Genomic DNA, 144,179 nt, shown 5'->3' with positions numbered 1-144,179 from the left:
ATAAGTAGAATTGATAGTTCCATCTCTATTTAATTATATATTTCAGCCTCACAGAGCAACTAAAACTTGTTATAAAGCTCAATTATTGGCAAATAGTAATTTCATTTTAGAGAGCAAAAAGAACATTAATTTATCTTTAAAATACAAAAAAGAAGATAGGTTTTAGAAATTTCTTCTTTCACCCTTTGGAGCTTATTATAAAACAATCTTTTAAAAATTTAGTTATTTTCATTTTATTTGAAAGACACACACACACACACGCATACACACAAGTCATCCATCTGCTGGCTCACTCCTCAAATATTCACAACAGCCAGACCAAAACCAGGAGACTGGAACTCGTTCTGGGTCTCCGAATTGGGTGCTAAGACTCAAGTCCTTGAGCCATCATCTGTGATCTCCTAGGGTGTACATTAGCAGGAGTCTGGATCAGAAGCAAGAATAGCTAGGAGAAAAATCAGGCACTCTGATAGGAGATGTGGACATCTCAAGTGATGACTTAACTGCTGTGCAAAATGCCTACCTCAGTCATTTTTTTACAGCCTGTGGAGTTCCATAAATATACACAGATATTTTTGGTAATGGAAAAATTTATATCAGCACTTATTAGGGACAACAGTTCTTCCTGCTATTGTGTTTGGGAATCTTTTCCATCAAACGACTTTAGTTGGAACCAATGCTTAATGACCTCTCTAATGATCTCTCTTTATGATTATATCAGCTACTACTCAATGGAAATTATTCACTGAAAGGAAAATAAGGAAATCAAATTCATGCATGATAGCAGATGATTTAGTACTGCATCCAGGCCTTAGAACATTTACAAAATCCACAAAGGTTGTCTACATGGCTGTATTTTCCTATTCTCTAATAGAAAATTAAATGATAAAGATCTCTTTTTCATCGTGGCAGTTAAACATACATTATTTTCCAGGCACTTTTTTCTGTTTTCATCCAAAAATGATATTCAATTTGAACTTTGATATCAGTGAGATAGTAAGAAATTGGAGTTTGAGTAGGTCTGTTTTTCTTACCTCAAAGTTAAATCAGGTTCCTTTATTTTCTTTAAATGAACAATGAAAGAATATGTGAGAACAGACATCATTTATGAATTAACAAAATATGGCCGAGTATACATGTATAGTGGCAGAGCCAATATAGGAATTTTAAAACTGTAACTTGGATAACATTAATCACCTGCCATCAGTTTAAACAAAGAAAAAATGACAATGACATAGTGTTAATAAAATGGTGCAGTCTTATCTATGGCATGATCTACACCCTGACATCAGCCTAGGCACTAGCCCCTGCTGCCATTGTTGGAAGCCAGGTGGCTACATGGCCCAACCACTGGTGTCAGCTCCGCCTCCATCCTAATGAGATTCACTGCTCCTACTTCCTTGCCTGCTCCCTGGCAAAGTTTTAAGGACCTGTTCCTGAACATGTGGCTCTCTTTTTCTGTCTCCTGATCTCTCTCCTTCCCTCTGTCTCTCAATTTCTCTCTCTCTCACTCACTATCTCTCTTGATCTCTCACCTACGCTCCCTTTCTCCCTCTTTTCCTTATTCACCTCTTCCATCCAGTCTGTTGGGTTTCCCCCAATAAACCCTTTCCCTTACTCTGGTGTTTGGTGTGTTTTGTAGAGGCCTTACATTGGTGCCATGATTCGGATCCAGGCTCCCCCAAAGACTTTGCTCTCCCTTCAGAGATCTCTGAACTCCCTTGGGGTCCTGGATTTCTGCCAGTCACAAAACACACCCCTGAAACTCCTTCCATGCCCCCAAGCGCTTCATGATCTCTATCCACACACTGGCCTTTCAAATTATGAGGTAAGATGTGGAAAGGGAAATTCCCCACAGTGACTAAAGGTTTTGGTTTTACTCTTTCATATCCAAGTCCTGGTAGCGGGCCCAAACTACAACTCCCTAAGGCCTTCGGTCTCTATGGACTTTATGTCCAAGCAGTAGTGGGTGTGAGTGATGACTCAACCTCCCGTTTCCCTTCTATGGGCTAAGCCCTGGGCTCCAGTGGGCACATGGGTGACGACCTCCACCCTCTGTTCTCATATCCTCTCATCATTCAGATGGCCAGGATGTCGGGGATGGCCGATATCTGCCGATCGGACTCTACAGGTCTCCGTGGGAGCCTCTTTCTTCCCACATTCCAATTAAATAATATGGTCCTTCTCAAATTGACTCCAGACCTCAAATGCTGACCCTGAAAGCTTTATCACTTCTGTGAGCAATTGGGAAAATGGAAAGAGATCCCATATGTTCGAGATTTTCCTATCTTCTATCTAAATCTATGTGTACTTCCTGCTCTCCAGCCCAGGTCCTTTTGGCCTTCAAAGTTTCCACTAAAGGTCAAGGGCTGGAACTGAAACCCCATCTATGTTTGCGGCTCCCACTCTTCATTGCCTTGGCTCACTGTACCTTTCCCTCCCACCCAGGAATTCCAACTTTATCTTAGAACCAGGCCTGGTCCAGAGTCTACTCTCTCTGTCTTATCAATGATCCTCCAACAAGTTTGGGAATGACCATCTCAATGCTTTCACCCTCCAGCCCTTGTCCTCCAACTGGTCTTTGCTCCTCCCTCTCCTGTTCCAGTTTTACCATAATATCAAGGGAGTGGTAATCCCATCCTGAGCTCCCTGCTTACAGAGAAACAAATTAGGTATCCCACCCTTCTGATGGCTCTTTCCTTTTATCATGAGCAAGCCAGACAGGAATATTAGGTCTTTTGACCTCCACTCCAGTAGACTTCTTGTCTTTGGTGCATTGGCCAGCTGGCCCACAGTCACCTTTGGGAACTGTCTGGCAGCTGCCTAAACTTTTGTTTCAGAGGCAGTCCTAAGTGGCTGACTGTTGACTATGAAATCATGGTTCTAAGGTGTTCTTAGGGTAAAGAAGAAACTGTAACTAGACTCTGAGTTTGAAGAAATTTCTCTTTGAATCTAGGAAGATCACTACCTTTAAAAATATTGCTTTGTTACTTGAACTTATTTTGCAATTTATTTGAACAGGTTTCCGGGTAATCTGTAATCAATGAAACAGCAATGGGTAATTAGTACTTGCTTTAGATGAATGCAATTTTAATATTAATTGAATTTAGATAGAGATATAATATAATTTCAGCATCTTAAGTCATTTACGTGTAACAGCTAATATAAATTGGGTAAAGGCAAATGAGATAAATGCATCTAATTGTAAACTTTGGTACTCTCAGCATTCTACAGGAAAACTATTTGGGTTTGTTTAACAAATATGTTTTCATAAACTGTCCTTGAAAAGTAGTTCAGCAAAGGACACCCGGGTCAGAGCCACAGATCTTGCTGGCTTTAAGCTGAAAAGCCCTTCATTCGGCCTAGCTTCCAAAGTAACCACCACTGCTGAGGGGATGGCCAAATAGGGTCAGCAACATTGCAGGCAGAACTGTAAATTTCCTGTTAGAGATGCCACTTGCCTTTACCTGGTCAGCTCTCCTCCCAGGCCAGCTAGGTAATGGAAGTCAACAGGGTGCCTTCCCAAGAAAGTTCATACCTCCCTTATCATGTACCCCATGTGAAGAGATAGATAGGTCTGGGCCTCATAATTGACAAGGCCTTAAAGCCTACCAGATCATTGTCAAGCCCCTTCTGTCAGGTTCTATTTCCCTCTCGATCAGAGAACTTAGTCGTGGTAGCAGCTTTCTTAGGTTCTCCAATAATGACTGTCATTTGCTCTAGACACTATCTAGTCCATCTGGGGCCTCATTTCATTGTAATCATAGCCAATACTCTTACATCAATGGTTCCACTCCTGACCTGTGTGTATTGATGGTCCTCTCCCCCACTTAATGTTGTATGATTGTTCAGGATTTCTCTAGACAAACCCCTCCACCTGCAAAAGATGAGTGGCTTTTCTCCCAGTTTTGGTTGGGGTCAGCTTTAAACTACGCTCATCAAACAGTCTTCACAAGGGTCCAGAGATCCTCCTCATTTCCTCTCCTCTATGAAATCTTCTCATTACTTGGTTAATGCCACTACTAGGAACATTGGTTGCAATTCTTACCCTGTCTTTTATACTACCATGTCTGTTTATGTGTTTACAGGAGTTGATAATGGAATGAACCAAGGCCTTCACCAGCCAGACAGTCCACCAAATGTTTCTACAGGGATATACTCGGCTCCCCATCCAGGAGACTGTGCCATTGCCCCATGCCAGCAGAGTATCTCGTGGCCCCATGTCATCAGGAAGTAGCTCTAAAGACAAATAATCCTCCCTCTACCCCTCCTGAACTTTTTGGGCTAATATCCCATACAACTCCTGCTTTATAAAAAACAAAAGGGAAGAATGTTAGTAAAATGGTACAGTCTTTTTTTTAAGAAAATTATTTATTTATTTATTTATTTGAAAGAGTTACAGAGAGGCAGAGGCAGGGGGGCAGGGGAAGAACTTCCATCCGATGGTTTACTCCCCAGATGGCCACAATGTCTGGAGCTGCACCTATCCTAAACCAGGAGCCAGGAGCTTCTTCCGGGTCTCCCATGTGGGTACAGGGGCCTAAGGTCTTGAGCCATCTTCTAATGCTTTTTCAGGCCATAGCAGAGAGCTGGATTGGAAGTGGAGCAGCCAGGACTCGAACCAGTGCCCATATGGGATGCTGGCACCGTAGGCAATGGCTTTATCTGCTATGCCACAGCGCCGACCCCAGCACAGTCTTATCTATGGTATGATCGACACCCCAACACCATCCTAGGCTATAGCCCCCACTGCCATTGCTGGAAGGCAGATTGCCACATGGCCCAACCATCAGTGTCAGCTCCACCACCATCCTAAATGCGATTTACTGCTCCTACTTCCCTGCCTGCTCCCTGGCAAAGTTTTAAAAGGACCTATTCCTGAACATGTGACTCTCTTTCTCTCCATCTCCTGATCTCTCTCTTGATCTCTCTCTCTCTCTCGTTGTCTCTCTTGGTCTCTCTCTTATGCTACCCTTCTCCCGCTTTTTCTTCTACACACCTTCCCTCTGGTCTGTTGGGTTTCCCCCTATAAATCCTTTCCCTTACTCAGGTGTTTGGTGTGTTTTGTTCCAGCCTTACACGTAGCTACAGAAAAAGTTATGTGATGGCAATAGAATACTAGCTTGTTAAATCCAAGAGGTATTTCCTAAGCTTTTTATATATGGCCAACTTACTTTTGGCATCATGAGAACACATAAGGTAGTCATTTCTCCCAGAGACTAAAGTATGATTAGAGAAAGAAAAAAATTTAAAGCATGCCACATGAATATCCCCTAAGAGGATATGCTTGTGACATTAGCTGTGAATGCTCAGTGAATGCTAAGATCAAGTTGAGCTGGAGCAGCTGGAAAAAGCTTCTTGGAAAATATAGTAATGTCAGGATGGAGTGAGCTATCAGAAGGGAGGAAGAGCCCAGTACACAGTGGAGGAACCATGTGGGCAGAGCAGAGACCTTTGTGAATTAGAGAAATAGAACTCTCAGTAGAAGGAGTAATTAGGAGCAGATTAAAGATGACTTTAAAAGACTTACCTAAATTACTTTTTTTAACTTTTATTTGATAAATATAAATTTAGAAAGGACAACTTTTGGATTATAGTGGTTTTTCCCTCCATAACCTCCCTCCCACCCACAACCATCCCATCTCCCACTACCTCTCCCATCCCATTCTTCATCAAGATTCATTTTCTTTTTTTTTTTTTTAATTTTTTGACAGGCAGAGTGGGCAGTGAGAGAGAGAGACAGAGAGAAAGGTCTTCCTTTGCCGTTGGTTCACCCTCTAATGGCCGCCGCGGCCGGCGCGCTGCGGCTGGCGCACCGCGCCGATCCGATGGCAGGAGCCAGGTACTTCTCCTGGTCTCCCATGGGGTGCAGGGCCCAAGGACTTGGGCCATCTTCACTGCACTCCCTGGCCACAGCAGAGAGCTGGCCTGGAAGAGGAGCAACCGGGACAGAATCCAGCGCCCCAACCGGGACTAGAACCCGGTGTGCCAGCGCTGCAAGGCAGAGGATTAGCCTACTGAGCTGCGGAGCCGGCCAGGATTCATTTTCAATTACCTTTATATACAGAAGATCAACTTAGTATAAGCAGTCTGCAGATAATCAGTGGTTTCTTCAAGGTTTTTCTATATATTTATGGTAAGGGATCCTTTGTTAAGACTGGTATTACTTTTATGACCAAACCGAATATCTTTTCTTCTTAATCCACCCCCTGCCCTTACTCCCAAACCAATGACAAAGAAGAGTGATGCTTTAGTTAAAGGATGGGGCTTGAAGGGAGAAGAAAGCTTGGAACCAGGGCACCAGATAAGACAGACTACACCAGTCAGGATTCTGGGGATCTAGGGAGTTGTATGGGACAAGTGCATGGAGGTGATAATTGCAAAGGGAAGGGAAGAGCATTATGCCATCTACTACCCATTGAAGGAAGATAATTTGATTTTTCAGTATGAGTTTAAAGGATGACAGTGCTTTGTCTCAAAGAAAAGATTGGGGCTGACATTGTGATGCGGTGGGTAAAGCTATTACCTGTGATGCTGGCATACCATATGGGTGCCAGATGGAGTCCTGACTGCTCCACTTCCAATCCAGCTCCTTGCTAATTGGGCCCCTATCACCTACGTGGGAGATTTGGATAAAACTCCTGGCTCCTGGCCATTGTGGTCACTTGGGGCATGAACCAGTGGAAGACCTCTCTCTCTCTCTCTCTCTGTAACTCTGACTTTCAAATAAATAAATACATCTTTACAAAGAAAAGATCACTGAACCTATATCAATTTTCCCTTTATCGATAAGTTACCTGGGTAGTCCTTTTGTAGTTTGTTAATTATAAGTATGATAGGCTTCAGATAAATAACTGCTTTTGGGGGCATATATTGTACTCAGCAGGTTAAACTGCGTCTTGGGATGCCCGCATCCCATATCAGAGTATGCTGATTCAAGTCCTGGATGTTCTACTTCCCACCCAGCAATGTATCCTGTAAAGCAACAGATGATGGTTCAAGTATTTGAGTCCTTGACACCTATGTTGGAGACCCAGATGGAGTCCCTGGCTCTTGGTGTCAGCCTGGCCTAGCCCTGACTGTTGAGTCCATTTGGGCAGTGAACCAGCAGATGAAAAGTCTTTCTCTCCCCCTCCCCTCCCTCCCTGCCTCCCTCCTTCACTCCTTCCTTTCCCTCTCTCTCTTTCTCTATTTCTTTCTCTGCATCATTCTACCTTTAAAATAAGTAAATAAAATTTTCAAACACAAAAAGTGCTTTTTTTTGTACATCCTGTACAGACCACAACCTCTGATATTCAGCAGAATGTTAGTGGGTTTTAAACAAATCACTTCCATTTTGTAGGAAGTTAATAAAATTTAGGACACTGATTGGCAGAGAGTAAATTCTTAAACATGAATAAGAGAAATTAGGAAATTGATCAAGTGATTCACATATATATCATTTGAGAAGTTGGTATCATTAGTTATAAGACACTGTTATAGTACAATTTAACAGGTAATTGGTTTAATATATTTTAACAATAATTATTGTTGCATAATTATCAACTATGTACATAATTTTTCATTAGGAGTGCGAGGTGGATAGTGGGTTGTAAAATGGACTCATATCTTTATGTGCAAGTTGAAGAAAGAGAATTAAGGAGGGCTAGTAGAGTCTATGTAAAGGAAAAGATATTTTTGCATATTTTGCTCTCAAAGAAACAAAAAGTGATCTGGTAGCAAAGCAGGAAACTCATACATGTCATTCCAGAATAGTCAGAATAGTTTCTAATATTTTCTCTTTTTTTAAGATTTATTTATTTATTTGAAAGAGTTACACAGAGAGAGGAGAGGCAAAGAGAGAGAGAGAGCTTCCATCCAATGGTTCACTCCCCAATTGGCCGCAACGGCCGGAGCTGCGCCGATCTGAAGCCAGGAGCCAGGAGCTTCTTCCAGTCTCCTGTATGGGTGCAGGGGCCCAAGGACTTGGGCCATCTTCTACTGCTTTTCCAGGCCATAGCAGAGAGCTGGATCAGAAGAGGAGCAGCCAGGACTAGAACCGGCGCCCATATGGGATGCCTGCGCTTCAGGCCAGGTTGTTAACCCGCTGCGCCACAGCGCCGGCCCCTCTAATATTTTCTTACTATTAGAGAATCTTCCCTGTGATGTAGTGTTGGAACCTGGATCCTAAAAGTAGTGTAAAAGCAAGGGTCCCATTCTTTTGCTCTCTAATCTCCACTCCATTACATTAGCCCTTCTCTCCATCCCTCTTCCATCTTTTTACTTTCCTTCTCCCACCTTCTTTTGCTGTCCATTCTCTCTGTTCTCTCCTACTGCTTGCAATAATTCAGCCACTTTTCTTAACTTGTAGGTAGAGGTGAAGATGCATAATCACAGCAAAGAATATGATTCAAAGCCTTGTTTTTCAAGTAAAGAGCATTGTTATGAGTTCTTTATTGATGGTGTATCTGCGGCTGATCTACAGTCCAGGAACATAAAGAAAAATAATTTTGCCACTGTTTTAAAGCAGGACCGATTTAGTATTCAATACAGAAAAATCCGATTGCTCATAATTAGTTTTATTCTGCTCTTTCAAATGACCGAAATCTCCAACAAATAATTCTCTTTTGCCCCTTCACTAAATTACATGCTCATATTGTTCTAGCCATGTAGGCTACAGACACTGAAACATTGACTTAATTCTATTCTTTCAGCTCCGGGAGAATAACTTTGCTTTTGCAAAACACCTCAAAAGGGTAGAAATTATACTATCTGAAGTCTAGATTGTAACACTGTTGCTTGATGTGGTCTTTGGCTACTTTAATTCTAACTTCATAGAATGTAGCTATTATATTAAACAGATGACCTTCCTAGTGCCTGAAAAATAATATTACAAGGTAAGCTCTGGGCAAATTTGGTTATATGAAGGGAGGAATAAAGAAGATGGCAAACTTTCCAGGCATGTCCATCTGCAATAAAATGTCTACAACCAGATTTATGGAAATTCAGAAATCAGTAGATAAATGTTCCAGCTGTGGTAAGAATTTATTTTATGCATAGGAGAAGAATGGCCATGACAGTAATATTTTCCCTAAAGCACTTAATAATACATTCTTTATCTGTACTAAAGTTATAAAGGGTGTGATAAATCCTTAAAAGGCTTTCTCAAGTGGAAAGCAGCAAAGCCCTTTCTTAAATCCTAAAACCTGAAATGGAAACTCATAGAGGTTTTTTGTCAAAGTTGTATGAAACTGAACTGATATGAATATAAAGTGATGTTTTTCTCAAACTTATACGGTTGGAAACCTTGAGTTTGAGTGTCCAAGAAAAGCTCCAAGAAAAACACGTGTAAATATTTTGTAGTAAAAAAAAAAAAAAGAAATGGGATATCCAGTCTATTTCTAACTTTGGTGTTTGTAGAAAAGAACTTGCTTTTAGAAAATGAGGGTGGGGAAAGGGAGTAAAGGTGGCAATCTGCAGCACCTGCTTCTCTTTCTCTGCCCTCAGCTTGTCTCCATACCTTTACAGACACATCTGGTATTTGTCTTCAGGCCGTCTCCTGAAAATTTAGAGGGTTTAGTTGAAATAATCATTCTGAACAACATGTGTGGTGTTTTATGTATAGTTAGATGTTAAATAACTTTCATTCTCAATTCTATAAACTTTTATTTGGGGCCCTTTTACCTTTGGGTTCCAAGGTACTGCGGAAACTGCTTAGGGGAAACACATGTGATGATACTTGAAAAAGTACATGAAAAAATGAAATTAAAAGATAAATTTTTTGAGAGAGGGAAGAGTAAGCTCCCATCCACAGGTTCACTCATCAAATATCTGCAGCCACTGGAGCTGGGCCAGACTGGAACCAGGACCTGGGAACTCAATCCAGGTGCCTCACATAGGTAGCAGAACCCAATTACCTGAGCTATCAGTGCTGCATTCCAGGTTCTGCATTAGCAGGAAGCTGGAGGCAATTTGTGTAGTTGGTTATTTAACCTAAGTACTCCAGTTTGCAATGCAGTGGGGAGGAGTGTCTTACTTGGCATCTTAACAACTAAGTTAAGTTTGTTTTGAAGGAAAATTTTTTGAAATACATGCATAATCCATAAGTTCTGTGAACTTTTTGAGGAACTCTCATATGTATAAAATTCAAATATTTTACACAAAGATAAATGATTTTAGAGATTTATTTATGCTATTTTTGTTTGAAAGTAGGAATGACAGAGAGAGGGAGAGAGACAGAGTCAGAAGGTTTTTTAGAAACTATTAAGGCAGAGACCATTTGTATATCAAAGCAAGTTGTACATCTTAAATAAATACCAACTAACTAACCAAGTAACCAACCAACAAAAGAATAGCAAGAGGAAATAACAATAAGATGCTGATATACATCTATTAGAATGGCCAAAACTCTGGTTCATTGCTGGTGGTAATGCAAAATGGTCAAACCACTGTGGACAACAATTCAGTATATTCTTACAAAACTAAGCATATTTTTATACAACCTAGTACTAATGCAAAGAAATTGAAAATTCATGTCCACACAAAAACTTTACCACATGTGGAGGATAGCAGAAATCAGGGAGATATATATATGTATATATCTATTTATAATGAACAAGTCTATTTGAAATCTAACGTAAAGCACAATAAAAGACAATAAAATTGCAGTGTATATGGAATTCATGCTAGATGAGTAGATTTTAATTACTTTTGACACACACACAAAACAAAAAAGTTGGTAATTCTATGAGATGATCGGTATGTTTATTTGCTTCACTTATAGAAAGCATTTTACTATCTATATGTATCCTGTACCATAAAAAACCCTGCACACAGATCTTTAAATAGCACTATTCATAATTGCCAAAATTCAGTAAGAATCAAGATGCCCTTCACTAAATAAATGAATACACTCTGACATATCCATACAATGAAATATTATTCAGTGCTATAAAGGAAATGAAAAATCAAATCATGGAAAAGCAAGACAAGGAAGAAACTTAAATTCACATTACTAAGTGAAAGAAGCCAATTTTAAAAACTATACTGCATGTTTCCAATTATATTACACTCTGGAAGAGGCAGAACTATGGCAATAGTAAAATGATCAGTGGTTTCACAGGGATTAGGGTTAAATTTGAAATTTGCTCAAACTGATAGAATGTACAGCATCAAGGATGAATGCTAATATAAACTATTGACTGGATGATAACAATGGGTCAGTGTAGGATGACCAGCTTTAAAAAGTGTACTCTCTCTCTGCCTCTCCTTCTCTCTGTGTGTAACTCTGACTTTCAAATAAATAAATATTTAAAAATAAATAAATAAATAAATAAATGGGGCCGACACTGTGGCTTAGCGGGTAAAGCCACCGCCTGCAGTGCCACATCCCATATGGGCGCCAGTTGAAGTCTCAGCTGTTCCATTTCCCATCCAGCTCTGCTGTGGCCTGGGAAAGCAGTGGAAGATGGCCCAAGTCCTTGGGACCCTGCACATGTGTTGGAGGCCAGGAGGAAACTCCTGGCTCCTGGCTTCAGATCGGTTCCACTCTGGCCATTGCAGCCCTTTGAGGAGTGAAACAGTGGATGGAAGACTTCCCTCTCTATAACTCTCTGCCTTTCAAATAAATAAATAAATCTTAAAAAATCAAACTCAACTCAAATTGGGGACATTCTAAAAAAATAAAGAGTGTAACATTATGGTGGAGGATGCTGCTAATGGGGGTGGCTACATACATGTGAGGGCAGGGGGTATATGGGAAATCTCTATATTTTCTCCTCAGTTTTTCTGGGAACCTAGAACTGCTCTAAAAATAGTCTTAATAAGAATGATAAGAGGTAGTTGGGGGGTAAATTATGACAGAAATTGCCAGTCATGTTAAGAAAATGGTCTTTTTCCAACTGCTTGCCGCTTTTGCTATTGTCATGTCTCTGGCAAGAGTATGTACCCTTAATGACTTTTTGAGTAATTTTTGGAAGGGCTGTACAGGACCTGTCACAGAATAGTCTACTCTAAGGCTCATCTTGTGTAATATCTCTAAGTTTCTTTCAAAAGAAGAAGAGACAACCAGGGTAATAGTTGCTATATAGAAAGTAAATTTCAAACCTATCTGTCTTCTAATTGTGAAGTGAATGTTCATATTTATAAGAACATACCTTGTAAGAATGCTTGTTGTGTGCATATGTAACACATAAAATCATTTACTTTAGATATTTGCCTGTAATTTCAATTATATGTAAATAAGAAAAATAGAATTATTCTGTAAAAGGCAACCAGTCACCAGCAGTGATTATTTTTACTTATTAGTTATTATCTTTTATTTATTACAGTTATTATATTTTAGCTGAAGGTTATCTTCGTAAATTGAAGACTAATTACTTATACAGCACTATTCTTAAAATCAAAGGCATAAGTCAACGTGTGAAAATCAGTTGTATTTCCATGTACTAGCCAAGAAGATTTTGAAAAAGAAATTATAAAAATCCATCTGCAATATCAGCAAAAAGAATAAAATGATTGAAAATAAATTTAAAAATAAGTAACATGTGCACACTAAAACAAAAAAAAAGAGTAAATCTGTAATTTTAAAATAACAGAAAATTTAAAGTATATTATTATAAATTATGAATGATATTTAATCTGAACATAAAAAAATTATTATTTAAAAATTCCAGATGAGCATAAAACCCATGCCATTCGAGCTGTAGCCTGTTTCTTGTTTGAAATTCATCATGGATTAGATTGTAATTAATTTTAATAAAAACATTGAAGTCTCAACATGATTAGTAAAAAAAGTGCTGACAGAAATTAAAGAACAAAAAAATGGGAAAATATTCCATATTCATACACCAAAAGACTTAATGTTATTAATGTGGCAATTTTACCCAAAGAGATCTATAGATTTAATGCATCCCTCCCAAAACCAACAGCACATTTTGCAGAAATTAAAAAGCCAACCCTGAAAGTCACAAGGAATTACAAGTCACACCGAATAGCCAAAATTATATTGAAAAAGAACAAAGTAGTAGAGTCATGCTTCCTGATTTCAAAATTTAGTACAAAGATATAGTAATCAAAACAGTGTTGTACTGGCATACAAAAGACAAATAGATAAATGGAATATGATTGGTATTATGAAAAAAGCCCATATATTTATGGTCAATTGATTTTTTGACAAGGATAGGAAAAGAATATTATCTTCAACTAATGGTACTATAATAACTGGTTCTCCAAATAAATAAGAATGAAGTTGATGGTTACTTCACAGAGTATGAAAAAAATCCTCAAAATGAATCAAAGACCTAAATATAGGCTAAAAATATAAACTCATAGAAAAAAAAAACAGGCAAATTTTCACGATTTCAGATTTAGCAATGGATTCTTATCTAAGACATAAAATCATGGACAACAAAGATAAAATAAACAATTTGAGTTTCTTCACAATTATAAATTTTTGAACTTCAAAATACCTGGATTTGATTTACACCATGTTCATGTACTGAAATATTTCACTGTGCCCCTTAAAGATATACAAGAATTACATGTTAATTAAAAACCTTTTAAAATAAAATAAAGAAAAAAAAGAAGACATGAAGAATGTGAAATGACAATGAGAATGGCAGAAAATATTTGAAATCATCATCAGTTCTATTCCATTCGTCTACATGTCTATTCTTATGCCAATACCAACAGATACATAAACATGAGTGTTTCTAGTGAGTTTTCACAATAGATAAAGCATGGAAATGAATGCTTATCAATTAGCTATTAGATAAATAACATGTGGTACATCCATGCTGTGAAATATTATTCAGCTATTGAAGGGATCAATGTATGAATCAATGCCATACCATGGATAAATTTGAAAACATTATGTTGAGTGAAAGAAGTCAGGCACAAAACTGCACATATTGGTTGACTTCATTTATATGAAATATCCAGAAATGGTAAATCCATAGAGACAGAAAACAGATTAGTGGTGGCCACAGGCTAGGGGAGGGAGGAATAGAAAATAATTGCTTAATGGGTACAGGGTCTCATCTGTCATTTCTGAATGTGTTCTGGAACTAGATAGAGGTGGTACTTATTGTGAATGTACTAAATTCTACTGAATTTTTCACTTAATGAATTTTTTGGTATGTAGATTTTATTTCAAAAACGAGTTTAAAATATTAAAATGCTCTAGCCTTCACTAGGTCTAATGGAATATAGCAATCACTTTGGACTATTGCAGAGTTAGGAATCTAAATTATTCTCCCAATACACATACATATAAGCACACACACCCACACACATCTCAACTCTCTATTATTGGAATTTTTACTTATTTAATAACTGTTATTCTTTCTAGAATTTTCTCACAACGCTATTTAATTTATAATAAATAAATATAATTTGAATAGGAAATTTTTCTGCATTCATGTGACTCTTATCTGTTGTTATATTTTATTAAGTATAAAGGAAGCCATATATGGCAAAAACTTGATGAGTCCTTTCCTCTTAAACTCTAGGGGCCAGATTATTAGTGTTACTGCATGCATATATTTTTATTGTTGTTGTAATACATTCCATACTAGATAGTTTTTAAGAGTGATTCTGATAAATGATATAAAGGAATACTACCTTCATGGAAGTTGGGGACATCCACATTCCAGTTATCTAGAAATCTAAAATTCTTCTCCACGTTTTTACATATCATAAATGGTTCTTTTCTTCATTGACACTAACATATTATTTTAAAAATAAGTCTTAAATATGCTGCCTCTCCTATAAATATTAATTTATTAACTCCTAAAAGCCTGTCGAGCACTTATTATGTGTCAGAAATTGCTTGAGAAACAAGGCAGATAAAGGCAAACTGTTCATGAAAGCTTGACCTCAAGTACTTGCATTCTAGGAGGGAAAAGTAAGAAAGGATTTTACATTCTATTAGCAGATACGAGAGCAGAAAAATTGGGTTAAAATGAGTGAAATTTTACCTGAATAGTAGGGGTAAAGTGGAATAAATATATCAACATGTCCAGGAAAGTCTTCAAAAGGGGGGGGGGGTGACCTTGTCATTTATTTGTGAAAGGGGTGAAGTCAAATATAGACTAATAAGATACATTCCATACAAAGGTAGCAGAAAAAATGTGAAGACATTTGAAATATTATATTTGCAAAACAGAAAGTATGTCATGTGCCTAAGATGTTAATTTTCAAAATTTTGGAAATATTGGTTCTGGTGAATCTTGTTTTTGATTTTATAAGGAGAGGATTTTCAGGGGGTTTTATTCTGCCATAAATGTATGGCTCCATTTTGTTCGTTTCTTGGTCATGTCTATCAACAAATCAGCAAAATTCTTGTCAATTTGTCTTTTTCTTTGTTCGTTAATAAAAATTTATTTTCAAGTTCAGTTTTAAGCAGTTTGACTATGGAGTGCTTCAGTGTGCACTTCTTTGTATTTATCTTTTAAAAACTTTATTCATTTTAGTTAAAAGTTACAGAGGAAGAAGAAGATATGGAGAGATCTTTCATCTGCTGGTTCACTCATCATATAGGCAGATCAAAGTTAGGAGCCTAGAACTCCATCTGGGTCTCCCACATGGAGGGGGAGAGGGGAAAGGACTTCAGTCTTCTGCGGCTTCTTTCCCAGGTGCATTAGCACGGAGCTGGATTGGAAGTGGAGCAGCTAAGATTTGTACTGGCTCCCATATGATATGCCAGCAGTACAAGCAGCAGCTTAACCACTACATAACCATGCTGGTCCCTGTATTTATCTTTCAAGGATTTAGCTGAAATTCTTAGTTTTGTAACTTATACCAATCATCATTTAAAAAAATATTTTAGTTACTTTCTGTTCAAACATTTCTTCGGCTCCATTCTCTCCCTATTTCCTCTTGAGACTCTAATCATACATACATTATAGCATACATTATCCCACATATCTCTTTTGCTTGGTTCCTTTTTGTTTCACTTTAATAGAAATTCAATGATATTTTCCTCTGCTGTATCCAGCCTACTGGTAAACAAGTTTACTTCTCCATTCTAATATTATAGTTTTCATTATAGGATTTCCATTTCTGTTTTTGGTTGATTTATTTACTTTTATAATTTCCCTTTATCTAATAAAACTTCTTATCTATTAATATATGTTGTCTAACCCTTTCCACTAGATTCTTTACTATGATAGTTATTTTGAAAGAATTTTGTGTTAATTTCAACACCTTGGGTATCTTTTAGTCTATTGCGCTTAACTATTTATTCTCTTGTCCATGTGCCATTTTTTCTTGTTTGAGTGTCTTTTAATGTTTTTCAGTTTCTAAACATCAAATATTCAAGAGAAATAGTTACTGAAGTAAATGATATTCACATACAGGAAAAAAGTATGTTAATTCTCCTGTTAGACTCTGAATATGGGTGGCTAAGTTTAGCTTTGTTTTAGTTTTACATAGATTTAGTTTTCCACTGGATGTACTTTTTTTTTTTTTTTTTTTTTTTTTGGTGGTGGTGGTGGTGGGGTGATGTTATGTCTCTCTCCTCAGAATTGCTAGAAATATGAGCACTAGTGTGACCCTAGAGTTCTCCTAGTGCTTTAATGCTGACGGTGTTTTGGATTTACAAGAAGTCTCTTTGCTTTATAATCCTCTTCCTTGCATTCATCACTATGGGGGATCTCTCTGACTGATTTGCTAGCTTTCAAAGAGCCACTATAGTTCACTCAATGAAGGCCAGAGTACATCAGTGGAGTTTTAGCTTTCTGTTCTAGCCTCACCTTTAGCATGCCTCTTCTGTGTCATCCCTGCAGCCTCACAGCAAAACGTTGGCGGGTAAATAGAGCTTGATTACAAGTTTATTACGCATTGTTGCTCCTTGCAAAAGATGCCAATCTATCATGCTTGTCTATATTTTGCCTGTAAACGTTTTTAGAGCTGGGGATGGTGGATCAGTAGGTTAACCACATGCTTGAAATGCCCACATCCCATATTGGAGTGCTTGGGATTCAGTCCTGCTTCTGCTTCCTATCCAGCTTCCTAGTAATGCACCTGGAAGGCAGACAATGGCTCAATATTTTGGGCCCCTGCTACCCATGTGGTAGACCCAGATGGAGTTCCTGACTTCTGGCTTCAGCCTGGCCCATCTCTGGCCATTGTGGTCATTTGGGGAGTGAACCAGCAATTAGAAGATCTCTCTCTCTCTCTCTCATCCTCCCTTTGAAATAAATACATAAATAATACTTTTTAGAATTTTTTAAAAGTCCTGCTAGTTCTCATTTGCGCAGTCGGATTCTTCTTCCTGCCTTCTAAGGGTAAAAGTAGCTATAGGTACTTCTGTACTTGCTATATGGAGATTTTTAAGTTTAGTTTCGTTTGTGTCCTCAGCTCTCTGATGAATTTTAGAAGCTACGATTTCACTGCTTATTTGGATTGCTCTCATTGATAGTGGCTTTTCGCAACTTTCTACATCATGAGAGTAAATCCAATATATTGTATTTTAAGAAAGCAGTTGGACTCACTTCTCTAACTGTGAAGCCTATGGCGTCTATAAAAAATTTGCATGACATAAACCCAGAGATTACATTAAGGTAGACCTACTCTTGAGTCCTATACATGTAACGTATTTCTTGGATCCTAAATAAAGTCCAGTGTGCTAAGTGAATTATTCATGATCTTAGTATAGCTCCAAGATTATGATTAAGTGCAGCAAAGTTTGTGTTAAATTTACAATTTTATGATTTGGCATCAAGAGCCTTGCTATTAAAATTATTTTTGCATGGGATTCAACTCATAATTACTGTCAAGAATTAAGTAAAAAATATCAGCTGTGTCCTCTAAGGGTAGCCATTTGTGATGCAAGTTGAACTACTTTTCTCCTTAGAGGAAGCATGAGGATTCAAAGCTTGAATTAGACACATTTAAAAAGAAAAAAAAAAAACAGTAAAGATTGCTTTTTGCTTGTAGCCTCAAAAACTCCTGTTATCTGTGAAACAAACATGCTAATCTTTTCTTCTTAATTTAACATTTGTAAACAAGTACACATCAGTCTTTTTCTTTTAGTTCTATTTGATTATTTGCAAATACTAGGAAATTAGCAGCTCAGAGTTTTTATTGTCAGCTGAACATATGGTGCCCATTTCTGTGTCTCTGCTTATCTAAATCTTACTTGGCTCTCAATCAAGAGTCAGTTGATTGAGACCTATATAAATTTCTTTATCACTAGTATACTGCTCAGACATGCATAACTAACTCATGTGGACACATTTTCGTACTTGAAAATATTTCTTCCTTATAAGTGGAGATGATGTCTTATGAAGCTTTGTAATGTGGTCAAGCTACCCATGTTTCCACACATGTACATTTATACACACATGCAAATGCATAACTAAAATGCTCACTTATATTACAAATTAGAGTAATATATTTAAAGTATGGATTTATGGGAGTCCATGAACTTATGGTGTACTCACTATAGTAATGATAATGAGATTCTTTAAATTTATCAGTCACATTAACTAGACATATCTTTAAAATAAAATGTCAAGTTCAGGTTAGAAATTTCTTCTGTTTCCTTTATAAAGGTCTCTAAGCTACAATTGTTATAGTTTACATAACATTGGATAGATTCTCTGCATAACTATTTAAAATTGGTTTGTATTTTATTAACTTGAACATTGAAATGGGCTTCTGCATTACATTTTTAGATTTTAAGCAAACTGATAAGACAAATAAAATGATGAGGTTTGGTTATAGCTTTCTTTTAGTCATTTTCAGTATTAAGTCTTTCATACATTTTTCTTCTTATCTTGACATTATGATCCTTTATGGCTGTGTACTTTTTGGTTGCTATGCAAATAGAGATTACTCAAACTTGTGTGCTTATTTTACATTTCATTTGCTAGAAAAGAGCAGAAAACAGGATCTTCTAGATGTTAGAACTAGATGTTAATTTTTTATGTCACTTTAATACAGGCACCCTCAGACATCAGTCATGTTTCCATATGTACTGAATTAAATAGATGAAAAGTACTGATGGTGATTGCTGCTAAAATGAGGACTCTGGTTTCTCTAAGTGGAGAAAAATAGGCAGATGTTTGCTTAACAACTCAGATTCTGAAAATCAGGAGACCTGTAAGTTATTTGCAGAAACTTATTTGGAGTGCAAAGGAAAGGTGAATTGCATCAAATTGGCTAGGGTGATAGCAGTTGTTTGAGTTGATTCTGGTACTTAGTTGGAAGTGGGTTGCTATGAATGGCCAGTTGTTGGATAACGTTTATCTAGTTATATATAAGCTCAGTCTTAAGATTCATTTGGCTCCTGGCATTTATCTATAAGGCTTCTGAAGGGATGCTTGAACTCCATATGTGCATGAGGAGTTACTATTTCTTGAGGTTCTATGAACTTTCTGTAGATTGGGGTTGGGGTGTGATTAACTTTATTTTTTGTAGAGTGATCATTCAACAAAACTGCTTCAATCACAGAGAAAGTTAGGATTAATTAGAAAATACATCAACCCTAGATAACTTTTTTATGATAGGGGAAGCGATTTAAGAATAATTAAACATGGGGAGAAGCCTTCTCTTGATGTAAAGTAGATCAATTGAAATAGCTTTGTTTCAGATTCTTTATTTTGCTACCCCACTGAGTTTTCTTCCAAAAGGTCTTATTAAAAGGTATAGAACAATCAAGTGATTTTCTAGATTTAAGTACATGGAAGAATTACATTACAAGGCTGTTTCTAGTTATGATTTTTGTACTACTTTTTACAGCCTATATTTAAATGAATGGTAGCTTGACTAAATTTTATGTTTATTTTTAAAGAGTTATTTATTTTGAAAGAGTTAGAGAGAGGGAGACACACACACAGAGAGAGAGAGAGAGAGAGAGAGAGATCATCTAACTGCTGGTTCACTTCCAAAGTGGCAGCAACAGCCAGGGCTGAGCCAGGCTGAAGCCAGGATCCAGGAGCTTCATCCGGGTCTCCCACACAGATGGTAGGGGCCCAAGTATTTGGGCCATCTTCCACTGCTTTCCCAGGTGCATTAGCAGGAAACTGGATCAGAAATGGAGCAACAAGGACTTGAACTGGTGCCCAATTGGGATGCCAGAATCACAGGAGGTGCTTTTGCCTGCTATACCACAACAGCAGCCCCATGACTTAATTTAAAAAGTTATCAGTATTGAAAATTGTGAGTTTGAGTGTATCTACGTCCTCCTACAGGATCAGAAAGGGCCTAAATTTAAGTAACTTATGATTTCTGGAGCTAAATCTTTAACTTGTGAGTCCTTGCAGTGGCTGTAAGCACGGAATTTAGATGCAGATGATCTTAGTGTTACAGAATTGGTTGCCCAAGGTAAAAAGAACTGTTTGAGATGGTTGTACAGAACTCTGCTGAATGCAAGCAAAATTGCCTGTGGCTACTGAAAATGACCAAGACTGGACAGCCACATTAGCATCCATATGAAAGATACTTATTGAGGGCATGAAAAAAGAATCCTGCATTTTATGAAGTCAATAGTGGATATGGATCTCCAACAGAATCAAGAAAACATAGATGGCTGGTTCTTTTTGCTGATTTGACTGGCTACAGCCCTTCACATGCCTGCACCAATTCTGTGAAGATGAAGTTTGGTGACATAAAAACCAGAGACAGTGGGACTTCCCTAAACAACTGCCCAATGGCAAAATTTAAGTGAGCATGCTAACCATCTGGAGTGGTGTGCAGAGCTTAAATAAGTATGGAAAATTATTTTCTAGAGCAATTTTTCTCTGAATCTTCAGGAAAAGCTCACATTGAAATTGGAATGTAAAGGAGTTTCATTTTTTAAAAGATTTATTTATTTATTTGAAAGGCAGAGTTACAGAGAAACAGAGGCAGAGGTAGAGAGAGAGGTCTTCCATCCACTGGTTCACTCCCCACATGGCCACAACGGCCAGAGCTGAGTTGATCCAAAGCCAGGAAAATGGAGCTTCTTCTGGGTCTCTCATGTGGATGCAGGGACCCAAGCACTTGGGCCACCATCTGCTGCTTTCCCAGGCACATTACCAGGGAGCTGGATTGGAAGCAGAGCAGCTGGGAGTTGAATTAGTGCCCATGTGGGATACTGGCACTGCAGGCAATGCCTTTACCCAGTACACCACAGCGCTGGTCTCTGGAGTTTCGCTTTTCTGAAGAGTTAGGAGAGCAGCTGCACCTGTGCAGAAGTATTCTCATGCTTCTTTAATGAATAAGAATTATAAAAGTAAAACTTTAAATCTCAGATGAAATTTATGAGACAAAATAAATGAGTACCCTTTTTTAGTGACTTGACTCTTTAGAACAGGCTGTTTAGGAGAACTTAGCCAACTAAAAGAGCTTGCTAATCAAATACAAAGCATGTGCCACGTTTTATAGCCAACAAGAAACCTCTGAAAGCTTTGGTTCACAGGCTGAGTTCCTCAAGAGGCAGAAATCCACAAGCAGAAATTTTGTCCTATTAAACGGAAGGTGAGGGGGCGCCAGTGCTGTGGCGTAGTAGGCTAAGAGGTGCCAGCATCCCATATATGGGTGCAGGTTCTTGTCCTGGTTGCTCCTCTTCCAATTCAGCTCTCTGCTATGGCCTGGGAAAGCAGTAGAAGATGGCCGAAGTGCTTGGGCCCCTGCAGCCATGTGGGAGACTCAGAAGATATTCTGTTGCAGCCATCTGGGGAGTGAACCAGTGGATGGAAGACCTTTATCTCTGTCTCTCCCTCTCTCTGTAACTCTACCTCTCAAATGAATAAATCAAATCTTTAAAAAGAACTGGGTACCAGCAACGTTTTTCCAGCTATTAAATATTTTAGATTTTACAAAACATACAGCCTCTGCCCCCATTACCCAACTCTCCTGTTGACTCATGGAAACTGCCACAGATAATACATAACTAGATGGATGTGATAATGTTCTAATTTGTGAGCCAATAAAATTTTATTGACAAAAACAAGCTGCCATGAGATTTGGCCTATACTATAGCTAGCTAACTTCTGCCATGAAACCAAGGGCCTGGGAATAATATACTGTAACCAGGTCAGAATACATTCTGCATATAATTCAGTTTCGCTTTCTCACATGATCAGATAAGCCCTTCCTCTGCTTTCTCTTCCTCCTTCTTGCATTACAGCCCAAAGGCAATTTTGCAAAGCTGAATATAGAATGCTGAACTCCAGTAGGAACACTACAGCTCTAAAATCAAAACAAAACAAAACAAAAAACACTGCAGTTTTGAGTTTTTCCTGGGGCAGCCCAGTTAAGTGACACACTGGATATCTCTGCTGAAAAAGCAAACACAATTATTTTAGGGCTCAGTGGCAGTCCATTAAATATAATTTGAGTTTCAGAGGATTTCATGAGGTTATACAAAATGTTTAGATACAAAAAGACTTCCGAATGCCTTTCAGCTTGGTCTTCCTCATTTGCCTACTCAAGGCCCAGATGATCTTGATATGTGGCATAGTGGAGAGAGTATGATCATGGATGTTAGCTCTAAAATGTAGATGTGTGACTTGGTTACTTGTCCTTTAAGGTAACTGGGCCTCAGTTTTCTCATCTTTATTTTTTTTTTTATTTTTTTATTTTTTGACAGGCAGAGTGGACAGTGAGAGAGAGAGACAGAGAGAAAGGTCTTCCTTTGCCGTTGGTTCACCCTCCAATGGCCGCCGCGGCCGGCGCACCGCGCTGATCCGATGGCAGGAGCCAGGAGCCAGGTGCTTTTCCTGGTCTCCCATGCGGGTGGAGGGCCCAAGCACCTGGGCCATCCTCCACTGCACTCCCTGGCCACAGCAGAGGGCTGGCCTGGAAGAGGGGCATCCGGGACAGAATCCGGCGCCCCGACCGGGACTAGAACCCGGTGTGCCGGCGCCGCTAGGCGGAGGATTAGCCTAGTGAGCCGCGGTGCCGGCCAGTTTTCTCATCTTTAAAACAGGAATGATTATATCCATTTCACAGTGTTGTTATGAGGATTATATCAAGCAAAATGCTTGAAAATTATACACATATATGATATATTTATTATATTATTAGCTACATGTGTTGGATATATATACATTCATATATAGCATAATGCTATATATTTACTATGCTATAATAGTTATAATATATAATTTAATTTTTAAGATGTTTATTTATTTGAAAGGTGGAATGACAGAGAAAGGGATAGAGGGAGTGAGAGAGAGAGAGGGAGAAAGAGAGAGAGAGAGAGAAATCTTCCATTTGGTAGTTCATTCTCTAAATGCCTACAATAGCTGGGTCTGGGCTAGGCCAAAGGCAAGAGCCTGAAACTCTATCCAAGTCTCCAAGTGCTTGGGCCATCTTCTACTGCATTCCTAGTCCATAGCAGAGAGCTAGATCAGAGGAGGAGCAGCCAGGACTAGAACCGGTGCCCATATGGGATGCTAGCCCTGCAGGTGGAGGATTAACCTACTATGCCACAGTGCTAGCCCTGGCAAATTTCTTCAAGCTATATAGCAGGTATCAGAGAGAGTAAGTGATTAATTGGTGGGGAAAAACTGTTAAGAGAACAAAAATCTAGATTTGTTGGCAATATTAGCTATCTCAGGTAATGTATATTAAGGAAATGCTATAACAGATTATTTGTTGCTATACAGGAAGCAAGGACAAGGTATTTCATTTGCCTTCAGTTGATGATTTTGGCTCCTCTTCAAATAACACTTGTATCCACTTCCTTTCAACAAATCTATGTGTACTCATCCTAACTTCAATTTCTTTTGTCTCAGATGACAAGATTTTTTTCCTAGTCTATTGATGACATAGTCTTGGTTTCTTCAATTAACCTGAAACATTGGTAGCCTGGGTGAGAATGAGTAGTTAAAAAAAAGATCCGATTTGGATTTTACTTTGGAGATAGAGTTGACAAGACTTACTAATGGATTTCTGCACTTCTCTATTTTTGACTTGATGAGCCAGAGTGGTGGCATTTTATGAGGTAGGAAAGATAGTGGTTTGGAAGTGGCATGGGGACAAGAGGAAAGGTTTTGGGAGGTAAAATAAGTGTAAGGTCTTAGGCATCATCATTTTCTCTCTCATGTTTTTAGCTTCTCTCTTCTGATGTCTGTCCATTATCAATTTTTAAGCCAACTTAAGTCTTTAACATCCTAAATTTCCTAATCTTCCCTTAATTCTACTTCTGTATTGAAGTATTGCCCACCTGTTCTCCTTCCTTTCAGTAATAATTTTTTGAAAGATTAATAAACACTCTTACTATTTCCCCTCACATCATTTCATAACATACCATTTGCAATCTGAAATGTGATTCCCAAGTGTAAAGAATTGACTTGTTTCCTTATTTCTACTCACTTAATGATTACTATGGAACTCTAATATACCAGCACAAGCCATTAAGTTGGTTTGTTCTTAAGCTACTGCTGTAGATGACACTCCATGCTCCAGCCACAAACACCTTGGTTGTATCTGAGACTGTATCAAAGGAGGTTGAGCCTAAATGTGGGGCTGTAAAATTAAAGACAAACCATGTAAAAGACATCCACATGCTCCTATTATTAAGTGAATATCAGCAGGGTTTTTGGTCATTTGAGTTCCCAACAACTCCCCCATCTGAGTTCTGTTTCACTGCTTTCTTATAAGAACACTGCATTGTTTTTAGTTGGAGGGTCCTCCTCCTGTCTAGGTACCAAGATAAATTTCAAGAATAACATTATAACCACTTGCCCTTACTTTGCTTGAAGTCAAGATATGTATTTATTTAAATGTCAGGACAAAGTTAAGTAGAGATATTTATCATGGCGTAAGCAATTTTATCAAGTGGAACTAGGAAAGTCAGCTTTTAAAATAATGAGACAGATTGGCACGGTGGAGTAGTGGGCTAAGCCTCCACCTGCGGCACGGGCTGGTTCATATCATGGTTGCTCCTCTTTGGATCCAACTCTCTGTTATGGCCTAGGAAAGCAGTAGAAGATGGCCCAAGTGCTTGGGCCCCTGCATCCACATGGGAGACCCAGAAGAAGCTCATGACTTTGGATTGGAACAGCTCCGGCCATTGCAACCATTTCGAGAGTGAACCAGCAGATGGAAGACTTTTCTCTGTCTCTCCTTCTCTATCTGAAACTCTACCTCTCAAATAAATAAAAATTATTAAAAAATTAGAAATGGCACAGTTAATTCAGTTAATCAATAGTTGTACAAAAGTAGTAGGTAAAATAAATTGCTGTACTAAAATGTCCATCTATAATTTTTTCTGACTCAAGTGATTTTCACATTAATTTTTATCTTTTATATCAACTTTTAATGTATCTCTGTTAAATGGCAATACCACAGCTCATGATGTTTATATGAGGCACAATTATTGCTGATTGAAACTATTAAAGTAATAGCATTTTCTGCATAACATTAATTATTTCAATAATATGATCATGCACTTTGATTTGGGAATGTTAATGAATATTTGAAAGCTAGATGTGACTTGGAAGGTCATTAGCTGTCTGATTTCCAAGTCTTGTTCAAGGGAGGCAGAGATTGAACATACAGTTGAAAGAACACTGGCCTTGGGGGAGAGCGCATTGGGCTCTATTACCTCAGATCTGTTTTTCCTAGGCCTCCTCCACTAAATCTTTCGAGGGCTTCCATTTTCTTATCTGACAAATGGAGAAATAATACCTGCCCCATATTCCTCATGGAATTGGATTTTCAAATATTACAACTGCTTGACAGGACATTTGTCTCAATTTCTGGCTCACAAAGCCATTTTACATCAAGTGTATGTTGCATAACTAAGGTCAGAAAGAACTTGAAGCTGCAATTCAACTTGGCTTTTATGTCTCTCATTTTATGTGCAATTATGTTTTTTTTGTTATGGCTTTTAGGTTCATGATAGAAAGTTCCAAAACATGAGAGTTGAAAGCAATCACTCACATCCCCTAGTAACCTTCATTTTGTCATTCCTTTTGCTGAGAAATATGACAGTTTTCCATTCTCAGAGACTGGAGAGATGGCAGGGGAATCACAGACTTATAGATCAATTTTAGAGTTGGTAAAACCAATCCCTTGCTTTCAGTTTAGGGAAAAGAAGTCCTAAAACAATTTATTCATAGCCACATATCATGATTCCTTTGTGGAGAAGAGTAGGTAGAAGAAAACAGAGATGGTGATTATTGGCAGAGGTTCCCAAAGGACAGGAAAAGTGGGCAGTTGGCCAGCGTTAGGGTTTGCACAGGTGCAGTAGAGAACAAAAGAAAACTTGTATCTCTCTGGATGTACAGAATCCAGAAGCAGCAACCAAACAAGAAAATTAAGGTTAATATGAAAAATTAAGGGGAGTAAGGGAAAGCCCTGTTTGGAGAGGCAATCATGCCAAGTAATTTAAGAAGAAAGTCCCTTTGAAATATCATACAACAGGCTTTGATATCTATGAATGCATTCTGAAACACAGCCTGATGTTAGGATAGTACTTACCCTACAGAATTGTCTAAATTTCAGTGACTGCAAAACTTCATAGGCTTCTATAGATGCAGGATACAAATGGCTGTATCAGAACTGAAGTAGCACAATCAACAGTAGAATCGAACGGACTTGATTAGGGGCTGAAAGAAAAAAATATATGAAAGGTCATTAAAGACTAATCTTAGAAAATGAAGACTGGTTATAAATGCAGGGAAACCGCACTGTTACTGTGTGGAAGTAACGAGAAGTTTCTTATTTGAACAAAGACATCCTTCTGACTCAGAAAAATTGGTAGTGGTGGTAACAATATCAGATTCAAATATTGTTTTAATATCTCTCGGGACACCTAGAACAAATCTGTACATGGGTGAAGTTGACTAATGACTTGATTTGATTTGCTTATATTTTCATCAACTGCATGATTATTTATTCAATGAACATATATCACATTTATTGAGTTGTACATTTGATGTAATATAAGAATACTGGTGAAAACAACATGATCACTTAGCCATGAACTTTTCAGACATGAAATTGTGATTCATTTGCTTAGGGATTTTATCTTTTAAGATAGACAAAAGCAAACAAACAAAACAATGTAATGATCAAGTTAAAAATGATCATGAAGTTGTCTTTGACACTCCTTTCATTTATTTCAGAAACTGTTATTTCAAAAATCATCTCATTTTTCTTATCCATATATCAGAGAGAGACAATGCTTCACATTCTTTTTCATAAAGATACAAAGTTTATTTTGGCTTGGTTTTGCTGCATTAAAATCTTTGTATAAATACTCTGGTCTTTGCAGTAATGATTGTTTACCTTTCTGTAAGCAGAAGATCTGCTTGAATGTTTTTTCATTGATTTTGTCTTCCCACACACCTTCAGTTTGTGATGAGAAATGAATTATAACGCTTATGTTGCACCAAAATGATCAGTGTTGGCAATTTAATTTATATACACAAGACTGTTTCCACTGACAAAACAAATAGGGTACTAGAGGGAAATTCAGGATGTCATCAATTTACTCTCACCACAGTCTATAACTATTCAAAAGATTGATGAATCTCTAATCATTTTAAGGTTATTCAATGAAGAATTTCCAATTCCTTTTTCTTATCTGTTCCTAACATTTCCCGCTGACTTAATCAATTATATAGGCAGATAAAGCCTACAAACTTGGAGGGGGGCATTGTGGTGCAGCAGGTTGAGCTGCCACTTGGAATACCTGTGAGTTCAGGTTCAAGTCCTAGCTATTCCGCTTCTGATCCAGCTCTCTGCTAATGCACCTGGGAAGCGGCAAATGATGCTTCAGGTACTTAAATTCTTGCCAGGCATGTGAAAATCTGGATGGAGTTCCTGGCTCTTGCCTTTGGCCTGGCCCAGCCCCGGCTGTTGTGGGCATTTGGCGAGTGAACTGGTGGAGGTAATCTCTCTCTCTCTTTCTCTCTCTCTCTCTCGCTGTCTCTTTCTCTCTCCCTCTGCCTTTCAAATAAATAAATGAACCTTTAAATACAAGCATGCAAACAAACTATCTTTTCACGTGACAGTACAAGGACTCTTCAAAGAGTTGATGGAAAATGAATACTAGGAAAACACAAAATTAGTTTCACAAAACTAATATTTTTTAGTTCTGGCACATGGGCCATCCTCCACTGCCTTCCCAGGCCACAGCAGAGAGCTGGACCAGAAGAGGAGCAACCAGGACTAGAACCCGGTACCCACATGTCATGCTGGTGCTGCAGGTGGAGGATTAACCCAGTATGCCACCGCGCCGGCACCATTTCCCGAATTTTGTAAAGATTTATTTATTTATTTGAAGGCAGTGTTACACAAAGAGAGGGAGACACACACATACACACACACAGAAAGAGAGAGAGAAAGATGGAATCTTTCATCCAGTTGTTCACTTAACAAATGGCTGCAACAGCTGGGGTGCTCCATGCCAAAGGTGGGAGTCAGAAACTCCATCAAGGTATCCCATCTTGGTGGTATGGGTCCAAGCACTTGGGCCATCTTCTGCTGCTTTCCTAGGTGCATTAGCAGGGAGCTGGATCAGAAGTAGAGCAACTGGGACCTAAACTGATACCTATGTGGGATGCTGGTGTAGCAGGTAGTGCTTTACCTGTTGAACAACAACACCAGCCACATTTTTGGAAAAATTTAAATGGTAGTATAGTTATTCATTTACTGTTCGATATTTGAAGTGAAGATTTTCCTATTTTTTTGGTAGTTTACTGATAATATAGAAATTGTTGCTTGGGAGCAGGAAATCAATTACTTGGAGACTAGTACAAGATATCACATAACGGGAGCAAAGATGGCAGAATAGGAAGGGAGCTTATTGATAGTCCTGGAGAAGACAGATTAATAAAAGGGAAGATAATATAGTCCCAGGAAAGAATTAGGGAAAAAACGGCAGAGGAAACTCTTCAGTAATTAGAGGGACATGGTGGATCTACGTGGAGGGCATGGGCGCCCACAGCTTAGGACCGCAGCTGCTGAGAGTCTACGCACCAGCACTGGAAAGAGAGGTGAGACAAAACCGCAGTAACCTGAGACACTGACAGAAAAGCGACAGGAAGAGCCTAGAGGGAACGAGGCCTGAAGCTCCAGCCTAACTAGAGGAGAGAAAAACTAAAAGGGATGGTACAGACATGATTCTCTCTCTCAAATCACCTTAAAAAAGCTTACAAGCTGATAGAATAGGTGCCATTTTGGACATATGTAACAGCTACACCAGCTCAGGGCTGCATCCGGCAGTTGGCCAAACAGAAAAACCTGACTCTGGTGGGTAGTAATAACAGGAGACTAAGACCTAGTGAATGTGTGCAGCTTATGAACTGGGACTGTGACAAAAAACAAACAAACAAACAAAAAAAACTGAGAGTGTGTGGGAGAACTCACAGTGTGACTGAGACTTGAGTAGTCTCAGTAGGAGATGCCACAAGCTTGAGCGGCCTGGCTACCCGGTGAGAGACACTGCAGGGGAATATGGCTCAGGCAGCCCTAGCTACCTGGTGAGAGACATAGCAGGGGAATCTGAGCTTACACTGAGGACTGCACAGATCCTTTGTGTGGTCCTTGGGACACAGCAGACAAATATTATACCCACTGGGGCTAGTGCTCAGAAACTAACCACCATTGAGAAGAAGAGCTCAGCTGAGTGGAATTACTTCCGTTCTGATTAGAGAGAGAGACAGAGAGACAGAGAGAGAGAGAGAAAAGATTTACCACACCAAACCTGGGTGTGTCACCTTAGGCACACCCTTAACCCTGAAGAACTGAGCAGAACTCTCTAGCCATACTCACCACAAGCCTCTATAGCGTCACTTAAAGAAGACAGCCCAATTACAAATGCCAACAATAAATGCAACAACCGAGGAAACAAGAACAGGAAGACATGATGCTCCCAAATGAACATGACACATCAATACAAGATTATGATGATGATGAGATAGAAGAAATGCAACTCAAAAAATTTATGAAAAGAATATTTAGAAGGAACCAAAATCAAATGCATGAACTATGGAAAACCATGCAGGACATGAAAGAAAATCTCACTCATGAAAAATGAAATCTTAAGGAGGAATCAAAATGAAATGAGGAATTTAATAGAACATGAAAATTAGATATTGAAGAGAAATGAAATGAAGAATTCTATAGAACAAATAACACAGCTGAGAGCCTTAAAAACAGAATCAGTGAGGCAGAAGAGAGAATACTGGACTTAGAAGACAGAGCACAGGAAAGTATACAGTCACACTGAAGACAAGAAGAGGAAATTAGAAAAGTAAAAAATATTGTTGGGAATCTACAGGATACTATTAAAAAACACAACATTCAAGTTCTAGGAGTTCCTGAAGGCATTGAGAGAGAGAAAGGATTAGAATGCCTTTTTAGTGAGATACTAGCAGAATACTGCCCAAGTTAGGAGAAAGAAAGAAAAATCTAAGTACAGAAAGCACATAGAACCTCCAATAAACAAGACCAGAAAAGATCCTAGCCATGACACATTGTAATCAAACTCACCACAGTGAAACATAAAGAAAAGATTCTAAAATGTGCAAGAGAGAAACGTCAGATTACTCTCAGAGGATCTTCAATTAGACTCCCAGCAGACTTCTCATTAGAAACCCTACAGGTTAGGAAGGAATGGTGAGATATAGCCCAAGTACTAAGAGAAAAAATGGCCATCCCTGAATATTATATCCTGCAAAGCTCTCATTTGTGAATGAAAGTGAAACAAAGACCTTTTATAGCAAACAGAAACTGAAAGAATTTGTCAACACTCATCCAGTCCTGCAAAAGATGCTTAAAGATGTGTTACACACAGAAACACAGAAACATGGCCATCAATATGAAAGAAGGTAAAGGAAGAAAATCTCTCAGTAAAAGATCACAGCAAGTTCAAAGTACATATTAGAAATATCTTTGGAAAAATGGCAGAGCAAAATCACTACTTATCAATAGTCACATTGAATGGAAATGGCCTCAACTCTCCAGTTAAAATGCACAAATTGGCTGAATGGATTAAAAAACAAAACCCATCTATTTGCTGCTTACAAGAAACACATCTTTCCAACAAAGGTGCAGGCAGAATGAAAGTGAAAGTTTGGGCAAAGATATTCCATGCCAATAGAAACCAAACAAAGCTGGCATAGCCATCTTAATATCAGACAAAATAAACTTTAACACAAAAACTGTTAAGAGAGATGAAGAGGGGCAATATATAATGATTAAGGGATCAATTCAACAGGAAGATATAACTATTATAAACATATTTGCACCTAATTACAGGATGGCAGTTTATTTAAAAGATATGTTAAGGAACTTAAAGGGAGACTTAGACTCCAATACAATAGTATTGGGGGACTTCAATACTCCACTCTCAGAAATAGAAAGATCAACCGGACAGAAAATCAACAAGGAAACAGCAGATTTAATCGACACTATAGACCAAATGGACCTAACAGATATCTACAGAACTTTTCATCTTACACTTAAAGAATACATATTCTTCTCAGCAGTATATGGAATCTACAAGCAAATTCAAAAGAATTAAAATCATACGATTCAGCTTCTCAGACCACAGTGGAATGAAGCTGGAAATTAGCAACTCAGGAATCCCTAGAGCATATGCAAACACATGGAGACTAAACAACATGCTCCTGAATGAACAGTGGGTCATAGAAGAAATCAAAAGAGAAATCAAAAACTTTCTGGAAGCAAGTGAAGATAGCACAACATATCAGAACTTATGGGATAGAGCAAAAGCAGTGTTAAGAGGAAAGTTTATAGCAATAGGTGCCTACATCAAGAAATTGGAAAGGCACCAATAAATGAGCTATCAATGCATCTCAAAGATCTAGAAAAAATACAGCAAACCAAACCCAAAACTAGTAGAAGGAGAAATAATTAAAATTAGAGAAGAAATCAACAGAATTGAATCCAAAAAAAATTACAGAAGATCAGCAAAACGAAAAGCTGTTTTTTTTGAAAAAATTAACAAAATTGACACACTATTGGCACAACTAACTAAAAAAAGAAGAGAGATGACCTCAGTCAATAAAATCATAGATGAAAAAGGGAATGTAACAACAGACAACACAGAAATAAAGAGTCATCAGAAATTACTACAAATAGAGTTGTGTGCCAGCAAACCGGGAAATCTATCAGAAATGGATGGATTCCTGAACACATACAACCTACCTAAATTGAAGCATGAAGACACAGAAAATCTAAACAGACCTATAACCGAGTCAGAAATTGAATCATTAATAAAGGCCCTCCCAACAAAGAAAAGCCCGGGACTAGATGGATTCACTGCTGAATTCTGCCAGACATTTAAAGAACTAACTCCAATTCTTCTCAAACTATTCATAACAATCAAAAAAGAGGGAATCCTCCAAAATTCTTTCTATGAAGCCAGCATCACCTTAATCCCTAAGCCTGAAAAAGAGGCAGCAGAGAAAGAGAATTACAGACCAATTTCACTGATGAACATAGACGCAAAGATCCTCAATAAAACCCTGAATTCTCGCCAATAGAATTCAACAACACCTCAGAAAGACCATCCACCCAGACCAATTAGGATTTATCCCTGCTATGTACGGATGGTTCAACGCATGCAAATCAATGTGACACAACACATAAACAAACTGCAGAAGAAAAAAACCTGTGATTATCTCAATAGATGCAGAGAAAGCATTTGATAAAATACAACACCCTTTCATGATGAAAACCCTAAGCAAATTGGGTATAGAAAGAACATTCCTCAATACAATCAAAGCAATTTATGATAAACCCACAGCCAGCATCCTATTGAATGAGGAAAAGTTGGAATCATGTCCTCTGAGATCTGGTACCAGACAGGGATGCCCACTCTCATCATTGCTATTCAATATATTACTGGAAGTTTTAGCCGGAGCCTTTAGCAAGAAAAATAAATTAAAGGGATACAAATTGGGAAGGAAGCAGTCAAACTATCCTCTTTGCAGATGATATGATTCTTTATTTAGGGAATCCAAAGACCTCTACTAAGGGACTATTGGAACTCATCGAAGAGTTTGGCAAAGTAGCAGGATATAAAATCAATGCACAAAAATCAATAGCCTGGCCTCAGAATAAGCCCTTGGTGCATTTGGATCTGGCTAAAAATCCCATTAGACTTTCGCAGGCATGGAAAGCCAAGACACTGTGGCAAAAAAATAAAATTACCTAAATGAAAGATCTCTGTAAGATCCCAGAGGAAAGAATGAGCCATCAAAGAAAGCGGTACCTTTCTCTGAATGGAGGAGGGAACTTCCACTTTGACTATGACCTTGCCTAAATAAGATCAGATTTGGTGAACTCAAGAGGCTTCCATAGCCTTGGCAGCTCATGACTTGAGCCTCGGGTGATTACTGAGGTCATAAATAAGAGTGTCAAGGTTAAATCAACAACAGGAGTCATGGGGCCAGCGCCATGGCTCACTTGGTTAATTCTATGCCTGTGGCACCGTCATCCCATATGGGCACTGGATTCTAGTCCTGGCTGCTCCTCTTCCAGTCCAGCTCTCTGCTATGGCCTGGGAGGGCAGTGGAGGATGGCCTAGGTGCTTGGGCCCCTGAAACCGCATGGGAGAACAGGAGGAAGCACCCGGCTCCTAGCTTTGGATCGGTACAGTTCCAGCAGTGGAGGCCATTTGGAGGGTGAACTAATGGAAGGAAGACATTTTTCTCTGTCTCTCTCCCCGTCTATAATTCTAACTGTCAAATGAAAAAAAAAAAAAAAAAAAAAACAAAAACAAAACAGGAGTCACTGTGCACCTACTCGCCATGTAGGATCTCTGTCCTTAATGTGTTGTACTAAGCAAATTAATGGTAAAACTACTACTCAAATAGTGCTCTATACTTTATGTGTCTGTGTGGGTGCAGTCTGTTGAAATCTTTACTTAGTATACACTAAGTTGATCTTCTGTATATGAAGATAGTTGAAAGTGAATCTTGGCTGGCGCCATGGCTCACTAGGTTAATCCTCTGCCTGTGGCTCCAGCACCCCTGGTTCTATTCCCGGTTGGGGCACTGGATTCTGTCCCAGTTGCTCCTCTTCCAGTCCAGCTCTTTGCTGTGACCCAGGAAGGCAGTGGAGGATAGCCCAAGTGCTTGGGCCCTCCACCTGCATGGGAGACCAGGAGGAAGCACCTGGCTCCTGGCTTCAGATCAGCGCCACGCACTGGCCTCAGTGCACCGGCCGTAGTGGCTGTTTGGGGAGTGAACCAATGGAAGGAAGACCTTTCTCTCTGAATCTCTCTCTCTCTCATTAATTCTGCCTATCGAAAAAATAAAAAAAAAAGAAAGTGAATCTTGATGAAAAGTGGGATGGGAGAGGGAGTGGGAGATGGGATGGTTGTGGGTAAGAGGGAGGTTATGGGGTAAAGGGCCGCTATAATTCAAAAGTTATACTTTGGAAATTTATATTTATTAAATGAAAGTTGAAAAAAAAGAAAAAAATTGGGGCCAGCGCCGTGGCTCAATAAGCTAATCCTCCGCTTGCGGCCCTGGCACACCGGGTTCTAGTCCCGGTTGGGGCGCCAGATTCTGTCCCGGTTGCCCCTCTTCCAGGCCAGCTCTCTGCTATGGCCCGGGAGTGCAGTGGAGGATGGCCCAAGTCCTTGGGCCCTGCACCCGCATGGGAGACCAGGAGAAGCACCTGGCACCTGGCTTTGGATCAGCGCAATGCGCCGGCTGCAGTGCGCCGGCCGCGGCGGCCATTGGAGGGTGAACCAATGGCAAAAAGGAAGACTTTTCTCTCTGTCTCTCTCTCTCTCACTGTCCACTCTGCCTGTCAAAAGAAAAAAAATTAACAGCCTTTGTATACACAGACAATGCCACGGCTGAGAAAGAACTTCTAAGATCAATCCCATTCACAATAACTACAAAAACAATCAAATACTTTGGAATCAACTTAACCAAGGATGTCAAAGATCTCTACAATGAGAATTAGAAAACCTTAAAGAAAGAAATAGAAGAGGATAGCAAAAAATGGAAAACTCTTCCATGCTCATGGATTGGAAGAATCAATATCACCACAATGTCCATTCTCCCAAAAGCAATTTACAGATTCAATGCGATACCAATCAAAATACCAAAGACATTCTTCTCAGATCTGGAAAAAATGATGCTGAAATTCTTATGGAGGCACAGGAGACCTCAAAAAGCTAAAGCAATGCTGTACAACAAAAACAGAGCCAGAGGCATTACAATACCAGATTTCAAGACTTACTACAAGGCAGTTACTACTCAAAGAGTACTTTATACTTTGTGTATCTGTGTGGGTGCAAACTGTTGAAATCTTTACTTAGTATATACCAAGTTGATCTTCTGTATGTAAAGATAATTGAAAATGAATCTTTATAAAGAATGGGAACGGGAGATAAGAGTGGGAGTTGAGTTGGTTGTGGGTGGGAGGGAGGTTATGGGGCAAAAGGCTGCTATAATCTAAAAGTTGTACTTTTGAAATTTATATTTATTAAATAAAATTTTTAAAAAAGGATATCACATAAGATTCTATATATTCCTCATAATTCCTTAGACTATGAAGTGAATGCAATTATTGCACGGTATTAGCTGAATTGTTGCCTGAGTCTTTTAGAAAGGAACGAGCTACAGAAAGTAGATGAAAAACATAGGTAATTGGGCCTAGAATTGGTTGAATGACTTGTCCTAAAGAAAGATAACTGAAGAGTTAATATTAATCTAGAGAGATGTATTTCTTATTTTGTTTTCTAGATAAGACTTTGAAAATAAATGTAGCACAATCTAAAAAAAAACAAATAATAATACGCAATATTAAAATGTGCTTTATAGTTTCAAAATTTTTTATAAATGTTATACGCAAATTTGAAAATTCTTTTCAATTTCTCACTTTGCCTAGATATTTTAAAAGAATATATTTTATCATGATAGGGAGACCTAACAAACTCTACATTCGTAGCAGATTTTTTAAATCTTCATAATCTGGCTTTTTTAAATTTGAAAGACAGGGTTACAGAGATAGACGGAGAACAGAGACAGAGAGATCTTTCATCCCCTGGTTCACCCTTGAAATGCCGCAACAGCCAGGGCTGGGCCAGACTGAAGCCAGGAGCCCCAAATTCAAATTCTTGACCAATTACTTGCTGCCCTCCAGGTGCAAACTGGCAGGAAGCTGTCTCAGAAGTGGAATCCATAATCTGGTTTTGTTTATGTTTATCCTTCCAGAAATTCTAAACTCTGTTTATTTTCTCTGAGCTTGTAGACATTTCTGCTGTTTCAGCACTAGATGGTACCCCTAATCGAGTTTGCTCCGTCATCTGTTGTTGTACTGCCACAGTATATCCACTAGATGGTGCTCTAATCCCACCAAATCCACAGTGTGTATGCTAGAATGAGCTGTGTTGTGTCTAAAAACGGGTATTCTGTCCTCACAAACCTCTTCTTGGGGCTTGGGTAAACCTGGAAGCCTAGTGCTTTGGCCTCAAACACAGCAAAGCTAGCTCACACTCAGAACCCGTATCTATGAAAACCAGCACACTCTGCAGATAGGACCAAAGCCCACATGACTATGGGCTGCCTATGGCTGAGATGGACTCACTGCCCAAGGATGCTGCAACCAGCCACAGATGATGCTGGCTGGGTTGTAAGTCTGATCTACTGAGGCCACAGGGATTCTACTTGACACTGGGGCAGGTCAAGGGCTCCATCTGCAGCTGCAGGCAATGATCTGGGGACAGGAACTCAGTATTGGCTCAGTGTTGGCTTTTACCAGCTTAGCACTGTGTCCTAAGACAGTGGTTGTGTGCTATCTGATCGAGGTTAGAGGATGATGATAAAGGCACATCTATAGCTGCCCAGACTGGTAGCAGACTGGGTCAATCTGGGTACTACTGTCACTGGGCCCCACAATACTCTGGGGATGCATGCAAGGGCTGCCTAAGATGAGAAGTGACATATACCAGGATGAGTCCACCCGACCTGTACAAAGATTTCTACTCACTCCCAGGCAAGTCTAGAAACACTGTCAGTGAACACCAGCTGAGGGTAGAAGCCTTTGAGCTTTATTCTCAGGGTGGTGGACCTGGTTCTGAGTTCCAAAGCATGGTTTTAAGCTCCTTCTTCAGCACTCTCCATACCAGCCTGGGTCTTACTTTGCCTTCTGCCAGCATATAAGAATTAATGAAACCTCCTTTAGAACACACTTTAAAACATCAAGTTATGACAACAGTTGTCAATCTATTCATCAAAATATTTTAAGTGCCTAAAATATGCCAGTCTAACATCATGCTTACATCATGCTGTATATTGCTCATAGTATGGAGAACATAAACAAGCATGGCTATTGCCTACATGGAGGAATGGTTTGTTAAACTGATATAACAGATATTTACAAAAGGATCACATAAATGTAAAACTAATAGTTGGATGATTGTTAAAGAATATACAGGTGATTTTGGAGTCTTTAGACACAACTTCAGCTAGTCTGTGTGATTCAAAAGGGATATTTGAGTTGAGATGTGATGGATGATTACAAGGTGACTAGGTAAATGGTTTGGGTGAATTAGCATGTGGTATCACGTACACTGGGAAGAAGTGCAGTGATTATGAAGGTCTGAGAGAAAGAAAGTGTGATTAAGAAAGAATAAGAGAAAACATGATTCAAATGATAATGCAGTTGCACTTAGGATGAAGTCATAGAAATTTTTTTTGTTGTTTTTTTGTTTTGAGGTCATAGAAGTCTTGGTGAGCATATTAGGAATTTTGCCTTCATCATAACAGTTAAAGGAAGGCACTAAATATTTTTGGGCAAGGGAAAAATATCATCAGATATTCTTTCAAACACTACATTCTGACTGTGGAGAAAAGGTTGGAGGGAGAGCAAAATTGATGTGAGTTAGACTAATTCATTAGCTACTGCTTTTTTAGAGAAACAGAGGATGGAGATTTAGAGTAGGGAGAAAGTGGGAGAGATGAAAATAATTTAGATAGCCTGTATAGAGATTTAAGTGAGTTCAACAATGGACTGACCAGATGGGTTGAGGGAGAGGGAGAGCAGTTGAATATATGGGCTTGTTATGCAGACATAACATTTTCAGCAGCTTTCCTTTAGGTGGAAAATATTTCATCCATTTTTGATCTCTTCATTTCCTCAATCATAAAAATTAAAAATAGGTTGATTGGCCCGCCCAAAGTAAACAGCCTACCTTGAGACTCTAGGTCTTTTTAATCCATAGAGTTTTAATCAAACACACACACAGACCCCTCATATTGCTTCACTTTAGGAATCATACCACAAGCATGGGTCAATTCTTTTCACCATGAGTGAAGTATAAAGTTAGTAGTAGGATACTTATTTTTATAAGGTAGTACACTGATTCCCTACTGAGATATATTATGGGTAAAAACTTTCTTATATTGAAAATTATTGGATTTTTTAGTACCACTCAAATAATAAGTCACTTACTTTGGAATCAGGCTATCTAAATGAAAACACAAGTCATTGCATATGTTCTGAAATAAATTAACCCCAGGAGAAAGCTTTTCAAATGTAATTTTTCAGATTATTTTTAACTGACTCTTGTAATTTCCCAAGGGAGAAAAAATGAATAGTGAATAATCAACCTGTGGAAGAATTATTTAACTATACCCCATATGCTCAATATCTTGATTTACACAATTTGTTTTGATATGAAAATGCTTTTCCCCCATAGGCTAATAATATAATCACATTTTAAGTTTCGCTTTTTTTAAAAATTTTTTTTTGACAGGCAGAGTGGACAGTGAGAGAGAGACAGAGAGAAAGGTCTTCCTTTGCTGATGGTTCACCCTCCAATGGCCGCCACAGCCGGCGCGCTGTGTCCGGCGCACCGCGCTGATCCGAAGCCAGGAGCCAGGTACTTCTCCTGGTCTCCCATGGGGTGCAGGGCCCAAGCACTTGGGCCATCCTTCACTGCACTCCCTGGCCACAGCAGAGAGCTGGCCTGGAAGAGGGGCAACCGGGACAGAATCCGGCGCCCTGACCGGGACTAGAACCCGGTGTGCTGGCGCCGCAAGGCGGAGGATTAGCCTAGTGAGCTGTAGCGCCGCCCCGTAAGTTTCACTCTTTTAAAAATTTTAAGTCAGAGTTACAGAGAGAGAGAGATCGTCCACCTGCTGGATCACCCCTCAGAGGGCCGCAACAACCAGGGCTGGGCCAGGCTAAATCCAGGAACCAGGAGCTTCATTTTGGTCTCCCACATGGGTGGCAGGGACCCAAACACTTGGACCATCATCCACTGCTTTTCCCAAGCCATTAACAGGGAGCTAGATGGGAAGTGGAGCAGCCAGTACACTAACCAGCACTCATATCTGGTGCTGGCATTGCAGGTAGCAGCTTTAGGCACACCACAAAACTGGACCCCCAAGTCAACCCTTTTAATTTCCACAAATTTACTGCTTTTTCTTTGCTGAGTACCAAACATTGTGTTACCTATTGTGGATAATTACAAAATCAAAACAAAACAAAAGCCTTATGACATGGTTCTTATACTCGTTGTCCCATTGTCAGCTTTTCTTTATACTTTATGAGAGAACCTAGCTAATGTATAGTCTTCGTCACCGTATTTTTTTCCTATATGATCCCTCTGCCCCTCAATCTACCTAGCTACATGGTTAGTTACCTGTCCAGGTATCATCAGTTTACAGGCAATTCAGTGACCCATATTGTAGACTGATGCAAAAAGATCAGCTGGTCAACCAAATTCTTAATCTCTGAATTTTCATATAAGAAATTTTCAGAGATTGACATGATTAGTAGAGGAACTCTTGATATTTAGGATAGCTAGAGGGGCCATGATGATAACATCTAAGACAAACATATAAAGGAACAGACAATGTGAGGGGGACAGAAAATTTGAAGAAGCCAAAAAGCCTACACAGAAAGGGGAAAAAAAGAGTAGATGCCCAAAGTTAAGTTGAAAATAGGAAATGAGAAGTATAAAGATCATTGTGGCCCATGAAAAATAAACAGAATAGCCAATTTAGAGAACTTTTGTGGTTACTGTGGCTTTTAAGTTACTATTTTTGTTTTAGTACACATATTTTCTTACTATAAATTGTCAGAGTACTTTATTGATATTACTTGGATTAGCCGCATTTCTTGCAACACAAAGAACTAAATTAGAATAGAAAGTGTCCATTCAGATAAGAATAGAGGATAGGGCATTCTTGTGAGAAATTATAGCACAAGCCAATGCATGCAGATAATAATGAATGACATATGTTATAAAGTTTGGTCAAATGATCATCCTGACAAATGTTAAAGATATACATTGGAGGAGTGATAAGATTAGATACATAGGATTGGCTCCAATTGTGGTAGTCTTGCTGAGTAAGTTGAATTATTTGGTTGAAATCTTCTAGGATATGTGATTGTCAACATCCAAGTTATGTGATAAATGCAGTGTTGGATGAAGGCAAATTTAGAAGATTAATTGGTTGGGGCAATTGTACCAGCTAGGAAACTACTGCAGAAATTCAGGCACAAAGAAAACCATGGACAAGAAATGGTAAATATGCACCAGGTCTTTTACCATTCTTATACCTATGAAATACCTTGCTAATTGATGAAGACACACAGTCCTAATCTGCTGAGCAAGGATGGAACTTCATTATCATTTTCTGAATGGTATCCCAAGAAATAGATGACCTTTTATAGGAGTTGGCAAGCAAAGTCAGATGTATTTGTTGTCACTGAACTGACAATTTCTGGAGATATTTTAATAGAATTTAACTTTCACAGTGTAAAATTAAGCCTATGGGACTGGCATTGTGGCACAGCAGGTAAAGCTACTGCTTGTTCAAGGCCTGGCTGCTCTTCGTCCAATCCTGCTCCCTGCTAATGGTCCTAGGAAAGCAGAGGCTGATGGCCCAAAAGCATGGGCCCCTGACACCCATGTGTGAAAGACCCAGATGAATTTTTAGGTTCCTGGCTTCAGCATGGCACAGCCCCAGCCACGGAGTCCATTTGGGGAGTGAGCCATCAGACAGAAGATGTCTCTCTGTATCTCCCTCTGTCACTCTGCCTTTCAAATAAATATATAATTAAAATACTCTAAAAATAAAATTAAGCCTATGGAATATCTATGCATACCATTGGCATTAGTTTGTGAATGGAGCTCAAATCTCATTTATCAAATAATAAAGAATTGTCCAATTGTACTTGGGTATATTTGTATGAAACACTACTCCAGTAAGTAGGACATGAATAGAGTGTAGGAATTTTTACTTATGTTTTAGTTATGCACATCATTTAGAAATCATTTAGTGTGTGATTGTAAATTTAAAATGCTATTACAAAAATTAAAAGAAAAAAGAAAGGAAGGAGAGAAGGATGGGAGTATCATATTCTTAGAATTGTATCTATGATTGTTCTCTTTATGTTAAAAAATAAAAATAAAGATTCCCTACTGCTTTTCAATCTTGGTATATGTTTAAATATAAGTATTAAAAAACTAATACATATTGGTAATTGTCATTGGGAAAATACATAGTGGCAAAAACTATAGTGGATTTAGTAAAGATTTAAATAAGTTCGTGTTTCATTCACTACAAATGCAAATACTTTTGAACAAATAGCTAATACACAGAAGTCATTCACATGTTTATTCAACTTACTAATACTGCTTAGTGCATAGGGTCTCAGGACCATGAATAGGGGACCATTGGATAAAGAGATGTTCCCCAGAGAACTTAGAGATCAACCACATGAACTCTAGGTCATGGAAAGGAGGTTGAGAGAAAGAGAATACCAATGAATTTTCTTCTGAAACAGACTGTAGTGCATCCACCTTCAAAATGTATCTCAATTTGTTCTTGCTTGTCCAAGAAAACTCTCCTTGCTAGCTAATATGTATGTGCATAATTGTAGCATAAAACAGTTTAACCCCATAGATCCTTTCACTTAGAAAGCCTTAACTTTTTGAAAATTGACTATTTTAGCAAGAAAATTCTATCAGAAATTCTATAAGAAAATTCTATCAGACATGAGAAGGAAAAATGGGGAAACCATGTATGTCATATATTCCAATTCCAGACCATGCTTAGTCTTCTCAGGCATTAGCAAGCTCTGTATAATATTGTACTGTTTTCTCATCTCCTTCCTTCATCTCATTACAGCAAATGAACTTACAATTCATAATCAGGATCTGAAGTGTCTTTAAAATGATCTGGGAATCCTTTCTATGAATTAGGAAATATGCTATTAATTTAAAAGCAGCAAAGTTTATTACTGTATAACTGCATACCATCATCACTAATGACTTGTGAAAATACATTTTGTGGAGTATCTAGGTAGGTCAAGAATAAGAGGGCTTAACCTGGTAGAGGCCAGAGCACAGCCAGACAAATATGAAAAGCAAATCGCGACTTAGACATCTTGGGAAAGAAAGCAAATAGCATGCAACGAGAAAAGAGACAACGTTAAAATGAGATTCACTGAAAAATATATTGGAGTAGGGTGTGTGTTAATTCAGAGTACTGCCTTGTGTAGAAGCAAGAGATTCATATAGCTTTGGATTAGGGTCTTCAGAGTACCAGGATCTGTTTTTACATAAATCTAGGCAACAAACAAAACAAAAAATCCTTGCATTTACTTATGACTCATGACTTTGGAGATCAGGACACCTAAAGTTCTATCACACAAAGTGCAGATAAAAGCTGAAATTCAGCATGCAGACATTTTCAGTAGCTGGACAAAGTTGGCTCTGGGACATATACAAGGAATATCTGATAACGGTCAATATTTCCATAGGTATGGCAAAAATTAAGCATGTACCAGATACTTTGGGGGGGATTTTGGTGATATAAACACTGTCCTTGGCCACAAGGCATGTAGCAAGAGAGGGAACAAGTCAAGAAAATCATTATATAATATGCCTCAATTTCCTTATTAGAGAAATATTTTTGATACTTACTATAAGCCAGGCACTATGCTATTCATATGAGATATATTTATGAGATATAATTATCTCACATGAGATAATTATAAGATATAATTAAGAGAAAAGCAAGCATAGTTTTCATCTTTCTGGAGCTTGGAATATAGCATGCCATCATAGAAAGCTTTTGTGTACTGAAGAGGGTCCTCAAATTAAGGAGATGTACACAGACATATAACTTAACAGCCAAGTAGTAGATAATTTGACTGTTCAGTTCCAATGTTTGTGTAATTTACTCCATTCGACCAAACATAGAAATTGGTTTACATATGTATCCAACTTTTTCTTATTTCTTGTTATAACAGAAGAGTTTCTGAAACAAACTCACCAAGTAGTCTAGCCTCCTCTCTGGAGAAAAACTAATCTCTATCAATACCTCATCGCCAAGGAGTAGAAGGAAAAAGAAAACAAGCATGGTATTCATTATGCTTCAATAACCTAGTAATTAATGTGTTTAAGAGAAGAGACAGTCTAGACTAGTGTCTGCGAATACTAACTGATAGAATAAAAAAGGGAGAAAACGATCCAACATGGGAAGTGGGATACACAGCAGACTCATAGAATGGCAGATGTCCTAAACAGCACTCTGGCCTCAGAATCAGCCCTTAAGGCATTCGGATATGGCTGAAGAGCCCATGAGAGTATTTTAGGCATGGAAAGCCAAGACACTCTGGGGGGAAAAAAAAACCTAAATGAAAGATCTCTGCAAGTGAGATCCCAGTGGAAAGAACAGGTCTTCAAAGAAGGAGGTACCTTTCTCTGAAGAGAGGAGAGAACTTCCACTTTGACTATGACCTTGTCTAAATAATATCGAAGTCAGCGAACTCAAGAGGCTTCCATAGCCTTGGCAACTCATGACTAGAGCCTAGAGAGATTTCTGACGCCATAAACAAGAGTGTCAAATTGTTAAGTCAACAACAGGAGTCACTGTGTACTTACTCCTCATGTGGGATCTCTGTCCTTAATGTGTTGTCCAATGTGAATTAATGCTATAATTAGTACTCAAACAGTATTTTACACTTTGTGTTTCTGTGTGGGTGCAAACTGATGAAATATTTACTTAACATATACTAAATCGGTCTTCTGTATATAAAGATAATTGAAAATGAATCTTGATGCGAATGGAATGGGAGAGGGAGCGGGAGATGGGAGGGTTGTGGGTGGGAGGGAAGTTATGGGGGGGAAGCCATTGTAATCCATAAACTGTACTTTGGAAAATTATATTTACTAAATAAAAGTTAAAAAAAAAAAAGAAAAGAGAGAAGACAGTCTTTAAGACTGTCAATTAATGGAGGCAATAATATCTCCCAAACCAAAAATGTGAATATTTTTGCTTGGTATGTGATTTAGTTCCTTTCAGACTTTTTGGGTATATTTACAGGTTTTTTTTTTTTTGGTATAAATTAAAAGGTAATGATGTAGACAGAAATGGGCATTCCTGAACAATCATAAACTTGTGTATATCTGTGTTCTTAAACTTGTGGTCAACAAGTTATAGGTGAAGTGCATCGTACTAATGGAAAAAGGACAGGATTAAGTAAGCCTAATGGACTAGTTAACAAGGCAACTGGGGAACAGTTACTTGATCTAGTTGTTGAGACTCCCTCACTCCGCTGATCCCTCCAATCCCCCTCCTTCCCTCCCATCTATTCATCAGTTTTTGCAAGGACATAATTTTAATCCATTTTATATTCAGAGGCATAATTCACCCCTAATCATAATCTTCAACAAGTAAAAAGTAACAAGACTACAGTTGCATAGGAGTATAAATAAGTGCTATAAATGACAATCATATCCCAAAATTACCATTTAATTCCTATACCTTCTTTGGTATTCTGTATTAACTGTCACATATCATAGAAAACATGATATTTGTCTTTTTGAGACTGGCTTATTTCCCAAGGCATAATGGTTTCCAGTTGCATCCATTTTGCAAAAGACAGGATTTCATTAATTTTTTATGGTTGAGAAATACTGCATAGTGTTCTTAATTTTATTACCAGGGTTTATTAAAGCAGTAGCCTCACTTATGTGGCATGATGTGAATTCTGGTCACCAGCAAAAGGCCTCGCAAATATTTATTTCTTTCCCAGATACCTTTTGGATTAACTAGCTTTTCTCCTCAGTATTACCAGTATTACCTGGGATGCAAACTCAGAGGGAATGATTTAAAGAGGATGGAATTAAGAAAGGAGAAGAAATTTTTGAACAGAAAGAACTCTCAAGGAGGGTAAAATAGTCTAAAAGTCTATCATGGGGTAATCATTGAATTGTGTTGTCAAGTAACAGAATATTAACTTAAAGTGGCCAAAAGACAACCTGGAATGACTTGGCATCTGAGTAGGATATCATCTAAGAACTCATGTAGTTACAGAAACAGTCATGCCTAAAAAAAATTTCTTATAAGCAATAAGTATACTTCTCACTATTTATTTTTCCTATGTGTTTTAAGTGCAAAAGCCTTGCCATGTGGTATATAAACATATACAATTTAATGTGTGCACAAAAACTTTTCTATTTTAACATTAGGATATTAGACAACACATTGTGTGATGATGTTTGTTGTTTATTAGGCTTGAGGGTAAACATACAACTTTCTGAACATACTCTTGAAACAATTTTGCATAAATATTGGAAAGCAGCCCTCAGGCAACCTATTTTGTTGGGACTTAGAGACAGAATTGAGACCATCAAATATTTTACTCCTGTAGTTTTAGGCATCATATCCGTTCTATTATAAGATCATAAGGAATAGATATTAGTTGAAGGCATAGAATATACGAAAGTTTATCCCTATAAGACTTCTATTTCAGTGCTTCTGTTTAAAAGGATCGTATTTTAAATTAAGTGGCATTCATTTGCAAACTCATTCTCAAGAAAATACCTGGATTGGAAATTCTCTCATTGATAAAGACAGTGAGTAGTATAGTCCAGGATGCAACAATTCCATAATGGGATCACTGTGGTGAATGTAATAAGGAAATATTTTTGTTAAGCTATTTCTGTTTCATCAGAGCCTACAAAGTATTCACTCAACCCTGGCACTTATCTTTAAAAACCCATTAAACAGTCACAAGTGCCAAGAAAATGAAACTCTTCTGTCTTAGGAACACACATGTGGAGCCCATAGTTGGAAAATTTGTCTGAGCTTTGTTTACCATAATCAATCACTTTGTAACATTTAAGCATGGAATTATGAAGAATTCTGAAGCAACTAAGCCAAGTATTTCTGTTATAAAATTAATGAGTTAATATTCTTATAAAATTTTTTACACAAAACAAACTAAAGTTTTTTTAAGTCTGCTATTTATTTCATTTGGGGAGGAGGGTTATTAAAAACATTTTACTTTCCTTTCATCATTGAAACTTTCTGGCCTCAAAAACCTTTACATTTATGTTAAAGTATTGTGAACACCATGGGCATCATTGTGCAATAGATTTCTAAAAGACTGAAGCTCATTGAACAAAAAGTCCCCATTTTCACCTTCCTCTAGCTCTGTTAACAATCATTCTACTTTCTGTTTCTATGAGTCTTATTACTTTAAATACCTTACATAAATGTATACATTTCACATTTGTCTTTCATAATTTTCTTATTTCACTTATCTTAGTGCCCTCACAGTTTTTCCATGTTGTAGTATATGGCAGAATTGCCTTCTTTTAAAAAACTAAATGATATTCCATTATAGGTATATATCACATTTTATTTATTCATTAATTTTTTTTGACAGACAGAATGGACAGTGAGAGAGAGAGACAGAGAGAAAGGTCTTCCTTTTCCATTGGTTCACCCCCCAATGGCCGCTGCACCGCGCTGATCTGAAGCCAGGATCCAGGTGCTTCCTCCTGGTCTCCCATGCGGGAGCAGGGCCCAAGGACTTGGGCCATCCTCCACTGCACTCCCGGGCCACAGTAGAGAGCTGGACAGGAAGAGGAGCAACCGGGACAGAATCAGGAGCCCCGACCAGGACTAGAACCCCGAGTGCCTGCGCCGCAGGCGGAGAATTAGCCTAGTGAGCCACAGCCCCGGCCTCATTAATTTTTGATGACGATTTAGATTGCTTTCATATCTGGGCTTTATAAATAATGCTGTAATGAACATTGCAGATATACTTTGAGGTTCTATTTTCAATTCTTTGGGATATATACTGAAAAGTGCTATTGTTGAGTCATTGGTAGTTCTATTTTTAATTTTTTAGGAATCTCCCTATTGTTTTCCATAGTGGATGCACTCTCTCACCGTCCCACCAATAATTTGCAAAGGTTCTAGTTTCTCTACAGCCTTCCTAACACTTGTCATTTTCTGTATTTTTTTATAGTGGCCATTCTAATAAGAGTGAAGTGGTACTTTTATTGTGAATTTCCATGACAATTAGGGATGTTAAACATCTTTCATGTGATTCTTGGCCAGTTGTATTTCTTCTTTGGGGAAATGTCTATTCCAGGCCTTTGCTCATTTTCAATAAGATCTTTTTTGCTATTGAATTGTGGAATTTCTTTATGTTTTCTGGATTTTAATCCCTTATCAAATAATCAAATATTTAGTTAGCAAGTATTTTATTCCAGCCATAGGTTGCCCTTTCACTCTGAATTGTTTTGTTTGCTGTGCAGAACTTTGAAAGTGTCAGGCAATTCCATTTATCTAATTTCGCTTTCATTTGTGCTTTTAGTTTCATACCCAAAGTCCTAAGCAGACACCAATGTCAAGAAGGTTTCTACCTATGCTTTCTTGTAGGAGTTTCATACTTTCAAGTCTTAGTTTTAGATGTTTGGTCCATTTTTTTTTTTTTTGAATGTGAAGATGATGATCAATCTTTACTCTTTTGTATGTGGATATCCAGTTTCCCCCAGCATCATTTGTTGAAGTGACCATTCTTTCTCCACTGTATAGTGTTGGCACCCTTATTGAAGATCATATATGTGAGAGTCTATTTTTTGGGCTGTCTATGTTGTGTCTTTGCTTTATGTATATATCTTTATGCAAGCACCATACTGTTTTATTTACTTTAGCTGTGTAATACATATTTAACTAGTAAGTGTGGGTTCTTGAGACTTTTTCTTTGATATATTATTTTAGATATTTGATGTCTTTGGTGATTTCATATGAATTTTAGGATTAATTTTTCTATCTTTACCAAAAATGCCACTGGGATTTTGATAGGAATTTCATTGAATCCATAGATAACTTCAGGTAGTATGGACATTTTGACAATATTATGTGTTCCAATCTATGAACATGGGATGTATTCTACTTATTTGCATATCCTTTAATTTGTTTTCTTTTCAAAAGATTGATTTATTTATTTGAAAGATAGAGTAACAGGGAGAGAAGTATAGATAGAGATTGGGGTGGGGGGAGAATCTTCCATTCCCAGGTTCACTCTCCATATGACCATAAAAGCTGGGGCTGGGTCAGACTGCAGCCAGGAGCCAGGGCTCCATTCTGAATTTCTACATTGTTGGCAGGGGCTCAAGTACTTGGACCATCTTCTGCTGTCTTCCCAAGCAGATTACCAAAAGTCTTAAATGGAAGTGGAGTAATTGGGACTTTCATGGGCACACTGATATGGGATGCCAGCATCACATGCAACATCTTAATGAACTGCCATCCCCAACTTCTATAATTTCTTTCAGCAGTGTTTTACAGTAGTATTCAGTGTATTAATCTTTCACTTCCTTGATTAAATATTTTCTTAAGTATTTTATTATTTGCATGCTGTTGTAAATGCAATTTTTTTATTTTAATTTCCTTTTTGGGTTATTAATTTTTAGTCAATAAAATTAAACTGATTTGGAAGTGCTGGTTTTGTATACTACAAATTTGCTGAATTCACTTGTTTGTTCTAGCAGTATATTTTTGTTGTTGTGTGTGGAATCTTTAATGTTTTCTACATACTAGTTTACATCATTTTTTTACTAGTTCATATCATTTGCAAACAGACAATTTTACTTCTTCCTTTACAATTCTGATGTCTCTTATTTTATTTTCTAACTTCTCTGGTTAAGACTTACAGTACTGTGCTGAATAGAAGTGGTGGAAGCAGGAATGCTTGTCTCATTCCTATTCTTTTTGGAAATGCTTCCAGCCTTTCTCTATTGAATATGTGACCCATGGAATTTTTTTTTAAACTTTTATTTAATGAATATAAATTTCCAAAGTACAGCTTATGGATTACAATGGCTCCCCCCCATAACTTCCCTCCCACCCGCAACCCTTCCCTTTCCCACTCCCTCTCCCCTTCCATTCACATCAAGATTCATTTTCGATTATCTTAATATACAGAAGATCAGCTTAGTATACATTAAGTAAGGATTTCAACAGTTTGCTCCCACACAGAAACATAAAGTGAAAAATACTGTTTGAGTACTAGTTATAGCATTAAATCTCAATGTACAGCACAGTAAGGACAAAGATCCTACATGAGGAGTAAGTGCACAGTGACTCCTGTTGTTGACTTAACAAATTGACACTCTTGTTTATGGCCTCAGTAATCACCCTAGGCTCTTGTCATGAGCTCCCAAGGCTATGGAAGCCCCCTGAGTTCACCGACTCTGATCATATTTAGACAAGGCCATGGTCAAAGTGGAAGTTCTCTCTTCAGAGAAAGGTACCTCCTTCTTTGATGACCCGTTCTTTCCACTGGAATCTCACTCCCAGAGATCTTTCATTTAGGTTTTTTTTTTTTTTTCCCCAGAGTGTCTTGGCTTTCCATGGAATTTTCATATATGATTATGTATCATGCTGAAGCACTTCCATTTATCCCTATTTTTGAGGAGTTTTTAATCATGAAACAGTGTTTAATTTATCCAATGCTTTATCTATATCAGTTGAGCTGATCCTATGACTTTTTTTTGCTAGTGTGATATACTACATTTATATTTACATGTTGAAACATCATTGTATCCCAAGGATAAATCCCATTTAGATGTATTGTATAATCTTTTAATGTGTTATTTAATTTGATTTGATAATATTTGCTTTAAGATTTTTGCCTTAACATTAGTCAGGGTTTTAGATTGCAGTTTTTGTTGTTAGAGTAATGCTGGTCTTATAAATTGGTTTTGAAGCCTCTCCTAGTAGTCTGAAATGAAGAAGCACTGACATCAATTCATCTTTAAATGTTTTGTAGAATTCTCCAGTGCAGCAGTCTGATCCTGGGATTTTCTTCGAGAGGTGTTTGGATACTGATTCAGTCTCCTTGTTTGTTATTGATCTGTTTAGGCTTTCTACTTCTTGATTCAATCTTGGTAGGTTGTATGTTTGCTGTAATTTGTCCAATCCTAGTTTGTACCATTTATGATATATAATTGTTCATAGTAATGTCAAAATATTTTATTTGTGTGGTATCAGTTGTAATATTTTTCCATCATTTCTGGTTTTAGTTATGTGAGTCTCCTCTTTTTTCTTCATAAATCTAGCTAATGATTTTTCTATATTCAGATCTTCAGAAAAATCCAACCTGCTAATCTAGTTAATTAAATTTGTTAAAATTTCATGTATTTTTGCTCTAATTTTTATTTATTTACTTCTGCTAAATTTGGGCTTTGTTTACTCCTCTTTTCTTGTTCCTGGAAGCATAAAAGTAGACTGAAGCTAGACTGCTGATTTGAGAAACTCTTCTTTTTATTTTTTTATTTGTTGGAGAGAGGGAGAAGGAGAGGGAGAGGGAGAGGGAGAGGGAGAGGGAGAGGGAGAGGGAGAGGGAGAGGGAGAGGGAGAGGGAGAGGGAGAGGGAGAGGGAGAAAGCCCATCAACAGGTTCATTCCCTAAATGCCTGGAGCCAAGAAATCAATCCAGATCAGATCTACCATGTAGGTGACAGAGACCCAAGTACTTGAGTCATCACCTGCTTCTTCCCAAGGTGTACAGTAGCAGGAAGCTGGAGCTGGAAGCAGAGTCAAAACTTGAATTCAGGCACTCCAAAATGGGATGTATTTCAACTGACATCTTAGTGCTTTCTTGATTTTTAACATATGCATTTGCCACTATAAATTTCCTTTTTAGTGTTTTAACCCATATTTTTGAATATTGTATTTTTATTATAATTTGTATCAAGATATTTTCCAATTTTGTTTGTGATTTCTTCTTTTATGAATTGATTGTCCAAGAATTTTTATTTCCATATATTTGTGAATTATTCCATTTTCCTACTGCTGTTGATTTCTACCTTAATTCCATTGTGGTCAGAAGAAATATCTGATATGATTTCAATTTTCTTAAATATGCTAAGAGTTGATTTCTGATCCAATATGTGATCTCTCTTGGATAATGTCCTATACGTGCTTGAAAAAAAGTGTATACATCTCCTGTTTGTTATGGTGTTCTCTATGTCTGCTAGATCCAATTGGTCTATGGTGTTGCTCAAGTCCTCTGTTTCTTTATCGATCTTCTGTCTGGTTGTTCTATTCATTTCTGAAATTGCAGCACTTTAATCATTATTATTATGATACAGACAATTCCTCCCTTTGATTTTATCAATATTTGCTTTATATATTATTGCATGTCCAGTTCTTTTTTAATTGGTATACTTTTAAGTGCACATATATTTGTAATTGTTACATCTTTCTCACCAGAAGGCATACTTTATATAATTCCCTTCTTTGAATCTTGTGATAATTAATGACTTAAAGTAATTTTGTCTGTTACAAGTATGGCCAACCCTACTCTCTTTTGGTTATCACCTGCATGGAATGTTTTCTCACCTTTCATTTTCAGTCTGTGTCTTCACATCTAAGGTTAGTGTCCTACACATAGTACATAGTTCCACTTCATTTTCTCATTCATCTACTTTATTTCTTTTTATTGAGGAACTAATTCATTTATGCTTACAGTAATCCCTGATATACTGGAGTTACTGTTGATATTTGGCCCATTGTTTTATGTTTTGTCACTCTTTTTGTCTCTTTTGTGTTTTGTTCATTCTTTTATAATGATATGATTTAATTCTATTTTAAAGCATTTATGTAATGATTGCAAATTTCATAGGTACAACTTAAGGAATATAGTGGTTCTTCCCCCCATATCCACCCTCCCAACCCCACTCCCATCCCACCTGCTATTCACTCTCCCATCCCATTCTTCATTAAGATTCATTTTTAATTAATTTTATATATAGAAGACCAACTCTATAGTAAGTAAAGATTTCAACAATTTGCACCCACACACTCGTGCACAATGTAAAAAGTACTGTTTGAGAACAAGTTTTGCAGTTAATTCTCTTTGTACAACTCATTGAGGACAGGGATCCTACATGGGGAATAAGTGCACAGTGACTTCTGTTGTTAATTCAACAATTAACACTCTTATGATGCCAGGGATCAGCTGTGGCTCTTGGTATGAGCTGCCAAGGCTATGGAAGCCTTTTGAATCCACAAACTCCATTAGTATTTAGACAGGGCTGTAAGCAAATTGGAAGTTCTCTTCTCCCTTCAGAGAAAAGTATGTCCTTTGATGGCCCCTTCTTCCACTGAGATCTCACTTACAGAGCTCCTTTATGTAGCACTCCTTTTTTGCAACTATCTCTTGGCTTTCCATGCTTGGGATGCTCTCATGGGCTTATCAGCTAGCCCAGATTGTCTTAAGGGCTGATTCTGAGGTCAGAGTGCTCTTTAGGGCATTGATCATTCTATGAGTCTGCTGTGTGTACTGCTTCCCATGTTGGAACATTCTCTCCTTTTTAATTCTATCTACTGTTATTACCATACACTTGATCTTATTTATATGATCCCTTTGACACTTAATCCTATGGATATGATCAATTACACACTTAATATGATCACTTTAGCATGTATGATGGCATTAGTGCCACCCAGCTTAATGGGGTTTGGAGTCCCATTGCAAGTTTTTAGCTTAACCCTTAGGGGTAAGTTCATGAGAATGTGTACATAACTGTATAGCTCCTCTCTCTCTTATTCCTACTCTTATTTTTTTACTGGGATCTATTTTTAATTGAATTTATACACCTATGATTAATTCTATGTTAAGAAAAGAGTTCAAATAAAGGTATTAAGTAGCCAACAAAGTAATAATAAACTATTCCTCAAGAGTCAAGACAAGGGCTGTTCAAGTCATTGCTTCTCATAGTGTTAATTTCATTTCTACAGGTTTCCTTTTAGTTAGTTATCACAGATCAAGGAGAACATATGGTATTTATCCCTTTGGGACTGGCTTATTTCACTAAGTATGATGTTTTCCAGATTCATCCAAATTGTTGAAAATGACTGAATTTGATTTTTTACCTCTGCCTAGTATTCCACAGAGTAGGTATCCCATAATTTCTTTATCCAGTCTTCCGTTAATGGGCATTTAGGCTGATTCCATGTCTTAGCTATTGTGACTTGAGCTGCAAAAAACATGGGGGTGCAGATAGCTCTTTTATTTGCTGACTTTGTTTCCCTTGGGTAAATTCTGAGGAGTGGGATGGCTGGGTCATGTGGTAGGACTATATTCAGACTTCTGAGGTATCTACAAACTGCCTTCCATAGCGGTTTTACCAGTTTGCATTCCCACCAAGAGTGAATTAGGGTACCTTTTTACCCAGATCCTCATCAGCATTTGTTGTTTCTTGATTTCTGTATGAAAACCATCCTAACTGGTGTGAAGTAATACCTCATTGTGGTTTTGATTTGCATTTCCCTGACAGCTAGTGATTCTGAGCATTTTCTCATGTGTCTCTTAGCCATTTGGATTTCCTCTGTTGAGAATGTCTTTTTAAGTTCCTTGCCCATTTCTTGACTAAGTTGCTTGTTTTAATTTTGTTGAGTTTTTGATCACTTTATTATATTCTGGTTATTAATCATGGTTGTTTCATGCACTGTCGATATCATTAGATTGGTTTGCCATAATCTTTATTCCATGCTGATCTTCATTCCTCTGATCTCCTAGATTGAATATATTAAGTTTTCCTCTCTGTTCTATAATAGTCTATGGGTTTTGAAAAAGGCATGGTGTCATGTAACTACCATTACATTTCCATACAGAACAGTTTTACCACCATAAAAAAATGCCCATATGCTTCACCTATTCCATCCTCCCTTTATCACCCTGAACCCTTGACAACCATTACTTTTTTTCCCACCATGCTATAGTTTTGCTTGTTTCAATCTGCCACATAATTGGGATCATAAAGTATGTAGCACTTTTAGCCTGACTTCTTTTATGTAGCACTAGTCCCCTAAAATTCATCTATGCCATTCCATACCTTGATATTTGGTTTTTTCATTGTTGAGTAATAAATATTCCATTATATCTGATTATCAAAATTTGTTCAATCATTCACGTATTGAAGAGTATCTTTGTCGCTTCCAATTTTTGTTAGTTATGAATAATGATGCCATAAACATTTTCATGCATATTTTGTGTGGACACAAGTTTTCAAATTACTTAGGGAAAAATACAGGACAAGAACTGAAAGCAAAATGTGTGGCTTGAACATTTAGTGCCAGAAAGTAAGGAACAATTAAAAAATAAACCAGTGCTCACCCTAACAGGGTTATGGCAAGGGGGCATGGGAGCCAAATGAAAGAGCTGTAATGGCCAAGGCTGGAATAATCTGGATTAAAAAAAAGGAGATATAATTATTCAACATGACCCAAATTACAGAATCTATGAGTCCATATTGGTATAAAAAAATGACTGGATAAATAAATACGTGAGGAAGAAGTGTAAAATATGTGTAGAAAAATTCTAAATAATTAATGTAGATTTTTTTCATAAAGAAAGGAGAGCATAACTCTATACTTCATAATTGGGATGTGTGTGTAGTGAATTCCTTTCAAAGAGCACAGCATGGAAACAAGGAAAGAGAGTAACTTCATAGTGGTGAGACCTGACAAATGCTATTTCGGTTAAGTGATGAAGGTTAGAATTAACAGCGATAGTGATATTTATAGTATATCTCATTATATGATGTAATAAAAATGTCAGTTTTCCTCTGTGTTCTTCTTCCGACTCCAGAATCACAGGCTAATCATTAGAAAACCATCAGATATATCCCAATTAGGAGATATTCCACAAAATATTCAACTAGTAGTGTCCCAAACTCTCAAGGATGATCAAAAACCAGAAAAATTGGAGACATTATTTCAGCTAAGAAGAGCCTTAAGGAGATATGATGACTACATGTAGAGTCTTACCACAAATGGGATTCTGAAACAAAAAAATGACAGTGGCTAAAAATTAAGGAAATTTAACTAAAGTGTGGATTTTAGTTATTAAGGATTTAGCATTATGGGTTCATCAATTGTAACAAATGTAATATGAACAATGTAAGATGCTAATAAATGAAACTGGATGTGGTACACAGGAAATATTTGTACTAATTTCAATACTTTTCTATAAATCTACAGCTGTTCTAGAGTTTTAAGCTTTTTAATAACATCCATCAGTTTGGAGGGACCATATGTTGGTCTTTTAAAGGAAGGGGCTAAGTCTCTCAGAAATTGAGAAGAAAGTGACAGACAGCTGACCTAGATTTTATGTTATTGAGAGGCACTGATTCTACAGAATGCTTGATTTTGGGGCTCTCAGTGTCCTACCCTCCCCTTGCCTGAACTTGTTACTGAGAAATGGATAAATTTATTTTCCCACTGCTTGTATTATAGACCTATGTGTGAGAGGCATACTCCCTAATTTCATTATCCATACCCTCCAAAATTTAACCCTGATTTTGAGAGATGTCTTGTCTTTATGTAGTTTGAGTAGTAGATCCAAATCCAAATCCATTTTACCAGTTCCAGCTACCCATCTTACTTCCTGGCCACGGTCACCTCTCTCATCCATATTACTTTTTTCTTCTTCTTTTTTTTACTTAAATTTTCTTACTCTGCTTTCACCATTGGCCTCTGCAATTACCACAAAAAGTCCAGTATAATTTTTACTTTTTAAGTTGGGTTCAATTAAAAAAATTAACATGTTCTACTGGTTTTCTATCACAGTCTAAAATTCAAACTACTCATGGTTTATAGTACCCTCCGTGATGTATTTTCATCTCTCACTACTTGCTTCCACGTTCAATTATGCTCCAGACTGTGACCCTGTTGCTGACCTTCGAAGACAGTATGTCAGCCCTCCTTTGAAATATTTTCTTTGTTTTTCCAAAAACATTCCCTTATCTAATCCCCTCTAATTTTTTATTGCAAATGTTACTTCTTCAGAGAACATTTTCTTATTTAATGTCTTTCATCCCCATCCTGCAATCACTCTTTATTACACTATTTATTCTGTTTCATTTCCTGTGCAGAACTTATTAGTATATAGAATTATGAATAAATTTATTTATAACACTCCTAATGAGTGTTATAATGAGACCAGTAGTTGGTAACAGTTGGTACAGACACCTCTGAACTTTCTTTGAGGGAAAAACTGCATAATGTAAGAATCATGGGATTTGGAATGAGAGAGCATTACTCTCAGATGTTACCAACTGGCTGCAAGTCTTTAGACAGATTATTCAATTTTCTGGCTCTCAGTTTCCACACCAACAAAAGCTAAAATGATACTTACATCAAGATGTCAGTGTGAGGATTAAATAAGATAGGACTTGTACCTCAGCTCGGTTATGGCCACATTCTAGATGCTCAGTTTTCCTTTACCCCAGGTTCTGGAAGTTTTCATCTCTGAACATGTGGTTTTTGTTATCATGTGATAGCCTAATCTCATTTGTTCATGCTAGATTGAAGGCCATGGGAACAATTTCCAGCCACAGCAATATCTCTTGAAATGCACTCCATTTTCCTCACTGTCAAATGTGGGCAGTAACAATCCTCTTAGTAAGATGGTGTTGAGGATTAAATGAAGTAATGCATACTGAACTCAGAAAAAAGTGCATGACATACAGGAAGTACTCAGTAAATTGTTATGCTATTTACCAATAAACACATACCTTTCAATACTGAAGCTAAGGAGAAAATAGGGGTTTTCTACATCACATAATGATTTCTTCCAAAGGGTCTCAATGTGGTGATTCTCATACATCAGTCCATGAAATTAACTTGGGAAAGAGTTATAAAATACAGACTCCATGCTCTGGGTTATCTGATTCCACAAGTATAAACTCGAGTCTGCCCTGAGAAGCAGCTGGAAGTTTCTGGCAAGGAAGCCCGCCGTGAGAAGATCGAAGTCTGTCGCGAAGAAGTGTGTCCCGAGGAGCAGCTCGAGACCTGTGCATGGAGAAGCTCGAGGCCTGTCGCGAGGAGCAGCTCGAAGTCTCTCGCGAGGAAGTGTGCCGTGAGCAGCAGCTCGAGGCCTGTCGCGAGGAGCAGCTCGAAGTCTCTCGCGAGGAAGTGTGCCGTGAGCAGCAGCTCGAGGCCTGTCGCGAGGAGCAGCTCGAAGTCTCTCGCGAGGAAGTGTGCCGTGAGCAGCAGCTCGAGGCCTGTCGCGAGGAGCAGCTCGAAGTCTCTCGCGAGGAAGTGTGCCGTGAGAAGAAGCTCGAGGCCTGTCGCGAGGAGAAGCTCGAAGTTTCTCGCGAGAAAGTCCTCCGTGAGAAGCTTGAAGTCTCACGAGAGAAAGTATGCCGTGAGAAGTTCAAAAAGTCTTTCGCGAGGAAGTCCACCGTGAGAAACTCGAAGTCTCACAAGGAGAATCTCGAAGTCTCTCGCGAGGAAGTGCGCCGCGAGGAGAAGCTCGAAATCTCTGGCAAGGAAGTCCACCACTGAGAGCTCGAAGTCTCAGGTGAGGAGACGCTCTAGGCTTTATACAGAGTTGGTGGCAGTGCTGGGTATCTCCCAGCGCAGGCACACTTAGTGTGGTGTTAGAGCCTGACTGGGGCAAGCATCGTCCGTTAAAAGGTAAAAATGATTTTAAAACTCATTTTTTGTCCTACTTCCTGCGTTTGTAGAAATTTCATACTTATGCAGGTCCTTGTGAAACTGTTACTAGAGAAATAATTGCAGTGTAAATTACCTGCCTTCAACGAGTATTTTAATTAGATATGATGAGACATTTATTGTGTTTATTTAAACAATAGGTGATTTGTGGAGAAGCATTGGAAAGTTATATTCGGCTCACAAGTTAAACATTGCTTTTTAATTATTTCAAAATCACTTGAACAGTGAAATCAGTGCAGACAAAATGCTTTGAGGAAAAGTGTGACGTGCAAAAGCAACATCAACACTAGTTAGATAACTCCATGCATTTTCTTTCCAAGTGGATCATTGGGAATAGTGTGTAGAGCAAATCTGCTTTATCTCCAGTGTCAAGGCAAAGCTTACAATGTGCCCTCGGTCTCTTCAAGCCCAGGTCCATATTGTTTTTCCGTAACCCTTTGGACTAAAATGCAAGAATAAGAAGCAAGCAGTCCTAACCTTGAGCATTCCAATACTTAACCAGGTTAGTCTTGCCATTTCCTGAGCATTTAGCCACAGCTCCTAAAACACAGAAAAGAGGAACTATAAAGTACTTGAAGGATTGAATTTACAAGGGGTCTTCAAAAAGCTCGTTTAAATATGTATTATTTTTAAAGTATACATGTTTCAGCTTTTTTTTTTTCACGAAAATAAGCTTATCATTTGATTTGATTTTTCCATGTACAATCTGAAGTTCTGTCATATATCCTGACTTCCCCTAGGGCTTCAGGTATTTAGGGAAACAGGGTTCTTGAGAATGATGACAAGACAAGAAGGATCACAAGGTGTTGTTTAAGCACCTGCTAATTACTCAGCAACTGATATTATAACTATTTCTTATAAAGAGTATTGGTGCTTAATTTTCCTAGTCCACTTTATGGAAATAAAAAAGGAGTATATGTAATCCTTCATTCAGTCCTGCTACAAACCCTAGAACATATTTTTGATCTTTCCATGGGGTGAAGGTTAAGGAATGGTTTTCATCCAAGACCAGGGCAGAGGTAATTGACCCTTACAAAGATTTTTAACTCACAACTTTGCCATCATTAGCACTAGCTGAGCTCATGCAGTAATGACAAATTCATTTCAGAATGGTAGTAGGGCATGAAATGATTTTGTCTAGAGTCTATCTTTGGCCAATCAAGAAAGTTAATGTCAACTTCTGTTTAAATATGGTACAGTGAACATGTATTAATCTCTGCTCCCTCTTAAATCCCATTAATAGGATAAAATCCGCAAGGAAAAAAGGGAACAACAGAGCTGACGAGATGTTAGCAGAGTTTTTAAAGTTGGAAAGCAAAGAAATGAATGTTAAGTAAGGGCAGAAAGGAGAAAGTTGAACTCTTAATCTGAGGGTGTAGGACAAAGATTGTGGTGGGAGAAGCTGTTACAAAGTGAAAACATACAAACAAATCCCAAAACTGCATGTGCTTCAGAGTCAAGGAAAGGGAAACAGAAGCATCTTTTAGCAATGTTAAGGTAAATGTACATGAGATTATGAACTGAAAGAACCTGTTCCATACCATGTATTCTCTTTCACAATCCCACACACTTCAGGGGAGGTGAGTACAGATTTATTCTCCAAGAAACTTTAACTAGAGGGACTAGGTCTTGGGGAACCTAGAAAAATCTGAAGGTAGTGGTTCCATACTGAAAGCAGGATTAATGGACATCTACATACTAAACAGTGATATCCACTGATCATTCTCTAATTTGCTCTGGGAAGCAGTCCAGTTTAAAACTCCCAAGCAGGAATTAGAAGATCCCTTGCCCAGAGAGTCCACAAGTAGGGACAATTTAAAGACCTCCATGAAGCAACTATGCACTTACTAGCATACAGTGAAGTATGCCATCTTGCTACACAGGGGTAGCAATCAACTTTTAGTGCCCCAATCTAAAATATGAATGATCAAGGGTTAATATTTGAGTGGGAGCTCCAACATGAAAAGTCAAAATCAAAATGGAGAAAATATAGAGAAATAAAGAGAAATAGAGTTGTGGCAGGGACCCCTCCCTTCCAGGAAGAAAAAAACTGACTAAAGGCAAAAACTATAGAGGCTTTCAATACAAAGCTTTCTGTGAACAGGGCAGGTGGAAGGGCTGTCTGCAATATACCACAATACAACTAGGTCAACTAAAGCCATGTAGCTAGGTCATCTGTAGCAATTCAAGTGCACACTGGTGTGACTGTGTGATGGTTGTGTTAAGTACTGCTGTAGCTCTAAAATATCCAATCAAAAGTTGTGTAACTGAATATGTATTAGAAGACTTAACTTTGTGCTAAATATATTTTAAAAGGTGGGGGGACTGGCTGTGTGGTGTGGCAGGGTAAGCTACCACCTACAGGGCCAGCATCCCATATGGGCACTGGGTCAAGTGTCGGCTGCTCCACTTCCAGTCCAGCTCCCTGCTAATATGTCTGGGGAAGCAGTGGAATGGCCCAAGTCCTCGGGCCTCTGCACCCACATGGGAGACCTGGGTGAAGCTTCTGGCTCCTGACTTCCTTCTGCCCCAGCCCTGGCCATTGCAGCCATTTGGGGAATGAACCAGCAGATAGACGACCCCTTGCTGCCTCTGCCTCACACTTTGTGTAACTCTGACTTTAAAATAAATAAATAAGCCTTTTTTTGCTCTGCTTTGTTCAGGGCCCAGAATTTAGAGACAAAACTCCTCTGGGCCTGCTGGCAAGAATAAAAGTTTTTTCGTGTTAAGAGCCTTGTAGTCTCACATTTCTGTCTGAGAGTCCTGCTACAGAGTGATATAGGGAGCAGAAGGAAAAATAAAAGCCAGTTTTAGTATTTTTATTACAATGTTGTTAAAGGTTATTGAGTGTTAGGATAGCATAGGGATTAAACTTCCACTTTGACCATAGCCTTGTCTAAATATGATCAGAGTCGGTGAACTCAGGGGGCTTCCATAGCCTTGGGAGCTCATGACAAGAGCCTAGGGTGATTACTGAGGCCATAAACAAGAGTGTCAATTTGTTAAGTCAACAACAGGAGTCACTGTGCACTTACTCCTCATGTAGGATCTCTGTCCTTAGTGTGCTGTACATTGAGAGTTAATGCTATAACTAGTACTCAAGCAGTATTTTTCACTTTATGTTTCTGTGTGGGAGCAAACTGTTGAAATCCTTGCTTGGTGTATGCTGAACTGATCTTCTGTATATAAAGAGGATCTAGAATGAATCTTGATGTGAATGAAGGGGGAGAGGGAGTGGGAAAGGGGAGGGTTGCGGTTGGGAGGGACGTTGTGGGGGGGGAGCCATTGTAATTCATGGGCTGTACTTTGGAAATATATATTCGTTAAATAAAAGTTAAAAATAAAAAAAGGATTAAAAAATAAATGAGTTTTTGAGATAAACTCCCTAGGTTTGAATCTCAGCTCTATGACTTAGTTGCATGTCCAGAACCGTGTTACTTAAATTCCTTATTTCTTGGTTTCTTCAATATAAAATTGATATAATAAAAACATTTTACAGGATTATTGTAAGGATGTAATAAATCAGCACATACACTTGTGAGGAAAGGAATTCCCCTGCTGCTTTTATTCCAGTGTTTTTGCCTTGGTGTAAGAAATGAATTCAATGCAGAGATATAGATAAAGTACAAGAATGGGAGCAGGATTTATGGAAAGAAATTAAAGAGATAGTACACACTCAAAGTGAATGTGGGAAATCTCATGAGGAGAATTGTGTCCATCCAATTCAGTTTCCCCTTCACTGGATAGGGGGTGGTATCTTAATTAAATATACATGGGCGGAGTTTGGGTGGGGTTCAATGAGCGTGATAATTTCTGGGAAGGTTTCATGGCATCTACACATAGAGTTCAGCTTACACATATTCATTTGGTGTCATCTTGCATGATGGAGGAGGCTCAGGTGCATCACGGGAAAGTGGGTATATTAAATAGGCATGTAAAGGGGTGGAAATTTTTAGTGGTGCAGTGCTATTACACAGAGACTAGTGAAAGCCTCAGAGTTCCTTTGTCTTTTATTTACTTTCTGCCTAGCCCAGATCAATATGAAGTGCTTTCCAGTGTTATCTATACATATTAATTTCTCACCTAAAATTAGTTGCTACTAGGATTAACACAAAGTGGATACAGTCTGATTCTTTTCTTGGAAACACAGTTTCCTTAGAGAAGCAGTAATTACATTGCACTCATGAAACAAGAAATGGATTCTATAAACATTGAAAAAGAAATTACAGAAAAGAGAGCTCTTAGGTGTTAACTGCAAGGTGCCATAATATTCACAAAAAAAAAACAGGAAAATACAGTTTAATAACAATGTTTTGATTTTGCATTGATTCCAAACCTAAAGGTATAAATTCAGATTGTTAAATATGTGCATTAAATAAGACCATTTTCATATTTCTTATATCTCCAAAATTTGCCTTCCATGTGTTAGGTGTCAGAAAGCTTTGGATGATGTGCTGCACTAAAATTAGTTGGGAAACCAAGATAGAAATGTACTCTCTTTTCCTCTCACATTCTAACCTTGGAACTAATTACACACTTACAATTATGAAAAAGTAGATCTCCCTTTCCTTTAATTATATTCTAATGAACAAAAGCTAGTTTCTAATCTTGTGTCTGATCAAAATGTTTGTTCAAGCAGATGTAGACCCAGTAATTTCAGAAGTTGATTGCAGGAAGATAGATGGCTGGAACAGAAGCCCTCAGATGAGAGAGAAAAGTATGACCACTAGCCAAAATAAATAGCCAAATTTTATATCAAAGAAGCCTCCACCTTTCCATAGAAATCTGTTTGACACCTTTCCCCATATTTCCCTTTTCTTTTAAAAGACCTCTTGCTAACCTGAAAATTGAGACGTAGTGAGTTTATTTGGGACTATTGAGTATGTCTTCTCACAGGTAGCCAGTTGAATAAATCTGTTTCCTTACATCAACTCTCACCTCTGCTATATTGACTGTTGATCATCAAACAGCCTTTATCTGATTTTCATCAGTTAATAGAAAAGGGCATGGAATCCAGGAATCAGTGGATGTAACAGAAGATAGAGGAGAAGGGAGTTTACAAAATGGCATGAACAGAAGTTTTGGGATAAACACTTCATGGCAGGCCTACACAACTACAGTTTAGAACAGATAAATCAGGGGAACACAAGGTTCCCAAAAGAATGACAAGAAAGAAGAAAAAAAGAAAACTGCATGAGTATTTGACACAACTGAGATGATATTTATGTCCCTGGTAGAGCACTAAATCAGTGAGCTACATTGATAACCGAGCAAATGAAAAAAAAAAAAAAAAGTCGTGTTTAATTCCAGGTAAAGCTAAAAATTGTGTGTGGAGGAAGGTAATCATAGCACTCTGCGTCAGTGGTGAATAGTAGAGAGTACTTAAAATGTGAACATTGACTACTGATTTAATACAAATTGATAATGTAAATATATTGTGAGGAAAGGCTTTGGGGGATTGTGTATACGTTGATTGTGAGCGTAAGACAGTGTGTAACAATGATGAGTCCTTATTTTCCACAGCAAGAAGAAGATAGAAAATACGGAATACTGGATTACTTTTTCTTTTATTTTTTAAAAAAGCATTATAAGCAGTTCATTTGCAATCATGGAGGGAAATATCAAAGCTAAAATAGAACATTTCCTAGGTAGAGAGAAATCTGCGATGTGGAAAAGAGGGGGAATGGATCACTCTTTTTTGTTAAGAACCTCATAGAACTGTTGAGTTTTTGAATGATGTGAATATACTAACTTAATTTAAACCACAATAATGAAAATACAAGCTAAAAATACAGAAAAAAATGAATGCCATGTTTCCTTTGCTTCTCTGATAAAGAAATAGGTAATAAATATGCATTTATATTGTGCTCCCTCACACTTCTTTTCTCCCATACTACATGGAACTTTTCTTTGTGTGAAAGTGACTTTGAAACAGCGGGAATTTTTTCCTTAAAAGTACTGCATGTGGGTGTTGCCAAACCCCAGAATCTGACCCATGAATGAAGAGCAATGAGATGTCAAGCATGCATGCTATTTCTTTAGAAAGTAGGCACTCTTGAAGTTGTTATGGTAAGTAATGGACCATTATCCCAAAATTTCATTTATTGAACATCTTAATGTTCAGTTGGTCATGTTAGCAATTGCCTCTTGATCATGTTGATGGTGCCATTCTATTTTTTTTGTTATTGACATTAAGTACCCATTATAAATCTATTTTCTGGAATAAAAATGCCTGCTTCTTTCAAGAAAGGCTAGATTCCCCTTACCATGCTATTGTTTAGAAAAATTAATTGTTTATAATGAAGAACTTATTTATTTGTTATTTGGTGATTGCTTCTAATTCCAAAAATTTATTCTTAAAACAATCTTCTTTTGAACATTTTTAAGAACTACTCTTACATGTAAACAAAAAAAAACCTTTTAGATCATTTCAATTGCTATTTTCTGCCTGACCTCTGTTTAGCCACTGTGTACAATTGTATTTAATTAGACTCAGGACAATTCATTTTTGTTCTTTTTGTGAACCTTATTAGGTACACTCAAACAAATGTAGCTGAAATGAATTTTAGGATGAGCATTGTAGAATATCAATAACCTGTGGACTTCTCAGAAATACAAAGACATATATAGATATTAAACTTTTTTAAAAAATTTAGAATGGCAGTGTTAGGAGAGAGAGAGAGAGAGAGAGAGAAGGAGAAAGAGAGTGCTTCCATCCTCTGATTCACTCCCCAAATGGCCGCAATGGCTGGTGGCTGGGCAAGGCCTAAACCAGGAGCCAGGAGTTTCTTCTCTGTTTCCTTCATGGGTGGCTTTCCCAGGAGCATTAGCTGGGAGCTTGATCAGAAGCTGAACATCCAAGTCTCAAATTGGCATCCATATGGAATGCCAGTATTGTAGGCAGAGGCTTAACATGCTACACCACAACACTGGCCCCTCAACTGGTATTTTAATTTTACATTTACAGTGGGAGATGCCAAAAACCAAACTTGTCTATTGTCGTTCCCCCTCTTCACGGAGGAACGACACAGGACCCTGCGCTGTTCTTTTGTCTGCTCGGCCCTCCCCGGGTTTGCTGCTGGTTCTTCCTGGGTTGGCTACTGTCCCTTCCACCTCCGTGGAAGGGCGGTTCCCCCCGCCACTTTCCCCACTTCCGCGGGGGAGCGGCACACCGCCGGCCGGCTCTCTCGGGGGCTGCACAGGTGTTCCTTCAGATAGATGTTCCCCGTGCATGTTGTTTCTCTCCTCCTTTATAGTCCTCTTCCGCCAATCCCAACTCTGCTACCCACACGCCAAGTACGCTGCTCTCCTCCAATCAGGAGCAGGTCATGCTGTTTATTGGTTGAACTGGAGGCAGCTGTGTAGAAGCTGTTTCCCTTCTCAGCGCCATATTGTGGGAGAGCAGATGCATAGAATAAGTCTTAATTCCAGTAACAGTATAGTCCGAGTTGCTCCCCACAGTCTATTTTGGTACATTTTTTTGCAACTATTCACCAACTGAAAAATATTTTTGGCCACTTGAGATGCGTGCCAAGCACAGTGCTAAATGGTGCAGACATGATGAAAAACAAGAAGCACAACCGCATTTTCCCTAAGTTTACATTCAGATCAGGGACACAAAAAGATGGCAATATAGACAAAAGAATTATAAATTGCGTTCAGTGAAATGAAGGGTACAAACAAGGAGCTAAGATAAAAAATACGGAAAACAATCTCTTTTAGTTTGGGTTTTCATGGAAGGACTAAGAAACAAACATAAATGACCTGGCTATGCAAAGACAGGCCTGGTGGTAATAGCAAGAGCATTCCTGACAGAGGATGCAGAATCCATGAAATACCTCAAACAGAAAAGTGCTCAGTGCTTTGCAAAAAATGATAGGAGGGTAACAGAACTAAGCCCTCACTTTATAAGTGGGTGTTGATGGATGATATCTCAATGTTAATTATCAGAGAACAACAGCATTAAGCATCGATGATTTTTCTTTCTGCCAAATTTTTAGAAATGTTACTGTTCTGTTATGTTAACCTCCCCCTTCCTTCCTGGCCAAAGTTTTTTGTCTCATGACAATGAAGAACTAGACACACAGGCAAGTAAGAGTGAGTAATGCAAAGGAAGTTTGTTCAGTGAAAGAGAATGAGAAAGAGAAAACAAAAGAAAGCTCCTAGCAGCCTGAGGCATTCAAAAGGAGTTGCCAGTGAAGAGGTTCTTTCCAGTGGTTTTTAATTTGTTTTGAAATGGGGAAATTTTCCTGATTGGTGGCCATATTCAGTACTCAGAAGCTAGAGCTAGAGTAAGTAATTTTACATAGGGAAGTTGATAGAGTGCTTAGACATTTCCATGGTGGTCAGGAACTCTGATGCAGCCTTGTCTGGTGTTTGCCTCATTCTTCTTTGGGGCCCCTTGTCCTTCTCTACCTGCTTTCACTGAGAATCTGTCTCCTGCCTCTGTCATAAACATGTTTGTTTAAAACATGAAGGTACTTCTAAAGTTGTTGGAAAGTGATATTAAAAATAATTTTCTTTTGGAGCAAACCTTTTTTGAAGTCCATACATAGTTTTTCATATTATACATTTTCCATGAGCTTTTGAAGAGCCCTTGTGCATGGATAAATGCAACAGAAACTGTTAGGAAAGTGGTTGGAATAAAATGATCAAGTGTAAAAGGGCAAGAAATGACTTTGGAAAATGGTCAATGGAGAATTATTGGAGGGTTTAAACAAAGGGACTTATGTTTCAAGAAGATATCTTTTTGCTTCCATGAGTAGAATGGATGTGGGAAAAGCAAGACTGGAAATAGAGAGGTAGGAATGTAGTCTGTGGCAGAAAGAAATGATAGTGGCCAGGAAGACAGTAGTGTCAATGAAGATGGAGAGAAATTGATGGCATCAGATTATTTTGATGGTAGATCAAGAGGTCTTACTAATTGATTGGATGTAGAGTTGTGACATGGGGTGGAATTGATGGTAATTCTTGAGTTTCTGGCTTAGAAGAGGAATGTTGTACCACTTATTTAGAGGAAGAAGACGAGGATGAGATGAGGAACAATCAGGAGAGTGATAAAGAGGATGTTAAATTTTTGATGTCTGTGAACCATCCAGGTGGAAAGTAAAAGCAGGCATTGATTTTTAAAGATTAAGACTGTTACTAATGCTTTATTTCTAGGGAACAAAGAATACACAAGAATTTAAATTTAGCTTCATACAAGAGTGAATAATATAGATATTCTTTGTTTACCTTTTTAATACTGATTATCAACCATCTATGTGAAATATTGTAAGAATTGCCTGTGTATCCTATCCTATTCTATTCTCCCTCCTTCTCTTTCTCTCCTTCTCTCTCTCTCCCCATTTATCTTATTTATTTCTAGCTATCTAGTTATCATCTAGTAATTATATACACCTATAAAACTAATCCTATATGGCTTATATTAGGAGACACATATATAATTAGTATAACATTAAGGTTCTATGGAGATGAGGAGAGAAGTTGACAGATAAGAATTGATTATGATCCTCATAATGACTGTATTTTCTAAATTGAAAAAATTTTAACTTGACATAGAATCTGAAAAAGCCATTTTTCTTTCTAAATTCTCAATGCATTTAATATGAAATTTTACAAAAGAAGAAAACAAGATATATGTATATATATGCATATTCATATTTACCAATAACTATATATATGTATTTAAGAATTTCATGGAATCATGATTAGAAAAAAACCGTACTTGCATTCAAAAATTTTTCTTTAATAAATCTTTTTTAAACAAATTTATTTATTTGAAAATCAGAGTTAGAGAGAGAGAGAGGGAGAGACAGAGAGAAAGAGAGAGAGAGAGAGAGAGCTCTTCCATCTGCCGGTTCACTCCCCAGATGGCCACATTGGCTGGGGCTGGGCCAGGCTGAAGTGAGGGGCTAGGAGCTTCTTCTGAGTCTCCCACATAGGTTCAGGGGCCCAACACATGGGCCATCTTCTGCTGCTTTCCCAGACGCATTAGCAGGGAGCTGGATTGGAAGTGGAACAGATGGGAGTCTAACTGGTGCCTATATTGGATGCCGGAGTCACAGGCAGTGGCTTTACCTGCTACATCACAATGCTGGTCTCCCAAAATAAATATCTTTCAATTCCACTTTTCATGAACTTTTTGAAATCCCCTCGTATATCTATGTCTGTGAATCAGTAATCTGTTTTATAAAGAAACTTACATGAAGTCATGACTTCATATATCACCTGGCCATCAAGTATATTATTTGGCAAAATAGGAGGAAAGGAATGGTGCTTTCTAGTGGTGCCCTTTTTCTATTTCATCAGGGTGATGTGTTGTGTATTAAGAAGACTCTCAGCTGCCCGAGGAAGGACTCAGTGTCCTTTAGTTCACTCATTTCTTTACTCATTTGTACATTTAGTCAACATTAATTTGTCACTTATTATGTGCCTCATACTCAGCTAAGAAGTGGGACCACAGAGAGAAATTTATAGTTTCTGTCTTACTTCAAGGACTTCACAGTCTGGTGAAGGTGTAATAAAATATAATGATTAACATTTATTGAGCTCACAATGTGCACTAAGTACTTTCCATATATCATAGCATTTCACTTACACAGCAACCCCATTAAGTAGTCAGTAAGTTTATTTTTTAAATATTAGGAAACAAGGACACAAGAGTGCTTTGTTCAAAGTCATATAGTGACTGATGGAACCGGAATTGAAATCCAGGCAGTGGGGCCTCAAAGGTGTGTTCTTTATGATTATGCTCTTTTTTTTCTTGGATCACCAGCTGAAGCTTATGACATCTAGTTGCTCAGGAAAAAGCCTAGTTGGAATCAGAGGCCTGAAGAAAAATTTTGACTAATTTTGTTGTGAAACTTTTTTTTAAAGATTTATTTATTTATTTGAAAGTCAGAGTTACACAGAGAGAGAAGGAGTGGTAGAGAGAGAGGTCTTCCATCTGCTGATTCATTCTCCAATTGGCCGCAATGGCTGGAGCTGCACTAATCTGGAGCCAGGAGCCAGGAGCTTCTTCCAGGTTGCTCACATGGGTGCAGGGGCCCAAGGACTTGGGCCATCTTCTACTGCTTCCCCAGGCCATAGCAGAGAGCTGGATCGGAAGAGGAGCAGCCGGGACTCGAACCGGCACGCATATGGGATGCCAGCACTGTAGGCAGCGGCTTTACCCACTAGGCCACAGCACCAGCCCCAGGGGAAACTCTTTAAAGCTCTTTTGTTTTTAATCTTTTGCTCCCTCCCATGTGCTCAAAATCTCATTTTTTAAAAAGACGTATTTATTTATTTGAAGGCAGAATTACAGAGAGTCAGAGGCAGAGAGAGAGAAAGGGAGGGTGTCTTTCATCTGCTGGTTCACTGCCCAGATGGCCGCAAAGGCTGGAGCTGTGCTGATCTGAAGCCAGGAGCCAGGAGCTTCATCCCAGTCTCCAACGTAGGTGCAGGGGCTCAAGGACTTGGTCCATCCTCTGCTGCTTTCCCAGGTGCATTATCAGGGAGCTGGATCAGAAGTGGAGCAGCTGAGACTCAACCAGGGTCCATATGGGATGCCAGTGCTTCAGGCCAGGGCTTTAACTCGTACCACAGTGCCAACTGGCATGGAATCTTATTAATTGGAACAGAACTCTATCACATAGCTCTCAATTTATAAAATGCCTGTGGTCTCTAGAAGCGAATCCCAGGATACATTTATGTTGAAGTGTTTTCAATATCTGAAATCAGGGTCAGGCATGTGGAATAGGGATTAAGTAATTGTTTGGGATGCCTGCATCTGATATCAGTGCACCTGGTTTGAGTCCTGGCTAATCCAGTTTCAATCCAGCTTCTTGCAATTTTGTTCCTGAGAGGCAGGTGTCTGGGCCCCTGTCAAACATATGGGAGCACATTGAATTCCAGGCTCCTAGCTTCAGCCTGGCCCAGCCCTAACAATTACAGGCATTTGGGGAATGAACCTGTGGATGGAAGATTCATATTCTCTCTCTCTCTCTCTCTCTCTCTCTCTCTCTCTCTCTCCTCCCTCCCTCCCTCCCTCCCCACCTTTCTCCCAGGCCCCATTTGCCTTTCAAATAAAATGAAAATAAGTAAGAAATTTAAAATACCAAAATCATTGAGTTCTTAACAACATAAATACATCTGAGGCCAATAGGAATTAGAAAAAAAAAAACTTATGATCAGTTGGCGTATGCTTTTTTCATTAGAAACATAGCAGAAAAGTCCCACATGTCAACCCAGATCACTTCCCCTGCCTTTTGTCAAGTTGAATAAAATAACATTTTTAGTAATCATCCTTTTGTAAAAGGACACTGCCATTTCCAGACATTAAGCAAACACCTTGTTGGCATCTTAGAGTGTGTGATACTATTCAATGACTCTTCCCTGAGCACATGACTGAGAGGCAGTGGCCTCTGTGCTGGTAGCAGGTAGGAATGGCAGACTGACTTTAAAGCTTGCATACTTTACCTATTTTCAGAAGCTTCATAGAGTTTTTAAATATTGAAAAACATGGGAAGTGTCATCAAAAATATCCTGAATTTCTCTCATGCATGCATAAGCACGATTGCCCATTATCACATTATTTGTAACATTAGTAAACAATATATGAAAATAATCCATGGCTTTCAAAAGGGAGTAATTCCATAAATAATGCCATGTATGTGAAATTGCTTTAAAAAAGAATAAGGAAGTGCTCTATGTACTGACACTGTAAGATTTCAACAGAAACTGTTATATGACAAAGGTGATGGCCAGTACAGTGTTTATAGTATTCCATCATCTTTATAAAAGATTTAGAAAAGATGAAGAGAAGGGGGTAGAGGGAGAGAGAGAGTACAAGTGTGAAGTCTTTTATCTGCTGGTTCACTTCCCAGATGGCTGCAATGGCCTGGGCTGGGCCAGGCTGAAGCCTGGTGCCCAGATCTTCATCTGGAGCTCCCATGTGAGTGAGAAGGACACAAACATTTGGTCCATTTTCAGCTGCTTTTCCAGGCCATTAGCAGGAAGCTGTATTGGAAGTGGAGCAGATGGGACTTGAACTGGCACCCATATGGGATGCTGGCATTGTAGGTGGTGGCTTTACCTGCTATGCTACAATGCTGATTCCTATAGTATTCCATTTTTTGTAAGAAAAGAGGTGAAATGATAATATACGTTCCTATTTTTCTTATATTTCCATAAGGAAATGTTGCAGAAAATAAATAAGCAATGGATAGAGGCTGCATGAAATGAGTGAATTGGGGCAAAATTGAGAAATAGACTTCTCCAATTTATGAACTGCAGCACTCAAATTGTAAAAGCATCAAAATATTAATAGTCTCATGAAAATCCTGCCTAAAGATATAATTCCTTTAGATGAAGCAGTATGGTTCAGGGACAGGAGATCTGGACTTAGAGACACAGTATCTATGAAGAGATGGATCGCTTTAAGAAATTACCAAGCAGTGCTGGCATGTACTGATGTTCAGCAAGGGCTTTGGAGATCAACTGCCTGGGATAAAATCCTAGTCCTCCAGGTACTGACTATGGAATAAATGAGATAATGTATCCAAAGAATCACCTGGCATAGAGTATTGTAAAATATATGATGTCCTTAAATTTCTAAAAGAATTATGGGGACTCTGGATCCTATGGAAGAACATAATAATAATTTTGGAAATTATTTTGAAATGAAAGTTCCTAAATATATGTAGCTTCAAAAATTAAGGTTTTATATAAATTGTTAAAGATGCTATAAAACATAATAAAAGATGCCCAAGCTCATTCATACTCATGGAAATGCAAATTAACACAAACATGCATGTAAGCGATTTACTGCTGTTTCTGAGATGGATACTGTATACACAGTATTTCTAGACTACAAAATTGCACAGGGACTTTGTTCTCACTCTGGTATTCTATAGAGATAAATGATATTCTCTCTCTCTCTCTCTCTCTGTCAATAATTTTTTGAGGTGGATGTTTAGCCTCGTACTTTAGACGCCTGTATCCCATGTTGCAGGCACGGGTTCTATTTTTGGCTCCAGGTTCTGATCCTGCCTCCCCACCAGTGAAAACCCTGAGAGGCAATAGTGAAGCCTCAAAGTGATTGGGTTCCCGCCCCCCACCTTGGGAGACCCAGATTGAGATTCAGGCTCTTGGATCTAGCCCCAGCCCAGCCCCAGCTGTTGCAGCATTTTGAGAGTGAACTAGCAGATGGGAGCTTTATCTCTCTCCAGGAAAAAAAGTTTCCAACATTTTTTCAATAGGTAAATGTCTTCTTCAGTAAACATAGAATGGCTTGTGTCTGAAAGTGCCATTGCTATTTTGACACATTTTAAAGATTAATTTCGATGTAGTTTACAAAAAGCCGGTATTAGTGTGAATAAGATCAGTTAATCAGTGGTAAGAAAGATAATTGCTGTAGTTCTCCAATAATAGTTTCCCTTTTGTAAGTGAATTTTTATTCAGGTATACCAGAAGTAATCTAAATATTGTCATTTACATTGGAAGATATGGATAAAACCATGATTTAAACAAATGGAAATCATTGAAATGGGGGAAAAATCTCATTAAACTAAAATAGTATCTACCAACTGTGGGAATATTTCCAAACATTCCCAAAGACTCAGAGAACATTTTCAAGTTAACAGCAGTCATAATAATAACAGCAATAAAATATACCTGGATTTAAGTTTAATTGAAATGCAAACTTTGAATAGGCATCTTTATACTTCTGATCTCCAGGATTTCATCCTCTGTATAGGAACCTGCTTTTTCTTCAGAGGAAATGTGAAAGTGTATATGGATGGCTATAATGAGAAGGACTCACTAGTTCTTGATGTCTGCTTGATTTTAATCTCCTTTCTCCCAGAGATGCTCAACCAAGGTCCTCCCACTTACTCTCCCTTTTTCACTTGTTTCTTAGGTAAAATCCCAGATACCTCATGAATGTTAAGTTGATAAGTGTCCCTTATGGCATCATTTGTAAAATTTTTGCATATACAACCTTATTACATATCCATAGGGTACAATATGATAATTCTATACATGTATACAATATGTAATGATCAAATAAGGATAATTAGCATTTACATCTCCTCAAACATTAATAATTTCTGTGTGCTAAAAAACTTTCAACTCTTCTATTTTGAAGTATAAACTGTTGTAGACTTCAGTTACCCTACTGTATTATAGAACATCAGAACCAACTACTCCTATCTAATGTATTTTGGCGACCTTTATCTAACTTCTTTTTTTTAAATAATAGGATGTTATATTTTCTAAGACTTGTTTATTTATATGAAAGATAGAATTATACAAAGAGAGGGAGATGGAGACAGAGATAGTGATAGAGCAAGAGAGAGAGACAGCCATCAGCTGGTTCACCCCCCAAATGGCGACAATAGTCAGGGCTGGGCCAGGTGGAAACCAAGAGCCAGGTCTCCAGTGTGGGTTCAGGGGCCCAAGCACTTGTGCCATCTTCCACTGCCTTCCCAGATACATTAGCAGGGAGCTGGATAGGAACTATAATAGCCAAGACACGAACTGGTGCCCATTTTGGATGCTGGCATCACAGGTGATGGCTTTACCTCCTATGCCACAATGCCGACTCCTTATTTAACTTCTTTCTGTTCTCCTTACCCCACAGTATTACTTCATTCTGTGTGTGATTGTGTGTGTGTGTGTGTGTGTGTGTGTATCTCAATTTGTCTTTGTCCATTCATCCAGGTCACCTGGATTTATTTCATAGCTTGGCTATTATGAATAGTATTGTAATAAAATTGGAGTACAGATATCTCTTTGATATTATTTCATTTTATTTAAAATTTTTTTTTATTATTCCATTTTCTTTGAATATATAGCCAGCAGTTGGATTACTGTATCATATGGAAGTTATATTTTTTATTTGTAAATGAATCTCTATGCTCTTTTCCATAGTGCTGATATGAATACACATTTTCACCTACAGTGTGTAAGAGTTCCCCTTTCTCTGCATCCTCATCAACATTTGATATTTTTTATCTTTTTAATAATAGCTGCCCTAACTGGGGTGAGATGATATCTCATTATAGTTTTGACCTGCATTTCCCTGATGATTAAGGATATTGAGTAGGTTTCATAATCTAATGATTCTATTCAGATTGTTTACATTATTAAAATATTTTTCTTTATTTAAAAATTTTCATTTATATGTAATACTTGTACATTTTATGGTATAGTGAAATATTTCTATATATGTGCACAACATAAATAAAGCTAGACGACTAGCCTTTCAATTAGCTTGTCCTTATTCCATGTTTGGAATCTGTCAGCTCTTCCTTCCAGTTCTTTATGCAATATATACATAGTTCATATTTTTTTAAACTATAGTCACTCCATTGTGTGTTTGGAATACCAGCACTTCTTACTTCTGTATGACTGTGCTTTGGCACCTGTTATCAGATATTGCTCTATCCTACCCTCAACCACTCTCAGCCTATAATAATCACTATTCTAAGTCCAGAACAAGTATTTTTAACTTCCACATGAGGGAGGGCATACAATATTTACCTTTCCTTTCTGTGTCTGGCTTATTTCATTTAAAATAATTATCTCCAGTTCCATCCATTTAGCTGCAAATTTCAGGATTTCATTCTTTTTATGACTGAATATTATTCCATTATATATATGTGTGTGTATATATATATATCAGATTTTTTATCCATCCATATTTTTATGAGCATCTAGATTGATTCATTATCTTAAGTTATGTGAATAGTACTACAAGGAAAATGGTAGTGCAGGTATGTCTTTCACATACTGATTTCAATTCTGTCAGATATATTCCCAGAAATAGGGTAGCTGGATCAAATAGATCTGTTATTAATTTTTTGAGGACCCTCCATACTGTTCTCCATAATGTCTGTACGAATTTTCATTGCCACCAACAGTTTATAAGGGTGCCCGTTTCTCCATATGCTTCTCTGCAACTGTTTTGTGTGTGTGTGTGCATGTTTGATATAGCCATTCTAACTGGAGTAAGATGATACCTAATTGTGGTTTTGATTTGAATTTTCCTGATAGCTAGTAATGTTGAGCATTTTTTCATGCATTTGTTGATCACTTGTATTTCATTTTTATTTTTTTTACTTTGATTTTTAAAGTACAGCTTATGGATTACAATGGCTTCCCCCCCATAACGTCCCTCCCACCCGCAACCCTCCCCTTTCCCACTGCCTCTCCCCTTCCATTTACATCAAGATTCATTTTCGATTCTCTTTATATACAGAAGATCAGTTTGGCATACATTAAGTAAAGATTTCAACAGTTTGCTCCCACACAGAAACATAAAGTGAAAAATACTGTTTGAGTACTAGTTATAGCATTAACTCTCAATGTACAGCACACTAAGGACAAAGATCCTACATGAGGAGTAAGTGCACAGTGACTCCTGTTGTTGACTTAACAAATTGACACTCTTGTTTATGGCCTCAGTAATCACCCTAGGCTCTTGTCATGAGCTGCCAAGGCTATGGAAGCCCCCTGAGTTCACTGACTCTGATCATATTTAGACAAGGCCATGGTCAAAGTGGAAGTTCTCTCCTCCCTTCAGAGAAAGGTACCTCCTTCTTTGATGACCCATTCTTTCCACTGGGATCTCACTCGTGGAGATCTTTCATTTAGGTTTTTTTTTTCCCCCAGAGTGTCTTGGCTTTCCATGCCTGAAATAGTCTCATGGGCTTTTCAGCCGGATCTGCATGCCTTAAGGGCTGATTCTGAGGCCAGAGTGCTGTTTAGGACATCTGCCATTCTATGGGTCTGCTGTGTATCTCACTTCCCATGTTGGATCATTCTCTCCCTTTTTTATTCTATCAGCTAGTATTTGCAGACACTAACTGAGCACCAAAGGGGAAACTTGTTGAAATGAAGTGGACACTATGAGAAACAGTGACTTGATCAGCTCTTGTCCTGACGGTTGATGTAAAATGTATTTCATTTTTAAAGAAATGTCTATTCAGGTCTTTTGTCCATTTCTTAATTGTATTGTTTGTTTCTTTTTGTTGTTTTTTTGAGTTCCATAAGTATTCTGAATATTAATCTCTTTTATCAAACTTTATTGATTTTTATCTGAAAAGGCAGAGAAATAGAGAGATAGATGGATCTCCCTCCACTGGGTAATGCCTTAAGTTCTTGCAACAGCCAGGGCTGGATCAGACAAAAGTGAGGAGTCAGGAACAGGTCTCCCAGGTGATTGGCAAGGACTCAAGTACTTGAGTCATCATTTTCTGCCTTCCAGGATTCACATGAGCAGGAAGCTAGATTCGAAGGAGAGTGGGACTTAATCCCAGGCACTCTAATATGGGATGTGGGCATCCCAAATGGAGGCTTAACTCTTTGCACTATGACACCCTTGGTGTTCTTCCCACTATGTTGATTGTTTTACTGTGCAGAAGCTCCTTAATTTCATATAACCCTATTAGTTTATTTTTGCTTTTGTAGCCAGTATTTTCAGGATTTTATACAAAAAGTCATCACCTGTAGTGATGTCTTGAAGAGTTTCTTGTATATTGTCTTCTAGTAGTTCCATAGTTTCAGGTCTTATATTTAGATTTTTGATCTATTTTTAGTTGACTTTTACATAGAGTGAGAGGTAGAAGCATTGTTTTAATCTTCTGCACAAGGTTATCCAATTTTCTCAGCACCATTTATTGAAGATTATCCATTTAAAACCAGATTAATTGTTCTTTTGACAAATGTACCAAGAACATATATTGGAGAAAGGATTGTCTCTTCAAAAATAATGCTGGTGGGGTGAGCAATTTGGCCTAGAAGTTAAGATGCAAGTCAGGATGCCTGCTACCTCTATTGGATTCCCTAAGTCTGATACCATTCTCCAGTGCCTGGATCACGCTTCCTGCTAATGCAGACCCTAGGAGGAAGCATTGATAGTCCAAGTAATTGGGTTGCTGCCACATCCCTGGTAGACCTAGATTTGATTCTTTGCACCTAGCTTTAGCCTGGCACAATTCAGGCTGTTGGAAACATTTGGAGAGTGAACAAAATCAGTTTTCTATCTCTCTGCTTCTAAAGTTAGTAAATAAATACATTTTTAAAAAGAAACAACAAAAAAATCTTTAAAAAGGGCTAGTGTTGGACAAATTGGATATACCTATACAGAAGAATGGTACTAGATTCCTACCTTTAACCATATTCAGAAATCAACTCAAAATCGACCAATGACCTAAATGTAAAACCTGAAACTCTGCAATTAGTAGAAAACATAGGGGAACCCCTTCAAGACATTGATGTAGGGAAAAGTTTTCTTTTTGCATGATATAAAATTAGTGTTTTGAATTCATTTTTGGTGGCAATTTTGAGAATCCAAATATAATCAATTGACTGATGACTTGATAGCAATTCATGAGCTCCGTGATTAGCACATAAATACTTTCCTAATACTTTCCTTCCGCAAAACTGCCACTTATTATCCTATCACTATAAGCCTTTGGCTGGTGAAGTCCATGGTGTAGTAATAGATTTCAATCTTTAATAGTTGATATTGGACACATAATTATTGCAACTATCCAGTAGTCTCCTGGATAGGTAAGGAGGTATTTTGGGAAAGTTGCTTTAGGGTCAATTAAAGCAGAAACTGTTCTTCCCCACATAACTAGAATAACTCCTTTATCCTAGAGGGGCAATGGTTGTTAATGGGCTCTAGAGCAGACTGCCAGCTTACCACCCTTTCAATCCTATATCAACCACTTATTATCATTTTATTAGCTCATATTTTTCTTCATCTGTAATGTAAAACAAGGATGTTGATATTAAAGTTTTTGTGAAGATAAATTAATTAGTGTGTCTGTAGGATTTAGAACAGTTTCTGGCATATGGCTAACACTATTTAGGTCTTAGTTACCATTGTCATTACCATTATCACCTGTATTAACATTTAGGGCTTCCTGTTTAAACAATGCTTGAGAAAGATTTTCCTATTAATGTCTTTGAAAAACATTAGACTAACTGATGGCCTAAGGCTCTTCTTAGACTATAATATTCTATCATCCTAGCTTACTTCTGGCCACATGTTTCTTTTATGTTGAGCTGGTAATTATATTAAGATGATGTGATTTGGTGTGAGCAGCTTTCAAGCACAATAGTATTAATATGAAAAGATGAATACTAAAGGTTTGTTGCCTTTTAATTAAATTGTATAAATGAAATCAACCACTGAGTCACCCTGATAGCACATTTTAAACTACCTTCAGTTGGAGAATATATCCTGTTGTAACTGTTCCCCTTTGACTGATCACAGCTCAATCTAATGAAAGTTGGCTAACAGATATCTGAAATCTCCTAAATTAAGTTTGTATGATCCTTACTTAAATTCGTTACTTCAAAACATTCTCCATCATATTGAAAGTAAAGTGATAGCAGAGCTGAAAAGTTAATGAAAAACCTCATTAACTTGGCTGGGTAGCTTTCTGTTAATTTTACCAATGTAAAGCACTTACAGAACATCAGATAATGAAAGTCTTGATTTGGACAGCAGCACTCAGACAGGGGAGCATTAAGAAATGTCATGAAATAAGTGCCTCAGAATTCATCTCTAAAGCTCATCTATGTCAACCCTTGTTCCTCAACTTTCTGAATGCCACTGTTGAGCATGATCTTTGTCCCCCATGTGATTCCTGTATTTTAAATGCTAGAGATGCAATTATAAAAAGTGCAAAACATACTTTTTTAAAGTAAGAATATGAATAAAAATGTAAATCTGTTTTGTGCATTTGGAAGCAAGTGGATGGTTAACTTAGAAAAAGTACTGGCTGTTTTTCTAAAACCAATTTAATAGATGATGTAAAATCAGACCATCTGAAACTTGTATAACTTAAATAAAATTTTAAAATTTTAAAATTCAGTTAAAAAATAGACTATTACAGCAATCAACTCTTTTAAGAGTCTCATTGCAAATGATTCCCTCTGATCTTGATTGAGTTATTTACGTGCTGCAGAAAATTCATTATTGTTTTTCTTATGAGAACTGGACAGAATCATGATCAGTGTAAAAATTAAATTATTTGAATAATAACTTCTACTGAGACTGTATTTTCATTCTTACATAGTTACTTTATGTGTGGTTAATCAATACACATATTATGTGTATTCATGAAACACAAATATTAATATGAACTAACTTGTTACTGCTTATTTTACTTATTAAATCTCTAGACATACGTTTATTGGATGCCTGTTATGTGACAGGTGAACAACTTAATGAAATTTCAGAATAGTATGACCAAATATTAAAAAATAAGGAGAAGTTAAAAAGCTATTATATATAACAGAGTACTTCAAAAATATTGATGCAAAAGAATATTTGAAATCCATGTATAAAATAGGTCTTAAATAATTCTTGGAAAAACTGTATTGTGAAAAAAAACATGCATAGTTTGCAAAATATTTTTGCTCCAAAGTAGACTTTTCTTTTGAATCAATTCCAAAAACTTTTTGAAGCATTCTAGCAGAAGATAGATGATCTACCAAACAACAACAACATAACAGCTGAATTTTTCATCAGTACAAGGAAGATGCCAGAAGTCTATGGAATAATATATCCAGCTCAGCTACCATCAAAATGCAAAAATAAATAAATATGTTACAAAATACAAAGATTAAGATGTATAACCACATATAAAAAACTCTTGTCAAAAGGATGTCTTCAGCAAGAAGAAAAGTGAAAATAAATGTGTAGAATGCAAGACACAATGCCAAGCCACAGATGTTATTCACTACTGAATGGAAAATACCATTTTGCTATTAAAATGAAATACGGAACTAAAATATTACAGACAACACTAGTAGCAATGGGTTTTGGGTTCCTGCTCTTCAGTGTGTTCACTAGTTACTGAAAGAAAGCCAGTATTTTTTTTTAATTTCTTGTGAAGTTCAGGAGGGATCTACTGAGTAATGTTAGACACTACTAGAAACATTTGTGAGGTAAGGATGTATGCACAATTATAAAGCCTAATTATTAATAAAATGAAAATGCATTTGTAGGTTTCAGGATAAGGAAGAAAGAAAAAAAACATAAAGCCAGTCCTAAAAAGACAAATACTATATGTTCTTCCTGATATGTGGTAACTAATAGAGTACCTAAAAGGTAATCTATCAAAATTAAATTGACACTTTGAGATACAATGACTTTGAACAGCCTTTGTTTTGACTGTTGAGGAACAGTTTTTTCATCCTATTTGTTGAACTCTGTATTTAGTGTAGAGTTAATCATATGTGTATAAAGTTAATTGAAAAATAGATCTTAGTGAAAAATAAGAATGGGAATAGGAGAAGGAAGAGGAAGAAGGATGGGAGTGCAGATGGGAGGGATGGGAGGGTGTAAAGAATCACCATATTCCTAAATTTGTATTTATGAAGTGCATGCAGTTTGTACACCTTAAATAAAAAGGTTTCTGGGAAAAAGAACTTTATAAATTGAAAAAATGATAAAGAGGAAATGAAATATATAGTAAAAAGAAAACACAAAAGAAAATGGATGAAATACTAAAAATAATAATAAAGAGAGGTAAATAAGAGTATCTAACTGAATTTATAAAAGTCTGCTATATTCTGCATACAAGGAAGAAACTTAAAACAACATCAAATATAAAGTTGGAAAATTCTGATATTAGAAAACATATATAAAACTGTCCTTATTTACACTTCATATAATTGCCTATGTTTAAAAACTGAGAGCATCCTCAGAATTTCTTGTGGCACTTCTTTCTTATATATTGTGGAATTAATTTCTTATATAATTAATTAGACAGGTTGGCATGTTTATTGGATATAAAAATCCACCAAGTGCATTTAAATTCACCAGACCAATGGAATATATAAACAATGATAGTATGCATGTAGGATAAAATATTTTAATATTAAAATTAAATTTTAGGCCGGCGCCGCGGCTCACTAGGCTAATCCTCCGCCTAGCGGCGCCGGCACACCGGGTTCTAGTCCCGGTCGGGGCGCCGGATTCTGTCCCGGTTGCCCCTCTTCCAGGCCAGCCCTCTGCTGTGGCCAGGGAGTGCAGTGGAGGATGGCCCAGGTGCTTGGGCCCTGCACCCCATGGGAGACCAGGAAAAGCACCTGGCTCCTGGCTCCTGCCATCGGATCAGCGCGGTGCGCCGGCCGCAGCGCGCCGGCCGCGGCGGCCATTGGAGGGTGAACCAACGGCAAAGGAAGACCTTTCTCTCTGTCTCTCTCTCTCTCACTGTCCACTCTGCCTGTCAAAAAATAAAAAAAAAAATAAAATAAAATAAAAAAAATTAAATTTTAAATTTACATAGAAGAGCAAATACCAAGAAGAGTCAATACACTGATAAAGAAGGTCAAGGTATAGTCCTTCCCATACCAGATATCAGTAATTATTATGAACCTAGATTAATTAAAACGGTGTGGTATTTGCAAGGGGATAGATAACCTGATCAGAAGACTAGCATAATTTTCCAGAAAAAACACACATATTTTGTAGTAAACTGTTATTTTTTAAAGATTTATTTATTTATTTGAAAGGCAGAGCTACACAGAGAAAGAAGGAGAGGCAGAGAGAGACAGAGAGAGGTCTTCACCCACTGGTTCACTTCCCAGTTGGCTTCAATGACCAGAGCTGCGCCAATCCGGAGCCAGGAGCCAGGAGCCAGGAGCTTCCTCCAGGTCTCCCATGCGGGTGCAGTGGCCCAAAGACTTGGGCCATCTTCCACTGCTTTCCCAGGCCATAGTAGAGAGCTGGATTGGAAATGGAGCAGTTGGAACTCAAACTGGCACCCACATGGGATGCCAGCACTGCAGGCTGTGGCTTTACATGCTGTGTCACAGCGCTGGCTCCGTAAACTGTTATTTTTACCGTAAGTTACTCCATTCCTTCTAGACAGTTATATATCCTTACTCATAGCCATATAACTTGGAATGTCTTCAAGTCAGATAAGTGTATGCCACATTCCCTCCCACCTCTGACCCTGTCTTTGACATTGTACTTTGCCCACTTTGATTTGACCAACATCATGTAAGCAGAGGTGACATGCAGCACACCTGACAGTCTTAAGTATGTTAACTATATGGTAACCACATAATGATAATAACAAGAATTTCTTTGCATGGTTTGACAGTTCTTTTCCTTATGCCAAACAAAAGCTGTGTCTCGCTTAAGAACTGCTCTTTTAGTTTGAATCCTGAAAAAATAAAGAAATGTAGGTGAGACCCAGTAGTGACTTGCTGCCAATATGTACTGTGAGCAAAAAATAAACCCTGGGAGCTGACACCGTGGCAGAGCAGGTAAAGCAGCCACCTGCAGTGTTGGCATCCCATATGCACGCCGGTTCAAGTCCTGGCTGCTCCACTTCCAATCCAGCTCTCTGTTATTGCCTGGGAAATCAGTACAAGATGCCCAAAATCCTTGTGTCCCTGCATCCGTGTGGGAGACCTGGAAGAACCTCCTGGCTCCTGGCTTCGTTTTGGCCCACCTTTGGCTGTTGAGGTCATCTGGGGAGTGAACCAGTGATGGAACACCTATCTCTCTCTCTCTCTCTCTCTCTCTCTGCCTCTGCCTCTGCCTCTCTGTAACTCTGCCTTTCAAATAAATAAATAAATAAATCTTTTAAAAAAATAAACCCTGAACACCACCGAAATTTGAGGATTGTTTGTTACTGCATCATCAAGAACTTAATGTCTAATAGAGTTCAGTAGGGAAAGGATGGACTTCACAGTAGAAAAATATGAAATTGTATATATCACATTGTACATAAAAATAGATTACAAGTGTCTGAGTCTTTTTTGCTGAAATAACATAATATCACACACTGAGTAATTTATGAACAATAAAAATTCATTTCTCTTGGCCAGCACTGTGGCATAGTGGGTAAAGCCGCTGCCTGCAGTGCTGGCATCCCATATGGGCCCTGGTTCGAGTCCCAGCTGCTCTACACCCTATCCAGCTCTCTACTATGGCCTGGGAAAGCAGTAGAAGATGGCCGAAGTCCTTGGCCCCTGCACCTACGTGGGCAACCTGGAAGAAGCTCCTGGCTCCTGGCTCCGGATCGGCGAAGCTCCAATCCTTCCGGCTAACTGGGGAGTGAACCAGCAGGTGGAAGACCTCTCTCTCTGCCTCTCCTTCTCTCTCTGTATAACTCTAAATTTTAAATAAATCTTAAAAAAAAACCACAGAGTCACAATTAAAGAAATCTATGAATGACTTGGATGAGAAATTTTGTCAGGAAATGAAAATATTAAAGAACAATCAAATTGAAATGCTAGAAATGAAGAATTCAGTATGTCAAATAAAATTATAGTGAAAGCCTAAACAGACTGGAAAGAAAGAATATTTGAGCCGGAAGATAATTCTTTAAAAAAAATTCATTTCTCAAAGTTCTGGAGGCTAGGAAGTCCAAGACCAGGGAGCCAGCATCTTGAGAGCACATTCTGCTGTATCATTCTGTGGCAGAAGGTGAAAAAGCAAGAGAGCACACAGTTGTGTGTATGTGTGTGTGCGTGTGTGTGTGTGTGAGAGAGAGAGAGAGAGCAAGAGAGCACATTGAACTCACCAACTCATCCTTTAATCAGGATCCTACTTCTGAAATAACTAATCCACTCCTTTGATAATGTTATAAATTCATTCAAGAGCGAGCCTTCATAGCCTAACCATCTGCCAAAAATGTTGCACTGGGGATTAAATTTCCATCACATGAAATTTAGGGAACATGTTCAATCATGGCACCAGGTGTATTCAATACTTAAGGACAATATTAGAAAAACTTCTAGATAATAACATAAGGTAAAGAAGTGCATACAATAAAAGAGGAGGCATATAAATTAGAATAAATTAAAAGTGTATGTTGAGCAATCAAGACACAAACTAAGAAAATATGTGCAACACATATAACACAGAAGAGAATACTGTGCAGGGCATAAGAGATCCACTTGCAAAATGAGCAAGAGTGTTGAATAGTTCTTTCACAGAAGAAATACAAGAAGCCATTAAATGTATTAAATAATATTTGACCACATTCAATTAAAATCACAATGAAATACCATGTCATATGCTCCATATTGGTAGGAAAAAGTTTAACAGCCCTTCTATTCCTGGCTGTTTTCTCTTCAGGGGTTCGTGCTATGGACCACAGCCAAGTTTGTCCTATAGCCTGTTTTTAAAATTTTTAAAGGGTTAAAGAAAAAAGGATATCTGACTGAGGTCATATGTGGTCCCAAAGCCTAAAACATTCACTGTTTAGCTCTTTGCAGAAATAGTTTACTAAACCCTGAGAGAAACTATGTGTATCAAAAATTTCTCTAATAACTCATTGTTTCCTCCTAAATATTATATTACACGTTCTTCTCACAAAATATATCATTCTTTATAAAGCAAAGAAGTTCAGATATTATCTACCAATATAGGTACATTGCTTGTGGAAATATCTTAAAATTGCTATATTCTGGTTCATGCATACATAAACAGTAAATGTTTTAGGTAGTTAAAATTAGGAATATGAATTATTATGTCAACTCATTAGTTCAAGTTACTCTTCAAAAGAATATCATGGTAATCAACCATCAGTGGGCTCCATCAGTATCACTTGGGAATTGGTCATCTTCAGTTTTGTCCCCAGTGTATGTGGGCAGCCTGGCACACTGAACAGTCCATTTGAGCCACATTACGTTTTCAAAGATTCATGAATTTCACATAAGTTTGTAGCTTCAAGTTATTTTGATGCTATGGATTCTTTAAAATATATTAAAATTCTAATTCCAAATAATTGTTTATAAAATGCTCATATGTGCACTGTTTATTAATGTCCCCAATCTGGAAACAATATGAATATGTATCCATTGTGAAATAAATGGTTATATTTTCATGCCTTGGCCTATACACAGCAATGAAAATGAATGAATAAGGGGCTGGTATTGTGGTGAAGTGGATAAATCCAAGCCTGCTACTCCAGCATCCCATATGGGTGCCAATTTGTGTCCCAGCTGCTCTGCTTCCAATTCAGCTCCCTGCCACTGGCCTGGGAAAAGCAGCTGAAGGTGGCCCAAATTTGGGCTCCTGTTACTCATGTGGGAGACCTGGATGAATCTCCTGATTTTGGCCTGGCCTGGTGCTGGCCATTGTGGCCATCCAGGGAGTGAACCAGCAGCTGGAAGATCTCTTTCTTTCTCTCTCCCTCTCTGTAACTCTGAATTTCAAATAAATAAATATGTTTTTTAAAAAATCAACTAGGCTGTGCAACAATGTGGACGATTCTCCTTTTAATGTTAAATGATAGAATGAAGTTACAAAATTACGTAAAATGTGATTTTATTAATCTAACATTCCTGATCCATAAAATTGCATAATATATTATTTGAGGATTCAAACACGGTTAAGCAAGTTAAAACATGACTTGGAATTGAGGCTTCCTACAAGAACAGAAAGGTGGGCTGGCGCTGTGGCGCAGTGGGTTAACGCCCTGGCCTGAAGCGCCGGCAACCCATATGGGCGCCAGTTCGAGACCTGGCTGCTCCACTTCCGATCCAGCTCTCTGCTATGGCCAGGGAAAGCAGTAGAAGATAGCTCAAGACCTTGGGCTCCTGCACCCGCATGGGAGACCCAGAAGAAGCTCCTGGTTTTGGATCTGTGCAGCTCCGACTGTTGCAGCCAATTGAGAAGTGAATCATCAGATGGAAGACCTCTCTCTCTGCCTCTTCTCTCTCTGTGTAACTCTTTCATATAAATAAATAAGTCTTTAAATAAAAAAGAACAGAAGGGAGGTGTGAGTAAGGCTACTTTTGATACAACATAAAGCACAAAGCAGTCACACATATAAAGCACATCACAAGGATCAAGCCACCAAGAACATTTAATTGATACGAATGTTTATGCACTAAATAGTGTAACTTCTTGTATAGTATGAAGGACATACATACTACAATATACTAGGTGAAGTATACATAGTATGATGTGACAAACTTACAAATACAAATCAATAAAAATACACTACAGGGACTGGTGCTGTGGCTCAGAAGGTTAAATCACTGCTTGCAAAGTCAGCATCCCATGTGAGCACTGGTTCAATTCCTGGCTGCTCCACCTCTGATCCAGCTCCCTGATAATGCAACTGGGAAAGCAGCAGAAGATGTCCCAATACTTGGGCCCCTGCCACACGCATAGGATACCTGGATGAAGCTCCTAGTTCCAGTTGTTGTGGCCATTTTGGTAGTGAACCAGTGGATGGAAGATTCTCTCTCTCTCTCTCTCTAACTGCCGTTCAGATAAATAAATCTTTTAAAAAACACTCTATTGAGAGATTTGCACATACTTATATCTGAAACCAATAGATTTAAGCAGATAGAAAATCAGTTAAGTTCAAAATCTCATGAAATGCAATTAATAAGCTTGATCTAACACAAATATTGTTTTCAGACAAAAAGAATATATATGGTTTTCAAGCTCATATATAACATTTAAAAATTGTTGTGTGTTATATCCTAAAAGAAATTTAAACAAATTTTAAAGAAGCAATATCATTTAGGCAAATTTCTTAGAACACACTGCATTTAAAGGGTGGATTTAAATATTTGAATGCATATATGTGTGTAATACAAACATATTTAAGGTTTATATAGTGTTAAAACCATATATAAATCATAGATAAAAATATGAATTACTAAATAAGGAATAAGAAGAAAATCATACAAACTTAATACTAAGTGACAAAAAATTTAAAAATTCCTAAATGATATGCTCGAGAAAGTACCACTTATGTAAATATAAAGGTGACACATTAGCACATATTTCTGAGATAACTGCATAGTGTATCCAATATATGGAAACAGATTAGAATTACACTTAACTAACCTCAGTTTTGAAGTGGGGAATGAGATTTGGGTGATACAGACAAGGAGATGAAACTTTTTTTAAGATAGAAAAGAAATGGAAATAGTTATGATTTATTTGAGCTTGGTGGTGATAAAACACATATCTGTCTTTTGGTGTGTTTGAAATATTTAATGACAGGCTGGCGCCGCAGCTCACTAGGCTAATCCTCTGCCTGCAGCACCAGCACCCCGGGTTCTAGGCCCAGTTGGGGTGCTGGATTCTGTCTCGGTTGCTCCTCTTCCAGTCCAGCTCTCTGCTGTGGCCCAGGAAGTCAGTGGAGGATGACCCAAGTGCTTGGGCCCTGCACCTGCATAGGAGACCAGGAGAAACACCTGGCTCCTGGCTTCAGATCAGCGCGATGCGCCGGCTGCAGTGCACTGGCCATAGCGGCCATTTGAGGGGAGAACCAACAAAAAAGAAGACCTTTCTCTCTGTCTCTCTCTCTCACTGTCTAACTCTGCCTGTCAAAACAAAATATATTTAATGATAAAAAGCATAGAGCTGGCCGGCGCCATGGCTCAATAGGCTAATCCTCCGCCTGCGGCGCCAGCACACCGAGTTCTAGTCCCATTCAGGGCACAGGATTCTGTCCCGGTTGCCCCTCTTCCAGGCCAGCTCTCTGCTATGGCCCAGGAGTGCAGTGGAGGATGGCCCAAGTCCTTGGGCCCTGCACCTGCATGGGAGACCAGGAGAAGCACCTGGCTCCTGGTTTCGGATCAGCATAGCTCCAGCCACTGTGGCCATTTGGGGAGTGAACCAACAGAAGGAAGACCTTTCTCTCGGTCTCTCTCTCTCACTGTCCACTCTGTCTGTCAAAAAAAATAAAATAAAATAAAATAAAATAAAAAAAATAAAAAGCATAGAACTAAAATAAGATAGCAAAGAGGCATTATACACAAAGTACATGTATTGATTTCTGGTGAGAATTAAGAGGTAATAAATGCAATTATTAGGATTTTACTTTTTCTGGTAACAAGAGATTGCCTTTGAAAATAGAAGCAACTTTTAACTGATGCATACTGTAAGAAGACAGCAAATGTGAGACATATTATGTATTATAGCATTTGTTGCTTTTTTTCCTGACCTATGTTTCATGACCTCTCCGTCCTCCTCCCCTCCCCCTCCCTCCCCTCTCCTCCCCCTTCCTCTCCTCCCCCTTATCCTACTCCTCTTCCTCCTCCCCCTTCTCCTCCCTTCTCCCTCTCACTAGGCTGGACAATTTAGCTGGATATAGTTGAATATTCCAAATAGAATGGAGGTATTTTCTTGGCTTAGTTTGTGGATAGCTTTAGGTAAAAGTAAAATCCTGGCTACAGTGGGTGCTATTGTAAAGAAGGCTGGAAACTGTGGTCATGGGGAAAGGGCACTTTGAGTGGGTTCACTCTCCCATGCCTCTTATTATTGGTGATCAAATGACAAGGGCATGGGTTTAGGGGGATCATGCCAAAGGACAGGGAATTCAGCATGCCTCTACCTCATCCCTGGGCTGTGGGTCTAAAGGAGGTCTTCACATTCTACAGGTTCAGTGTAGTTCTTTGGGCAGTTCTTTTGGGCAGTTCACAAGGTGGCATTGGGTAAAGTCTTAGGTAATAATAAACTGTAAAATTTTTCCCAATATTTTGGTAATATGTATATGTATGTAGCTTGTAAATACACTGTGACAACAGATGGCTGAGGATTCAAGGATATAAAATCTGATGAAACATCTCTTTCCTTCCTTAGTATGATGAAGGGGAATCACCATCCCTTTCTTCTCCGAAAGTTCTCTCCACTCTTGGATGTGGATCTCCTTATTTTCCAGGGTCTCCTGCACTCTGCCAGTTCTGTTTCTGTCTCTCCTATGATTCTTCTTCCTCTAATCCCTCTCTAAATATTTATGTCCTCTAAAGGCTTTCAACCTTCTTCTCTCTATATACTTTTTCTGTGAGTGGTCTCACTCCCACTTCTTTTGACTTTTAAATTCCCTATTATTAGGCTATCTCTAGCTCTGTATATCTAGTTGTATGTTGCATGAATTATTCCAAACAGAATTAATTACCCTCATACATCTGACACAATACTCTTACTTACTTTGATTTTGATGATAAAGACACAGTTATCTAGTAAGTAAATCAAGCTGACGGCAGAGGTGTTCTAGTTGCTTGATTTCTTTCCCTTATTCTCAATGTGAAATTATTCTCCAAGTCTTGTTTCTATTTCTTGAAACTTTTGTGTTCCTTGTTTTCCATCTATACTCCTTCACTAGTTCAGATTCTTAGCCCTTCCTGACAACTTTCTAATTGGTGTCCGTATTTCTATTTGTCACTATCCCCAGTCAATTCTCCCTTTTTTGGCAGAGTAATCCTTCTAAAACATGGCTGTTAGCACATGATTCATTTGATTAAATATTTTTATAGCCTCCTTATTGTCTATAATATAAAGTCTGTGTTTCTTTGGCTTTAAAAATGCACAATATGGCCCTATCCTACCCTTGATTCTTGAATTTTAGTTTGCTCTTGCTTCTTTATCATGTAACATACATTCTACTATACTAATTGCTCTTCATTGAATACTTAATATACTTGGATATTCCTTGGCATTTGCTCATAGTATTGCATATGCTTGAAATTCCCCTGTGATTCTACCCAAGGAATCTTTTGAAAATTTACTTGTCCTTCAAATTCCTTCTGCTGTTACTTTTTCTATGACATATACCTGTTCCTGATCCCAGTGTTGATAACTAATTGGTTCTTTTTTTTTTTTTTGATTTTGATAAGATTTTTTCTTTTGGGTGTACCACCATGCTCACTCTCAAAACCATGTTTTATTTGAGTAAGATGGTAACTCCTCTTATTTGTAATTAAATATTTTTGTTAGAAAATGTTTTTTGTAATGCATATTTGTCACTCAGGAAAGCATTTACATGATGTCTATACCACTGCTCTCAATTAACAATGAAGTAGATTTGTGCAAAGGAAAAATACATAAGCAGAATATGAAGGCTATGCAGACAACAGCTAAGTGGCTATCATTTTGTTAATAAGGACATCAATCTCTGAAGCTGATCACTAAAATGTGGATACACACACACACACACACACACACAATAACCAAACCTGAAATTCAGGACAGTGAAGATTGAAAACTGTGATTTTTATTAGATACCATTCTAAATGGGCATTTCTTTTGGCTTTAGTCAGTGTGAGATAAGCTGAACTTCAAGCCATAATGATGTAAGGGATATGACCATAACCCATAAAGTTAGATAAGAAGCAAAGAGAAGCCACTATAAAGAGTGCTTCAGAAGTAACAACACATAATATGTGAGAGCTCTGAGAGATAATCTTGAGGTCCTTGCTTCAACCAGTTCTCTGGATTCAGTAGCCTTGGGCAGGTTGGTTCATATACTGTTTACTTTGTAACTTCATTAAGCACCTTCTAGGTACTTAATGGACTGAGTCTTTCCATCTCTCTCTTTTTTCAAACAAAATCTATTTTATTTATTTCTTATTTATTTATTTATTTGAAAGGTAGAGTGACACAGAAAGGGGTGAGACATACACAGGGAGACAGATATAAATAGAGATCGAGATGGAGAGACATCTTTCATCTGCTGTTTCACTCCCCAGATGCCCACAGTAGTTAGGATTGGGCCAGGGTAAAGGCAGAAGCCAGGAACTCCATTCCACGTTGGTGGCAATAACCCAAATACTTGGGCCATCATCTGATACCTCTAAGGTGCATTAGCAAGAAGCTACAATAAGGAGTGGAATTGGGAGTTTTAGTGTTTAAACCACTGCACAAAATGACTGCCCATATACTTGGATTTTATGTAGAAAGTCATAGCAATAAAAACAAAGTAATTTTTCTAATATATAATTTATTTTTAAAGATGACACATTTTTAATGAATTCTACATAGATGGAAAGAAAAAGTATCCCCCTTCTACAGTTTAAATAGGTCCCAATCCAATCTTTACCTTTCTAGATGGATGGAATCCTTATGGTCAGTTGAAGGAAGCTTTTCTTCCCCTTTGTTCTTAGTTCCCAAATAAAAGGTTACAAATGCAAATTTTTGAAAAAGTTTTATTTATTTGGAAGGCAGAACAACAGAGATAATGAGTCAGAGGTAGAGAGGGATCTTCTGTCCAGCGATTCACTCCCTGAATACCTGCAAGAGCCAGGGCTAAGCCAGACCAAAGACAGGAGTCCAGAAGTCAATCCATGGTGGTAGGGACCCAAGTACTCACACCATCATTTGCTGCTTCCCAGGGTGCTTATTAGTAGGAAGTTGAATCGGAAGTGGATCAGTGACTCTAATCCAGGTACTCCTGTATGGGATGTGGGTATCCCAATGACCTCTTAACTGCTATACCACAATGCCCAACCTCAAATTACATTTTTCACAAATCCAGAGGTAGCAATAATTGAGTACAAAAGACAATGAAATACAAAGTTAGCGGTGAGGACCATAGAGGACTAGAGAAACTATAGTTCTTTAATTTAAATGGAGCAATTGGTGCGTACATTTGAAATATAGGAGTCAGTGTGTTCAAATACTCCTTTAAAAAAAACCTGGAAATCTGGATCTTTAGTACACTGTCTTGACTTTTAACTTTCATGAAGGCCAAATAAAGCACATCTGTGAGCTAAATGTAACCTGAGGATCTGCCTGTTTGGAACCTCTATAATTTAACATCTTTGAATCTTTGTAATAACAATGGCCAAATTGATTTATGGGATATGTAGAATCAAGCCCTTGTATGCCAGACTTGTTCTGTGAGATTTCTCTTGGTCTACAGTAATGTCATCCATTTATGAAATCCTGTGACAGTGGTATGTGTTGTGCATGTAGTTTGGTGCATCATTAATGGGACATGAACTTTGGAGACAGACTTGGATTTGAATCTCTTCTCTGCTATGTGACTTGACATGCATTAATTAAACATTCTGAAACTCAGTTTATTGCTTCATAAAATGGGCATGATAAGGCCATTATCATGGTTTTTGTGGTCAAGATTTATTGTGATAATGGATATAAAATATCTGACACAAATATGCTGCCTTGTTTGGATGCTAACAACGCTGGGTAGGCTCAAAACCATTCTTTTCCTCTTAATCACTTTAATAGATTACTTTGTACTCTGTGTATCCTGTAACCTTTCAAAATTGTAAATCTCACTGAAAAGAGTGAACTTTTTTTGTTCTCAAGGCTCATTTTCAGATTTTGTCAAATGAGATTATTATTTTAATTTAAAAGAAGTATGATGAATCCTTATATGTCCAAAAATAAATGGGGAGCCACTTGAAGCAGAGGTAAGGATGGCACACATGCTTTACTCAGTCAATCTCGCTTCATATAATGCTGTCAATGGCTCCAAAGGTGATAAGTGAAATGCTAGCTCTCTATAGCTCAAGGTTGAGAATCTCTGTACTGGGGAATAATCTTTTGCACTGAAGCCCTCAACAGAAGTCTATGGTTTGACTCACCTATTGACAGAGTGAGGCCATTCCAGAAATAGAATACTACATCTACAGTAGCAGCTCAGAATCACTACTGTACATAAACCCATGTTTCTTATACGTAGCCTCTATACTAATGGAGGCTGAAGAAATTCACAAAGCAATGTCTTGAATTACCATGCACTGATGAAACCACTGATGGCATTTTAGTACTGTTTTTGTTAATTACTAAGTATTTAAATGCATATGCCCATGCCAAGATTGTAGCCCATATAGAAGTAAAATTAATTTTGAGGCAAGAGTTTGTTTATAACCGAAGTATTAAGAAATCATTTCTTTCCATTTCAAAGCTGTAACACCTATCGGGTAAGTAAGTTCTGTAACAATGATTGCTTCAGTGGGCTGATGTCTCTGAAAACATTTACAGAATATTTTTATTTTAATGCCCCATGTCAGGACTGGGGAAGCTTCACTTACATGGTGACAGCTCCCTGTCTGCTGTATATAAATTTCTTGCTGTGGAAGGAAAAATAGTTAAGGCAAGCTCACTAAATTTGGCCAGCAAAAGGAGAGGCCTTCTAGAAAAAGGGGTAGGTAGCTACCAGTGACTTTTGAGAATCTAGGAAGACTGTTGTTCCCCCTAAACACAACCCCTGTCCATTTGTTGAAGTCTAGAGTTTCTCTAAGAAGGAACAAAGGCTCTCTATTTTTAGAAATTATATATCTCATCTCTAAGAGTAATTATAGAAACAAAAACTCAAGTTAATCTTGATAGGAAGAGTAACTCAGTTTCCAAGTATATGGTTTCTGGAGACAGACATCACTAGCTGCACCATCTTAGGTAAGTCACTTTGTTTATCTGCCAGTTTTATCTTCTGTAAAATGAGGATAAAGTAATACTTATCTCAATTGCTTGTTGAGGATTCATTCATAATTACTTAAATAATTATGTTAATTGATTTGCTTATATTTTGGAATATTTTATTCTAGGCAAAGTGCTGAGAATTTTGTGTGCATTCCTTTATTTGATTTTCATTGTAACCCCGTGAGTTTGGAATTTTTCAAAAAGTATTTATTTATTTTTAATTTATTTCAAAGGCAGAGAGACTGAGAAAGATAAAACAACAGATGGAGAGGTCTTCTGTCCATTGATTCACTCCCTAATGCTGCAACACCTAGAGCTGGGCCAAGTCAAGGCCAGAAGGCCAGAACATAATCTAGTCTCCCACAGAGGTGGCAGGGACCTGGGTACTTGAGCAATCATTTGCTTCCTCCCTGGGTGCAGCTTAGCAGGAAACTTGGCAAAAGCAGAGGAACTGGGACACAAAACAGGCACTTTGGTGTCCCTGGGGAAGACTTAAGCACTGTGCCAAATTCCCACCCCTTTCAGCATTTCCTTTATAACAGATGAGGAGAGGGAAGCACAGAAATGGTGATAAACTGCCTCTAGTAACTTAGGAGCACATAATTCAAATCAGATCTGTCTAGCTTTACAGCTCATATACTTAACCCTTACTCCTCATATATCTTCTGTAAATGCCTTAGCAATTGAAATTTACTAAAAAAGATGCCATGTTTTTTACAAAGCTCTTGTATTATGTTTTCAATCAGATTTCATTTTTGAAAAAGTCATAATTCTTAGTAAGTTTTGTAAGAGCATCCCACAGTAACAGTTATGATCTTTCTTCACCAAGAGCTGTCCACCTAATTCTGGTGGTAAGGATGCAGCACACATCAAAATTAGAGAAAAAGTCTTATGAAGTAGCCAGGAATTTCCATTTTTTATTCCATAAAGGCAAGACAGATTTTTTCTTTTAAACCAATCTAGACATGGTTGAATTTTTTTAATCTTTCCTTTTGATTCCCTCCTCCCTGAGTCCAAGGTATAAGTATGGAGAAAATGAATTGTTAGCTATTTGTCCACAGTAAATTTTGAATTGTAAATTGCTGATAAGAATTGAACAGTGCATCCATTATTGTTTAACAAGGAAGCTAGACTCAATCAGTAGTATTTTACTGGACATAATTCAATGCCCATTTTTAGAAAATCTTATTTTCAAAACATATTTCCTTGAGAGGCAATATAGCTACAGAAGGCTGAATTCATGCTGTCTGGATTCAAATTCTGATCCTGTACTTGATAGCTATGTAACCATAAACAAGTTATTTGACTTCTCTATAATTCACCTTCTTCATCCATGGGAAGAGAGATGATAAAAATAATACTTGTACCACAGTGTGATTGTCAGGATTAAAAAAAAAAAAAACTAAAACAAGTATGATAGTGCCAAGAACATAGTAATATTTCAAATAACATTATTGATGAAAGTGGTAATGACAAACAACAACAACAATGATATTGAAAGATTTCATTTGAAGAAGCATTTATGGATGTAATGGTTGATTTTATGTTTCAGATTGGCAGATGTATTTGGATAAGCCTAACATTTAAAGTGGTGTACTTGAAGTAAGCAGATTGCCCCCCTTCATGTGCAGTGGCCTCATCTAATCAGTAGAAGGCCTAAAAAGAACAAAAATACTGGCCTCCCAGCCTTCAGACTTCATCTGCACTACTCTCTAATTTGCTGGCTGGCACTGTAGATTTGGACTATCCAACCTCCATAATCACATGAGCCAATTCTTTTTTAAATAGCCTATTTTATTTAATTTGCTTATTTTCATGTTTTATTTGAAACAGAGACAAAGAAAGCAATAGAGAAGATCTTTTGTTTGCTTGTTCACTCCCCAAATGCCTGAAATAGCCAGGGTTGGGTCAGGGCAAAGTCAGGATCCAGGAATTCAGTTTGAATCTCCAACCTGGTTTGCAGAGACCCAACAACTTGAGCTATCATCTTCTGCCTCCCAGGGCATGCATTAGCAGGAAGCTGGAATTGAGAGTGGATCTAGGACTGGAACCCAGGCACTCCCGTATATCATATAGGCATTTTAACTGCTTTGCTAAATGCCTTCAATGAGCCAATTCTTCATCATGAATTGTTACATAGACACACACACACACATACACACACATACATGCACACACACTACTGGTTCTGTTTCTTTGGAAGACTCTAATGCAATGAATAATATAAATTTTAAAGCCACTGTATTGAATTTTCTCTAAGGACTCCTTTTTTATAAAGATTCATTTATTTATTTATTTATTTGAGAGTCAGTGTTCACAGAGAGAGGAGAGGCAGAGAGAGAGAGAGAGAGAGAGAGAGAGAGAGAGGTCTTCCATCGACTGGTTCACTCCCCAAATGGCTGCAATGGCTGGAGCTGCGTCAATCCGAAGCCAGGAGCCAGGAGCTTCTTCCAGGTCTCCCACACGGGTGCAGGGGCCCAAGAACTTGGCCATCTTCTACTGATTTCCCAGGCTATAGCAGAAAGCTGGATCGGAAGAGGAGCAGCCAGGTCTCCAACCGGCGCCCATATGGGATGCCGACACTTCAGGCCAGGGCATTAACCTGCTGCGCCACAGTGCCAGCCCCAAGACTCCTTCTGTATTTACTTTCTAGGAATACAGTTTATTCAGTTATAAATCCTGAATGTACACAAATGGACAAAAGTTATTATTAACACAGGTGAGGTTAAGGCAAATTTCTTGGAAGAGGGTCATGAAGGAAATAATGGATAGGAATTGGGGGAAAAGCATTTTAGGTAGAAGAAAGTACGAGATAGGCATTGAAAAAACATGAGTGAAGTATGTGTATGTTTACGTGTGTGTTTTCTCTGTGGTTTTTATGGGAAGATTTCGTATGATGATAAACAAACTTAGAGAAGAGATTATTAGGCGTGGAGGCAGTGACAGCCATTGTTAAGAGCCATGCTTAAGTGCATATCTCCATTAAAAATGAGAGAAATGTCCATCTTTTTGATGAATGTTCAGAAGTAAAGTATTCTTGTCATTTTCATTTTGTTCAGGAGCTGCCAATAATGATAAAACGATGCTTACTTTCATATTTGGCTAAGTGACCCAGCACAGTGTTCAATTTGGTGTGTACTGATATTTATGCAAGACGTGGATATCAGCAATTATCGAAAAGTACATAAAATATTAAAGGATCACTTGAAATTCTTTCAGTTGTCCGATAAACATCATAAATTATTCTAAAGTACATTTTGATAATAGTGACTCTTTAAGCCCATGAATATGGGACTGATGTCACAAGGTGATGAAATGGGAAGCTCTGGACTCTCTTTCCCCCAACAAACACACTTATTAAACAACAAAACACAAATTCCCTCTATGGGGAAATAAGAATATAGTTGAGAGGCTACTACACCATAAGCAGGTCTGACTACAAACAAGTACTGATAAGGAAATTCATGCACCCTCTCACAGTAGTCTCTAACCCTGGCATATTAGCATATGTTTAGGAGAAAACTCCTTAGGTACCAGCTTCTATTTGAGAAAGGAAATAATTGGATGGTGGGTGTGTTTAATGCCCCAACTTTTCCTGGAGCTTCCCAGAAGATTGGCTTCTGTTTTCATGTCTCAGAAAAGTGACAGATCCTAGTGTACTTTAATTGCCTGGAAAGTAGGGAAGACAAAGACAGCAGTTTGGGCTGGTAGTTGTCGGAGCTAGTCCTTCTAGCTCAATAAAGAGTGAGTGATGAAAAACACCAGCTTTCAACTTCTCCCTGGGGAAGAAAAGAATTGAACTGTATGTCCAATGCCCCAACTTCTCCAGGGACTTCCTTGAAGACTGGCTTCTGCCTGGTTTGTTTTGCAACACTGATAGAATTTGGAATACTCTAGGCTGCCTGAGAACCAATGAGATCAGAGAAAGCTGTTTAGGCTGACAGTTTCTATAAATCCTCTCCTCAACTCAGCACAGAGAAAGTAGACAAAATTAAAAAAAAAAAAAAAAAAAAAAAAACAGGTTCTAGATTCTTCAAGAGGATGGAGGGATTTAGAATTCCCATTCAATGCTCCACTTTCTTTTTTTTTTTTATAAGATTTATTTATTGACTTGAAAGGCAAAGCGAGAGCAAGAGAGAGAGAGAGAGAGAGAGAGAGAGAATGAGAGAGAGATAATGAATGAGAATGAGATCTTCCATTGGCTGCTTCACTCCCCAAATGGCCACAACAGCTGAAGCCAGAAACCAGGAGCTTCTTCCAGGTGGCCCACGTGGATGCAGGGGCCCAAGGACTTGGGCCATCTTCCACTGTTTTCCCAGGCACATTAGCAGGGAGCTGGATTGGAAATGGAGCAGCCGGGACTTGAACTGGTGCCCATATGGGATGCCAGTACTGCAGGCAGCCACGGTGCTGGCCCCTCAATGCTCCAATTTCTCCAGGGGTTGCACAATAAAGCAGTTTTCTCTTCTCTGAAAACACCTAGCATAAACCTGATGCTTGGGAGGCATTAAGAAGAAAGAAAGTGGATTGGACTAGGTTGATTTATGTGGTTTTCATACAAGGTCATTTTGTGAAGATTGAGAGTTAGCTGTTTTCTTTACAGCACTGATACCAACACAAAGTCAGGAAAATGAAGAAACTGAGAAATAGTTACCAAATAAAGAAGTGAAATAAATCTGAAAACTACCATAATCAAGCAGAAATATATAATTTACCTTGAAGAGAATTTAAAATAATTGTGATAGATATTTATTGGGTTCTGGTGAATAATGTATTAAAAATGAAAATTTTAACAAGGAAATAGAAAATATAAATACATAAAAAATGTCAAACAGTAACCTTGCAGGTAAATAATGCAACAACTCAACTGAAAAGTTGACTAGAAAGTTGGGTTCAACAGCAAACTAGTTCAAGTAGAAAAAAGATGAGCAAAAATTCACAAAGAGTTATTCAAGTGCTTGTACAATTTCTATTTAGTCAAAATAAATAAGTTCTAGAAATGTGCTGTGCGATTATACCTGTATCTAACAATGTAGATACTTCTCAGCTTACAATAGTGTTACATCCCAATAAACTAATTGTAAGTCAAAAGCAATGTAAGTGCAAAATGCATTTACACTTAATCTATTGACAGTTATAGCTTAGCAACACAGCATACTGTGGCGTGTCAGTTGTTTACCTTTGTGGATGGCTGGGAGTTGTGGCTTGCTGTCACTGTTTCACAAGAGAGAATCATACTGCATATTGCTAACATAGGGAAAGATCAAAATTCAAAATTGGAAGTATGATTTCTAGGGTCGGTGTTTTGGCATAGCAGGTAAAGCTTCTACCTGTTCCAGATACTCCACTTCCAATTCAGCTCCCAGCGAGTGGCCTGGGAAGAGCAGAGGCAAAAGATCCAGGTGATTGGACCCCAGACACCTACATGGAAGACCGGGATGAACTCCTGGATCCTGGCTTGCTCCAAGCCCCGTGCTGGCTATTGTGGCCACCTGGGGATTGTACCAGGGGATAGAGAATCTCTCTCTGTCTCTCCCTCTATCTGTAACTCTGACTTCCAAAATAATTAAATAAATCTAAGAATAAAGTATGGTTTCTACTGTGCATGTATTGCATTTCTACATTGTAAAGTTGAAAACTTTGTTAGTCAAACCATTCTAAGACATGAACCATCTGTATGGCATTGTATACTTAAAATTTTGTTAAAATGGTAGATATCATGTTAAATGACAGCAATAAAAAATAAAAGCAGATTAATTTTTACTAAAAATTTTTAAAAATTATAAGTACTTTTAATTGTCCAAGAGTTATTCTATTCTATAAATTATCTTTGAAGAATCAACATTAATATGAAGACATATTCAGATACCAGTTGAAAGACTTAATCACCACTAGACCTACAGTGCAGCAAATGTTAATGGAAGGTTTCTTGGCAGAAGGAAAACAATAATAGATGGAAATATGGATTTACCTATCTCTCAGGATAGTGAGGATTAAATGAGATAAAACATGCAGACTATTTGGATGTTGTTTTGCATACTGGCAGTGATTGATAGACATAATCTATACTGATAAATAGTAGTTATTAATGAGGGAATACAAACTAACTAGAAAGACCAGACAGTACAACTGGTCATGATGTATAGGTGAAGAACTCCTAGTTAAGATCTCACCAATTATGTAAATGAAAACTTGTAAACAAAGACAGTATCAGGATTTCTGTTATCTTGTTGTTTGGTACTAAACTTGTGAGGGATGGTAGTGGGAAATTCGTCACATTCTTTAAGAAGGATTTGGTTATCTATCACAATGAAAAAGAGGTCCAATTCACACAGTGAAAAAAATTGACATATTACAGCTGGCACAATGAAGCACAGAATTCTTTATTATGTAGCATATTAAGTTGATATTATTTAACCATACATTCAGATGAAGGGAAAATTGTTTGAGGAAAAGAATACTCCAAAATTTGGTACCCCAAAAGATATACCAGTTTATCCTATTACAATTGGTGATTAAATGTTCCAAGTGTATCTCCAAAATAAAAAATAGGCTTTTTTTCTTTTGATGTATCAACATTTTAATATAAAACATTTCAAACATACCAAAATGCTAAAAGGCTTGCAAAGGGAACACTCATTTTTCCACAACTTGGATTTTATAATTTACATATTACTATTAGAATTTATCATATATCTCCCTCTTTACCATCCTTCTTTATATCTGTAATCTGTGTTATGCTTTGAAGCATTTGAAAGAAAGTTTTCAATGTCTAATTGTGTATTTCTTTAAATGTAGCTAAGATTTCCTCTTTTGAAACAAGAAATTAATTGGTAAATTTCCCTAAAGTACAATAAATTAATGGTAACTACTAGGTTATTATCAGAGACATTGGACTTTAAAACACAAGGATGAAATTCATGAGCTGCATGTCCTACTCCTCTCCATCTTTATCAGTTCTATAATTAATGTTTGTGTTTTTCACTTCTATCATCAAGCACATCAAATCAGTGACACAGAAATGGGATCAGTGAAACTATTTGATTAAAGTAGACAACATGCTTAAAGTTAGCCTTGTTTTCATAATAAATCATAATTGTCATAAAATAAGAAAATTGTTACATTCTGGTTGCTGCTAACAAAGTTAGATTTTAGTCATTTGCATGACTTGGATGTTCTTTGGAGTAATTACTGATTACTCACTGCATTGTGAAACATGCTCTAGCTCACTGAAGGTTATGACATGCTCTTGCACTGAACAAGCACTTTATTATATTTATTCAGTCAACAATAACATTCCAATTCTAGGGGATCAAATAAGCATAAAGAATTTTAAAAAATATTGAATATAATTTAAGAATCAAGAAAAAAGACCAGTAGGGGGAAATAAGAGTAGGTGGCAATAAAACCAGACAGCAGTGAGGATGATATTGGTATTTTATTTTATTTTAAAGATTTATTTACTTATTTGAAAGGCAGAGTTGGGTGGGCAGAGAGAGAGAGAAGAAAGGAGAGAGGAGAGAGCAGAGAAGAGAGAGAGAATCTTTCGTCTGCTGGTTCATTCCCCAAATGGCCGAAATGGCCAGTGCTGGGACAATACAAAGACAGGAGCCAGGAACTTCTTCTCGGTCCCCCACATTGGTGCAAGGGCCCAAGCACTTGGGCCATCTTTTGCTACTTTCCCAGGCATATTAGCAGGGAGCTGGATCAGAAGTGGAGCAGCTGAGACTTGAACTGAACCGACGCCCATTTTAAAAATAATGATTCTTAAAAGTTTCCTTGGAGCCAGCGTTGTGGCATAGTAGGTAAAACTGCTGCCTACGAAGTAGGCATCCCGCTTAGATGCCAGTTCAAGTCCCAGCCACTTCTACTCCAGTTCTCTGCTAGTGTCCTAGGAAAGCAGCAGAGGATGGTCAAGTGCTTGGGACCCTGCACCCACTTGGGAGACCTGGAAGAAGCTTCTGGCTACTGGCTTCAGCCCAGGTCAGCCCCTAACCGTTGTGGCCATTTGGGGAGTGAATTAATGGATGGAAGTGCTCTCTCGCTCTCTCTCTCTCTTCCCTTCTAATACTGCCTTTCAAATAAATAAATAAATCTTAAAAAAATTAAATTTCTGTTCCTTGGCATTAGACCCCCATCTCTCACCACATATAAAAACAAACTTAAAATGGATTAAAGACTTAAATGTAAGACTTGAAATTAGGAAATTACTAGAAGAAAACACAGGGAAATGCTTTAGAACATTGGAATGGGCATGAATTTTTTTTATAGGACACCAAAAGCATGGGAAACTGAAGCAAAAATTAACAAATGGAATTACATCAAAATAAAAAAGCTTCTGTATAGTAAACAAAACAATCAACAGAATGAAGAAGCTTAACGAATAGGAGAAATATTTATAAACTATACATCTGACAAAGGATTAATACTTGGAAATTATCAGGAGCTCAAATCAATAGCAAATAAATATATAATCCATTTAAAATGGTTGATAGGCCTAAAAAGGGATTTCTCAACAGAAGACATCCAAATGGTCAACAGGCATATGAAAAAATGCTGACTTTAATCATTATGGAAACAAATCAAAACCACAATGAGAAATCACCTCATCTAGTTAGAATGGCTACTATCAAAAAACACAAAAGAAAATAAGTGCTAGTGAGAATGTGTAGAAATGAAAACTCTTGCACTCTGATGGTAACAGTGTAAATTAACACAACTATTATGGAAAGCAGCATGTAGGTTGCTTAAAAAATTAAAAAAAAAAATCTATCATATGATCCCAGAATCCCATTACTGCATATATATATCTAAAGGAAATGAAATCAGGAAGTCAAAGAGACATCTTTACTCTTTTATTGTAGCACTATTCATGATAGCCAGGAAATGAAAGCAACCTAAATGTCTATTAACTGATGGATAGATAAAGAAAATGTGGTATACAGTTCTATGCAGGCAGGAATACTATTCTGCCATAAAATGAAATCTTGTCATCTTCAAAAACATGGATGGAACTGGAGGTCATTACATTAACTGAAACAAGCTGGACACAGAAAGACAAGTACCACATGATCTCATTCATAAATGGAGTCTAAAAAAATCATTCTCAGAGAAGTTCAAAGTATAATGGTGGTTACCAGAGATTGGAAAGAGTACAGGTGAAGAAGGGCTTGGGTAAGGATGATCAACAGGTACTAAGTTATAGTTAAGGGGGAAATAAGTTCTGGTGTTATAATTTCTGCATAGTTAGACAACTATAGATTATGATAACGCACTGTATATTTCAAAAAAAAGCTAGGGGAAAGAATTTTGAATATTTTACCACAAAGAAATGGTCGTTTTTAAACACCATCTCTATATTAACATCCATGTATAAGAGAAAACAAGTCATATTTCTCTATGTATGCCTTATTTCACTTAGCATAATGATCTCCAGTTCCATCAATTTTGTTGCAAATATCAGTATTTCATTCTTTTTAATGACTAGGTAATATTCTGTCATGTACATTTTCTTTTTCCTGTTAGTTAATGGATGTCTAGGTTGATTCCATATATTTTCTATTGTAAATTGGGCTGCTATAAACACAGGAGTGCAGGTATCTCTTTCATTTGCTGATTTCACTTCCTTTGGATATATTCCCAGAATTGGGCATGATACATTTTTGAGGAGAAAGATATGCTTACCCTAAAGGATATTACACAATCTATACACTTATCAAAGACTACATAGCACCCCATAAATATGTACAGTTTTATGTGTCAATTAAAATGAAATAGTTATAAGTAGATTTCTATTCATTTGAATTTGGTTTGCAATTTTGGGGAGTGGACATGTAATCTGAGAGAGGAAACACAGTCAAAGATAAAAGAGGCCACATTATCAAGAAAGCACATGATTCATTTTTGAAACAAAAAATATTTCTGGTAGTAGCTAATTATCTTTCTGACATTTCAGTAATTTGTGAAAGTCAAAACATGTTGCTATGTCTCCTGATCTCTGTTCTTTTCATCAACAACTATGAAAAATGTATAACAAAAATGTTGCTATTGTTGTTGTTGTTGATACCTTAAAATCTAAAAACAAATTTTGTTACAGTGACCTTTTGGGGAGAAAAATAGCCGTGGGTTGTTCATGGTGGTGTTGAGTATTATATCAGTCTGCCATCCTCGGCATACATGATTGGAAGAGGGATTGAAGCATGATTGGAAGTGGGTTGTGGTTATGGCAAGAAAACTCTGTCTATCATGGATACCCTAAATTGGAGAGTCACCAACTGGTGAAAATAGAGCTCTCCTATGGAGAGTTTTAATATAAACCATGTGGTAAAATACAGTAGAAGCAAAAATGAAAAGAGAGAGATGCTGAGTTCCAAAAATGTTAAAATGCTGGAGATTTTCTTGGTTGATTATGATTGCTAGATACTTTAAGCCTCTGCAATACTAATTATTAGGTCACTGATATTATTTCCTATGTAACCTCACAGCGAATCCTCGTAGCCTAGCTTAATCAATTATTTTGTTCTTTATAGCAGAAAATTATCTTTTTAAGTTTTATTTATTTATTTGAGAGACAGAGTCAGAGAGAGAGAGAGAGGTACTCTATCTGCTGATCCAGATTCTCCAAATGGCCAGAGCTGGGCCTATCCAAAGCCAGGAGCCAGGAGCATCTCCCAGGGCCTCCCATGTGAATGCAGGGGTCCAAGCACTTGGGCCGTTTTCCACTCCCTCCAGGCCACCAGTGGGAAGCTGGTTCAGAAGTGGAGCAGCTGGAACCTGAGCTGGTGCCCACATGGGATGCTGGTGCCACAGGTGGAGGCCTGACCTACAATGGCACAGTACCAGCCCCAGCAGAAAATTTCTTAATAACAGATTCTTCATTTTGAATCTAGTATGTCAAGCAATTTTTATTTTTAAAGCTGACTCATTGTCATGGATTCATTTCCTATTTTCTGCTAAGGAACGTTTTCCTAATGTCACATTTGGTTCAATAGCCTTATTGGAAAAAGAGAGCAAGTGAGGGAGAGAGATAGACACTGCAGTTCTAGTCCCTATGCCCTGTTTCCTAGATTAACTATGATGCTTCTTATTATTCTTGGAGGTCCCTTTATGAGATCTGAGAAGTGTCTGGGCAGGGAGAGCAATTATATCTAAGAATTCTTGCTGGTTACTTGCTTTCAAATTGTAGTTCATGACTCTAAAGTGGTTATTCCTTAAATTAAGAAAATACTTTGATTTCCTCTCTCAGTTCCTCAGAAGGCTGAGACTAATATTTATTAGAAAATTCTCATTGGTTTTTTCAAACTACAAGTATCTTAAGATGAAAAATCTATGATAATGAAGAATTTGATTGTCAATAACTCTTATTTAAAAGGATATAATACTTTAATCAAAATAATGAAGGAATGGGAGTAGATAAAATAGATTTGCATTCTTTTCCCCAACTGAAGTAATTATTCAATTTTTTTCTTCATAGGTTTTTTTAAATCCCCCCAAAATGTCTGAGGTTCCTTTTCCTGGGACTAATTTTGTTTCTTTGATCCTTGAGGATGTTATATCATTTTATTTTTCCATAATCATTGCCTGGGACAGAAAACTAGAAAACAGATAGATGTAGGGTGTTTCTAGTACATAGTGTTGAAGAAATAGCTTTTTGTAAGTGAAAATTGCAGTTCCTGATTTGAAACTATCTTTTGATCTAAACTGTTTGCCTAAATGTATATCTAGCAAAATGAAAGCTGATTAAATTTAGTAATTATGGGGCTGAATATCTTTTCCAAAGTAATAGCGTTATTCCTCCTACTCCATGCTTAACAAAATGAACATAATATCCTGTTTGTCCAGAAAGGGGGAATCAGCTGTCAGAAAAAGAATATAAATCAGTTTTGTAAATAAATCCCTGTTCAATTTGTACTGCTGTAGAATAAAGACTACAGTCTATTAAAAAAAAAGAAATCAAATGTAAACTCTGACACATTCTGTTACTCATTTATATTCACCTAATACCACTAATCCTGATTGATGGAGAAGTAAGAGTGGCTTTTGAATAGTTTTAAGTCATAGAAGATAGATAAAATGGCTTTTATTTTACATATAATGCCTAATGATTTTTAGAAAAATGTTACAGCTACCAACAGCTAATTCCAAGAGATTTGCAAGTCCTAAAATCATCATTGCAATGCCTGATCTTGAGTTTCTTCATTCCTGTTATTGCCACACCTGCTTCCTGACATTACAGAGATCATGATACTGAACTACTGAGCTGAATGAACATGTCCTACAAGGACTTAGAAAAGTTGATATCCCCAAGGTGTATTATATTGAGGAGTTTGTGACTCAGCGAGACATTAAGGAAATCTCATTGTTTTTGTTCCCTCATCTGTAAAATGAGGAGAGAATTGGCTGACCTGAAAAACATTTTAGAGGAATTAATTCATTAACTAAGGTGACTGGGAAAATAAAATAATTACACAGAAGTTAAATTTAGCACTGAAAACGGTACATTAACAATGGACCATGAACAGGTCTACTGATATGAGTTATATGCTGAGAGAACTGATAGAAGTTTTGATTCACTTTTTCTTAATCACTGGAACATAGTGTGGTGCTTGGCGATATTTTATACTGCATTGTAGTCTGATATCATATTGAGAAAGAGACAGAAAAAGACACATTGTTTTTATATGCCTGAAATTTTCTAGCTGAGAAGATTCAATGAGATAATGCACATAAAGTGCCAAGCATAGACCCTGACACAAACTGATTGCTCGATAACTTCAAATCTCTTCTTTTGACCACGAAAGCAGAACCTTGTCTTCTCTGACAGCACCATCCACAAAAGATCATGTTCACTCAAACTAGCATAGCTCCCTTTATCACATACCTCCACAAGCACTTGACATCACTTAATGTATTAGTAGGCTAATATTATTAGTCATTGTCCACATCTACCTTTTACAGATGAACAAATTGTAGAAAAGTTAGGAGTGTGTAAGTGACTTCTTCAAGGTAACATAAACCAAGTAGTAGTATTGTTTACAGCCATCAAGTACATGTCAGGTAGTACATTAGAATGTGGGGACACAATAATAAGCAAAAAATGATATAGTTTTTGCCTTTGTAAAACTCACAACCTGGTTGTGGAAGGCTTATCTGGGAAAAACCAATTGATGAGAAAAGGGCACAAAAGAGTTAACTCATAAATAATGGTGATGGTGTTACAGAAGAGTGACAGTAGAATGTACACAAAATTCTTATAGGGATATAAACATAGAAAATGTACATACATATTGATTTAGTGTGCCTGGAGCAGGGAAACTGTAGGGACATTTAGTGTCAAGAATATTTGGCAGATGTAGTCATGAAGGAGCTGAAACAGTGGCTAGAGGCTATATTAAGAAAATTTATATTTCTACTAAGCAATGAGAAGTCACTGAAAATTCTTAAGCATGGCAGAGACTGGGAAGGAGTAGAGGCATAACAAGACACAGTTTCTGTTTCCAAGAGATCATTCTTGCAGAAGTATAGAGAGTAGGGTTCAGCCACCGCCTGCAGTGCTAGTTAGAGTTCCAGCTGCTCCATTTCTGATCCAGCTCTCTGCTAATGCTCCCAGGAGAGCCCCTGCACGTACGTGGGAGACCTGGAAGATGCCCCTGGCTTCAGCCTGGCCCAGCCCTGGCTGTTGCTGCCATTTGGGAAGTGAACTTAGCAGATAGAAGACCTCTCTCTTTCTGTCTCTCTCTCTTCCTCTCTTTCTCTGTAACTCTGCCTTTCAAATAAAAAAAAAGTATAGAGAGTAGATGGAAAGGAGGCATAGTAGAGAACAGGTGGCCTATTTGGAGGCCATTGTCATGTAGTCCAGACAAGAGGTGGTCTAAACTCCATCAAATGTCATTGGTAGTGCAGGTGCTAAGAAGTGAAGGAACCCGAGACCTGCAAAATTGGTAAAATGAATAGAGCTTAATAACTGATACAATATGGAAGTGAATGGAAGAAATTAATGAACTTTGTAGTAAATAAGAAAAAAAACCCGCAATTCCTTAACAAAATGGTTTGCATTGATGCTATAAACTTTGACAGTACAAATGAAATTTGCGTGTTTCTGATTTTCCTTTTGCTCTTAATCCTCCCTTTGACTCTTCCAGCTATGTTTGAGCTGCTGCAATCAGCCTCCAGCTTCCAGCTATTGTTCCCAATGTGCTTGGCAAGAGTGTCCTTTTGTACTTATTCACAAAAAGCCTTAGAGTGAAAAGTTAGGTTAAATAAGCCTCCTGGCATAAAATCTGTGGATGACAGATGGAACATTGCACCCTACCCAACAAAGGATTCCAGAATCTTAGACCAAAGTGATTTGAAAAGAAAAGAAAATGAAATTCTATTCAGAGACTGCAAAAGATAAGAAATGGCAACATCTATAAAAACAGTTAGACTACTTCCTATATTGCCTAGATATAAGCTTTCAAAATTTACTTATTTTCAGTTGGTCAAGGCAAGAGCTTTCTGCCACTGCTTTGGAGGGGTTTATTCCTGATCAAGGTGGTTGTGGACATGGCATAAAATATAATTCAGTTGAAATAACTATTTATTTATTTATTTATTTATTTGATAAAGTATAGTAGCCTGCCCCAGGATGTCTCCATCACAGAATTTTGAGACAAATGGGAGCTTTTAATGAGTTGCAAGTAACACAAACTTTCAGTCCTTACTTTGCTGCTATCAAGAATTTACTTGGAGACCAGCACTGTGGCATGGCAGGTGGGGCTACCACCTGCTGCGCCAACATCCCATGTGGGCGGTAGTTGGGGTCCAGGCTGCTCCATTTCTGATCTGGCTCTCTGCTGTGGCCTGGGAAGGCAGTGGAGGGTGGCCCTGGTCCTTGGGCCCCTGTACTCATCTGGCTCCTTGCTTCAGATCAGCCTGTTGTGGCCCTTTGGGGGATGAGCTGGCAGATGGAGCTCGCTCTCTCACTGTCTCTCTCTCTCTCTCTCTCTCCCCCTCTCTGCCTCTATGTGGCTCTGCCCTTCAGATAAATAAATAAATCTTTTTAAAAAAGAATTTACTTTGTTTAGTTCCTCAATAAAAGGAATGGGCAAACTATTCAATGTAGGGAACCTGAAAATTATCATTTGTTTCTTTATTTATCAGAAGGAGATAACAATCTCTATCTCTTTGCCCTGTTATTAAGACCAAAGAAAATATCTTGTGTGACATGACTTTGCCACATAGAAAATAATCATGAGAATATCTGTTATTATAGTGAACATTTTTGAAGTGATAGTTGATGATTTACTATCTTTCCATTCAGTTTGCTTACCAAATTTGAAATAATGTCTCCCAAAATTGAGATAATGAAAAGTTCCTTCTGTATGCAAGTACCTTCTCTCCAGAGTAATGATAAACTATTGGTTAATTATTCTACTTATTGCAAATGTTCCCTTTCTCCACCAGCATTTTCAGAGCCCTATTGTCCTATTGATGGCAATATAAATGGACATTTTTCTCATTTGGAAACCAAGAATCCATGGTCAAAAAAGTAATCTATGGCATTCTCCAATATTCCAAATAGATTTTAATAGACCTTACTAGTATAGTTCCAATTTAACATTTAATTAATTTATTTTTTTTTGACAGGCAGAGTGGACAGTGAGAGAGAGAGAGAGAGAGAGAGAGAGAGAAAGGTCTTCCTTTTGCCGTTGGTTCACCCTCCAATGGCCGCCACAGCTGGCGCGCTGCGGCTGGCGCACTGCGCTGATCCGAAGGCAGGAGCCAGGTGCTTCCCCTGGTCTCCCATGGGGTGCAGGGCCCAAGCACTTGGGCCATCCTCCACTGCCTTCCCGGGCCACAGCAGAGAGCTGGCCTGGAAGAGGGGCAACTGGGACAGAATCCGGCGCCCCAACCGGGACTAGAACCCGGTATGCCGGTGCCGCTAGGTGGAGGATTAGCCTATTGAGCTGCGGCGCTGGCTACCTTTAATTTATTAGTATCATTGTAGCTTAATAACACATTTAGATTTCCTTATTAGCAACCTGGGTGAAGAATAGGGTAGTCAGTGAAAGGGGTAGTGAAATGGCATACCCTTTGCTTCTCTTTCTCTCTCTTTTTATATATTTATGTTTATACTTTATGTATTATAATATTTTCCAACATTTTTCAAAATCCTACTGCTATTAACACTGATGCATGTTGAATTCATGGCCATATGGATATTTAATCATGTAAATTAACACAAAGGAAAGTTCCAGACATGGAACTATAAACAGAACTCTATGATTATATGCATTCTTTTCTCATCAGAAAAAACATACCTTGATAATAAACTTACTGTCTACCTCTAACCAATCTGGCTTTAGTGTAAACATTATTTTGTTTATACTAGATTGCAATTTGTGTAATGTAAGCTAATTTTTTCTACAAATAATTTTTTCTCAAGTAAAAATCCTTTATTTTTACTAGTTCTTAAAATACTACTCTACTTGTTGAAAAACTCTAATACAAAATATCTTGTTTATGTTTATTCTCATACTGTTTTTAATTTAAAATATCTGCAGTACTATATTCAGGATCATTATTTCTCTGTTTTGCATTTCTTCTGTTCTCATGTACCAGTTTTGTGAAATGAGACTTGATCACATCTTACTGAGTCACTATAGCTAGACTAATTAAAATCTTAGAAAGAAACAAGGATTAAAAGTTCAAATAAAACCATTAAACCAAATGAATAATTAGGATTACTGAATGAGATTGCAAAATTGGACTCAAATGGATGGAAATCAAGATCAAAGATGAAAATGAAATAACTATCCATTTCTTGAACATTTGTCATCTGCAAGATAATGTTAAGCACTGAGGAAACAAAGATGAACAGGTCCTAGCCATGACCTCAAGGAGCTCACAGCTTCAGAAGGAAGTTTGTCAAGGAAAAGTCAGAGAGGTTAGCCATCAGATGAGAAATATTAGAACATATTTTTTAGGTATATTCTATATGCTAAACACATAGTATATGTGCTAAAGGATGTAATTATATATGTATTAAATGGAACTATATATATATAAAGCATTGGATTCACTAATGATTTGGATATTTTGGAAACCTGGACAGAAATAAGAGAAGGGTCAGGTATGTCAAACTCCCCTGAATACTGGTGGCCTCAATTAAATAAATATGGCAGCGATTAAGATCCATGTACACAGAAATCATTTGGACAAGCTGAACTTAGAAAGGTCATCATTAAAAGTGATTTTTTTTATTATTTTTTTGAAAGATTTTATTTATTTACTTGAAAGGCAGAGTTTCAGAGAGGCAGAGGCAGAGAGGGAGAGGTGGGGGGGGAGTCCTTCATCCGCTGGTTCACTCCCAAAATGGCTGCAATGGCCAGAGCTGGGCTGATCTGAAGCCAGGATCCAGGAGCTTTCTCCAGGTCTCCCACAGAGGTGCAGAGGACCAAGAATTTGGGCCTTCCTCTACTGCCTTCCCAGGCAACAACAGAGAGCTGGATCAAAAGTGGAGCAGCCAGGACTCACATGGGATGCTGGCACTGCAGGTGGCAGCTTTACCCACTACGCCACAGCGTCGGCCCCAGTTTCTTTTAATTATTCCCCACATCTGCAAACAATGACTAAATCAATGCTAGCAAAACATGTTGTATCTATTCATATTAGCCAGTTACTCAAGCTTTATTAATGAATGTGCTTCATTGTGAGCAGTTAAATATTGATTTGTTATTTGATGTAATTGAGCACGCACTGATTTTCAAACAGGAACTGGGTGATGATGATCATTATTGTCATTTTTTGAGAGGAACCAGTGTGCATGGCCCATGAATCCAAAATGCAGTTTCTTTGTAGTCTTGGTAAATTACTATGTGTAAATAGTTTTCAAATGTAATTCATGTTTTAAAAATCTGCCAGGTACATTGCTTGTGTTGTAATCATTATTTTAATTTTGCAAATACAGGTTGGTATTTGGCTCTTAAAATTGGGCAGCTGTTGAAGTCTTCTCATTTTAAGACAGTTATACTGGCACTTTTTTTTATTCCACTTCCAGGAAAAGCATACACATAGATTTCATTGAAGAAACCAGGAGGCTCCATTAGATGACTTTTATTCAGCTTTTGAATTCAGAAATCAGATGATTGTCAGTCACTTGAAAATTGTCATCCACAGCTCATTACATGAAAGTTCTTCACTGTGATTTAGAAACGTTGAACTCAAAGTTCATTAAAAAATACAAAAGTTCCTGTTGTACAGATGTCAAAATCAAATTTTCAATGTTCTTTTATGTGTAAGTTAATAATTTCCATTGTTTTTTCATAAAATTTTTATTACTCAAAGTATTTTCCCTGAAATGTAGCTATCTTGTTTCTCTAAATGCAAGATGAGCCTTTAGAAATCCATGATTGAGTCTAATGAGAAATCTGACTAGTAAATTGTATAAGAAAAACAGCTACAGAAACACATATAGTATAGGGCTGATGGGGAAAATACGTTTTTAATGCTTAAAAACAATTACAGAAACTAACTCGGAGCATTTAAAGCTTGAAGTATACCCTATTGAATGAAAACACTTTTCTGCAGTTGGTATCAGAAGATATCTATGGTTGGTAATTAGGTCAAGACACAGACGAGGTGCCACTAATTCAGAGTTCAGTTTTATATGAACCATCACATGTAGATTTATCTAATTTGATTTGCTGATAGAGCCACTTGATAGGATCTGAGCAGGAGGGAAAATGTTAACATAGCTACTGCTGAAACTAATGGATATAATACAACAAACACAAGAAAAATCTTTGAGGATCTCTTTTCACTATAATGGTTGTCACAGATCATGCTTCAGGCAACTGGACTTGATATTTCCTCTTGATCAGTATAGTTGTGTTTGTGGTTTGCATTTTGAAATTAACTTGGTAACTAGTTCAGTAATTTCCTGCCTGAGTTTCAGGTCTCAGTATTAGCTAATGTGTGTATTAGGACACAGAGTTAGTGAAGTCATATAATTACAGTGAAGCCTAAGGCCCTCTGGGAGCCTGGGAGATTCCCTTCTGGTAAAACCAGAAATGACACTGCTAGGCAGGTCAGGCTCAGCAAGGAAGTAAAATCACAAGGACATATTCAGGAATTGAGATGCAGAAAATAGTAAAATCGTTGTAGGCAGCCACAAAAAATGTTCATGACAGGAATCCTAACTCAATTTGATCTTAAGACAAGGCTAATAGGCTAATAATGGTAATGCCATTTTATTCATCACTTGTGTACTTAGTTTATTCCCAAGTGCAGTACCTGGTGCCATATAATAAATAAGGATCATGCATAGTCTGGGTTACTGTTTTCTGTTTTGCTGTAAATCACGCAGAGTAGGTATTTTCCTATTAGCTCAAGTCTTAGTTCCTCCATGAAGCCTTTTCTAAATACTCCAGCCTCTCAATTGAATTACTGTAATTCCCACTATCTATACTATTCATTGTGCCCTTTTCTTCTGACATTCACTGTTGTATAGTTCTGTGTTCCACATAAATACTCATATATTTTATTTGTCTGATATGACTGTTGATTTCTTGAAGCATCTCATTTGATACATAGTTTATATCTTTCACAGTGCACAAAACAATGATGTGTACATATCAGACAATCTTGATTTGTGTCCATTGTTCCAGAATATTGTACATTCAGCATTTGTTACAAGTTTCTTTTTTCAATGGACTGTCACTATTAATAATTATATGAAATTTAGACATGATGGGATTAGCAAATCTCTACTATGTATCTCCAGGTTCTAATGTGATCTTACTATATATCCTGTGTAGTAAGCAGAATTCTCAATTTAACACAAGGTAAAAGAGGAAAATTGGCTGGCTAGAGCCTAGTTCTTGGTTTGTCCTAACCCTTTTCACATGCACCATAGCTAATGCTACCTTTCAAGAATAATATGTAAAGGTCCTCACTAGTAAAGAAAAATATGATCCTAAAGGAATATCTGTGGACAGTGAAATCATTCTGGGGTTCAATGGTGCTGGGAGATGAATTCATTGTGTTTTTTTTCCTGCCACCCACTTTATGTACCTGAGAGTTGCCCTATGGGCGAGAACCCAGACAGAAAATTCCTGGGGCCCTCAAGCTTCTAGTCAGTAAAATCTATAGAAATAATAGCTTAGATATATGTCAAATATTTATTGGAAGGCAAATAGTCCTGCTATGGAGTGTATAAATATACAAGTCTTATTTTTTTTCCTACAATTTGTTAACTCCTAATTACTGAAAGACTACAAATATGTAATCGCATTATTGTTTACAGCAGTTTAATACATGAAGAGGTATAAATTGTTGCCCATTCTAGCAGTAATTTTATGCATCCTAGTAGTATGTGTTATATGCTCTGTTAACATTGGAGAGGGAAAGAAAAGCGGTGCCAGGAATGGGAGCATGTTTCAGTTTGAAAAAGTCACAGAGACCATATTGTTGATCTAATTCTTGAATGATGAGTGTGAGTTTAACAAGAAGGCTAGAGGGGCAAATGCATATAAATATGAAAGAAAACAGTGTGTTCTGAGAAATTAGTTATATTCTTGGAGTATGGGATGCCTGTGGAGAACTTGCAGATGAGGCATGAAAGGTAAAGCTGTGGTTCAATTTCAGATGTCTTTTTATGTCATGTCTGGTTGTTTGTTCTACTGAAATACTTCATGTAGTAAATTTCTGCAGCTGCAAATGATGTTGATAGCCTGAATTATGTATGATAGTAACAACTGATATGGAGAGGAGATAATGAATTTATGATATATTTAGGAGGTAAAATTTACAAAAGGTGAAACACTCATTGTAGGATAAAGGAAAGAGAAAAATAAAAACAACCCACTAAAGTTTGTGGCTTAGGCAGCAGAGCAAGTGGAAAAGTTTTGAGTGAAACAGAACTGAAGCAAAGGGGCACTTTAAGAGACATGGAGGAATTTGATTGTCTCTGTACTTTTGAGATTTAGGTTAGCAGGACATCTAGTAGAGATATGTTGTCATTGAAAATATCAGTCTGATGTTCCAAAGGGGACTCATGGATGGAGATAGTAGAGTGAGAACAGTAGTGTACTGTGCTTGGATTCTGAAGATCAACTAATTTCTTTTTAGATTTTATTTATTTGACACACAGAGAGTGCCAATCTACTGGCTCACTCCCCAAATGCCTCCAATGGCTGGGATTGGGCCAAGGACAAAGCCAGAAGCTGAGAAGCCAATCCTGGTCTCCCATGTGGGTGGCAGAGAATCAACTGCTTGAGTCATCATCTGAGCCTGGTCTGCATTAGAAGGAAGCTAAAATTGGGAGCAGACCCTGGACTCAGATCTAGGCTCTCCTATATGGGATGTGTGTGTCCTAACCTATAGGTTAACCACTGCACCAAATGCCCGCCACAAGAGTACTAAAATTTAAGAGGATGGTGGAAAAGAAAATGTTTTAAATGTTTAAATTATCTATGATAATATTAGATGGGGATAAATATATATGTTGAAGTTCCAAAACATAGTCAATCTGAACTTCAATTAGTGATTACTGGAGACTAGGAATGGCTCATGGACGTTGGGTGAGGAGGCTGATAGAGGATGTTGGATAGCAAGTACCAAAACACAGCCAAAAAGAAGTAACAAGTTCTAGCGACCCACAGCATACTGGGGTGACTGTATTCACAATAATCTATTGGATTTTGTGCAAAGAAATGGAGGAGAGGAGCTGCTAGGTTCCAAACACAAAGAAATGACAAGGAAGTATTAAAGCTAACTGCTGGTTTGATTAGTTTATGTTGAGTATACATTGAAAGATTGCACTGTACCCCATAAAATATACAAATATTACATGTTAATTAAAATACTTTTAATTAAAATACTAAAAAAAGAGAACAATAAATGTACAAGCTTTCCTTTTCTCCCCTGACTCTGTTGGAATAGAGGTGATTTGATAAGATATAGTCCATCAAATGATCAAATGGGCCAAATGTTCAGATTAAGTGTAGCTATAGTTATCCTACACAATCTTCAAGTAGGGCTGTTTAATTGAAATTTCAAGAATGAAGATTAGTTTGAAATATCATGGGTAAACTACAGGCATGTTTACTAAGTAGGTGAGTTTATAATCTCAACATCTATTATCATCATGTGGAAATTCTCTTCACTGGCCATGATAATCAGTTATTAATGGGGCAGGGGATAACAGGGTAAGAATCATATAGTTCTCTTCTTGTCTCATTTCCCCTCTTCCTTTTCTTTATATATGCTTTTTTGTATGCGTGTTACAGGAGCTTTTGGACTCTGTGTGCAATTTAATCAATGTCCCATCCTGTTATTAAACTTATTATGTAATAATGTATTGTACTATTCATCTTCTTTGAAAATAATTACAAAAGTCTTCTTAGTTTTCATGACCCTTTGCACTGTCAAATATTTCTGAATCCCTGTGTACCTTCTCCTTCTAGTAGACTGTGGTAGTGCCCTGTGGTAAAACTCTAGTATTTTTCTGTTACTATAGCCATCTACTGCTTTCATCTGCCCTCAGCTTGCTAATGCCTCTTCTCATGTGCTGTTCATGCTGTGCTTTTACTGAGCTTCTCCTACCTGTCTGTGCTTACGTCACCTTGTCATTTTGTGCTGCCTGTGTCCCTGGTAATTGCCACAGAGCTTTCTTCACTTTGCAGTTCATTCTGGAATATTCTGCATTGTTTGTGAAGAGAAATGATGGGTTTTCGTACAGATAATCATCAAATGACCACCTCTCAAGTAGGAAATCCACATACATAATGATCATACTAGACAAATACACACACAAGTAACAATTTGTAGAATTTTATGACATACTCACGTGTTAAAAACATTCTAAATCTGTAAAATAAACCTCAGTTCACTTTATATTTTGACTTTATATTGCCTCTTATATGTGAGCTAAATGAGCATTTTTGTGACACTGAGTATGCAGATGGAAGCTAAGAAAGGATTAAGTTGAGGAATGTAAACCAAAATATTTATAATTTTAAAATTTGTCACAGTAAATCTCACTTCATGAATCAGAATGATCGATGACATCTCATGCATCAAAAATGTGGATGAAGGAAGGCTTTTAGAATAGATACCAGAAATCTCAAAGTTAGAAATATGGAAGAAGCATAAAAATGCAAATTTCCCATTACTTTGTCACCGTAGAGTGCCTGCTCTGTAGGAATTAATCATTTCTGTCACCCCATTGCAGTGCCCTGATATCCCTGTGTCATTGAGAAAGGCGTATAAATTTTGGTACACAGTATTATGTGGTATAAAGTTGTTATAAACTGTATCTCTACATAATGCCAAACAACTGGTCCCTTCATTGGGAAATCAATCAATATGACTCGTTTAGTGTAGGTAAAAATTAGCTTTAATAAGAATGCCTTGCATATTTATAGGTAACATTTTATTCTTTTTAAAGTCCTTTCATAAATCTCTCCTTTGCTTCTAATCAAACCTATGAAAATGCAGGATAGGTAATACTTACATCAATTCAAAGACAAAACAATTACATCCACAGGTCATTTAGGTGATTTAGACAAAGTTCATGTTTTCTTACTTGTAACTTGATGGTTAATTTTTCAGAACCTGAATCGTAAGTTGGAGCATAGAACAATTCTGTTATACAACCATGAATTACATAAGGGTATAGGTAAAACTGGGGAGTATAACAACTATGTTAAATTTCAGAATTAGGAAGCAAAGGGCAAAACTAAGAGATCGATGTTTCTTAGAGAAAAGTGAAAATTTTAATGCTTAAGATCATAGAAAAAAATACAATTTTACCAGTATTGAAATAAAACACAAAGCTGAACTTCATGCAACCTCTTCCTGCCAAAAAAGAAAAAAAGAAACAAGGAAACATAGTTACTAGTTTCAGTGAAATTCAGTAAATTCATAATAAATCAACAGAGCATAGAAAGTGGTCAGAAAACCTAATGTAATATAAAACTTCACCTGAAGAATTAAAAAAAAAAAACTGTAGGATGAGCAATGTCAAGGACTTGTCCTATTCTGTCCTGATGGACACACATGGAAATAACTCCTTTCATTTCTAGACTATGTTTTTCAGAGAGGGGAAATCAATATGTGTTCAGAAAAAAGCAATGGGGATTTTAAATATTCATAAATATATTAGTTGAAGGAACTGGGAAGTTCTTCACATATTTAGAAGGCTATAATGTGCAAGAAGGATTAAAAGTGTTCTGTTTTGCCAGAGGATGCAATCAGGTTTAATAGGGGGAAAATGACACAAAGACAGATTTCAGCTAAACATAAAAAAATTATAATAAGTAAAGATCTTCAAAAAGCACATGACTTACATGTTACAAGTTTGTGCATGGGATTGACCACTAGTAAGGAATGTATACGGGATATGAAACTATTCTTTAGTAGAGTGGACAAGAAAAACCAATTCCTTTAAGATTATATGTTTCTTTAAGAGAATGATTTTAAAAGATCTGACCTATTTCTCCGAATGTGTCAAATTTTGATTGAAAGAAGGGACTAGCCTAGGAAATATTGTAAGAAATCCATAAAGAACTAACTATTTATAAATCTGATCTATTTCCTAAGAAATTTGAGAGCTGAACACCAATTCAATCCACAAATGTCCAGGAGGCATCTCTTCCGGGGTTGTAATGAGCTTACTCTCTGATCTGACTAGGAGGCTGGGAAAATGAGCTAATGAAGTGTATTTTTATTTTTTTTAGCTTTAATAATACATTTTCCCCCCAGGGCTATGGTTAATCACTGACAGAGAAAACCAACTAAGGAGGCCTTGAATAGAGCTAGGTAATGATATAATTTTTACTTCCTTCATTAAATATTTATATACTTTAAAACAATGGCTTGGAAAGTGAATAATTTCTTTATTTTAATGATTTAAAAATCCATTGGAGCAAGCCAATATATGACAATTATATAGCATTTTAAGTGCTTTTAAAATATATCTCATTCTAATAATCTAGTTACTTATATTAGATTTCAATCAGGGTTAATGAATTCTCTACAGATTGCTTCCTGATTAAAGATATTGTGAGGATCAGTAATGATGATCTCTTACAACTTCATTTATGCTCATTCTAAGAAATGTTGTCATGCAAGCAAGTGAAATTATTGGCTCTGTGTTTTAGGTTAAAGAAGAAGTATCCTGATTATTTTGTTAGTAGAATATGTACAATTTACATCACACTGAATATATCATACAACATTTTAAAACCATGAATATAAGCTTTAAAAATTGAATATTTAAATTAACTACTTTTAATGTTCATTCTTTGATAAGTATTTACATGCAAGAGAAATGATAGTGAATCTCTAACTAGTGGAGAGATACCGACAACTTCCATATATTCAAATTAGCATAACAAAATTAGTTAAATTCCAGTAACCACAAATTTTAAAAATTTATATTTATTCCAATAACCAAATATGTTAAAGATACTTGTTAAGACCAACACACTAGTTATAGACCCTGTCTCTACTTCCTGTATATGTATGTCCAAACATATAAAAGAAGAATAAATTACTATATATAATATGTGTATATATATACATAAATACAATATTAAATATCTAAGCTTCTTCAAAATTTTATTTTTTGTGCATACTCTGTATGGGCCATTGTTTGTCAGCTGCAGTTCAACTCCATGTACCTTCTCATTTTGAAATCTAAGCTAAAGGAAACTACCTATGATATGTGTTGTTTTTGGAACATATTGTAATTGGTACAAATCTTGGTACTTGTATGTTCTAAAATGAACAGATATGATTATTTTTAAATTGATGATGATTAAGAAAGCTGTGTTTTCCCCAAGAAAACACAATGAGAGAGTGATAAAGAGACAGAGACAGAGAAAGAGAGCCTTCCATTCACTCCTTTATTTCTCAAATGCCAGCATCAGGCTGAAACCAGGACCCTAGAACTCCATCTGGGCTTCCCACATGTACATTACAATTTGCATAGTGTTTATGTTTGCTTAAGATATTTTTGGTGGCCAACGTCACTGCTCAATAGGCTAATCCTCCGCCTGCGGCGCCAGCACCCGAGGTTCTAGTCCCGGTCGGGGCACCCGATTCTGTCCCGGTTGCCCCTCTTCCAGGCCAGCTCTCTGCTATGGCCCAGGAGTGCAGTGGAGGATGGCCCAAGTGCTTGGGCCCTGCACCCCATGGGAGACCAGGAGAAGCACCTGGCTCCTGGCTTCAGATCAGCACGATGCGCTGGCCACAGCGCGCCAACCGCGGCGGCCATTGGAGGGTGAACCAACGGCAAAGGGAAGACCTTTCTCTCTCTCTCTCTCTCTCTCTCTCTCTCTCACTCTGTCCACTCTGCCTGTCAAAAAAAAAAAAAGGTATTTTTGGTTGCTGCTATTTATCACATTGGTTATTTTCCCTTCTAATTCTGGTTTACCAAATATCACCATTATGCTAGCCTCCAAAAAGGAGTTGTAAAATCGTCTTCTTTATACTCTAAGAATTTTGTTTAGGGCTGTTTTGTGTAGCTATAACAAAATAGCTGAGTCTAGGTAGTTTATAATGATAATACTTTCTTGTTTTCATTGTTAATTATCTTTATATACAGAAGATCAACTTAGTATATACTAAGTAAAGATTTTAACAGTTTATACCCACACAGACACACAAAGTATAAAGTACTGTTTGAAGACTAGTTTTACCATTAATTCTCATAGTACAACACATTAAGGACAGAGATCCTACATGGGGAGTAAGTGCACAGTGACTCTTGTTGTTGATTTAACAATTGACATTTTATTTATGACGTCAGTAATCACCCAAGGCTCTTGTCATGAGCTCCCAAGACTATGGAAGGAAGCCTCTTGAGTTCACAAACTCCGACCTTATTTAGATAAGGCTTCCATCAAAGTGGAAGTTCTCTCCTGCTTTCAGAGAAAGGTACCTCCTTCTTTGATGGCCTGTTCTTTCTGCTGGGATCTTACTCACAGAGATCTTTCATTTAGGTCATTTTTTTTTTTTGCCACAGTATCTTGGCTTTCCATGCCTGAAATACTCTCATGGGATTTTAGCCAGATCCGAATCCCTGAGGGCTGATTCTGAGGCCAGAGTACTGTTTAGGGCATTTGCCATTCTATGAGTCTGCTGTGTATCCCGCTTCCCATGTTGGATCATTCTCTCCTTTTTAATTCTATCAATTATTATTAGCAGATACTGGCCTTATTTATGTGATCCCTTTGACCTTTAATCCTATCTTTATGATCAATTATGCACTTATACTGATAACTTTAGCTAGTAAGATGGCAATGGTACCTGCCAACTTAATGGGATTTGGAGTCCCATGGCACGTTTCTAGCTTTACTCTTAGGGGTAAGTCCAGGTGAGCATGTGCAGAACTGTACATCTCCTCCCTCTCTTATTCCCACTCTTATTTTTAATAGGGATCAATTTAGTGTTGGATTTAAACTCCTAAGAATAATTGCATGTAAGTTAAAAGAGTTCAACTAATGGTATTAAGTAGAAAAAGAAAATGCTGAAAAAGAATCATGTAGTAAGCTGTTCCTGGACAGTCAGGACAAGGGCTTATCAAGTCATAGTTTCTCATAGTGTCCATTTCACTTCTACAGGTTTCCTGTTAGGTGCTCAGTTAGTTGTCACAGGTCAGAGAGAACATATGATATTTGTCCTTTTGGGACTGGCTTATTTCACTCACAATGATGTTTTCCAGATTCCACCATTTTGTTGCAAATGACCGGATTTCATTTTTTTTTACTGTTGTACAGAATTCTATAGAGTACATATCCCATAATTTCTTTATCCAGTTTTCTCTTGATGGGCGTTTAGGTTGATTCCAGGTCTTAGCTATTGTGAATTGAACTGCAATAAACATTGAGGTGCAGATACCTATTTTATTTGATAATTTAATTTCCTTTGTGTAAATTCCAAGGAGTGGGATGGCTGGGTGGTGTGGTAGGGCTATATTCAGGTTTCTGAGGAATCTCAAAACTGTCTTCCATAGTGGCTTTATCAGTTTGCATTCCCACCAACAGAGGATTAGTGCATTTTTTCCCCACATCCTCGCCAGCACCTGTTGTTAGTTGATTTCTGTATGTAAGCCATTCTAACTGGGATAAGGAGAAACCTCATTGTGGTTTTGATTTGCATTTTCCTGATGGCTAGTGATCCTGAACATTTTTTCATGTGTCTGTTGACTGCTTGGATTTCCTCTTTTGAAAAATATCTATTTAGGTCCTTGCCCCATCTCTTAAAGTGGGTTGTTTGCTTTGTTGTTTTGGAGTTTCTTGATATCTTTGTGGATTCTGGTTATTAATTCTTTATCAGTTGCACAATTTACAAATATTTCTCCCATTCTGTTGGTTGCCTCTTCACTTTCCTGACTGTTTCTTTTGCAGTACAGAAACTTCTCAATTTGATGTTATCCCAGATGTTTATTTTGGCTTTGACTGCCTGTGCCTCTGGGGTCTTTGTAGTAATTTTGATGACTCCTTTTATTTCTGTGGTGTCATTGTTACACTCCCTTTTTCATCTCTAATTTTATTGATTTGGGTCTTCTCTCTCTTTTTTTGGTTAGTTGAACCAATGTTGTGTCAATTTTTTTTTTTCAAAAAAACCAGCTCTTTGTTTTGCTGATCTTTTTTAATGTTTTATTTTGGATTCAATTCTGTTAATTTCTTCTCCAATTTTAATTATTTCTCTTCTACTAGTTTTGGGTTTGATTTGCTGTAGTTTTTCTAGATTCTTGAGATGCATTGATAGCTCATTATGTGGTGCCCCAGTAATAGCCCCCCAATCCTGTTGTATTAGAGTCTAAGTCTCCCTTTAAGTCCATTAACATCTCTTTAAAATAGTCCGGTGCCCTGAAATTAGGTGAATATACATTTATAGTAGTTAAATTTTCCTATTGAATGGATCCTTTAATCATTATATAGTGCCCCTCTTTGTCTCTTTTAATAGTTTTTGTGTTAAAAACTATTTTGTCTGATATTAAAATGGCTATGCCAGCTCTTTTTTTCTTTCTGTTGGAATGGAATACCTTTTTCCAACCTTTCCTTTCAGTCTGCATGCACCTTTGTTAGAAAGATGTGTTTCTTGTAAGCAGCAAATAGATAGGTTTTGTTTTTTAATCCATTCAGCCAGTCTATGTCCTTTTTTTTTTTTTTTTTTTTTTTTTTGATAGGCAGAGTTAGACAGTGGGAGAGAGAGAGACAGAGAGGAACATATTCCTTCCATTGGTACACCCCCCAAATGGCCGCTATGGCAAGCGCGCTGCGCCGATCCGAAGCCAGGAGCCAGGTGCTTCTTTTGGTCTCCCATGCAGGTGCAGGGCCCAAGCACTTGGGCCATCCTCCACTGCCTTACCTGGCCACAGCAGAGAGCTGGACTGGAAGAGGAGCAACTGGGACAGAATCCGGCGCCCCAACCGGGACTAGAACCTGGGGTGCCAGTGCCGCAGGTGGAGGATTAGCCAAGTGAGCAGGGGCGCTGGCCAGATATTTCTAATATATACCTTGAACTTCCTGTGATCTTTTACTGAGAGATTTTCTTCCTTTACCTTCTTTCATATTGATGGCCGTGTTGCTGCATTTCTGTGTGTAACACAACTTTAAAAAATTTTTTGCAGGGCTGGATAAATGTTGACAAATTATTTCAATTTCTGTTTGCTATGAAAGGTCTTTATTTCACCTTCATTCACAATTGAGAGTTTTGCAGATATAATATTCTGGAATGGCAGTTTTTTCTCTTAGTCCTTGGGGTATATCTTGCAATTCTCTCCTAGACTGTAGGGTTTCTGATGAGAAGTCTGTTGTGAGTCTGATTGGAGATCCTCTGAGAGTAATCTGATGTTTCTCTCTTGCACATTTTAGAATCTTCATGTTTCATTGTGGTGAGTTTGATTACAATGTGTTGTGGTGAGGATCTTTTCTTGTCATGTTTATTGAGAGTTCTATGTGCTTCCTGTACTTGGATGTATCTTTCTCCAAACCCAGGAAATTTTCTGCTAGTATCTCACTAAAAAGGCCTTCTAATCTTTTCTCCCTCTGCATCCCTTCAGGAACTCACTCTACTCGGTGGATACCAGTGCCTGAGCAGTAGCCCCAGTGGGTATAATATATATATATTCTCTGTCCCAAGGATCACACAAATGATCTGTGTATTCCTCAGTGTAAGTTCAGATTCCCCAGCAATGTCTTTCACCAAGTAACCCGGACTGCCTGAGCTTGTGGGGTCTCCAGCCAAGACTACAAGACTACTCAAAGTGTTAGCCACACCATGAGTTCTCCCACACACCCTCAGTTTTTTTTTTTTTTTTCACAGTCCCAGTTCAGAAGCTCCACACAGTCACAAGGTCTTAGCCTCCTATTATTACTCCCCACCAGAGTCAGGTTTCTCCACTTGGCTGATTGTTGTGAGCAGACATGAGCAGACATAAGTCCAAAATGGTGCTTACTGTATCGGCTTCTAAGTCTTTGCAATGTGATTGGAGAGCAAGAAATGTGTCCGTACTGTCCCTTTTATTTATTCTCTCCTCTAGTTAGGCTGGTGTACTTTCCCCCACGGAGCTTCAAGCCTCGCTCTCTCTAGGCTCTTCCTGCCACTTTTTCACCAATGTCTCTGGCTACTGCAGTCTCATCTCACCTCACTTTCCAGCACTGGTATGTAGGCTATAAGCTGCTGAGTCCCAAGCCGTGGGCGTCCATGCCCTCCATGTAAGTCCACCATGTCCCTCTAATTATGGAAGAGTTTCCTCTGTTGTTTTTCCCTCTAACTCTTCCTTGAGACTACACTATCTCCACATTTATTAAACTATCTTCTCCTGGACTAGATCAGTAAGCTCCCTCCCTATTCTGCCATCTTGGAACCTCTCACAATAATACTTTCATTTGACTTATGATTCTGCTAGGTGAAATGTCCAAATACCATGCTGATGTGTCTTGTGAGGGCTCATTAAGCTGATACTGATCTGGAGAACAAATTAATTCACTTTTCACCTAGGCTGTTTTATCCTGCAGAGATAGAAATACTAAGTGGAGACTGATATTTTGTATTAAAAAAACAGTTTATTTGACAGGGAATAAACATACATTCTTGTGTGATTGTGGGCAGCCTTACACAAAGAAATAAACAACATGAATAGGCTAAAATTGCCCATAAACTAGGGAAGAAAGGGAAACTGAAAACAATACCTGAAATAGGGAAGGTCTGCTAAGAATAGAAAGGAGAGTGAAAACATTCTGTTTATGTGTGAAAGTTCATGTGTTGACAAGTCAATCACCAAAAAGATGGATGCAGTGCCTTGAATCAAGGTCCATGGTGGAAAAAAAAAGACCACTCTCCTGTGTTCCACTCCTTTTATATCCTTTGTATTCAGGTCCTGAATGTAACAAGTGTATTAAGGGCAGGCAGGTATTTTGATTGACAGTTAAGGGGTGGGGAGACAGTAGAGGCTTATGACAACCAGCTCCACAGACATAACTAACTGCTTTCCTATCCAAATCTGCAGACCTAACTAAATGCCTGTCTATTTATCCCACATCAGCATGGACTCACTGTACCCCATTCTCATGAGGAATAACTTAGTCTTGTGAGAACTACAGTAATTCTATGAGTGCCCCCATGACATAATCACTTTCCACTAGGCCCCAATTTTTAAATGATCCAGTACCTTTAAATACTGTCATATTGGGGACTAAGCTTTTAGCAGGTGAATTTTCAGGGGACACTGTCAATCCATATCCAACTCATACCAAGGTTGCTATGTGTTAGGCAATATTTCTTTGTTAAATGTTTCAAAAGTGATGCCAGCAGAATAGTGGACTAGGAAGCTTCCGGCCTTCATCTCCCCATGGAAATAGTAAAAAAATTAAATAAAACCAAACAAGTAAAGAATGAATAAAATAACTGTAGGAGCACTAGAAACGAAAAACAAAAACAAACACACACAGAAAAATTAAGCTGCCAAGTGAACACCAAATCAAGAAAAGCTCCTTTCAAAAGAACAGGAAATTTCATGGCAATTTTAACCTCTTGTCCTAACTCCTCCCCACAGTTACACGACATGGTTGAAAAGAAGTGATCCAATTCTGAGACATAAATTTTTATCAGCAATGACTTGCATTACCAGAGAAAGAAAGTCTTAAATGACTAAACTTTAACTTAAAAATTTTAAAACCATAAGAATTATGAAATAAAATAACCAAAAAACAACTAAACTTTACAACTAAAGGATCTAGAGAAAGAATAAAGTAAACCCAAAACTAGCAGAGCAGGAAAACAATAAAGATTGGAAATGACAGAAATAATAAACAGATGAACGGTAGAGAAAATCAATGAAACCAATACTTGGTTTCTTTTATTTTTGAAAAGATCAAAAAATTGATAATTCTTAGGGATGGCATTTGGCCTAGTATTTAAGGTACTGGTTGGTCCACCTGTGTCCTACATAGAAATGCCTGGGTTCAAGTATTGACTCTACTTCCAATGCCAGATTCCTGTTAATGGTAGTCTTTTGGAGGCAGCAGAGTCTCCTAGCCACCTACATAGGAGAGATGAATTGAGCTTTTGGCTCCCAGCTTTGACCTGGCCTAGCCCTGGATGCTGAATTTGGGGAGTGAACTAGTGAACTGGCAGATGGAGGGTTTCTGTCTGTCTCTCTCACTCTTCCCCTTTATCTGTCTCTGCCACTCAAATAAATAAATAAATAATCTTTTAAATTAATAATTCCTTAGCTGAACTGTCTAAAGAAAAAACAGAGAAGTCTCAAAATCAGAAATCAAGGAGGAAATATTACTAATACTTTAAGAAAAAATTTAAAAATTCTAAGAGATTTCTATGAATAATTTTATCCCAACAAATAGGACACCTAAGTGAGAAGTTAAAATTCTTAGAAACAAAACTTAGTAAGACTTGATCATGAAGAAATAGAAATCTGAATAGAACTGAAACAAGAATATGGAATCAATGATCAAAAGCATGCCAACAAAACAAAATTCATGACCAAATGGCTTCACTGGTGAATTCTACCAAACGCTTCCAAAATATTGAGGATGAAAAAACACTTCCAAGCTCATTCTATCTTGCCATAATTACCCTTACTCAATAGAAAGACACTACAAGAAAATGACAAATACCCCTAAAAAGAAGCAGGATACACAGCAGACTCATTGAATGGCAGTTGTCCTAAACAGCACTCTGGCCTCAGAATTAGTCCTTATTGCATTCAGTTCTGGCTAAAAACCCCATAAGAGTATTTCAGGCATGGAAAGCCAAGATACTGTGGCAAAAAAAAAAAAAATGACCTAAATGAAAGATCTCTGTGAGTAAGATCCCAGCAGAAAGAACAGGCCATCAAAGAAGGAGGTACCTTTCTCTGAAAGCAGGAGAGAACTTCCACTTTGATGGAAGCCTTGTCTAAATAAGGTCGGAGTTTGTGAACTCAAGAGGCTTCCATAGCCTTGGGAGCTCATGACAAGAGCCTTGGGTGATTACTGACGTCATAAATAAAATGTCAATTGTTAAATCAACAACAAGAGTCACTGTGCACTTACTCCCCATGTAGGATCTCTGTCCTTAATGTGTTGTGCTATGAGAATTAACGGTATAACTAGTACTCAAATAGTACTTTATACTTTGTGTTTCTGTGTGGATGCAAACTGTTGAAATCTTTATTTAGTATATACTAAGTTGATCTTCTGTATATAAAAATAATTGAAAATGAATCTTGATGAAGAATGAGATGGGAGAGGAAGTGGGAGAAGGGATGGTTGCGAGTGGGAGGCAGGTTATGGGGGGGAGGGAAGCCACTGTAATCCAAAACTTGTACTTTGGAAATTTATATTTATTAAATAAAAATTTTAAAAAATCCTAAGAATATTGCTGAAAAATTAGAAAATACCAGGAAATCAAATTCAACAGCATATTAAAAGACCAAACAGGATTCATTCCTAGAGTGTAAGTATGATTCAATCTATAAAAAAATCAGTCAATGTATCACATTAACATATGAAGGAAAAATACACATGATTATCTCAATATATACAGAAAAGTCATTTGGTATAATTCAACATCTTTTTTTAATTAATTTATTTGAAAGGCAGAGTTACAGAGAGGCAGAGGTAGAGAGATAAAGAGGTCTTCCATCAGTGGTTCACTCCCTGCATGGCCGCAATGGCCAGAGAGTTATGCCAATCCTAAGCCAGAAGCCAGGAACTTCTTCTGGGTCTCCCACACAGGTGCAGGGGCTCAAGGACTTGGGCCATCTTCTACTGCTTTCCCAGGCCATAGCAGAGAGCTGGATTGGAAGTGGAGAAGCCAGTACTTGAACCAGAGCCTATAGGGGATGTCAGAATTTTAGGTGGAGACTTTGCCCACTATGCCGCACCGCTGGCCCCTCAACATCTTTTCATGATGAAAAAACAAGCAACAAACTAGGAGTAGAAATTAACTGCCTTACCTAAGAAGGCTACATACTTAAAGGCACCTTCTTAGTCAGAGTTAAAAAAAATGCCTTCTAAGTTTAGGAAAAACATAAGAATGCCCACTTTTGGATCATTTTATTTATCATAGTTTGGGAAAAGCCAGCCAAACGAATTTAGTAAGAAAAAAAATAAAAGTCATTAAAAGTGGAAAGATGTAAATTACATGTTTTTGTAGATGACACAGTCTTATATGTGCAAAACCCTAAGGATTCCATAAATACATCATTAGAACTAATACAAACTTAGCAAAGTAGCAGAATAAAAAATCAACACAAAATATGTTTTGTTGCTGCACATTAACTAAGAGCATTACTGGTGGAAATAGAAACCAAAATAGCTGCCATGGAAAATAGCATGACTCTTCTTCAAAATATTAAACATAGAATTACACTTGAGTTAGAAATTCCATTGTATTCAATCCCATCAAGGTGGCATGTACCAATACCATCTCACTGGTCCCAGTGATCAATTTCTATTCACAATTGATCATAATGATAGGACTAAGAGCCAAAAGGAGCACATAAACAAGACTAGTGCCTGCAAATACTAGCTGACAGAATAAAAAAGGGAGAGAACGATCCAACATGGGAAGCGAGATACACAGCAGACCCATAGAATGGCAGATGTCCTAACAGCACTCTGGCCTCAGAATCAGCCCTTAAGGCACGCGGATCTGGCTGAAAAGCCCATGAGAGTATTTCAGGCATGGAAAGCCAAAACACTCTGGCAAAACAAACAAACAAACAAAACCTAAATGAAAGATCTCCGTGAGTGAGATCCCAGTGGAAAGAATAGGTCATCAAAGAAGGAGGTACCTTTCTCTGAAGGGAGGAGAGAACTTCCACTTTGACTACGACCTTGTCTAAATATGATCAGAGTTGTTGAACTCAAAAGGCTTCCATAGCCTTGGCAATGCATGACAAGAGCCTAGGGTGATTACTGACACCTTAAACAAGAGTGTCAATGTGTTAAGTCAACAACAGAAGTCATTGTGCACTTACTCCTCATGTAGGATCTCTGTCCTTAATGTGCTGTACATTGTGATTTAATGCTATAACTAGTACTCAAACAGTATTTTTCACTTTGTGTTTCTATGTGGGTGCAAACTGTTGAAATCTTTACTTAATATATGCTAAACTGATCTTCTGTATATAAAGAGAATTGAAAATGAATCTTGATGTGAATGGAAGGGGGGAGGGAGAAAGGGGAGGGTTGCAGGTGGGAGGGAAGTTATGGGGGTGGGAAGCCATTGTAATCCATAAGCTGTACTTTGGAAATTTATATTCATTAAATAAAAGTTAAAAAAAATTCCATTGTGTTTATATTCTCAATAGGATTGGAAGCAGGGTCTGAAATAGATATTTGCACATTCATATTCATAGTGATATTATTCATAATATCCAAAAGGTGTAATCAACCAAATCTCTATCAATACATTCATAAAATTAGATATTTAAATTGCAGTGAAATATTATTTAGCCCTTAAAAGAAATAAATGTAGGGAGGACCATTGAAGATATTATGCTGAATAAAATTTGCCAGTCACAAAAAGCCAGATACTGTATGACTGACTGATAAAGACAGAGCACAGCATAGCAGTTGCCAGTGAAATGGATTGAGATGAAAGAGGAGATGGATTGTTGTGATGTTGCACAAAAATGGAAATGTACTTGAAGTCACTGAATAGCACACTTAAAAAATAGCTAAAATGGTAAACTATGTTATATATAGTCTGCAACAATAAAAATATAAAAAAAATTCACAATCTGGGTTTGCAGTTATATTAATGAGAAGGTTTTTATTTGGGGAATTTAAATTTTTTTTCTAGGATGATTTTAATAGATACAAGAGTGCTCAAATCTTAAAATTATTCTTAGGCTAATTTCATTGCAAATTTCTAGGAGTTTATACATTTTCTGTAAAATTTCTCACTTACTGGCATAAAATTATCCTTCATATCTTGTAAATATTTATTATCATTACTATTTTCAATGGCATCTAATTTGTCATTGCTCTCTCTCTCTCACTCTCTCTCCCTCCCCCCCTCTTATTGAGTAATTCTATTCTTTTATAAGTTTATATGTTTTTTTTCAGAAATTCAAAATTGGCTAGGCTTCTCCTTATTAGATTTTTGCTTTATTTCATTAATATGTGCTTTTGCCCTCATTTTAAAAAGCATTCTTTGAATGTTTCTAAATTTTCTAAATGTATTGGTGGTTTTCAACAATATCTAGCCTTCAATATATGAACTTGAGGTTGTGTTTCTCTATGAAAATAATGTTTGATAAATACCACAGGATTTTGAAACTATGTTATTACATTATTACATTTTTCAAAGTATATTTTTTCACTGTAATTTCTTCCTTGTCCCATGTCTTCTTTAGAACCATATTGCCTGATTTTCAAATATTTGAAATGTGTAGAGTTCTAGCTTAATTCCACTCCATATAGAGAACATATTTTGTTGATTTGATACTATTGAAATATATTGAAGCAATTTATGACCTTGTATATCCTAAGTTTTGATAAATTCTCCCTGTGTTTTTCAAAGGAATGTGTTTTTGCAATGATTTGATGAAACATTCCATATGTTCAAATTGGTCATATTAATTAGTTTTGTTCAAAATTGTATATCTTATTGATTTTTGTCTGTGTAATTTTTAATTTCTGAGAAACTTTAAATAAATCTTTTAGCACAATTGTGGGTTTCTTTTTCTTTTTCAGTTTTGTTAATTTTGCTTCATTTTTTGGAAGTTAAATTATTTTTATATCTTCCTATTTGACTAGCCTTTTTGCAATTACTAAATATCTCCATTTATCACTGGTGATTTTTGTTTCTTAGGTTGAAGTCTTATAGTAAATTAATATATAATCAAAATATCTTAGAGTCTTTAAATATATATTTTTACTCTGTTTTAATTCTCATTTTGCATTTTTTTAAAACATTTATTTATTTATTTGAAAGTCAGAGTTACACAGAGAGGAGAGAGAGAGAGAGAGAGGTCTTCCATCTGATGGTTTACTCCCCAGATGGCTGCAACAGCCAGGGCTGCACTGAACTGAAGCCAGGAGCCAGGAGCTTCCCCCGGGTCTCCCACGCAGGTTCAGGGGCCCAAGGACTTGGGCCATCTTCCACTGCTCTCCCAGGCCATAACAGAGAGCCAGATTGGAAGTGGAGCATCCGGGTCTGAAACCGATGCCCATATGGGATGCTGGCGCCCCAGGCCAGGGCATTAACCTGCTGCGCCACAGTGCCAGCCCCTCATTTTGCATTCTTTAAAAATTATTTATTTATTTGAAAGGCAGTGCGTGTGTGTGTGTGTGAGAAAGAGAGAGAGAGAGAGAGAGAGAGAGAGAGAGAGAGAAAGAGAAAGAGAAAGAGAAAGAGAAAGAGAGAGAAAGGGGGGGAGGGAGGGAGGGAGGAAATGGCTGTAACTACTGGGACTCAGCCAGGCTGAAGCCAAGAGCCAGGAGGAACTTCATCCAGGTCTCCCACATGGGTGGCAGGGGATCAAGTACTTTAGCCATCTTCCTCTGCCTTCCCAGGCACATAAGCCGGGAGCTTGATCTGAAATGGAGCTGACTATGTGTGATGTTTTTTTGCAGGTGGCAGCTTAACCCACTAAGCCGCAACTCTGGCCTCAACCATTTTATATTATTATATTTAACATATCTCTTATTCTAACCATTTTTGAAAATAGTAAATATGTTCATTTATGTGAAAGGTCGGGTGACACACACACACACACAGAGAGAGAGAGAGAGAGAGAGAGAGAGAATCTTCCATATCTTCCACTCAGTGGTTAATTCCCCAAATGCCTCCAACAGCTAGATCTGGGGCAGGATTAAACCAGGAGCCAGGAACTCCATTCTGGTTTCTCACATGGATGGCAGGGATCTAAGTGCTTGGGCCATCTTCCACTCCTTTCTCTAGTGCATTAGCAGGAAACTGGATCAGAAGTAGAGCACCAAGGCCTTGAACCATTGCTCTGATATGGGATGCTGGTATTGCAAGCAGTGGCTTAACTTGTTGTTCCTTAACAACAGCCCCCAAAGTGTGTCTCTTTTAAGAAGCATATATTTTGTGTATTTATAAAAGATACATATGTTGATTGTAGTGTATAACACATATTTAGCATAAACCTTCATGTTTGTATTTAAAGATATATTCTTCCTTCTTTTCCATTTGTTCCAATATTTCTATGTTCCTTTTACTCTTTTTCCTTGATTTTTCTTTTATTAACTATTTTTTGTTATTCCTGTATTAGTTTGTTATTTATATAGATGCACATAATTTTATTCTTTTCTAATAATTATCATAGAAATTACAGCATATCTCAGTGATCTGTTACATTCTGATATCAACAAATACATTTATAATATGATAAGCATTTTAATTTCTGTGTAACAAATGAACTCTATTCTACTCCCCATCTTTAATTGCTTTTAAGTGTTTTAATTCTATACATATGGTATTCAAAACTTAACTAGTTATTGTTTTGTGTAGTCACACACATCTATTTTGGTGCATTTATTCTTTTTGTATTTTATTGCTTCCATTTCAGATGATACTTCTTCTGTGTGAAAAATTATATTTGGTATTTCCTTTAGCAAGTGCTGCTAAGGAAAAGTTTTCTAAGTTCTTTATCTAAAAATGTTTTTATTTCATCAATGTTTGTTTACATATTCTGTTATGAATTCCATCAGTCCATTCACTATTTTGAAGTACTGCTTCTGCAATTTTTGTGTCTTATAATGTATTGACCTTATGCTTATAATGAAAAAAATATCATTTTATCCTTAACGATAAATAATGCACACTTGTGTGCATGATACGTTGTTTTCCATTCTTTTGCTTTAAATTAATTTACTATTATTAAATGCATCTGTTAAAGACAGTATATAGTTGGATCTTAATTTTTTGTTCATTCTGTTAACCTATGCCTTTCAATTGGAGCATTGAATTCACTAATGTAATTATTGATGTGGTTGTATTTAGGTTCATTGTTTTTTTTTTCTATTTGTGTTTCTCTCTCTCTCTCTCTCTCTACCATTTTTCTTTCTTGTTTTCTTTTGGATAACTTGAATACTTTATAATTTTATTTAAGCTATTTATTGGATATTTATCAGTGCTTACTTGCATTTTTTCCAGTGTCTGCTCTGATGATGAGTTAATACTTCACTACTCTACATATATGGTAAAAATCTTGCAGCCATATAGATGTTGTAACCTTGCATACTATAAGTTTAATATGTATTGCATCTACAAATGTTATATAAATTACTATGAAATGTCATGACTTTGTTTTAAATAATTACATGTATTTTAGGAAATTCAACAAGAAAATGTAGATGGTTGTATTTACTTGGACATTGACACCAATTTCTAATGTCTTTTATTCTTCCCTGAAATTGGAATTTCTCTCAAATCCCTTCAGTTTAAAAATTTGCTTTAGTAATTTCTCTAATGTTCATTCACTGGCAATGAACCATCTAGACTTTTTTTATCTGAAGGTGTGTATATTTATTGTTTACTTTTGAGTAATAGATTCATTGTATATAGAAGACTTGGTTAAGAGTTTTCTTCTCTTGGGGCCGACGCTGTGGCTAGCGGGTTAACACCCTGGCCTGAAGTGCTGGCATCCCATATGGGTGCCGGTTTGAGACCTGGCTGCACCACTTCTAATCCAGCTCTCTGCCATGGCCTTGGAAAGCAGTAGAAGATGGCCCAACTCGAGCCCCTGCACCCACATGGGAGACCCTGAAGAAGCTCCCGGCTCCTGGCTTTGGATCTGTGCAGCTCCAGCCCTTGCAGCCAATTGGGGAGTGAACCATCCGATGGAAGACCTCTCTCTCTCTCTCTCTCTCTCTCTCTGCTCTCCTGTAATGCTGACTTTCAAATAAATAAATAAATAAATAAATCTTTTAAGAAAAAGAGTTTTCTTCTCTTCTTTTCACCAGGACTTTTAATGTGTTATTCAACTGTCTTCTGTCTATCAGTTTCTAGTGAATTGTTTCCCTGAATTTAATGATTCATTTTTTCTGGTTATCATATAAATTTTCTGTCATTGGTTTGGAGTGGAATGATTGCTGTGTACCTATGTATTGTTTTCTTTGTCTCTTAGCAAAGTGCTTCATGAGATTGTCAGGCTCACCTCTCTGTGTATTGTTTATTTCCCATGCTTTGGCCCTGGAAGTGTCATTATAATGGTAGCTTCTTGATTGCTTCTTTTATTAAAGATTATTATTTCTTTGAAAGGCAGAGTTGCAGAGAAAGAAGGAAAGAGACAGAGAGAAAGAGAGATCTTAACATCCGCTGGTTCACTTCCCAAATAGCCGCAGTGGCTGAGACTGGGCCAAGCCAAATCCAGGAGCCTGGAACTTCCCTTGGGTCTTCCATGTGGGTGCAGGGGCCCAAGGACTTGAGCCATCGCCGCTGCTTTCCCCAGTGGAGCAGCCAGATCCTGAACCAGCAAACCAGCATCGCAGGTGAAGGCTTAACCTGCTACACCACAATGCCGGCCCCCAATCGCTTAAATTAAAAAAAAATAACAGATTTTGCCCGGATTTTCAGGTTGTTCATATCAAAAAGTTTATTTTATTACAAATTAGTCCCCCACTACAGAAGTGGAAATCATCTCCTTTGTTATTATAGTAATCATGAAATTTTTTTCTTGTCTTTATAATGTTTCCCACAGAGATTATTCAGCAAGAAGCTGAATAATTGAAGAGTATAGGCTTTAGATTCTGACCACCGAGGACTAAATTCCAATTCTGACACTTAATAATATTGATTATCTTGGGAAAGCTACGTACCTACTTTAGGCCTCCTTTTCTCATCTACATAAATGAAATTAGAAAAACATATTTTTCGTGGTGTTGATATAAGAAATAAATTAATGGGGCTGGCACTATGGCATAGGCAGTAAAGCTGCTGCCTACAGTGTCAACATCCCATATGGGCACTGGTTCAAGCCCCAGCTGCTCCACTTCCAATGGAGCAGCTCTCTGCTATGGCCTGGGAATGCAGAGGAAGATGGCCCGAGTGCTTGGGCCACTGCATCTGCGTGGGAGACCCGGAGGACCTAGCTCCTGGCTTCAGATTGGCACAGCTCCGGCCATTGCAGTCATGTGGGGAATGAACTAGCAGATAGAAGACCTTTCTCTCTCTGCCTCTGCCTCTGCCTCTCCTCTCTCTGTGTAACTCTGACTTTCAAATAAATAAATAAATTTTTTTAAAAAAAGAAATAAATTAATTGATATTTACAAAGCATTTACACTGATACTTGGAAGCTAATAAGTACCATGAAAGTGTTTGTGAAACAAATTACCTTACATTGTAAGACCATCCTGAGGTAGCCAATTGACGTCTTTAAATCTTTTATAGATGTGGCAAGGACAAGTACATAATTGAGTGAAACAGACCCAGTAAAAATTTAGCACAGAATAACTTTTCTTTTTTTCAAGCAAAAGATAGTTGAAAGGAAAGAGAGAAGTTATTTCATTAAGAGAGTAACTAATCCTTCATGGAATATAGGATACATGAACTGCAGTTTTAATATTGGAATAATAGAGGTGGGTGTTGTGGTAGAGGATAAATTCTTCAGTTGGGGACACCCACATCCTGTATGGTAATGCCAAAAGTCTAGGATTTTCTGATCCTGAAAATAAACATTAAAAAATAGAAAAGACTGAACAGTAATTTATGTAGGTTTTCCATACGTGGACATTATAGTCAGGGACTTGTAGTATAGAGAAATGGAATAAATAAAATTTTGAGGAAATAAAATGATGTGAGAGACTGAAGGTACAGTATGCTTTGGCACGACCATGCAGCACAAGTAGAAAAGCAGATGTGGAGGAGGTGGGAAAGATAGTTTTAAATGTTTCAATGCTAGGGAATAAAACAAGTTGCTCTAAATTCAATAGCAAAATAGTCCTTCAGTGACATCAATATATAACAGTATGGGAACACTTAAATAAATTACAAAATATCAAATCAATGGCCCATTATGCAACTGTTAGATTAGGTAATTTGGAGATGATGTGGCAATACTCACAGATGATTAAGAAGTAATTGACCCAACCAGAATACAAAATTATATTTGTGCTATATTAGTAACTCAGAAAAGCTGTATATTGTGAAGAAGGAATTGAGGAAATATGATAAAATGTTATTTATAGAAGTGCTAAAATGTATTTTTCTCTTTTTATGCTTATATTTGTTAATAACTAAAGTAAATAATAATTATAATAATCATAACTTTGCTTTATGAGGATTGCCTTTGAGATATAAAATAAAGTACATAGCAGAGGTAAATAAAGAACCATTAAGAGCATAATTAGATAATCTAGAAGAAATTTCATGAGGATTTGAAGCAGAGTAGCAATAACAAAGGAAGAGAGATGGGCTTCAGTGCTATTGAAAATGAGCATTTCAAATCTATAGAATTTTTTTATTTTATTATTATTATTTTTTTAAACTTTTATTTAATGAATATAAATTTCCAAAGTACAGCTTATGGATTACAATGGCTTCCCCCCCATAACGTCCAAATCTATAGAATTCTAAAAGGGTATTAGATATGGGGAAAGGAGAAAGGCAAAGTAGAGGGAAAAGTCAAATTTGTTTCCAAGGGGGAATGGGCATTGTGACACAGTGGGTTAAGTTCTCTGCATCACATATTGGAATGCCTGGTATTGAGTCTTCACTCTCCTCTACTTCTGAAACAGCTTCCTACTAATTCATCATATGAGGCAGCAGATAATGGCTCAAGTACCTGGGTCCTGCCACCCATATGGGAGACCCAGATTGAGTTCTAGGCTCCTGGCTTTAGTCTGACCCATCTCTGGCTGTTGTGGGTATTTGGGGAGTAACCAGTGGATGGAAAATCTCTCCCTGTATCTCTGTCTTTGTCTATCTGTACTCCTGCCTTTAAGTAGAAGAAAATAAGTAAATTTTTTTTTTATTTTTTCATATTTTAAAGATTTGTTTATTTATTTGAAAGGCAGAGCTACAGAGAGGCAGAGACAGAGAGAGAGAGAAGCCAGGACTTGAATTGGTGCCCATATGGGATGTCAGCACTGCAGGTGGTGACTTTACCTATTATGCCAGATCACTGGCCCCAATAAATATTTTTTAAATTTTTTTATTTGACAGGTAGAGTTATAGACAGTGAGAGAGAGAGACAGAGAGAAAAGTCTTCCTTCCATTGGTTCACTCCCCAAATGGCCACCACCGCCAGCACTGTGCTGATCCGAAGCCAGGAACCAGGTGCTTTTTCCTGGTCTCCCATGCGGATGCAGGGGCCTAAGCACTTGGGCCATCCTCCACTGCCCTCCTGGGCCACAGCAGAGAGCTGGACAGGAAGAGGAGCAACCGGGACTAGAACCTGGGGTGCTGGCGCCACAGTTGGAGGATTAACCAAGTGAGCCACGGCGCAGGCCCCTCCAATTAAACATTTTTTAAAAGTTGCTTCTGGAGGCTGGTGCTGTGGCGTAGCAGGTTAAGCTGCCACCTGAAGTTCTGGTTATCCTATATGGGCACTGGTTCAAGTCCCGGTTGCTCCACTTCCAATCCAGCTTTCTGCTATGGCCTGGGAGAGCAGAAGATGGCCCAAGTCCTTGGGCCCCTGTAACCCCGTGGGAGACCCGGAAGAAGCTCCTGGCTCCCGTCTTCGGTTCAGCGCAGCTCCTGCCGTTGTGGCCATTTGGGGAGTGAACCCGTGGATGGAAGACTTTCTCTCTCTCTCTCTCTGCCTCTGCCACTCTATAACTCTGCTTTTCAAATAAATAAATAAATCTTTAAAAAATAGTTGCTTGTGGGGCCAGCATGGTGGTGTAGTAGATAAAGCACTATCTGTGATGCTTGCATCCCTTATGGGCACCGTTTTGTGTCTCATCTGCTTCACATCCTATCCAGCTTCCTGCTAATGGCCTGGGAAAATCAGTGGAAGATGGCCCAAGTGCTTGGTCCCCTGCCATCGGCATGGTAGACCTGGGTGAAGCTTCTGGCTCCTAGCTTTGGCCTGGCCCAGTCCTGGGTGTTGCAGCCATCTGGGGAGTGAACCAGTGGATGGAAGATCTCTCTCTCCCTCTCCCTCTTTCTCTCTGTAACTCTGACTTTCAAATAAATAAATACAACTTTTAATTTTTTAAAGGCTAGTTGCTTCCAAGGGCACATTTTCAGGATGGTAGAGGCAGAGGGCAGATTGTGAAGGATTTAAGAAGGAAGTGGTTGATGAAACAGGCCGCAAGTCAAAACCTCTTTCTTGAAAATTGGGTGATAAGGCAATGAGAGGATTACCACATTAGTTTGAGGTATATATAAGAGAAGGAAACTTGTTGTTAGACTGGGAAAAGACTAGAGGCCAGTCTTTTACACAGAGGGGAAATAACCAGGGAAAGACTGATACAATGAAGACATCAATGAAAAATTGACAATTGAAAAAATAAAATGACTTGGTATTGAAAGGAGCTAATCATAGTGATATCTTTTATGAATTTAGTTTATCTGTGCCCATATTATCTCATTGTTATGTATGTGTCGTGATTTATAAGACTTTTTATATAACCTGTTATACCCTCCTGACTTTTCTGATATCATCCCTACTATTTTACTCCTTCCCTCCTACTTACTCAGTTCTATCCACAGAGACTTCCTAGAAGCTCCCGAAACACATGAAGCAATCTTCTCTTTCAGGGCTGTCTTGATTGCTGCTCATTTCTCTGGAAGGCTCATCCATAAGATTTGCACACAGCTCAATTACTCCCTTCCTTCACATCTCTACTCAAATGTCATCTGGAGAAGAGTATTTCCCTAACTATAACTGATCGCTCTCTCACCTTAAACACTTAATTTTTACTAATAGCAAATTTCACTATCTGAAATTATGCCCTGAGTTGTTTATGTGTTTATTATTGTGCATCACTAGAAAATGAGTTCCATGAAAACAGTGCATTTAGAAATACAGTTCTAGAATCTATACAAGTGACTGGTACACAGTAGATGTAAATCAATACAAGTATTTGGCCGGCGCCGCGGCTCACGCCTGCGGCACCGGCACAATGGGTTTTAGTCCCTGTCGGGGCGCCGGATTCTGTGCCGGTCGCTCTTCCTGTCCAGCTCTCTGCTGTGGCCCAGGAGGGCAGTGGAGGATGGCCCAAGTGCTTGGGCCCTGAACCCGCATGGGAGACCAGGAGAAGCACCTGGCTCCTGGCTTTGAATCAGCGTGATGTGCCGGCCGCAGTGGCCATTGGGGGTGAACCAACGGAAAAGGAAGACCTTTCTCTCTCTCTCTCTCTCTCTCTCACTGTCCACTCTGCCTGTCCAAAAAAAAAATAAATAAATACAAGTATGTATTTGATAAGTGAGAGAAGTGATGTTCATGACAACCCTGTGAGGTAGATAGGACAAATGATGGCCTAATTATTCCCACCTACCTATTTTAGGAACAGAGGTTAAAGTGGATTAAGTAACTTGTAGTGAGTCAAGGAGCTTTTAAGTGATGGCGTTCATAGCAGAACCAAATCTTTTCATTTGTTTTTGTCTTGGAGACAAGAACAAAAGGGCAGCAGGATGAAGACAGATTTTTTTGAGACTCATTTCTTTACCTGAAAGTAAAGAGTTACAGAGAGAGAGAGGGAGAGAGAGACAGACAGACTCTGGCTCACTCCCCAGTTGGCGGAACGGCTGGAGCCGCACCAATGGAAAACCAGGAGCTAGGAGCTTCCTCTGGGTCTCCCACGTAGGTGCAGGGGCCCAAGGACCTGGGCCATCCTCCACTGCTTCCCCAGGCCACAGCAGAGAGCTGGATCAGAAGTGGAGCGCCCGGGACTAGAACCGGTACCCACATGGGATGCCGGCACTGCAGGCGGCGGCCTTACCCGCTATGCCACAGCGCCAGCCCTGAAGACAGATTTTTTTTAAAGGAGATAAATCAAAAATCTTCCTAACAAAAAGGAGGAGAGTCTGTCTGAAGAGCCTAGAGAGCAAAAAAATTGGTATAATTTTTCATGAGAATGGGAAAGATGAATTATTAATAGGAGAGATGTTAACTGGAATAACTCAAGCTGGGGAGATGTAATTTAAGTAGTTTAAATATAACTGATAAAAATGGTTGGATATATACACAAAGATGGAGGAGCCTTCTCTGGTTTGGAATATACAGAGAATGATGGTTGTGCCATCAGGAAAAGCGAATTACATGCAGTTTGGCAGGAAGTGAGGTGATGGCAATTCCAGAAACAGAAATACAAGTAAACAAATATTGCAACAGATGAAGGAGCAAGATGAATGGCTGAAAGTTCACATCCTCAGGGTCCAAGAATGCATTGTTTATACTTTGAAGGCAGGGACGTTAACAAATAATTGCTCTTTCATGCACATTGTCACACTTCTGAGACTATTAGTAGTTATTCTGAGTATTAAATCTAACCACTAACATCGTAGTCAGAATTTTATAATATAAAATGTGAGCATGAAGTAGAAGAGAATCAGGTATGGATTCAGTCTTTGGACCACCACATAAGAATAATTTTGCGTCTCTAGTTTGTTTAAAAGGAATTACTGGAGTTATAAGTTTCAGTTATATTAACAACTTTATTCCTAACACATTGAATTTCAAACAGAAAACAAGATAGCAGTTCAGACTTAATATTCTCGGATGTTGTTAAGTTCAACCTAATTAAAAGATAACAAAATATTTGATAATGAGAAATTATCTATCAAATAAAGTCTTTATCTCTTTTTTCTGACAAGAGTTAATAGGAAGCAGACTCACACACATAAATATTGATAAAATTATATATTTTAGAACAATATAGCCTTCAGAAAACTCATCTGCATTCGTATAATTTAAAATGTCCTATTATTACTGTTTTCCAGAAATATTTACAAATCGAAGACTTTATATTTGTATCAATAAATAAAAGAAAGATAATTATACACTCCTTGAGATTTATTCATACTTAGAAACACAGTTTTATTATTTGTAGCATTCTCTGCAGGGAGGAGAGGTGACACATTCTGGGAAGAGGATAGCAATCAGTATATCCAATGAAAATAGTTTAGCCAATCATGGCTATTTAATTTCTTTGCAAATAGGATATTAAAATTTTCAAAGGACTAAGCTAGAACAAACAAATAACAGGTGAAGAAAAAGTGAATCTTTTCCATAGTCCAAAGGAACTGAGCAACCTCAGAGGGAGGTAACTATAGATGTGGCACTAGATAGAACAAATCACTGGCAGAAAACATTGCTCGCACGTGCTGTGGGAGTTGAAGATACTATCTGAAGCAAGTGGGGGTATTTCTTCTTTCATCTTTTTTTTAATTTATTTTATTTATTTGAAAGAATTACAGAGAGAGGTAGAGACACAGAGAGAGGTCTTCCATCCACTGGTTCACTCCCCAGATGGCTGCAACAGCTGGAGCTGCGCAGATCCAAAGCCAGGAGCTTCTTCCAGGTCTCCCACGGGGGTGCAGGGACCCAAGGACTTGGGCCATCTTGTACTGATTTCCCAGGCCATAGCAGAGAGCTGGATCAGAAGAGGAGCAGCTGGGACTAGAACCGGCACCCATATGGGATGCCAGGGCTTCAGGCCAGGGCTTTAACCCACTGTGCCACAGCGCTGGCCCCTCTTCTTTCATCTTTATAGTAAAGTCTAATCAACATACAAAAGAGTTAGAAAAAAAGTTCATAAAGTGGACACATGTGAGTAAAGAGTATGCAGATCAGCACATAGAACATTACCAGGACTGCTGAGTCCCTGCTCATAACCACATCTAATCCCCACCCCTGAGCTCCCATCGAGGGCAAACTCCAATTTGACTTCTAACAACTCACATATTTTTGTATTTTGGCTTTTTTCATCCCAAAGTTTACACATGATATTTATACTGATTTACATATATAGTTGTAGATAGTTTATTCTCATCATCATATGGCATTCATTGTGTGACTTTACAGCATTCTACCCATGATGGGCATTTAGTTTATTTGCAATCTGGGGTTATTATGGGTAGAGTTGTATGAAGATTTTTGTACATATATGGTGAATATTTGTGCTTATTTCTGTTAGATATATATTAGAGGATGCAATTACTGAGTCTTGGATTATGCATCCATTCAACTTTCAGAGTTATTGCCAGGTTACTTTTGTAACGATTTATTTATTTATTTGAAAAGTTGAGTGACAAAGAGAGGGGGAGACACAGAGAAAGATCTTCCATCCACTGGTTCACTCCCTGAATGATGGTAGAAGCTAGAGCTGGGCTAGGCTGAAGCCAGGAACCACATGGGTGGTACTGCTAATTATCCATAATGGATATTATTCAGTTTCAGGCCCACCAACAATATGCACATCCTAATTCCACATTCTGATCATTAGTATTAGCATTTTTGTGAAGTTTATGATTTTGGTGGCTCTATAATGATAGTTGCTGACTAATGTAGGAGTTGAGTTACTTTCAATATGTTTATCAGTCATGTGTATGCTTTCTTTTGTAACGTACCTATTCTAGTATTTTTTCCTCCTAGTTTGTTTGTCCTTTTTGTTGATATTCTACAATGTTCTGGATAGAAGTCATCCTTGGATATAAGTATCATGAAAAACTTGTTTCCTATGAGTTCACTTTCATTTTTTCAATGGTGATTTTTGATGATTAGGAGATTTTAATGTCAATATATTCTAAATTCTCATGTTATGATGAGCACTATTTTGTTTTGATTTCAGAAATGTTTGGCTACTCTAAGTTCACAAACTTGGGCTTATTTTATATTTAATATGTAGTATTTAGTGAAATGTAGAGAATCAAAATATTTGTTCTTATATGAACAATCAGTTGATGTAAAACTGTTTATTGCAATGGGCTTTCTTTACTCACTGCACACTGTTTTATGTATAGTACTGCTTCTGGATATTATATTTTGTTCAATGGGTTATTTTGTATATTCTTTGGCCAATATCACATTATCTTACTTTTCATAGGTTTGTAATAGACTAGACTAGTGATACCCTCAAATTGCAAGTTCCCCAGTTTTGTTCTATCTCTGTTTTATTTTGTTTAAAATTATAATTATCAAGAACTACAGAACTGAACTTTGCTGTCAGACACATTATAATGTCTTCTTCAAACTATTCCTAATATGTATATATGAATACCACAATAATTTTAAATAAAAGTATCCAAATTTGGAGGTTGGCAATGAACTGCCAATTTCAAATAGAATTTATCATATTTCTAATGCATATTAGAATATGCATAATACTATTCAAAGAAATGAAAAATATTAAATAATACTAAACAAATGTGTCTGTCAGGCTGGCAGTTTTTTTGGGGAAAAATTCTATTCTCCTTGAAGGTTAATAGTTAGGCCAAAGGGCTAGAGGTCCAGGGTCTAAGATTTCAATACATTACAGTTCCCTTTGGAGTTCTTCATTGATTCAGTAGAGGAATTTTTAAAAAATCATTTATGTATTTTATTTGAAGAGAAAGAGACAGATACAGAGAAACATAGACAGGCACAGAGAGATCTCCCACTTGCTGATTCACTCATCAAATACTCATAGCAACTTGGATTGGGCCAGGCTGAAGCCAGGAGCCAGCAACTCAATCCAGGTCTCCCATGTAGGTGTCAGGGACCCAACTACTGGAGATATCACCTGCTGCCTCCCAGGGTGCTTATTGGCAGGAAGCTCCATCGAAAGCAGAGCTGGGACTAGACTCCAGAAATTCCAATATAGGATGCAGACATCCCAAGGAGTATCTTAAACACTGTGTCAAACATCTGTCTGTAGAGGCATGTCTTCCAGAAAAGAAACAGTTTTTAAGTGTAGGTAATGATACACATGCAGCAGAATCACTCACTGAATTAGATTATCTGGATGTGAGGCTTGGGAATCTTCATTTTAACAGACTCTCTAGTTTGCTGTGATTGACACTCTTTTGAAAAACACCTATATTAAGCAGTGGTCATCAACCAGAGGTTATTTTGTCCTTCGTGGGACATTTGTCTTGTGTGGAGTCATTTCTGGTTGTTATGTCGACCTAGAAGAGATACTACCTGGCATCATGTTACAATTTACTGGAAAATACCCTACACCAAGGAACTGCCTTTTCGTCAAATATCAATAATGACATTGTTGAGAAAGCCTAGTCCAGAGATAAGGAGGAAACTGAATGAAGCTGATTGGGAATGAATTCAGATTTTTATACTAGTAGAAATAGCTACACCAAATGACTTAAGCCAATGTACAGCCTGGAAAATCAACAAAGGCTCTCAGTCATTTCTTGGTTTGAACTTTTACAAAGCATGTACTGGCTGCTATGACTTTACATTCTAGATATTTTGCTGCCTTCAGATTCAGCTTGTGACCCTTCAAACATGACAGAGTACCACAGTCCTTCAGACTAGGAAGAAAAGAAATGAATGTGCATGTTCACTCCATCAAAGGAACTATCTTAAGTAATTTTCCAAATTCCATTGTGAAGTAGATAGTATCATACATTTTAAAATGTGGGAACATTTTAGATAAGTAAAATGGAACTTAGAGGCGATGATTATTTTCTTTGGGTGTAGATCTGAGATTGCAATTCCTGACACAAATACCTTACAGTGCACCCTGAGGTAATGTTATATACAATGTATAAAGTATGATGACTAATTTTATTGATTTTTTTACATAAATGATCATAGCAGGTTTTTTTTTTAAGATTTATTTATTTGAGAGTCAGAGTTACAGACAGAGAGAGAGGTCTTCCATCTACTGGTTTACCCCCAAATGGCCACAATGACTGGAGCTGGGCTGATGTGAAGCC

The sequence above is a fragment of the Oryctolagus cuniculus genome, chromosome X (genome assembly GCF_964237555.1).
Source record: "Oryctolagus cuniculus chromosome X, mOryCun1.1, whole genome shotgun sequence".
NCBI lineage: Eukaryota > Metazoa > Chordata > Mammalia > Lagomorpha > Leporidae > Oryctolagus > Oryctolagus cuniculus.
The sequence above is the reverse complement of the archived record's forward strand: the minus strand, read 5'-3'. Positions refer to the sequence as shown.